The following is a 121,896-nucleotide window of genomic DNA, read 5'->3' on the forward strand; positions in this document are numbered from 1 at the left end:
TTCTTTAGAGAAATCTTCTGTAACTATTTCGCCTGCTGATGTTTCCAGCAAAGGTGTGATACTACCTTCTATTACTTCTGGATTGAATCAGGTAAGTTCGGATAATACTTTAGAGGATGCTGCTGCGATGTCGTTAGTAGTGGACTCGTCTCTTTCAACGCCCTCAGTGAACGTTACAAGTGACCACTCAGTACATGAACAACACGCTGCAGTATCTAGTCCGGAACTTGTTACCTCTTCTAGTGTTTCTGTTATTCCCACCACAAATTTGCCTAGTGTGATGAATGTTGAGATGGTACCTTTGGATACGTCGAAGAAAAAGAAACGCCCTCTTCTTGACAGTAAAGCTCCTAAAGTTCAGAAAGTGCTTGACTCATCTCTGTCTGATGAACCTAGTATTGCTCTCCGCACGCGATCTAAACAACTTTCGCTTCCACAGGTGCCCCCTGCATCTAATGAACATTCCTTTTCGTCCAACCAAAATGCTGAAACGCCGTCTTAATTTTTGGTTAATTTTTTTGGAGTTTAAATTTTTGCGGTGTGGTAATTTATCTGCTTCGTGCATAGGCTTTGCATTTTGTATATTACTCCCGTATGTTTTACATTTTTACTTTTCTATTTTCCATATTATGTATGGTGTTAGGATTGGTACTATAAACTTTAACGGACTTTCTTCCGCTACGAAACAGGATGCAGTTGCTGCCTTTATTAACACTAGAATGATTGATATTTTGTTTGCCCAAGAGGTTAAAATTACTGATTTACACGGTTTATATAATTATACTTTTATTAGTAATGAAACTGTAGCAGGCACAGGTACTGCACTTATTTATCGCAGTGATTTACACCTCGATGAGGTTTATAATTATCCTGATGGTCGCATTATTACTGGCAATTTGGAAACTATACACCTTTGTAATTCCTATAGTCCATCTGGCTCGCAAAACCGTATTCAACGTAATAATTTATTCAGCGATGACGTTGCTACTGCATTGCATGCTGGTACTCGATCTATTATTTGGGGAGGTGATCACAATGAAGTTCCCGGTTCTCAAGATTCCTTACAGAACCGTACCCCTTCCACTAATTTGCTTCATGTTCTTACTCAATTTGGTCTCGTGGATGTTTGGCGTCATTTTCACCCTCACGACCCGGGTTATACGTATGTTCATTCTCAAGGAGCATCTCGCATCGATGCTTTTTTCATCTCTGCATCCTTGCTTCCTCATGTTCAAAGCATAGAACTGGTCCCAGTCTGTTTTTCTGATCATCATTCTGTTATTTTAACTGTTAATTTACCTGTAACACAATATCTACGAAAATCTTTTTTTGGCATCTTAATACTAGTATTTTGTCTGATCCATCCTTTCAAGCACTTCTTCGACAAAAATGGAATGAAATAAGTAAGCAATCTTTACGTAAGCGTAACATTATGCAGTGGTGGGACTCTCGGGGTAAACCTACCCTTAGACGTCTCTGTCGAGACTATTGTCGTGAGCGAAGTAAAAACTTTCATGAGCAGTATAATTATTATTACCGACTTTTGCATGAGTACCATCTTGCTTATCAACAAGGGGCTCCTGTTTTATCACAAATTAAACAGGTGAAAGCTTTTCTGTTATCATTACATCGCACCAAGTTATCCGGTATTAGTGTGAGGAGTAAACTTATTTCGAGTCAGCCCACTGAATCTCCCGGTCTGGTTCAAGTAACTGCTGAAAGACGTCGGGGCAAACAACGGCTAATCGGTAAGATTCAAGATGAGGAGGAGGAGGTTGGGAACCAATGTTGCTCCTTGTTTTACCCGTTATTATACCCGTCTTTATAGCCGACATCCTTCTTCTCCGTGCCCTGATGATTTGTTTTCTGAGTTGACTCCCTTAGAACCTGCAGCTCAAGATGTTTTGAATGCACTTTTACTGAAATGAAATCAAGCATGTTATAATGACCACGCCAAAACATAAATCTAGTGGTGTGGATGGATTTCCTTATGAATTTTATTAAACTTTTGCTGATATTTTTATTCCTTTTTTACCGAACTTTTTAATGATTTTCGTGTCAACTTACGTTTAGGGACCTCTCTTACGCATAGTATTATCGTTTTACTTCCGAAGCAGTTTCAGTCCCCTTGTGTCACTCAGTACCGCCTATAAGTCTTACTTGCTGTGATTATAAACTTTTAACCAAGGTTCTTGCCTTTCGTTTACGTAATTTCCTCCCAAATATTTTACATTTTCCCCAATTTGGTCATGATGTCCAACACCCCCTATATTTGGCACTAGCAAATATTCGTGACACCATCGCTTTTTTTGAGCGTTATCCCACTCGCGCCACAGCAATATTAAGTACTGACTTTTCCCAGGCCTTTGATAAAATTGATCATGACTATCTTTTTCGTGTTTTGGAAGCATTACATTTGGGCACCAGTTATTTTAATATGCTCCGTGCTCTTTATCGAGATCGTACGGCACAATTGAAACTTAATGGAGCGCTTACTTCTTCATTTCGGCTTGAACGTGGTCTAATCCAAGGGTGTCCTTTATCCACCCTTTTGTATAGCATTGCAGTTATGCCTTTTATTAGTAAAATTTATCGCGAAATTGATGGCATTTGTCTTAATAAGGCGGTTCTCAAACTACAAACGTACGTTGATGATTTTAGCTTCTTTTTTCATTCTCAAAGTGACCTTGATACGATTCAATATAATTTGCACTTATTTAGTCAAGCCTCAGGTGCGACCCTCAATGTTGAGAAAACCAAATGTTATGCCTTTCCGACCAAGCACATACGTCTTTTGTTTCCCCCTTCACATCTGTTTCTTGTCATAAAATTCTTGGTATTACCTGGCATCCATCCGTTAAACATACCATCTCGGTAAATTATAATCTTGTTGTTTCTAAGTTGGTTACTTTATTCTATCAACATAAAACAAGAAATCTTACCCTTTTTGAACGTGCCACTTTTATTCAGGTTTATGCTCTTAGTCTTTTATATTTTATTATGCAACTTTTCCCGCCCTCGGTTGCTATTCTTAACAAAGTAAACAAACATATGTTATATTTTCTTTGGTATCAACATATTCTTCGGGTAAATCGCCAGGTAGTTTGCAGTCGACCTTCTGTTGGAGGCCTTGGTATCAAGGACATTGCTTTACAGGCCAGATGTCTTTTTCTTCATAGAACCTGTAAACTGCTTTGTGTTTTTAGCAATTCCTTTTCGTCACAATACATCATGCGCTGCCTGAGTCACGTGACGCTTACTGCTCCTGTCTCCGTTCATGGATGGTCACAGACCTATCCTTATTTAAAAACGGTAGTTCTCGATATTGCATATGGCCTTATCGCACGGGCTCGGCTTGAAGATATGACCGTTTCACAATTATATCAATATTATGCTTCTCCCTCTTGCGTTCCGCTTATAGTACGTAAATTTCCTAATAATAACTGGCCTCAAATTTGGCGTAACATTGGTTCCCCAGTTTTATCTTCCCCCTTACGTTCGCTTTGGTATTTATTGGTGCATAACTTATTTTTAACAAATGCACGAGCTTATACCCTGGGCATCTCCCCTGCTTCCCTCTGTCATATTTGTGGACAAACTGATACCCTCTCACATCGTCTTCATACCTGTACTAGGATATACCCCCTTTGGCAAAAATATACTCAGATTCTTGCCAGAATCCTTCGCACTAGTACCGACTATATAACTTGTGACAATATGATTTTGCGCCCCGATTTTGTTTTCTTCCCTCCAGTTAAACATAATTTTGTTGTGTGGTTGACAATTACAACGGCTGATCTCTTTCTTCATCTTTCTACGGATTTCTCCCCGGATTTATACATTTCTTGGTTATCTTATTCTCTTTTGCGTATACCTGTTCCCCAACGTCATCGCTGGTTTGCTCAGTATTATCAGGCGATCTATTATTATTATTGTTATTGTTGTTATTATTATTATTATTATTATTATTATTATTATTATTATTATTATTATTATTATTATTTGCTTTAACTACTGGTATGTTTATTTTTTGTATTTCTTGTTATTAGTTGCATTTTTCTAATTGTTATTACTGTAACTATTATGTAAGTGCTCAATAAATACTATTAAAAAAGTGGTTAGAGTTGTAGTTTTCTAATCTGGCGGCGCGGGTTCAATTCCCGTCTTCGCCGTTTGCCTTTTTTAAAATATTTCATGAAAGATAATCTCCAGTGGGAAATACAGTGATCTAGAAAACAAAGCAAGAAAAATGAATGGAGAAAACGAGTTGCAGAGTTAATTCTATCAATGGTTTTCTATTTGATATTATCCGTTAATTTCGTAGTTTATTAACACTATATTCTCCCCTTTTCTCTTTGTGTCTCAATGTGTAAAATTTCACAAATATTATAGAAATAATGAACCCTCAGTTATATTAGGAAGTTAACGGAAAATAGGAATACTTTAATACGGATAAATTCTCCAACTCTTTTGAGTGTTACCGAATTTTGCAATTTTTAATATTTACAAATAAATTACCAATAGTTAGCATTTTCGAGAATTATTTAACGAATAATGAAATCAACAATTTCTTCTTTCGAAGTAATATTACGTATGAATCAGTAGCGCCGGAACATAGAAGCTCACGGCCTGTTAGACCCCCAAAATTTCATTGGGCGTCGGGTTCTTCCTCCCAAATGATTCATCCATACTTTTAATTGATTTGCAGGTAGAACTATTGTTAATAGTTTCAAAACTCAGCGCAAAGCTTTGAGTTAGTTAAATAAATAACTTACCATATGTACCGCATAATCTATCTCTATATTATTTGATACGCGGATATGTATAGTTATTTGAACTAAGTAAACTTGTTTATATAATCATTTGAGTTAATTATAAGATTAACTAAAACCCCCGACTGTTATCTTCTCATCAACGCATCTGACATCCGTATATTTTTTTCAAGTGGCTGTGTATAGTTTTACGTGTGTACCATACAAATAAGAAGTACTGTGAGAACAAGTATGCAAAGATTCCCTTTTGTAATTTCGTCAGCCAGTGTTTTGCTCCACTTCTGCACGAAAACACTCTTTACGATTTGTGCTTTTAACAGTTGGGGGCAACTTCACGCTGCTGTGCTAGTTACTACCAGGCGTAATTAATTTTGGAGCAGGCGTAGTTGGGTTGCCTATCTCACGGATTTTGTACCTCAAGAATTTATGTGACCCTCTGTACATAAAAATACTTTAATACAGATACTTAGGGTATAGGTGCTGAAGATTTCTCTATATGAGAAATCGGTTCAGTTGCGATAGTGACATTTCTTCAGCACTTCCCAACTTGTCTTGAGCTAAAAATCCTTTTAAATGAAGGCACTCAACAACAACGAGGATTCCTCAATGTCAGCTGCATCACTTCCTGCAAAGAAGTCGCTGCCGTGATGATTTCTTCGGCACTCAAGTTGCATAGATTTGTTACAAAAGAAAAATTTGCTAAGAAATTCATTGGAGACCGCGATTCTCTTGTTCAATTCGGAAAGAAGCTTGTCAATGACCACAACAAAAGTTTCTTGACGACGATGATCTGGGTTTTCTATCTCCTTTTCATCTTCTGGTTCTGAGGATTCTGATTCATCAAAATCTTTCTTTCTTTTTCTGATGCTTTCCTATGCATTCACCATCAGTTTCAAGAACAGTCTGGACAGTCTTTAGTTTTTTCTCACCATCCATCTTATAGAACTTAAACATACCTTTCAGTTCATCCACAAATGTAATGAGAGATGTGTACCGACTCACAACTGTAGCTACAATCATATTATGGGATTGTATCTTTTCACTCACAGAATTAAATCTACTGAGAATGTCTCCCCATAAGGCTGCCATAAACGGTTTCAGGAAAAATAAATTTTCTTAAAAACTGCCGCCCCCTCTAAATTTGCCGCCTTGGTCCCGGGCCCATGCCTAAATATGGCCCTGTATATGGGCTAATTTTTAAACATTTTCTTAAAAATTACTACTATTAAAATTCTAAAATAAAATTTCGTGACCTTTTCTTTACCAAACCATAAAACTTCGTAACATTAAAAAACTAATAACAGTACCTATATTCTTCAGCACCTACCTTTATCTTATGTCTACTTTCAAAGGCTGTTCCTTGGAGCGATAAAAGGTTGGTATCTTCTTACACTTGAATAAACTGGTTAGATATGTAGGTAGTTTCGGCGATGCGATGCAATTTGCATCGCTACTGCTCAATGATGCCAGCTGAAGGACAGTCTCAAGAACGAATTTGAATGTGCATTAGACCGAATTTTCTTGCATGCGATAGAAGCGTGCTTTCCTTGAGATTTGGTAGCGTAAAAAGCTGACAATAGACATTTTCGGCGGTGAATTTTGACGTTTTATAACATAAAATTTTCTAGTCTTTACTTATATTCGTTCAGATAAAAAAAAATCGTGACCTTAAAGCTGAATTTCGTAACTTTTTCTTGACTTTCATGACCGTTTTTTTATTTCGAGACTTTTTCATGACTTTGGTGACTTTCCTGACCGAGAGACATCCTGTTATATATCGCACCCTTACTACAAAAGTGCCACAACTCAAAAAAGTTAGTTTTGAGTAAATCGCATTTCAAAATGTTGGTAATACAGTACATTCACTTTAATGTTATTCACTAGTGAAACTGGCGCTCTCATGCAGCTTCTAGATAAGCTAGGGCCATGATTCTTATATTACCGGATAGCCGACAGGCTCACTAATCCGAATATATACATAACTTAAAATTGACAATTTTTGAGTTGAGGCACTTTTGTAGTAAGGGTGCGATATGTTGTATAATTGCTTGTAAATGGACAATGCTATCTAGCGAGCTCTTAATGAACTATAGAGCAGACAGGTGCTGGTAGGTTCGAGCATAACTAGGGATGCGCACAAGTCGAGATTTAAGCCTATCTCGACTCGAAAATATATTTGCCTCGACTCGACAGTTTGTCTCGACCCGACTCGAATTCGAGTCGAGACAAAATATACGAGTTAAAATATAAGCACACATCAGCCAGAACATTATGACTACCTACCTAATTGTCAGTATGTCCACCTTTGACACGGATAACAACGGTGATGCGTCTTGGCATGGACGTAATGATCCGTTGTAGGTCGCTGGAAAGAGTTGGCACCACATGTGCACACACAGGTCACCTAATTCCCGTAAATTACGTGGAGGGAGGCGATACGCTCTGAGATTACGTTCAGTCACATCCCAGATGTGTTCGATTGGGTTCAGATCCGGCGAGTTAGGGGGCCAACACATCAGTTGGAACTCGCCTCTGTGTTCCTCGAACCACTCCATCACACTCCTGGACTTGTGACTTGGAGCATTATCTTGTCGAAAAATGCCACTACCGTTGGGAAACATGGTCGTCATGAAGGGGTGTACGTGGTCTGCAAGTAGTGTGCGATACACCTCGGCCGTCATGGTGCCTTGATCGAGCTCCACTAGACACATGGATGCATAAGCGTAACCTTGGCCCATATGGTTGGGCGGGGAACAAAACGTTCGTGCACACACACACACACACATTATATATATATATATATATATATATATATATATATATATATATATATATATATATATATATATATATATATATCAATATATACCGTCCCACGATTATGCCCGTTAAGCTAAGGGAGAGGGATGATTAAGGCAAGTGAATGTTGATGGAAGAACTGGTGGAATGAAATGTGGAAGGAAACGAAAGTACCCCGAGGAAACCAACGGACACGAAGTTGTGCATCACAAACTTGCTTGGCCGGGAATAGAAACAGGAACTCTAAGCATCAGAGGTAAGCGCTCTACCACTGAGCCACCCTGCCCCTATATATATATATTTGTACTGATTTTAACGAATTACTCAGAATGATCAGTGTGTGCAAGAGTAAAAGAAATTGTTAATATTGAAATACTAAAAAGTCTCAGAATAATTGTATTTGATTGCTGAAATTTATGTTTCTACTGCAATGCGAAGTGATTATTTTGGTTAGAATAATTAAATCCTTCAATAAAACTTTTGAATATTATACTTTTTGTTCACTAAAATCTTAATTTCAGTATCATCTTATTGAACACTAAATCATAAAGATTAATGAAGTGAAAGAAAATAGTTTTTATGAAACAGTATAATATGGAAATTGTTGCCATTGTCCAACTTATTTTAGATTTATATGAACTTTTGCTCTTAAATTTAAACTACCTTCCTTCTTGCTTTGTACCGAACGAAGGAGGTAACATGCTGAACGTCATGGAGGGTGTTTCCTGTCTTTAACCATGTTTATTATTCTTCATCTTTTGCATTTTTTCGTTTTGCATATTAAATTTTGGTCCTACGGGCGATCGTTAGGTCGTGTCTAGTTGTAGTGTTAAATCCAGCTTTGCACAGGATACATGCATATAAGGTACAAAATTTCTTGGGTTGGCATAGAAAAATGTACGATGTATGAGAATGTATCTTGGATAGATGGATAGTAAATCCTGATTTCATTTTATAGTGTGTAGATTCAATGGCAGTCTTGTGTTTCTGAGATGATGAGTTGTTGCTCTTTTTGTCTATAATTTTAATATAATAATAATAATAATAATAATATAATGGTGGTGGTGGTGCTCAGTCAACCCCAGCAATGTGAGCTGCTTGTGTTGGTCTTATCTGATCATAATTTAATTGACTGGAGTGTGTTTGGTCTATTTTGGATTTACTTTGAGAAACTAACGATGGTACTTTATGTATTTTCAATTACATATTATTTATTTTTTATATGTGAGAGAAATACTTAGCAAATCATAAATGACATGGCGTTACTGACTGATACAGCTAACGATGATTACATGTCTATTGCGCTCTTTTTGTGTTAACCTTTCTCTTACTTTGTGATAATAGATATGTAGAATTTGTTAAAAGTAAAATTCTTATTTAAAAAATATGTACAACCTTGCCGTACGTAAGTAAGTTATTGAAAAATTGTACTAGTTCTTTCAAAAATTGGGGGGAAAATATGCCGAATTGCTGTAGAGTTACATTGAAATTGAGAAGTCTCGGCTGTCCCTGCCACCTAGCGGCCATTTTTTTGTTTTTGTCGTACGCTATAAATCGTTCTTTCGACAGGCAGTATAAGGAGCGAGCGAGAGGAGTGACTCCAGCGGGCGGTGATCTAGTTTTACTGTAGACATAAGACAATTCTTAAAATAATAACTTTCATGCGTATCCTTTTTACCAGTTTTATCCACCGAAGCTTACTTTCCACACTTTTGTGCACGAGGCAGTTATTGTTGTTTTCATCATATCACGACTCCCGCGCAAATAAAACCCGCGCGTTCAAACCAACTATGTTGCCCTATTGCACCACCTATTGGATGTTCTTTCCGATGCCTAGCTTAACTCCCGGCAGGAAACCGTACTAGCTATCGCTAATGACGTCATGAGAGTTGTCTTGGACCATAGTTGGATGCCTGGACTATATTTATGGGAAATGACGGTATGTTTTTTTATTATTGAAAATAAAACTTCACAGGTTTTGTTTACAACACCATGTTTCGCATCCATACAGCACCGCAGGAATTTCAGTGGAGAAAAAGATATTCAAGTGACAATTAGCTCGCATTTTCTTTACTGTTTATGCACTCTGCTGTTCTCTTGGAGATATCAGTAAAAGTGTTGGATGAGTATCCGTTTGGGCAACGACACGCCGATGTTCTCTCGTGCTTCACAGCGTAAGCGTGAATAGCCATGAATCATCGGAAATGAATTTTCTAAAAGGAATTCCAAACTTTTGAATATATATAGGGTAATTTTGAGTAGGCCTAATAGGCACATTAAAAGCAAAATGATATAGAAATATAATTTGACAGAAACGTGAAATATCTTGTCTAGAGTTCAATCTGTTGGTTAAGTTACTTTTAAAATGTATCGCGTTACTTTGTCATGAACTTTTCCTTATATACAGTATATGACAAGTTATACTAGGTGATAGTTGTTACTTACAGTATATAACTCATAGTCGGTTCGGACGTAGCGTGCTATTTGTAGCTCTAGATGTAGCGGCGCTACAAGTCTAAACCTGTAGCTTGTAGCTGTAACTGAACTACATATTTTATAGTGTGTGGCGAATTTTGCACTAAAGCTACAAATAAAACTTTTCCAGGACGCAAAAATATTACCTGCGTGCAGTTAGCCCCCCCCCCCTCATGCTAAATTTAAAATTATTTTTATGTCAATCGTTTGATCATCGTTTGATCAGGTATGATCAACAATTTTTAACGTTTGATCAGCTTTACTAACATAAATATAAGCGATATTTAGTAGGGGGGCTAACTACACGCTAGCTCCCCCTTCACGTCAGATTCGAAATTTTTTGATGTCAATCGTTTGATCATCGTTTGATCAGGTTTGATCAACAATTTTCAACAGGTTTGATCAACTTTAGTAACAGAGATATAAGGGTTCCAAAATGCGGGGCCAGCCCCCCTCCACCTCCGATTCGACTTTTTCTTATGTCAATCGTTTGATCATCGTTTGATCAGGTATGATCAACAATTTTTAACGTTTGATCAGCTTTACTAACATAATTATAAGCGATATTTAGTAGGGGGGGCTAACTACACGCTAGCTCCCCCTTCACGTCAGATTCGAATTTTTTTATGTCAATCGTTTGATCAGATTTGATCAACAATTTTCAACGTTTGATCAACTTTAGTAACAGAGGTATAAGGGTTCCAAAATGGGGGGCCAGCCCCCCCTTCACCTCCGATTCGACTTTTCTTATGTCAATCGTTTGATCATCGTTTGATCAGGTATGATCAACAATTTTTAACGTTTGATCAGCTTTACTAACATAAATATAAGCGATATTTAGTAGGGGGGCTAACTACACGCTAGCCCCCCTTCACGTCAGATTGGAAATTTTTTGATGTCAATCGTTTGATCAGGTTTGATCAACAATTTTCAACGTTTGATCAACTTTAGTAACAGAGATATAAGGGTTCCAAAATGGGGGGCCAGCCCCCCTTCACCTCCGATTCGACTTTTTCTTATGTCAATCGTTTGATCAGGTATGATCAGCAATTTTTAACGTTTGATCAGCTTTATTAACATAAATATAAGCGATATTTAGTAGGGGGGGCTAACTACACGCTAGCCCCCCTTCACGACAGATCCGAATTTTTTTGATGTCAATCGTTTGATCAGGTATGATCAACAATTTTTAAGTTTGATCAGCTTCACTAACATAAATATAAGCGATATTTAGTAGGGGGGCTAACTACACGCTAGCCCCCCTTCACTTGCGATTCGAAATTTTTTGATGTCAATCGTTTGATCAGGTATGATCAACAATTTTCCACGTTTGATCAAGTATACTAACAGATATAAGGGTTACAAAATTGGCGGGCAGCCCCCTTCACCTCCGATTCGACCTTTTCTTATGTCAAACGTTTGATCATAATTTGATCAGGTATGATCAACAATTTTTAACGCTTGATCAGCTTTACTAACATATATATAAGCTATTCTTAGTAGGGGGCTAACTACACGCTAGCCCCCCCCCCCTTCACCTCCGATTCGATATATTTCGACGCCAATCGTTTGATCAGGTTTAATCAACAATTCTCAACGTGTGATAAACTTTAGTAACATATATAAGGGTTATAAAATGGGGTGTCAGCCCCCCTACACCTCTGATTCGATATTTTCTAATGTCAATCGTTTAATCTTCGTTTGATCAGGTATGATCAACAATTTTTAACGTTTGATCAACTTTACTAACAGAGCTATAAAAGTGAGATAAGTTTGAGAAAGAAACAATGATAAATTGCCACCTACCAGGGGAAACATTCGGTTATCTACCCAGCGACGCAAATCTGTATTCAACATAGGGTAGGGGGGGAGTGACGGATAAGACCGTTAGCAATTTTTTTTTAAGATGTTTAAAATATTTATGAAGTTGAAAAACTATGCTGTGGAGTATCAGAAATCTAGAATTCTCTTTAGGGATGCACACGAGACAAGATATGTTTCTGTCTCGTCTCGAAATTGTTCTGTCAAAGTGATGTCTCGACTCGAAAAACGTATATTTTTCTATTGGAAGAGCCGTGTCTTTACTCGAATTTTGTCAGGAAATTCCTGTCTCGACTCATCTCGTGCGCATCTCGAATTGTCTTCAACATTGGGAGACCTGCAGGGAAAGATTTGAGGCTATTCTGAGAGGACATAAATTTCTTCTCACTTTCCTTTTTGGTAATCGGACACAAATAATCATATTTTCCCCCAAAACACATTTCAAATCGAATTATTGGGGGACAGTTCCCCTCAGTTCCAAGATTGGAGGGGACTCATCCCCCCAGAGTTTCGCCAGTGTATCTACCTATGCAGAAAATTAAAGTAAATCGGAATTCTGTATGCTAAGAGGATGGACCAATAAAATTCTCTTCCCTGAAGGAAAATGAGTGCAGAAAGTTGGAGAGTATAAATTCTCTTCTTTTCGTTTCAAGTGATTCAAATAGCGTGTTGTTTCACAACAATGAGACAAAGGGAGTCAAGATAGGTATGTAAAACTAACATGAAAAGTTTTTTTTTTTTTTTTTTTTTTTTTTAACTCTCTTGGACCATGGAGTAGTGTAGAAACTCCTGAATCAGCAACATCAAATAACAGCTGAAGCATCTTCATGCATCAATTTACGGTAAGTACCGTATTGTGATCTTTCGTGTACAGTCGGAAACAATAATAAGTAAAGGTGGAGATATAAGAAACTGACTGTACATCTACTCTTGCTTACTTCTTACTTATTTCTGTACAATTTCCTTGTGTGGACTGCTAACAAACTTTAAACCTTTAGATACTTGTGTGCCAAGGACGTAGACATTTCGAGACTTTAGGCGACAAATATTTCGGCGTCGCTTGCCCCCCCCCCCCCTTCGGTGCCTTCACCTAGACGAAACTTACACCTTTCTTAGTATCTGTTAATAATTATGTTTGCAAGTTTCTACAAACATTAGAAATTATATACAAAAATACATATTATCTTTGCTATTTTATTTCAAAACTTAACTTTCATATTGATGTATGTAATTTATATCAGATTGCACTACTGTAATACAAAAGCAATGCCGAAGGCGTTATTCAGAGTTATATATTTTTATGCATTTTGTACTTTTAAAGATTTTACATAAACATTATTCTTCTCGTGCTAAACCGAGTACTTGTACCAATATATATATATAGGTATATAGTGTATTATAATTTATACATTATGTTAAGTGTGGCAAGTGCAAACCATCATATCTTTCACTTACGAGCCGCCACCGCTATCAATTTTACTTTCTTCACTACCTAGAACATTGTTGAGCTTGCTTGGAAAGAACTAAAATATATTTAATTGTTATTTATTTGTAACGGTGTTCGTCTGACGGCATTTTCTTTGATAAGGACACCAGTGACCGCCATGACGTACAAACCAGCTGCAGGTTCCCGTGTAAGCTATTTTTAAAATACCTGTATATATGATAAACATTTTTCGAAGGCAAAAGTAAGGTTACTTTTTTGAAGAGATCAGAGGTGTAGACAGCAGGTTTAAGTAGGAGGGGCCCTTCGTTTTTGAAGAGGGACCAGCTACAATGTATAAAACAAAAAAACAAACAAAAAAAAACGTGTTGCAGTTAGTGTTTTTTGAGACCTGAAAAATCGGAAAATTTTTGTTTCCTTCCGGAAAAGTAAAAACACTGTTATTTAGATTATTATTATTATTATTATTATTATTATTATTATTATTATTATTATTATTATTATTCCTTTTTCTCCATAAATTATGTTCCAGGTAGTTTTTATTATGTTTCATCAAGAACTACTGAACCGGACCAAACATTATACCTTTGTGTATAACTATTTCGATTTAAACCCTTGGACACACAACCTATCTATAAAGGTTACCAAGAAAGTTATATCGCTTTTTCACCCACCACCTTCGAACATCGATGTATTACCTCTGCTAAGACTACCTGGAAGATTAAAGGTAGTCCCCATCAGCATCGACAACGATCTTCTGCGAACGTTCTGGGAGACCATGGATTCCATCGCGGTAGAACTTCGTGGAGCGTGAAGCGAAGAAGATATCAAGTGAATTTTGTATCTCTACTAGGGATTTGAACTGGTATCCTCTAAGGTGACTGTCCAAGGGATGGAACAGGTGATAATCGTACGGTGCAATGTCCGGGTAGTATAGCCTATGCAATAATGTTTCCCATTCAAGGCGTAGAATGGTGTCCCGGGTCATCCTTACCACGTGGGGCTTAGCGTTATCCTGTAACAGGAGGACCCGTTTGCGATTCAAAACTGCAGGCTCCACATCTTTGAGTTTTCCTTGGACACGGCTCAACTGCTGACAGTACACAGTTGCATTGATGCTCTGACCAAGTGGTAGCAGTTTAAGATGCACAATGCAGCGAGCACTCCACCCAACACACAAGAGAACTTTCTTCTGGTGCAGTGCTGGTTTCGACTGTTTTGGAACAGGTTCATGGATGCTAACCAATGATGGCGGCACCGTGGAGCTTCGTACAGGTCCCACTTATCACATGTCAACACCCTGTCGAGAAATGGCTCCTTCCTCAAACGAGACAACAAAAAAACACAGGTGGTATCTGTTTGCGTTGCCTTCTGGCCCGGAGTTTAATCATGTGGGATCCATCGACCCAACTTGTAGTGTTTCCACAGTTGATGGAGGTGCTGCCGAATGATTTCTTCACTCACATTGAATTGTAGTCCCAGTTCCTCACACGTCTGGCACTGTTAGCCTAAATTGCTGCTTGCAGATCTTCATTTTGTACATGTGTTGGTCTTCCGGCATGTGATGCGTCTTCGAGTGTTTCGTCACCGTCCTTAAACTTGTTAAACTATCACTGCACTATCCGCGTAGTCACGACACCCTCACAAAAGGCCTGGCATATCTTCTACTTCACTGCAGCGTCATTTGACCCCAGTTTGAACTCGTACAGCATACACGCCCTTATGATTCTGTGGAGGTCCCATATTCACTCTGTCCTTACGCAAGTTCACGGAATAACTGAACTGTCACAACCAGTTAGTACGTTGGATATACCCACACCAACAACTGACCTTCGCCTTATCTCCATTTGCATTGAACTCACGGTGTGAGGGCCAATGGATCACATACCTCCACAAAAAGGGACAGAACATCTTGGCTACCTTTATACATAAGACTGATCTTTGGAATTGCACTTAATTTCTTTAAGATTTCCTGACAAAAATATTTATTTATTATTCGTCACTAAAACACATAATTATTTTATTAACAGCTATATATCCTGTTACACATCAATAGCATTAAAAAGAGCGAATGAAATCCGAACTGAAAAAAAAAACGTTATTTTCCACCAAATTTTCCATCTGATAAAAAAAATTAAAAAACACTAGTTACATATAAAAAATATATAATATCGTTAATAATTAGTTTAGTGCCGTTATTTAATGGTAGTATTTGAAGTACCTTGTTAAAACATTTGACTTCAAACTGTCAAATATGAATCGCAGTAAATTGAAGACTTCGGGGCGAAAACCCGTCAAGTCCAAAAAGTGAGAGTGTAAAGGGGATAGCTTCACAAGGTTTTCTCGCCATCGGATTTTCTTCAAACTTGGCACATACTAGATCGAAAATAAATACACACTTTTTTGTTTCTTTCGAGAAATAAGTTAAGGAGGCCAAACGGCCCCTTTTCAAAAAGGGCCTCCTTGGTTAAAAGGGCCACATTAAAGAAATGAAACTCTGCCGATGGAAAGATGACTTAAAAATAGGAAATACGTGTTTTGTCGTTTTTGCGAGAATAGAGTTGTAGAGGGCAATGGCCCTCTTCGAAATGATAAAGGACACAACCCTTAGGAAATTGGATTTCCGTGGAATTGCTTGAAAACGTGATATGTTCTAGATGTTATGTTCCTAAGAAAACGTCTCAATAGGCACAACCACAAATCACTGATCGTTTGGCCACTTTTTTGAAAACAGCCGAATATAACCACATTCTGAATTTTGGTAAAGTGACTAAAGCCGTGATGTGTTGTAGATATTGTGATCCTGAGAAAAATCTTAATAGGCATAACCACCAATCATTGATCGTTTGGCCACTCAGGACCACTTTTTTGAAAGCAGCCGAAGATAGTGATATTGTGGATTTCGATGAAAATGACTGAAACTGTCATATGTTCTAGATGTTGTGATCCTGAGAAAAAGTCTGAACAAACCAAGAAGCACAACCACCAATAACTGACTGGTTACTACAGGGTCGCCTTTTTGGAAAAAGAAGGTAACGGTATTCTGGATTTCGGTGGAATTGCTTGTAACCGTGATATGTTGTAGATATTATGACCCTGAGGAAAAGTCTTCACGGGCACAACTACCACTCACTGACCATTTGGCTGCTACGAGACCACTGTTTTGAAAGCAACCGAAAATAGTGATCTTGTGGATTTCGGTGAAAATGACTGAAACTTTGTTATATTGTATATCTTGTGATCCTGAGAAAAGGTTTTAATGGACACAACCACTAATCACTGACCGTTTGACCACTAGGAGGACACACTTTTGAAAGCAGCCGAGCCGAAGATAGTGATGTTCTGGATTTCGGTCAAAATGACAGAAACCGTGATATGTTGTAGATCTTGTCATCCTGAGAAAAAGTCTCAATGGATACAACCACAAATCACTAATCGTTTGGTCACTACAGGGCTACTTTCTTGAAAACAGCTGAGTACAACGATGTTCTGGATTAAGATTGAGTAAGACTAAGATATGTTGAAGATCTTATCATGAGAAAAAGTCTTAATGGACACAACTATCGAATTATGACCGTTTGGCCACTACAGGCTCAGATTTCTTTTAAAACAGCCGAGTATAATGACATTTTTTATTTCAGTGTAAATGAATGAAACTGTGATACGTTGTAAGTCGTGATCCTGGGAAAAAATGTCTAGGACATTCTAGAGTTTTCCTTTGTCTCGCAAAATGAGCATCTGAATGTTATCTACCGGTATGCTTAAATAGTATTGGCCGCTACTCTCCCATCCCTTTTTCGGGTTGTGAGATAATTTAGAACTTTTCATGATTTTATACAACTCTACCAGAATTCCAGGTATCCTTACCTTATTCTGTTTTTAAAAATGTGGCCCCGTAGTTGCTAAATGGTCACTGATTGGTGTTTGTGTCCATTAAGACTTTTTCTCAGGATCACAATATCTACAACATATCACGATTTCAAGCAATGCCACCGACTTCCAGAATAACGTTACCTTCTGCTGTTTTCAAAAAAGTGGTCCTGTAGTGGCCAAACGGTCAGTGGTTGCTGGCTGTGCTTATTGAGACATTTTCTCTGGATCACAGCATTTACAACATATCAGAGTTTCAGTCATTTTGATTGAAATCCACAATATCAGGATATTCGGCTGCTTTTAAAAACGTGGCCCTGCAGTGATCAAACGATCAGTGATTTGTGGTTATATCCGTTAAGACTTATTCTCAGGATCACAATATCTACAGCATATCACGGTTTTAGTCATTTTTACCGAAATCCAGAATGTCGTTATCATCGGTTGTTTTAAAAAAAGTGGCCTTGTAGTGGCCAAACGGTCAGTGATTTGTGGTTGTGTCCATTGAGACTTTTTCTCAGAAACATGATATCTACAACATATCACGGTTTCAAGCAGTTCCACGAAAATCCGATTTCCGTAAGGATTGTGCGGGGTCCTTTGTGATTTCGAATTGGGCATTGGCCCTATAACCCTTTCTCGCAAAAACGACAAAACCGGTATTCCCTACTTTGAAGTCATCTTTGCACGGGCAGAGTTTAGTTTCTTTAAAGTGGCCCTTTTAATCAAGGGGACCATTTTTTGAAAAGGGGCCCTTTGCCCCCTTCAACCTATTTCCCGAAAGAAACAAAAAATGCGTGTCGATTTATTTTCGGTCTTGTATATATGTGCCAAGTTTGAAGGAAATCTGATGAAGAGAAACGGAAAATTATTATTTATATATAAACATTAAAGCTGTCGTTTGGGGGGAGGAAGTCATTTGGGGGGCTGTCCCCATTGAGAGCCCTCCGTGGCTACACCCCTGGAAGAGATAAAAAAAAATCAATGCAAGCCGTTCTCATTGTCATGGCACCCACGCAGGGGGCTCCTCACACCCTTTTTTATGCTAGTCACTTTGACCCAGGTGGATGAAACAAAGATCAGCAGTGTGTCAGAAATATAAACATCTAGAACCGAAAATAATAATAATAAATACAAATTTCCACTTGTAGAATGCAATAATTCCGCGTGAGTCGATGAATGCTTTAACATTGTAATTGAATCTGGAACACTATCACAAAATCATTCGTGCATCGTTACTGGTTCTTAGTGCAACAACCCCTAACGTTAGTGTTCATTGGTGTAGGTGCTACAAGTAAAATATCATTGGGGTCATGATGAACTTGCCCACACTTCAAGCACTAATGAAAAAAATTGTGCCATTCGTTAGTGCATCATTAGTACTTCTAGAAAAAAAAATAACAGTTTGTATGGAATTTGATATTTCTGAAATTGCCCCCCCCCCACACACACAAAAAAATCTTGAATAAATCCCAAAATATGGTAAAGCTAACATTAGTGCTCAGTGCGTTTAAGAAAACTAACGATGCACTTACGATTGCCGTTAACCCATGTAACCTATCTATGTCAGTTAGTATGAAATTTGATATTTCTGAAGTCGGACCACCCACTGAAAATCTTGAATATATCCCACAATAGGGTAATACTAACCTTAGTGCTTAGTGCGTTTTAGTGCACTAATAATGCACTAATGATGTGATAAGTTTGGTGAAATCTGTCTGCATAAAGACGGGTGGCGAGCAAACTTCATATGAAGAAAGACCCCACCAAAAATTTTCAAAAACTCGTAAACTCTGATAGCACTAACGTTAGTTTTTAGTGCACTAATGTGCTCTAACGATGCACTTCCGATGGACGACGTTTGGTGTAATTTGGGAGAGGTGAGGGGCCAACATCAGACACGTAAGTTGATGGTTTGTTCATGGTAGATTGCGTAAGTTTAAGGTCAATTTTCTCGAAATACTGGCAGGCCATAATTTTTTTAAAAAGTTGTGCAAAAGTGTACAAAATTCATACATTATTTTTGTTTACATCGGTATGAAGATTCCGCACTCCAAGTTGATGATTGAGTTCGAAATTTTAGAGCTAATTTTCTGGAAACACAGGGGTGAACAAAATTATTTGAGTTTAGTTGATTTTGAATTTAATGTCCTTTCAGCAGCGAGGCTATATGAGGCGGGACCTACTGATTAACGTGGAATCCGAACCACATGAGCTCCCGCTGGGAATCGAACGCAGATCTCCCACACCAAAGGCGCGTACGCTACCGCTTAGCCACGGAGGAGCTCACAAAATTATTTGAATGCTGTACAAAATTTTACGGGACAGGTACAATCTTATTTGCTTAGTATATGTCTGATATTGACAACCAGCACTCCAAGTTGATGGTTTGCTTATGGCAGAAACCACAACTTTAAGGCCATTTTTTTTTTCGAAATACAGGGGTATACAAATTTTTTAAAAGGTGTACAAAAGTGTACAAAATTCGTAGATTATTTTTGTCTACTTAAATCTTCGATATGAACACTCCGTACTCCAACATGATCGTTGAGTTCGAAACTTTGACGGTAATTTTCTCGAAACACAGAAGTGTACAAAATTATTTTAAAGGTGTACAAAATTGTACGAAATTCGCATATTATTTTTAGCTACCTAAATCTCAAATCTGGTGATTCCGCACTCGAACGTCAAGTTGGAGTGAGGAATTTTGATCGCAAATTTCTGGAAACACATGGGTGTACAAATGTTTTTAAAAGATGTACGAAATGTGTACAAAATTATGAACAGGTTTAATATGTGATTTGCCGATTCCGGACTCCAAGTTGACGGACCTTTATTAAACGTTTAATAGTGTTTATATATTTAATTCGATTATATACGTCACGCATTTCTTTACTTTTAAAGATTTTGCATAAATATTATTCTTACTTGCGAAGCCCAGCATTTCAGCCAAAGGGTATTTATGTAATTGTTCCCTTTCTATTACACATTCTTGTTTCATTGTTTGAAAATACACTTAATAGTTGTTTATTTCTAGCAGTGTTACAAGTCTCTGTACTAAAGTTAATCAAACCTTGGCAATTGTTGTTCAAATCTGAATAAACGTAGATAAAACAACTGATATAAGAAAACACCAAATCGGAGGTGTAAGGGAAGGGGCTGGCGCCCCATTTATTTAACCCTTCTTTCTCTGTTAGTAAAATTCGTCAAACTTTATTTCAACGTTTGATCAGCTTTAGTAACAGAGATATAAGGGTTCCAAAATGGGGGGCCAGCCCCCCTTCACCTCCGATTCGACTTTTTCTTATGTCAATCGTTTGATCAGGTATGATCAACAATTTTTAACGTTTGATCAGCTTTACTAACATAAATATAAGCGATATTTAGTAGGGGGGGCTAACTACACGCTAGCCCCCCTTCACGTCAGATTCGAAATTTTTTGATGTCAATCGTTTGATCAGGTTTGATCAACAATTTTCAACGTTTGATCAACTTTAGTAACAGAGATATAAGGGTTCCAAAATGGGGGGCCAGCCCCCCTTCACCTCCGATTCGACTTTTTCTTATGTCAATCGTTTGATCAGGTATGATCGACAATTTTTAACGTTTGATCAACTTTACTAACAGAGATATAAGAGTTATAAAGTGCGGGACCAGCCCCCCCTTTACCTCCGATTCGATCTTTTCTTATATCAATCGTTTGATCCGGTTTGATCAACAATTTTTAGTGTTGATCAGCGTTACTAACATAAATTTAAGCAATTTTTAGTAGGGGGCTAATTACACTACTCCCCCTTCACCTCCGACTCGATCTTTTCCTATGTCAATCGTTTGGTCATCGTTTTATCAGGTGTGATCAACAATTTTTAACGTTTCATCATCGTTACTAATATAAATATAAGCTATTGACATAAAAAAATTTCGAATCTGACGTGAAGGGGGGGCTAGCGTGTAGTTAGCCCCCCCTACTAAATATCGCTTATATTTATGTTAGTAAAGCTGATCAAACGTTAAAAATTGTTGGTCATACCTGATCAAACGATTGACATAAGAAAAGTCGAATCGGAGGTGAAGGGGGGGCTGGCCCCCCATTTTGGAACCCTTATATCTCTGTTACTAAAGTTGATCAAACGTTGAAAATTGTTGATCAAACCTGATCAAACGATTGACATCAAAAAATTTCGAATCTGACGTGAAGGGGGGCTAGCGTGTAGTTAGCCCCCCTACTAAATATCGCTTATATTTATGTTAGTAAAGCTGATAAAACGTTAAAAATGGTTGATCATACCTGATCAAACGATTGACATAAGAAAAAGTCGAATCGGAGGTGAAGGGGGGGCTGGCCTCCCATTTTGGAACCCTTATATCTCTGTTACTAAAGTTGATCAAACCTGTTGAAAATTGTTGATCAAACCTGATCAAACGATGATCCAAAGGATTGACATAAAAAAAAATTCGAATCTGACGTGAAGGGGGGCCAGCGTGTAGTTAGCCCCCCCTACTAAATATCGCTTATATTTATGTTAGTAAAGCTGATCAAACGTTAAAAATTGTTGATCATACCTAATCAAACGATGATCAAACGATTGACATAAAAATAAATTTAAATTTAGCATGAGGGGGGCTAACTGCACGCAGGTAAAATATTTTGTAACTCCACAACATTTCCTCACAATTTTTAGTACATTTTTTATATGATGATAGGGAGAAAATACGATTGTTTTCTTATTTTTGTCTCCAATTATTTTGCAAAATTTTCTGAAATAAATTGCGTACTGACGATCGGTCAAACGGATAGTAATGACTCTTAAAATAGACCTACATGCCATTCTAGCAGCGAAAGCATATACATTTTTTGGGGGGTGGAGAGGTAATATATACAGGGTGGGCCATTTTAATCAATCCACGGAAATATCTGAAAAATGATAAAACAGAAGAAATGTTTGAAGTACACGTTATATATTGCTAAGGGGGAAAACCAATTCCGTCAAAAGTACCCCTTCCCGTCCCCCGTAAATGGGGGTAACTTTGAAATGTCAAATGGGAACATGGGTCGAGTAATACCTCGCTCGAAAGGTCTTGGAAAACTAAGTAACGCTGTACCAAAATATGTTTCATATGGAGCACCAGTTTCAAAATGGCCGCCATGATATGGTTCGGAAACTCCAGTACCCGTAGTATGAAAACCATGGAAGGTAAATGAATGGAACAAAATTGAAATACGTAAATATTATAGGGCATATCGAATGATGTGATCCCTGCGATCCCACCGGCCTCCCTGAAGGGGTCTTGTGGGCTAACTTCAAAATTTAATGTCCGACCGGACAACGGTTCGCACGTACGCTTCACCTACCCAATGCTGTTTGGAAGGCAGACTTCATGGATAGAGAACTGCTGCACTGAGTTAATGCGGATGGCCACATTTACATTTTGATTAACTATTAGCACTCATGTCATATTGTGAGCTTGAGGGAGGAAACGGTGTGTGTGTATATCCCCGAAATGCTTTCCGAATAACCAGCACGCATTGCATAAAAGTTTCTGTGGCGATGGAGATTAGTAAATTCACACGTTTGTAAGTTCCAGCAACTGCATTATTCGACTTCTTTCGTATAACGTTCCTTCTGTTTTCGCATCAAATCATACTCAGCCATACAGATATGCGTTACCATTCAAATAAAATTTCACCTTTTTTTAGTCACTACAGCGTCATTCTTACAAACAAATGTTTCAACCACACCATACCTATTTGTAGCGTAGCCCTTAATTAACGAATTAAAGTAGAGTTCTCATTTGAACTTTCACAGTTACTTTGCACCCCACTCACATACAGAGCGCAAGGAGAGATTATTTTGCAGGACTTGGATTTTTCTCTATACATTATGGTAATTTTACTACGCCTCCGTGGCTTTCCTATTTAATTTTCGTTATTTTCATTTATCTCTAACCGTGGGCACTAGACGTTTTCTTAGACACAGTCACCATGTCTTGGCGATCATTTTGAAAACGGTGTCTCATGTCGAAAATATTCTTACAGAAGCTGTTTGATATTCATTTGTCTATGTAACGTGTTGTTACTCGCTTCAAATTGCTATTTGAAATTTTCAAGTTGGCCCTTGGAGTCACCCCGACAACCTCTCGATGTGCCTTACGTCAGTTACCTACTCCAATTTTTCTTCTGTTGATTTATCTCCAATCGCTACTGTGGGTACTAAACCTTTTCTCTGACACGGATACTATGTTTCGGCGGCCTTTTGAGAACACTGCCATTTCACCTCAATCGTTTTCTCCTGCAAGATGTTTGATTTTGCAAGATTTATCGAACGAGGTACCACTCGACTCATGTTACTATTTGAAATTTTGAAGTTAGCCCCCAAGACCCCTTCAGGGAGGCCACTGGGATCACAGGGACCACACCATTCGATATGCCCCATGATATTTACGTATTTCAATTTTGTTCCATTCATTTACCTTCCATGGTTTTCATACTACGGGTACTGGAGTTTCCGAACCATATCATGGCGGCCATTTTCAAAACTGGTGCTCCATATGAAACATATTTTGGTACAGCGTTACTTAGTTTTCCAAGACCTTTCGAACGAGGTATTACTTGACCCATATTCCCATTTGACATTTCAGTTACCCCCCGTTACCCCCATTTACGGGGGGCGGGAAGGGGTACTTTTGGCGGAATTGGTTTTCCCCCTTAGCAATATATAACGTGTACGTCAAACATTTCTTCTATGTTTTATCATTTTTCAGATATTTCCGTGGATTGATTAAAATGGCCCACCATGTATATATATACTTTAAAAAGAGCAGACAAAATGCATACTTTACTGTGAAATGCAAATTGACAGACAAAGCTTTTAGGTAATATTTTAACCAAACTTTTAATTTCAGTTACGCATGTAGATGCCATGACATATATTATAATGCATGATGCCAAGTAAACTGTATTTATGACAAGAGCTTAAGTAGCGGATACGTTTCTGGAAAACTAGCTAATACTAGTAGCGAGCTACAATTTTTATCATGTAGCTGTAGAGCAGCTACTTTTGAAAAGTAACTTTCCGATCGCTGCTCATACTAAAATAATGTTGGCAAATGGTGAATATATTGTATACTTGCCTTCTACGTGTGCCCCTCGGGTCTACTCTAGGCGATCTTGTTTTCCTCGATTTCAACAAGCGATAGAAGGAAATTTATCACTTTTCTCAGTTGGTTTTCTGTATGCTCAGAAAACTGTTAAAGTTAAGGAGGGTCATAACCAAAGAAGGGGCATGGAAACCATGGCCCTATTCACCTGAACCGATGAAAACTACTAAACACTTCTTAAATCGATTAATTCTTTACGATTGCTATGCAAAAACTTTATCGAGTTGGAAATGGTGGTGTCAACCGGTCGGCTCGAGCCCTGAGCCACCGACGCAGCTTGAACTCCGGCTCGGTTCAACTGAGCCAACAGTTCGAGCCGGGACGATTGGAATGAGCAGTTGGTTCGGTTCGGCTCGGCTCAGGTGAGCCATTGGCTAGAACCGGATCGGTTGAGATGAGCTACCGGCTCAGCTAGGCTTAGGTGAGCCATCGGCTCGATCCTGCTCGGTTGGGGTGATCCATCAGCAAGGTAAGCCATTGGCTCGAGCCGGCTGTTGGAATGAACCATCGGCTCGAGCCGGCACAGTTGGATGAGCTGTTGGTTCGGCTCACTTTTCAGTTCGGTTCGGTGGTAACTGAGCCGGAAGCCGAGCTGCTCTAGCTATTGACAACACTACTACTTGGAACCTGAAAAACACCGATTTGAAAGCAGTAGACAACGTATCTCATCTGCACTCGCAAAATACTCATGAGAGATTGTTCGGAGTAAGATGATGACCAATGTTTCATGAAACTGAGGGTATTCTTGTGAGATAGACTCTAGCGAACTGTGATACTATTGAGAGCTATTAAGACGTTTAATAAAAAATGTGAGATCGTCGTGAAAACCTATCTAAAATGGCTCTGATACACCAAGATAACAACATACAGTCCATAGGTGTAACGGTAACTTAGATTTTTCTGGGGGGGAGCATTAAGACACGTATTAGGGTCCCATAGAAAAGTTGTTTTTCTAATTCTTGGGCCCCCATTTCCATCTTTCTCTTACTCTTTATGGACCCCCGGAGCCTGTGGTTCCTCCCGCACAGGAAGGTCTACGGTTCCATTAGTTGCGCCCCTGAGCCCGTTTCACACATGATAAATTAATTAAGGGGACAATATTGACAAATCTCAAAGCCATACTGATACATATTATTTCTAGGGCACCTAATAGTAAAAATTTTTTACTGAATGAGCCCCAGACTCATTTTTGTTTTATTTACGTTTTGTGTGCTGTTCTGTTTATATAATGTAGTGAATCTGAGTTGATTGATTTTTAGTTATAGCGTCCCGTTCAGCAGCGAGGCTATATGAGACGTGGACCTACTGATTAACGTGGAATCCGAACCACATGAGCTCCCGCCGGGAATCGAACCCGGGTCTCCCACGCCAAAGGCGCGTACGCTAACCGCTTAGCCACGAGGGAGCTCATATAGTGAATCTGTTTGATGCTTCATTTATACTTTCATCTTCGTATTGTATATGGAGTAAAAAAGAAATGTCTTAACATGGGTTCCCATCGAACGGCGGAGAGCTTCTCTAGAAGGGGCAGTTGCCTGATGCCCCCAAGTTACGACCCTGAGTGTAACAACAAATTGGTAAGAAATAAAATGGCTCCCCAAATTTAGTACCCTAAAACCTTTTTTCTATTTCCTACTTATAATAATAATAATAGACCCAATAATAATAATATATTTGATTTTGAGTTTAGGGTCCCTTTCAGCAGCGAGGCTATATGAGAAGTGAACCTACAGCTTAACGTAAGCCCCAAACCACATAAACTCCCGCCGGGAATTGATCCGGGTCTCCCACGCTAAAGAAGCGTATAATAATAAGAAGAATATGAACTGCGTTCTGGTAGTGGTGAAGGAGGTATTAGGGCTAATAGTGATCTTTTGGACACTAGAACTCCGGATTTATTTTGAGGTTTACGAAAATCTTACGGATCGATGCAAGTAATTTGCACTAGGAAGGAATCACCATGGGATATATAGAAAAGGTTTTACACCTGTACACCTTCTTCTTTTTGGATAAATTAGAAAGTTGTGCATCACCTCCGTGTAATACATATACTACAGGGTGCGGCACGTAAAACCGGCCCGTCGTAATATTCTGGTATGTTGTGTTTTTGGCAACACTTAAATAATCTACCTTCCTACCAAGAGATGGTGTGTCGAGGTCGGGTCGACTTACGTGACCTGCAGCAGTCACGTGCAGCCGCAGCCAGTGAAACTTGTCGAAACCAGTTGAGAAAAAGGCCTCGTTGTGTTAAGCCGGGTGAGTGTCAGTGTGTAATAATGCCGTATTCGATACCCGAGCGTGTTGCCATTGTTGAAGGGTTCATTCTCACTGGATCTTTTGTGAAAACAAAGAATTTGTTTCGGGAGAAATTTCCAGGACGTTCTGTGCCAGCAAAAAGCACCATTCAGGAATTGATTGAAAAATGGTGGCGTACGGGATCGGTTCAAAATGCTCCCAGGAACAGACGACCATCTGTCTGCACACCTGAATTAAAGATGCAGGTGGAGGAGATAATGACAAGAAGTCCTCGAAAGTCAACCAGGAGATTGAGTCAACAGGTTCATGCGAGTGAGAGAAGTTGCAGACGTGTTTTAAGGGGACTGAAGTTAAACCGTACCGGATAAGTGTTGTGCAAGAACTGAAGGAGCCTGACCTGCAGAAGAGGGTGCATTTCTGTTCATGGCTGTTGAGCAATGTTGCCAGTGGTTTCTTGGATCCACTAATGCTCATCATGTGACGAGGCGTGGTTCCACCTGTCTGGGTACGTAAATTCCCAAAACAACCGGTATTGGTCGACAGAAAATCCACACGCAATCCACCAAGTACCCTTGCATGATGAGAAGATTGGTATTTGGTGTGCCATTTCCGCCACACGCGTTATTGGGCGCATATTCTTTGAGACGAGTGAACAGTGACGTGTATATGGGAATCCTGGAGGAGTTTTATACACACTTGACCGAAGAGGAGCGTCAGTCATGTTACTTTCAGCAGGACGGTGCAACATGCCACACATCAGCTGCATCATTGTCCCTTGTGCATGATATGTTTACACCAGAGAGGACAATCAGCAAAGGCTTGTGGCCTCCTCGGTCACCAGACTTGTCCACGTGTGACTTTTACTTATGGGGACTGTTAAAGGGAAGAGTATACGAAACAAATCCACACACAATTGAAGAACTCAAGACCAGGATCCAGGATGTCACCAATAGCATTACAACCACTGCCTTCTACATCCGTTCGCTCCCTCTAAGCTGCCTGCTCAATCAGCCAAAAAAATGTGTGTACCTTTCATCACGAATTCGCCACTAGGTGGCAGGTCCTACCATGGCATCCTACCGTTTGACAGTCAATCCTGTAGCGTTGCAGTTTGACATTTGTACGTATACAATACATGTTAATAGAAAGAATGTAAAGAAATCTAAATGGTTTGCGTAAAAGATATAATATGCGGTAGTCATTGAAGAAGTAGACAAAAAAATATTTGTTCAAATAGAAACACATTTATCTATTGATATTACGGCTGAGGCACAAAAATGAAAATACGCTCAATCATATATTGGCCTAAATAGAATATATATAATTTTATGCTTTCGTGTGAAGGAACTCTGATGCTATAAGCAAGAGTGCCGATCCTGGGGGGCGGGGGCCCGGCCCCCAGCATTGTACTTATGAATATGCGATATTCGGTATAATTTGAATGCAATTTGTCTTAAAATCCTCATATATGTCTTCTGCATCTGAATGGCCCCCTTCCAAATTTACTGAGAAATCGGCGCCATTAACTATAAGAGTAATTATACAGGGTGGTTCAAAAGTAGGTATACGCCTACACCCCTGTATTGATCAGGTATACCCTCTAACATTCTAGCTTATAGGTTCATTTGTTTCGGCTGTTTCGAGCTTAAGATAGAAGTACAAAGACATTAAGAATAAATAATAAAGAAACCTTATGGATAGCAATAAGAAATGATATAAAAAGCAATGGGTTGATCAGTAAGTTACTGTATACCTACTTTTGGGCCACCCTCTCTATCTATCTATCTATCTATCTATCTATCTATCTATATATATATATATATATATATATATATATATATATATATATATATATATATATATATCATAAGGAAGTTTAAACCCCAACACTAGTCATTACTAATACCAATGTGAAACACAAAGAATTGTACCTTTTCTAATAAACTTTGGGTTATCGCAAACCACACCACAACATGTTATATAGATTTTTTTACTCTAAGCCAAATTGTATATTGTTTTAATATTAAAATTAGTGTTGCCCACGATACGAGACAGCAACCGTCTATGAGAAACGAGATGACAAAGCTGTCTCACAATATAGCAACAGCTTCTTGAGATGAAGTAGCTTAAATCTTGTCTCGAGAGCAACAATATCCAAAATATACAAGTGAGTATCGTTTCTGACTGTGAAACTACAGAAGACTTCCAAGCTATGCAAATTGAATACTATATTGAAGACATGGAGTATATTCTTGGGACTGAATCGATTACTGAGAAACGTTTCGCAAAATCTCTTATCATTTTTTCTATATGAAAATCAACATTGAAACTGGACGTAGTACTGAATTTCTTCAACTTCCAGTTTTACTAAAATATAGGGGTGCAGATTTTATTTCCCTGAGACCATGAATCAATTTCCGAAAACAGTTTGTGGCTATCTATCACCGTTTTGAGTTATAAGCTTTACCGTTGAAACCGGAAGTGGTCGATTTCAACCACTTCCGGCTTAAGTAGAAGGCAGTCCAAGGAGATGGAAAATATTCCAGGGACACTGAATCGATTCCCGAAAACTGCATGTCGATAGCTCTTGCCGTTTTTGCTCTGATACCTGTCAACCGAAGGACATAGCCGTTGTATAAGACTGCCAACACTTATACATAGTATAGTTTGGAAGTCTTAATACTGGAGATCTTTTTCATTTTATAACTCTCGTCAATATACCTCATTGTTCAACTCATCAAATGTGGAGTATACAGTTCGTATATGGAACTGCCAAAGCCTTGAGGAAAAAACGGAAAATCTAGTATCCCTCATGTATACCCCTATTAATGTTCTTACGTAGTTCATTATCGGATATTTCATGAAATAACACTCCATTGTATTCCAATTTGCCTTTTCTTGCTTTGCAGTATGATTCCCAACAATATAAGACCATTTTCTTTTCTAAACTATTGGAAAAGCGTGGTCATTCCTATGCAAACCACAAAGATTTACTCACAGAAAATGGGCAGTACGTGCTGCACTCTAGCGTCGAAATTAGAAAACAAGCGTTAACGCGGGAGGCAATGGTTTTTGAAAAGAATGAACAGGTAGGTAAGTGAATCGAGGAGGCGGTGATAACAACACAAGAACTGACAAGGGTATATATGAATCTCCTCAATCGTGCTCACATGTGTGTTGAAGTGGGCGGAGGACACTTTCAGCACCTGCTGTGAAGGTGAGTAGTCATATTCAATACATTACATTTCATTTATGTGTTGTAGTTAATCATATTCAATACATTTCATTTTATGTGTTCACTTTACGTGCCGCACCCTGTATAAAAGCGTACGGCAAAAATACATGAAAAATTACAAAATGAAAAAAAGTAAGAGCATCGAGTCGGACTCGAACCAGGTTCAAAAGTACTAAATCCGCACAAAAAGCAAGAACTTAGCTCGCATGGCTATCGAAACAACTATGAAATTCCATTCCTATTTCATGAATAGAGACCGAATTTCTTAAGTTCTCTCTCCTTTTCTTAAAACGAATATTGTGGTCGAAAAGCGTGTGTGATTTACTTACAACCAAGTTTTCAGCATTTACCAAGTACTATGATGTTCTAAATGTATCATTACATTAAGTTATAGAAAGACAACTGAGTATTCCAAACAGCAAACTGTGAGCTGTGTTGAGAAGTCTCTTTTTTTTCACTTCCCCTACCATTACGTCGACTGTGATGTTGCCAAACCTACAATTTTAAGGAACTTAGAAAAATTCGGGCATGCAGTTATATTTTGGAGAAGTGTACATTTATACATACCTGTTTGCCTTGTACCCTTATATACTTTGTAACTTGAGAAAATAGTTACAAATAAAATAGTAACAAAGGTTCACCACCCTAAAGAAGTGACATGACTTCCATGAGGCTACCTAAATTAAATATACAAACCAATGGCGTATTTACGATTTTGTTTCGGGGGAGGGGAGCTTTGCCTGAAAATATGAAAATTCTACAAGATATTTCATATACTTTACTATAATAAGTAAGATTTCGGGCGGTGCTTAAGCCCGGAAGCCCCCTACATACGCCACTGATACAGACTATCAAAACGTATATTTTAGAATCTATCTATTAAAATGCTCCAATAGCAATAGAGAGCGACTGAGCTCCAACCTATAACTTTAGTTTTCAAATCTTTGATTTACGGTTATTTGTGATTTCACGTTTATAACAAAGACAAATATTCTTAAAAAGGTGTCCTCTAAATAAATTACTTAAAGGTATCTTTTTCACAAATTTTATCGTTTTCAATTATTGTTCAAAGACTTTGCATTTTAATAAGCCTTCTCCGAAATGCAAATGAATTGTGCTGCCATCTTTGGAGTTTTTTAATCTATGGTGCCTTCCATCTCAATTCAGGCAGAGCATGTACCATCACCATCTCAGATATTGTTGAAACTTTTTTTTATAGCAACTAGACATGTTTTTAAGAGACCCATATTTTTTTGTTTTGTCGAAAAAAAATTTCCCGCCAAGTAATGGGCCATCAAAGACGGGGAGTACAATTTATGAATTGTAAAAGACATGGAAAATGGTCAACTTCGGAGCCCCACCATTCAGCTATGGAGACAGGTAGAGTTATAATTCTTGTTGTGGTATGTACATAGGGATATAAATAAACTATATTTTATTGTAGTTCGGTTTGCGCATGCGTACCTTTTTGTACATAAATTAACAAATGAACGTCAATTTATCTGAAAAGTCGAAGTTTGCGAATTTTTTTCGAGCACTTCCGGTTCGAATTTTAAAATTCTGTTTTCACGGTTGGTAAGACCTAGTTACCCGCTTTCCGAAAAAAAAAATAATGTATCGCTTCTGTGTGCAATCGTTTTGTCGCAAAAAATTCGAGAAATTGTAAAATTCTCAAAAATCGCCATTTTTGGGTGCCATTTTCTCGAAAACACCATCTTTTAAAATTCTGAAATTTTGTCTGATGGTTTAGCTTTACATGAATAATAAACACACCAAATACCATTCTCGACCAATGCTTCATGAATTAACTACAGCCTTTTGAAGTTACTGAAGTTTCGTTAACTTTGATATCACAGTTAGCAACACTGGAAACAATAAAAATGCAATGATTTGATGATGTTTGTGGTTCACATTAATTAAATGAAGAATAAAAGGTTTCCCTGACTGTTTTTTTATTATTTTGATCAAAAAAGCGCTCTGAAATAGTAAAATGAGCCTCCCCCCTTCTCCGTTTTCTTAAACCGAAGTAATCTGAAATGGAAATTACGATTACGAAACACACAAATTTTAAGTTTACTTAAAATGGCCATCCAATAAATAGCCTGAACTATTACCTCAGTGATGACTTGGAATGATCCAGACAGACTCAATTAAGTGCAATGTCATTACAGTGATCGAAAAAGGACAAAAAATTAAAAAAAAAAAAAAATAGAAACAATTTCTTACGCGTTCCATCAAAGAAATTTACGGACTTTCTTTTAAACAGAACAATCTCAGCATAAGAATGGGTCCCTCGGAATTTTATAGTATTCGACTAAAGTGGGTCAGTCTGCAACCTGCTAGGGAAGTGTGTGTGTGTGTGTATTGTGCAAATTTTAAATTATCTGCTACTGCGTTGCAACAAATCAAAGGTGCAACCTGCATTGAAGCTGTCATGAGTGACCTATTTCCTTTAGTAGTATGATCCGCTGAAAATGACAGCTGTCTTCTTCAAGAATGTAGTGAGTGTCCTGGAATGAAAGGAATAAGTGTGGAGTCTTTGATCCTGCTGAAAATGAAAGTGTTACATACGCCATATGGGAAAACAATGATCTCGTTAAAAAAAAACTCTGCCACTTTCCGTTTTCGTATCGTACATTGCTGTTTTAACTGTAAGAATTGTAATTCATGACTACATCAAGAAAATCCAAAGAGAATTAATTGCTACCGAAAAGCATCGTATAAAATTTCAAGATACAAATTCTATTTTACTTCATGTGAATAAGAAACTGGACTGTTATTCTGCAAAGTGAAATCCAGTTATATCACCGGAATATGGAACAACTGACAGTTTTGTTGTAATAAGCGACGACAAAACACACGATTCAGCTCATGTACTCATAGCCATAGATAAGATTCTAAAAATACTCGAAGAAAAGCGAAAATATAGGTTATAGAAAAAGGTTCGAATACGTGGAAATAAGTGTCTACAATTTCCCAAACCGTGACAGTGATTTATGATGGTGCTGCATCCCACTTTAAAAATCGCTTTCAGATGTTCGAGATGCAGACAGGTCCGATAAAGCAGTGGTTTTGCAGTGAAACCGGCCATGCTAGGGTCTCCTCAACAGTATTGGGGGGGGGGGGATTGTAAAGAATGTGGCAACCTTAGGAAAAAACAGATACACAGTATTAAAACCGCAGAATTCGTGAGTATAGTGCAAGTACAAACTCCGGGTATTACTCTCGTTTTGTTGCCTGGAACTGAATTCGACAACTTCTGGAATAGTTAGGTGGCTTAGTGAAAAAATTGTGCAAAATGTGATACCAACATGCCACTTTCAGGGATGATGTGTAATTCACATTGAAATGGCTGTGCTGAAAGTGCTAGGGGACTGGCTCACAGGGAGTGGATGGGCAGAACTTCTTTCAGAATCAGAGGTCCTCACTTCTGGTAAAGCTGAGCAGTGTCTTCGAGGTATTCATGTTAAAAGAACGAGATATGCACACGAGGTTACATACGCAACACTTTATCTACTTCTAAGACAAGCATATCAAAATAGTTTGTCTACAAAAAGTGATAAGCAACCGACTTTTGAGGAGTGGATTACAGTTCGCCTGAACGAATCCTACCAGTTCAAATACTGGTACACAGTGTTTCAGCTGCAGTCTTTACTGTTCCTTCTTCTCCACAGCAATCGAGCAGCAAATTTTGAAATGTTCATCCTTTCACTAAAGTTGTTGTGCCCATGGATGTTTTCTACTGATCACACACATTATGCGAGGTGGATGCCAGTTTTCATCAAAACTTTGGAAGAATTAAGGACAAAACACCCATCTATTTACGAGGAGTTTCGGCAAGGGGGATTTGTTGGCTCTACAAGTGGACGTCCCTACACATGTATGTCGCATGATCACATGCATGAACAGTGTAATAAAGATCTGAAGGGTGATGGGGGCGCCGTTGGGTTGTTTGACAATCCCGGAGCTCTGTTGAAGTGGTTCTTTTCTGGACCCGTTATCATGAACCTGGTTCATCAGTTTGAGAATGACAGTGGTATATGCAGCACCATAAATGACGACATCGAAGTCCACCATGAAGACACGCCATCCGCTAACAAGCGATTCTTTCAAAACGTTAAAAACCTAATGGACGTATTCCAGCGAGATGATCGAAATCCATTCACTCAAGAAGATAATGTGCTTTTCTCTCTATCGAATGGAATTGTAGCCGATGATGACGCAGTACGTTGTGTTTGTATTGCTGAACCCCTCGGCAAAGATCAATACCAAAATTACGTGAAGGATCGCCTTGTAGAACGTAAAAAGTTAATTTACGACAAAATTCCCAGGAACAACCTTCTTCCATTTGATCGACCTGTACGAAAAGTAACAAAAGGACAGCAGAAAGTGACAATCCTAAAAAACGACTGTGCTCTATTTAGCCGCCTATTCATAGCATGTCAGACACGAGAAAGCGACCTCTCTGACTTTTTCACACATGAAAACCTTGAGTTTCCTCCATCACTATCAGAAGATGGAACTCTCCGCAAAGCCAAACAATCTGACATCACATGCTTAGAAAATTGTGGAGATTCTCAACACGTGGAGCCAATCGCTACATGCATAATTGTGGATGGACCAGCGATCGTCCACATGCTGAAACCGCTCCCCCAGCAGACATTCAAAGAATACAGAGACACAATATTTTATCCCTATATTGCAGCGATGTTATCCAAGTTTGAAAGAGTAGATGTTATCTTCGACGTTTACTTGCAGCGTAGCTTGAAACTGAGCGAGCGGAAAAAGCGTGGTAGTGGACCACGAGTAAAGGTAAGCGGATCAGCACGTATTCCTAGAAACTGGTCTATTTTCCTACAAAACGCCGAGAATAAATCAGACCTTTTCAGATATCTTGCTAGTGGTGTGAGTGAAATTGAAATACCACAAGAGAAGAGTATTATCTTCTCCAATGGTTGTGAAGTATCTTGTAATTCCAGTCTTGATCTCTCTTTTCTTTCTCCCTGTGAACACGAGGAAGCTGACACACGCATGTTACTGCATGCAAGTCATGCCAGTCAGCACGGCCATAGCTCGATTATGGTCCGAACAGTCGATTCTGATGTGGTAATTGCCGCTCATGCATTTAACGAACTAAAGCTACAGTCTCTCTGGATTGAGTATGGTGTTGGAAAAAATCACAGGTACCTTCCCATCCATCAGTACGTGGATAATCTTGGAATAAATATGTGTATTGGCCTTATTTTCTTACACGCATTCACTGGTTGCGATAACACCTCAGCCTTTGCAGGACGTGGGAAGAAAACCGCATGGGATGTCTGGCGGAAAAATCCTGACATTAATAAAGCATTTATGGAGTTGTCTTCTTCTCCACCTAGTATTTCGCCATCTGCTTTCGAGAAAGTTCAACAATTTACAGTTCTTTGGTATGACCGCAATAGCACTACCCAAACTGTAAATGAATGTAGGAAATTTCTAGTGACAAAGAAGAGCCGAACAATTGAGAGTGTGCCCCCTACAGAAGCAGCACTTTTTGAACACACCAAACGTGCAGTTTTACAAGCTGGTTACATATGGTCGCAGTGGTATAAACCAGTTCCCATTATTCCAGATCCTCAACATTGGGGCTGGAAAGAAGTGAATGATGAGTATGAACCTTTTTGGACTCAGCTGCCAGATGCATCAAAACACTGCCAGGAGCTTGTGCAATGTGGTTGTAAAACACTATGCACTCATTCGTGTAAATGTGCAAATCTGACACTTAAGTGTACAGCACTTTGTGCTTGTGATGGTCAATGTTCTTACTAAAAAAGAACACTGTTGAAGTGCTTCAGACTCAATAATTCTTATCATAGCTGCAAATTAAGTTTTTCTCTTACGTACGTACCCGTTATTTCTGAAAGCGGCATGTTGGTAACATATTTTCCAGGATTCTGAGACATCTACCTGCAATCTGGCATCTTTTGACAATATGTTATTTTTATAGTATTCCACTTAGCATTACCAAAAATTAAATATCTCCGTTAGTTTTAAAGATAAAGCAATGATATAGGTGTCGTTTGAAAGCTCTTGAAATGCGGGATTTTGATTATTTCAAAGTGTTTTTGTGAATTCCTACTCGTTTCATAGTTATTCACCGTTAAACGCAAGAATTGTTTTCGAGTAATGCTTTCTTTTTACTTTGAGACGCCATTTTTAAAAATGGCGGCCATATAAATAAGACATTTTCTACATAATTCAAGATCTGGAATATGTTCTCACAAATAAAGCACGAACGAAGTTTCTATGTTGAACGGTAGCCAAGTTATTACTTTTTTTATTTAAGGAAATTAATTCAGCTGGCGGCCATGTTGATGACGTCATACCAGGCAAACCACGCCCCCAGAAGTTTGGGTCTATATCCATATTTTGTCCTTACATAAGTACACATCACCCCTGAAAGTGGCATGTTGGTATCACATTTTGCACGATTCGGCATTATATTGACGTTAAGCCACCTAACTAGAAGAAAGAAAGAAGAGGCAGAAAAAAAAGCAAGAATGGAAAAGTATGCGACCGGTAACTGGTATTCAACGAAGTCACCTTTGGCTTTCGGAAAATGGCGAAGTTTTTATGGCAGTAACGGGTCACCATAAACTAACTTCATGCTTCCCCCAAAATCGAGCTTCTGCAATTAAAAGTGTAGATTTAAGAAGTCTGCAAAAAGGAACTTTTGTTACATACATATGCGCAAAGGCGCCGATTTCTCTGTAGATTAGGGGGGGCGGGGCGGAATTCAGATGCAGAAGGTATATATATGAGGATTTTAAGACAAATTGCATTCAAATTATGCCAAATATTGTATATTCATAAATACAATAGCGGTCCCACATCAGTTTTGGGGGCTCCGGTCCCCCCCCAGGATCGGCGCCCTTGCATATACTTATAACCAGTGGTGCGTAGGAAAATTATGAATTACGTACAGTTGAAGTGCTGTTTATGCTTCCACATGGACTTTCAGCAGGGTGCAGGTTTCCAGAAGAGCATAAGAGAAGTGAAAATAAGTGTTTTGTGATCATCGACAATGTGCTACGCAGGGGCGCATCCAGAACGAACTTTAGGGGGGGGGGTGTAATACTGCTACTTAGAGCTACTTTTAAGAGCTCCAAACTCTGGAATGGGTTTTATTTATATGTAAAATAAGAAAGTTTCTCCTGGGAGGGCGATCGACTCCTTGGATCCACCTCTGGACGAGTTGTGAGTGTACTACTGCTATTAACGAAGAAGACACCAAGCAAGCAAATGACTGGTCCATGTAAAAAAAAGTGAAATTTTGCTTCCGAAGACCATTTTAAGTAAGTGAACTTAAAATTTGTGTTTTGAATCGTGATTCCCATCTCAGATTACTTCGTTTAAAAAAAAAAAAAAACGGAGAAGGGGGAGGCTCATTTTATTATTTCAGAGCGCTTTTTTGATCAAAATAATAAAAAACCAGTCAGGAAAACCTTTTATTCTTCATTTAATTAATGTGAACCACAATCATCATCAAATCATTGCATTTTTATTGTTTCCAGTGTTGCTAACTGTGATATCAAAGTTTACGAAACTTCAGTAACTTCAAAAGGCTGTAGTTAATTCATGAAGCATTGATCGAGAATGGTATTTGGTGTGTTTATTATTCATGTAAAGCTAAACCATCAGACAAAATTTCAGAATTTTAAAAGATGGTGTTTTCGAGAAAATGGCACCCAAAAATGGCGATTTTTGAGAATTTTACAATTTCTCGAATTTTTTGCGACAAAACGATTGCACACAGAAGCGATACAATTTTTTTTTTTTTTCGGAAAGCGGGTAACTAGGTCTTACCAACCGTGAAAACAGAATTTTAAAATTCGAACCGGAAGTGCTCGAAAAAAAATTCGCAAACTTCGACTTTTCAGATAAATTGACGATCATTTGTTAATTTATGTACAAAAAGGTACGCATGCGCAAACCGAACTACAATAAAATATAGTTTATTTATATCCCTATGTACATACCACAACACGAATTATAGCTCTACCTGTCTCCATAGCTGAATGGTGGGGCTCCGAAGTTGACCATTTTCCATGTCTTTTACAATTCATAAATTGTACTCCCCGTCTTTGATGGCCCATTACTTGGCGGGAAAATTTTTTTTCGACAAAACAAAAAAATATGGGTCTCTTAAAAACATGTCTAGTTGCTATAAAAAAAAAGTTTCAACAATATCTGAGATGGTGATGGTACAATTTTATTTTATTTTATTCTTTTTTTTTGCCTGAGTTGAAATGGAAGGCACCCTATACGTTTGTGGACGTTTGTATGTGTGTGGCAAATCCTTTCGACAGTGAGATCTCGGAAACTACAAACTCTAGAAAGATGACGTTTTCACTCATCGACTGGAAATTTTGCGTAGATTGTCCAGACTGTCTAATTCAATATTTAAAAAAAAAAAAAAAAAAAAACATGGCCATTATTTATTTATTTATTACATTTTTACGGGTACATTGCAAGTGTTGATTTTTTTTTTAAAAAAAAGCATCATATCCTACCTATTATACATTCCAACACCTGCATATCTCTCAGGTGTTTGTTTTATGGCCAAATTATAATGAAAAACGGATAACCATTTTTCCAGTTTAAGTTGAATCTTTATTGTTTGGAGTGTTTTGCCCAATGAACACCATATATATAACTGACATTATAATTGATTGTATGTGTAATGTATTAGCTTATTTTAAAACGTATAAAACGATTATCATGCCTCTTTTGCTGTATGGTTGCGAAATATGGTCTCTTACTCGGAACGAAGAACATAGATTGAAAGTATTTGAGAACAAGATCCTGAGACGAATATTCGGGCCCAAGAGAAACGGGAATGGCCGAATCTTCCGAGGAACTACATAATTTATACGGTTTATCCAAAATTGGTAGGGTCACCAAATATAGGAAGCTCAGGTGGACAGGTCATGTAGCCAGGATGAAAGAAAGTAGAACGCTTTCAAAATCTTAACTGGAAGACCAGCCGGAAAGCGACCATTAAGAAGACGTAAGCGCAGATGGGACGACAATATTAAGATGGATCTAGCAGAGATAGGAATACAAAGTAGAAACTGGATCCAATTGGCTAAGGATAGAAGTCAGTGGAGAGCTTTTGTGAACGCGGCATTGAACTTCCGGGTTCCATAGGCCATAGAGTTACTTAGTTTATGTATTTCCTTATTACATACTATATGCAAGAAGAAAGTAAACACAGATTACACATGAATAAAAAACTCCACCCGGAAGTACGCTCATATCTTGCAAACGGTACGAGATATTGAAAAAGTGATCAAAAAAATTTCCCCTTTACGGTATCTCTTGCCGATTTTTACCAAGACTTCTTTTACTTGTGTCTGCAAAGGATATGTACAGATGTGAGGAATAACAAGGAGATTCATGCTCATATATGAATGATGAGCTGTGTAAAGAGCGCAGATTCAGCTAGTTAAAATGTAAGATTCTACATCTTTAAAGAAATATTATATATTGGACTAAGAAACTTAATTTCAACTGGCTATCGTGTAAATTTAATAAGCATTAACAAACTAGCATTTTTTTAAAGATCCAGACTTTCTTTACATAGTAGTACGTTTTATTGTTCACAAAATCGTTAATATCTTCAGTGTGTCTCAAACATAAATCAATATCAAAAAGGGCTACAATTACTTGAACTTTCGTGAACATAAAAAAAATCTAATTAACGAAGTACATATACAATAAAATAATAATTGGTAAAATATTAGTAGCCTATGCATTCTCGGAACGTTGTAATATGGTGTAAGGAAAACCCCCAGGTTTACAAAGAGATGGAGAGAAACCCATCACACGTGATGGTGTGGGCTGAAATGAATGCAACACACATTTTTGGCCCTTACTTCCTCGGAGACAATGTTAATGGGCATTCTTACCTGGAGATGCTTAATGAATGGTTGGTGCTTCAAGTGGAGGAAAATGGTATCAAAGACACTGTTGTCATACAGCAGGATGGAGCACCAGCGCACTTTACGATTCACGTGCGCAATTACCTGAATCAGACGTTCCTGGCAGCTGGATTGGAAGAGGTTGTGCATCTTCAACTCCCTTTGCATGGCCTCCAAGAAGTCCCTGACGACACCAGACAATGCTCTCTGGGGTTTCATAAAGCGACAAGAAACACTCGATATCGCACAACACAGGAATTACGAGCAGCTGTGGAACACGTCTTCACCCTCGTGACTCTGGAGTATCTCCGCAAAACATCTGAGAGAACTTAATGCAGAATTCAGCTGCGTTACGATATGGATGGTAATCATACCGACGTTTATGACTCTTAGACTACCGATGTTTATGACTTCAAGGTAACTGTGTAGACATTCCACCATAACTAGCACTATACTGTTGAAATTAAAGGGAGGGGGTACGGCCACTTCCGGACCACCCTGTACATCTAATAGTAAATACGGAATTTCTTGCATTGACACATGCAACGTAAACACTGCAAGTTATTAATCACTTTTAAGTTATGATCTATTAGGAGACTTATGAACTACGCTGCATATTACCTGCTATACAATTCCTGGTTTTTATGTTCATTCTTTTTTTTTATACAATTTATTGACTAACAAATTACATTTCTGTCTGCGAAATTCACTTTTACTACTTACTGTATTCATTCTCCGTGACAAAAATATCAGCGGACTAAACTACATTTGTACGTTCCTACCTGAGTTTGCACAAGTCACACTACATACCAGGACAAAATAATGGAAATCCCATAACAAGACGAACCCATTACGCATTTCTTTCTTTACCACTATCATACTCGTATTTTCTATGTTACGTAGAAAACACGAGTATAAAAGTAAACTTTATTTGGCATTGACTATTACATAGTTATGCACACAGCAGTAAGCAGGAATAGAACTTATATCACATTACAACGAAATGGAATTAAAAGCTCAACACACACATTATTGTAACTAACTTACTTCATTTTTCCACAAACACACATCCCATTCATCACTGAATACTGTATCACAAACTCACAACCACTTTTTTACTTACAGTCAATACTCACACTTTGTTCTTGTTTACAATTCTCAATGAACATTTCTGTCCTTTGTTATGAGGCAGAGGGTTTTTTGGGTTTCATCATCTGTGCCGCCATGTCTTCTCTGTCAATGCCAAGCATCTGTAATTCTTCATCTGTTATTTCTGGAAATGCCTTCCTCTTAGATGCTGTAGTCGTAGGAGCTGGGGAAGGTGAGGGTTGTGTTGAGGATGCAGAGTTTGACTGAGCATCAGAAATAGCTGTAGTTAAGGTAGTGCTCTTACCACTACTACTAGAGGCAGCAGCAACACTGGTAGTGGTAGTAGTAGTAGTAGTGGTACTCTGAGACTTTTTAGACGCCACCTTCTTTCTTGGTGGGGTTATCTTAGGAGGTGGAGGAGGCATCACTGGCCTAGGAGCAGGTGGTCGTACCAAGGGAGGAGCTACAGGCCTGGGTCCAAGTAACCGAGGAGGCGGTGGCGGAGAAATTCGTGGACGTTGTGGTGGTGGTGGAGTTGGAAGCAATGGAGCTCTTGTCATTGCTTGCCTTATGCTCGCTGATAACATTCCCTGAGGTGCTACAACATGCGCCACTTGGGTAGTAATCCCAAGAGAGGGAGGCCTAGGTACAGGAGCTGTAGTACTTACTTGTTTGATACTGGCTACTGGAGAAGGAGTTGCTAATGATTGAGATGATGTTTGAGGCTGTGAGTTTGGAAATAACATACTTAACGTCTGCTGAAAAGCTACAGGAAGATCTTTGGTTGAAGCAACTGGAGATGATACAGTCGTCAAATCAGTTGTTTTAGCTTTCTTTGCCTCCGGTTGAACGTTTGTTACTTTCAACGTTTCCGCTTGTTTGATCATTGCAGCTTTAGTTTTGATAGCTGTAGGGGTGTTGTGTACCGAAACTGGAGATTTCGTTTTATCACTTTGAATAAGTCCAAAGGTTACATTTTTCAATCGTTCTTCCCTTATTTCTGTTTTAGGTTCTGTAACTACTTTAGTCACTGGGGCGACGGTGATCTTTTTCTTTGCTTGATGCTTCAAAATCGGCATTCTTCCAATAAACGGAAGTTTAGGTTTCAATCCATCATTAGATGAAACTGCAGCAGGTCTTTTAAAAACCCCATCTGAATTTTTGTTCTTATTCTCTGTATTTTCGCTATCTAACGAGCTCTTTTTCGTCTTCGATTCATAATTTCTTTCTTTACTCGACTCACTGTCCGATCTTGTGCGACTACTCAACTTCTCCACTTGTACATCATATGGAGTAACATCAAACCTACTTCTTCGTTCTTTTTTCTCATCTTCCTGTTTATTTTTTAATCTATCTTTGATATTTGTAAGTAACAACTTCTCATTTTCTGTTATCGTGTCTGGCTTTTTAAACATCCATTCCTGTATACTAATATCATCGGAGGAGTTTGATCGCACAGACGGCGGCTCAACTCTCTCTTTTTTCTCTTCTGGTTCAGGGGAATCCCACCGAGATTTCGGCTGCTCAACAGGATAAGCCCAAAAAGGTTTCGAAGCTTCTTTTTTCCTCATTGAAACACGAATACTTTTTGAGGAATTCGTAGCATTTTCATCGATATCACTGTCTTCTTCACTAGAACTAATATTAGTCTTGTAATCAGAGGACTTTGAAAACAACCTTGACTCACCAGAATGGTGACTATGAGAGCTTCCATGACTTGGTGAATCACTCCTACTAGATGAACTTCTTTTCTCTCTTGATGAAGAATGATTCTCACGTTTTGAGTACTCGCTTCTTGAATATGATTCCTCATGTCTCCTGGAAGAACTATAATCCCGATGACGACTACTTTCATGTTCTTTATCTCTTGATTTTTCTCTTTCTCCTCTTCTTTCAGAACTTTTCTCGCTATCCTTGTATCTACTAATTTTTTCTCTTTCCGCGGACGATCTATCAGTCTCTTTTTCAGAGTCCTTACTTTTTGATTTACTTTTGCTATCTTTATCTTGATCTGATTTTGTATCTACAACCTTCGCTTTATCCTTTTCCTTCATCACTTTTTTATATTTCTGTTCTTCTTCTGAGGATAATTTAGCAATTTCCTTTGCTACCTCTCTAGCCTTCTCTCTAGCTTGTTGTACAGGTGTTTTCTCACTGTCATCTACTACAACGAGATCCGGTAGTTCGCTTTCTGAATCTCGAGCTTTTCTTTCGAATCGTAAACTTTTCTGTCGAATCTTATCTCTTTGATACTCCATAGCTTTCTCACGATTTGCAAGCCAGTCTGTTTCCCAATGTGGATTTTTTTCTACAAATTTCTGTAAAAGAAAGTACATGTTGTTGAAGTAACTATGACCCAAATGAAGTTTCATTTCTCAGATAGATAACTACATCAATACACTATTTACATACAGTATGGTATATTATACTTCTTTGTAATTTTTTTAAATAACATGAACAGCATAAACTATTAAAAAGTAAAAAGGAAAAAGTTAATGCATTGGTAGTCACTTGTTATTTGTCTTAAAGGTCATCTTGTTTATGCAAGGGGAAGAACTGACCATCCTACCCTTTCTCCACAGTCATGGTGCTGTTTAGCTTTGCTAGGTCAGAGCTTAGAATCTGCATTTGGGCAGTACCCCGCATTCACATAAATAGAAATATAAGTCAAATAACACTATATACCAGGTGTTCTACAAATAGTGCCTACGGACTAAAGAGCACTACTCTACAAGTCAAAGCGAAAAATTTATACAGGGTGTTCCAAAACAACACTGACAACGTTTGGGAGATGATTCCTGACACCAAGATAAGACAAAAAGTATAGACCAACCTAGGTGCACAGATGCTTCCTTTCGGAGTTATAGGTTTCCGAAAACATAAAAAAAAATGACATTTAAAGATCCTTAGCTCCAAAACTATGGAACCTACCGAAGTCGGGTCAAGACTTCACTCTGGAATTACCAGGTTATCGTAAAATAAGTATCGCTATTCAGAGAACTCTGGAGACGTAACCACTCGACAGAATTCAACCCAACTTGGCAGTATATTTGGAAACATGCAGAAGCGATTGGTGTAGAAAACAAAATTAGTTCCAATTTTCGACACCAGAGTTAATTGTGGCGCTGTGCACTAAGTAAGTGTAGTGTGGAAGAAAAACGACACTGGTGATGCTAAATGATAAGGCTGTAATTACCTCTCCAGGTGCTTACTCACACCTGCGTGTTTTTCAGTGATACGGGTTTGGACGCCATTATGTGCCAAAAGTGAATTGATGATGATAGATGATTGCTTTTTTCCATACTCTTTGCCTCGTGATCAAGGGGTCCCGGGGTTGATTTCCGGTGAAGACACACGTGAGTCAGATCCTACGTTCTCCTGTAATTCCCGTTCTTAGAACGCCATCATCTCATACGGTACCGGTACTAGTCACCATGGATTCCCTTGCCCAGGAACCTTCAAGTCAAAGATTTGCCTTTGGCCAGAACCGCACATCACTATCATCGTCCATAACACATCATTACACCACAGAGTTCTTAATAGGAGTACAAATCAATGCCACGCGTCGCACGAGGGCATAATTACGGCCTTTCTTTCATTGAATATCAATAATACCATTTGTCTTCCATATCACACTTACCGTACTTAATACTGAATAGAAACACAATAATTTCTGGAGGAGAGTATTGACACTAATCTCTTGCTGGAATTTTGGGTGGAGCTTGCAAGTTATGGACACAGGAAAGTCCAACATTTAACTTTGATTTTGTAAAATATCCAAGACTTTTAAAGGCACGCTTCAGCTCAAAAACCCCCTTCCCCCATATCGCCACTGACCACGGGATATTAAGAGCATTGGTAATCAATGCCACGAGACCTACAGGAGAGATAACTACAGCCTTTCTTACCATTTAGCATCATTAGTATCGTTTTTCTTCCACGCTGCTCTTACTTGGTGTTGTCAGCGCCATAATTACCTCTGGTGGCGAAAATTTGAATCAATTTTATTTTCTACACCATTCGCTTCTGCATGTTCCCAAATACACTTCTGCCAAGTTTGGTTGAATTTTGTCGAGTGGTTATGTCTCCCGAGTTCTCTGAATAGCGATACTTATTTTATGATAACCTGGTAGTATGTGACCTATCTAAATATCCAAGTTTCAGAATCCTGCGACACTTTCGCAACAATTTTTATAGAGTAGTTGGTGAATACTTGAAATTAAATGCCCGTAGCCGAACTCCTCTATAAAAATTGTTGTTTGAGTAGCTTAGGATTCTAAAACGTGTTTTTGGATAGCGCACATATTAGTTCCTAAGTGAAGTCTTGACCCGACTACGGTAGGTAACAGTTTTGGAGCTATGGACCTTTAAATTTCATTTTTTCATATTTTCGGCAGCTTCTAATTCCGAAAGGAAGCATTTGTGCACCCAGTTTGGTCTATACTTTTTGTCTTATCTTGTTGTCAGGAATCACCTCCCAAACGTTGTCGGTGTTGTTTTGAAACACCCTGCGTAATTGTCAGGGGTGTAGCCAAGGGGGGCCCATCGGGGCCGGGCCCCCCCAAATGGTTTCCTGGCCCCCCCAAATGACCAGCTTTTAAAACATCATAGTAAAATTATCTCGCTTCATTCATTTAAAGGTAACAAAGTTTATTGACAATTAATAATTTATGGTAAAATAGTAAGGAGAAATATTGTTTTCTTCCATACCGATCGAAAAATAGTATAGTATCTCTTCCTTATACCGATCTAAAAATAGGATACTTTTTTTGTGACAGCAGATTACACAATTTACTACGATTTATATTTGACAGTTTGAAGACAAACGTTTTAACAAGGTACTACAAATACTACAAATACAGCCATAAAACAAAGGTATTAAACTGATTTGTAAGTACAGTATATTTTTATATGCTTTAACAAGTATTTTAAAAGACATAGAGGATGTAAAATTTGGTGAGAAACAATGCTTTTACTCAATTTGGATTTCATTTGCTCTCTCTTTTATTTCTACTCAGTGTAATAAAATAATTATGTTTATTTAATCACGAATAATAAATATTTTTGTCAGGAAACCGTAAAAAAATTAAGTGAAATTTCAAAGAAAATCAATCTTGTGTAGATAGGTTCTGTATATAAGGTCTTAAATTTAAATATAAAGGTAACCAAGAAAAGTTTTGTTGCTTTTTCACCCACCACCTTCGAACATTGATATGTCACCTAACCTGGAAGATCAAAAATAGTCCCCATCAGCATCGACGATCTTCTGAAAACGTTCTGGAAGGCCATGGAATCCATCGCGGTAGAACTTGGTGGGCCGTGAAACGAAGAAAGTATCAGGTGCATTTTGGACTTTTACTAGGGATTTGAACTGGCGTCCTCTAAGGTGATTGTTCAAAGAATGGAACAGGTGATAATCGGGCGGTGCAATACCCGGGGAATATAGTGGTTGCAATATTGTTTCCCATCCAAGGCGGAAAATGGTATCCTGAGTCATCTTAGCCACGTGGGACAGCGTTGTCCCGTAAACGAGGACCCATTTGCAATTCTGAAGTGATGGCTCCAGAGTTTTGAGTTTTTGTTGAGCACAGCTTAACTGCTGACACTACACAGTTGCATTGATACTCTAACCAGCTGGTAGCAGTTCCCGATGCATGATGCACCAAACACACAGAAGGACCTTATTCTGGTACAGTGCTGGTTTCGGCTGTTTTGAAATCGGTTCATGGGATGCTAACCAATGATGACAGCGCCGTGGAGCTTCGTATAGGACACACTTTTTATCACATGTCAACGCCCTGTCCAGAAATGGCTCCAAAACAGTAAATAAACACAGGCGACTGCCGCGTTGCCTTCTGGCCCGGAGTCAAAATATGTGAGACCCATTGATCCAACTTGTTGTGCTTCACAAGTTGATGGATGTGCTGCCGAATGGTTTCTCCACACACAGAATTGTAGTCCCAGTTCCTCTTTGTACATGTGTTGGTCTTCTGGTACGTGGTGTTTTCGGGTGTTTCGTCATCGCCCTTAAACTTGTTAAACCATCGCTACAATGTCCGCGTCGTCACGACACCCTCACCAAAGGCCTGGCATATCTGCTGTCTTGCTACAGCGGCGTTTGACCTCCATTTGAACTCGTTCAGCATACATGCTCTTATGACGCTCTGTGGATGTCCCATGTTCCCTCTGTCTTTACGCAAGTTCATGGTGTGTCTGAATTGCCACAACCAGGTAGTATGTTGGATATACCCACATCAACAACTGACGTTCGCCTTATCTCCACTCGCATTCAACTCACGGTGTGAGGTCCAATTGAACACAGACCTCCACGAAATGGAACAGAACTTTCTTGGTTACCTTTATAGTTATGCACAAAAGTATAGCGTTTGGTTCCGGGCAGTAGTTCTTGATTAAGCATAATAAAAACTATCTTGAATATAATTTATGGATAATAATAATAATAATAATAATAATAATAATAATAATAATAATAATAATAATAATAATAATAATAATAATAATAATAATAATAATAATAATAATAAGAAGAAGAAGAAGAAGAAGAAGAAGAAGAAGAAGAAGCTAAAATAGTGTTTTTAGTTTTCCAGAAGAAAACCAAAATTTTCCTTTCTTTCAGGCCTCAAAAACACTAGCAGCAACACTTTTTTTTGGCTTTGTACATTGTAGCTGGCCCCCCCTCAAAAACGACGCCCCCCCCCTACACAAACCTGCTGGCTACACCCCTGGTAATTGTATACCTTTCGGGTCCTCGTCTGGAGACGCTAATTGCACTATGTGGCAACGTTGCAGATAAAGAACCATAGAGTAGATCTACCAGGTCATCAAATAATTACATTAATTCTTTGTAGATGGCAGTTAAAGTCGACAAACGTTGACACTAGGACCACTTACTAGCGCAACAATCAATGTAACAACTTGATGGATTCGTAGAGCAATGTTAGGGTTCGAAGTTAATCTACAACGTTGCCATAAACTGAAACTTTTGATTTACCACAGCAGCTGAAGGAGGCTCTAGAGGGTATGCCATTATATAGGATTTTCTCTTTATCTTGACCTGAAAAATAACGCTCTGTTGTTGGTGGGCGTCATTTTTAGAACACCCGATATATATTCACTTAGGTTATATTCTTGTTTATCTTCACATATGTATTGTACTACAGAAGATTTCTTTTATGAAAATCGAATTGCTTACGATATTTCATCCATAGTGCAAAACCATCAAAAGATTAGTAAATATACTACATTATTAACAATAATAGAAAACTAGAGATATCTTTTTAACTGTTCGAAAACTATTTCAACGAAACAAAGCAAAGCACACGTATGTTTTAACATGATAATCGTCTTTCTTTAATCAATTGTTGTTAAAGCTGAGAAAAGCAGATTCTAAGACAAAATTACAAGTTATACCGGACTGATTTGCACATTCATTCATTTGAACAGTCTCCTCAAAAGATGCAGGGTATTTCAAATAATAATGTTAGCTCATGAGCGACGTCAAAAACTATTTATATTGGTTTAACAATTGTATCTTTGATAGATTTATTTAGCCCTTAATGCCACAAGATGTGTCCAGTAGATACGTAGCGCTGGTTTTTGTGCAGTTACGTATTTATTTGGTAACAATTCCTTTTTGTCTTCTAGTTATGCTTCTAAGTGTTCACCAGCTTTATAATGGCAAGTTTCGCAATCGCTTTTGAAACGGCAAGCAACAGACGATTACTTCCACAAAACAGCAACATGTGTCTAGTGGATATATATTAAGTATTTTCAGAAATTTTCTTCATTTTGATCCATTAATCAATTGATAGTTTATTAATTCATCAATGCACGCATACGCCAATCCCTCAATTCATTCAACGTTTATTGTATTTTGTTTTATATGTTACTGATTTACAACTACAAGCACTCATCCACTCAGTCATTTATTCAATCACTTACACCAATTGTTCTATTTTCTTTTATATGTTTCTGATTTACAATTTTAAGTATTCATCCATCCCCCAATTCATTCATTCATTTAATCAATCAGTTACAATCAATCAATATTAATTTTGGATTTATATATAACTGATTTACAATTACAAGCATTTAATCAATCAAGTACTACGCCTATTTATTTATTTACTTAGTTGCCATACATATTTTCTATTTTCTTTGCCAAATGTTTTGACTTCTGTTCCTAGCTGCTTAATTCATTACGAGTTCATTAGTAATACGTTGATTAATTCATTTATTTCATATTTAAGAGAACAATCTAGAAAAATGATAGCTGAATGCAGTTACTTTTTGTACAACTTTATCTAGCAATATCGATAAACATGTTTCGTTCAGAGGACATTATCTCTTCAAGCAATATATTCCATCCAAACCTGATAAATGTATGAAAATCTGGTGGATATATGACTCACAAACTAATTACCCTTTAACCCTTTTAAGTTTTTTCGGTCGTTTTCAACCGATATTGTAGTGTCTTAAAGATTCGATTAAAAGAGAACTAAGAATGCTATTCCGAGATATGGGAACATGCTAAGGGTATATGTTAATTCTCAATGTTGTGATGATTACATACACCATTATCTTCGTTGATGAGTGTTCGGTGCGTATAACCCCAAGCTCAATTCTCGGCACGATTTCCATTCAACTGAAAGTGGTTCTGATCTCCTCTTTACTATCCTACGTAACCTAGCCGCTAAAGCTGACGTGACACAAAACCGAGTTAACTCGAAGTCGACAGTAAAATTCTGTGCAAAATGCACTTTCTATCATTGTAGGTTGACTGAATTTTGTTTCACTTTATTTTTAACAATTTTATGAAATGAAATAATGAACATTTCCTTTCTGACTCAAAGTTGTAATTTAAAGACATAATGTAGAACTCGTCTTCAATATATCACATATGAAAAATCTCAGAAAAATATTTCTTTGTTACGGAGATACAATGCTTTAAACAACGCAAAAATGAGCTGCTTATTGTCACGAAAAATTTTTGGCGTGACGTCATATTTCGGTATCCCCCTCTGAACCGTACTGCAAGCTTCAGGAATCCATTCATAATGCAGTTTCTTACTATAGACTACAAATATGCTTAAAGGAATAGTGAAAGGAAAAGTGACAAAATAAGAAAAAAAAAAAACACTGTATATAAACGTAACGTGTTAATAAGACCTATTTTCCTAGTTTAAAATACATTAAAGGTTATTTGTAATGTTCTAATATTACAGATATTTTAAATGCACAGAAGCAGTATTACTTTATTATTATATTACACCAAAAACTTTCGGAGTCTAGGTACCATATCAGTTCAAATAAAACCACAAGCATATTGAGAATATCTAAGCCACCATATTATAGTTTTTCTTTACTTTGAAGATTTGTCGTGAATTTCCATGCTATTATACCACGGCTACAAATAAGCACTTTCTGCACGAAAAAAAGCTCTTAATGCCTTTTAAAATATCCGTATCCTATATCCTTACATTGTTTCTACTATTTACTGTACTTATTAGCAATTGGTCGCCCACACCATTGCTACAACCATTCTTATCTGGATGCTTTACTTGTTTACTATATTTCTACAAGGGAAATGCTTTCATGGTCACCGCGGTGATTAGGAGCTGAAGAAAGCTGTAGCGAATAGAGGAAGACAGATGGTTAGGTTGCCAAAACAGCATCATAAGCAAGAGAAGTGCTAGAAATTTTTTTGTTCTGACCTAGGGTGCCGATTCTCAAAACTAAGCATCATAATAACACAATTTCGCACATGGGCATACATAATTTTATTTTGGATTTAAATTATCTTGACGCCAGACTCGTATTTCAAATCGCTTAACTTCCTGGCGAGCAGGATTTTTCGAGCTTGAACAAGTGGAATATTCAGAACAGAAATTCATTATGTATTACATGTGTTGTTACTTTTTCTTTTCAATAACCTTACACGAAATAATATTCTAAGCATACGAACATGGCTTTATATTCTTTCTCTCGTTAGCTCTGAGGTGATTAATGTTCGGTACATGGTGGTACACTTGCAAAAGGTCGTATCGTGAAAGTATAGAGGTTTCGGTTTTCCGAGGTCCACAAGGGGGAAAAAAATCATAAAATCAAACGTTTGAACAGTTCAGCTCTTTGTTAAGTTTCGTCCATGTAGATTGATTTCCCTTATATTGCTTCACACACTGGAACAAATATTGTGTTTAGTATACTCGTCATGATATCACAACATCCATCATCACGGGATAGGGTGGATCAGTACTGGAGCGTTCACCTCTAGTGCGAGAGGTCCGAACCCAGGCCATACGAGTTTTTTCTCGCGATTCTGACGTTTCCTCTCACATGACCATTCTACAGATTATTTTATTATCATTCAATCTCATTAATCATCTGTCTCCCTTTGCCTACAGCGCATGTTCGTCAAACATAAAAGTAGAAATTTCATTTTATTTTATTCTGTAATTAGCCAATTGTAACTAGTTTGTTAACATTACTATGTTACGATATCTGTTCATTGTTGGTTTAAATGCTAACTCGTGTGTTCAAAACACTTCAGTCGATCTATAAATGTTCACATGGACTAATACGTAGGCGTATCCATAAATTCGTGGACAGTGTTCATAACATGCAAACCGCTTGCAGTTCACGAGTTTCCTGCTAGGATGTGTTGCAGTTGTGTCTTGTGAGCCAGTATGCCGATTTGAAGCGGAAGCGTCTGAATGTTGCACGTGTTTCCGTGTGTGTTGCATTAGCCCTCTGTGATTTTTCTTATCCTGGCGGTATGGTGGAAGTTGAAGAACAAAGGGTGTGCGTCAAAAACGATCCTAAGCTCCTTGTCCTTACAGGCGATGAGAGCATTGTTTATGCTTACGACCCAGAAACTAAACTGTAGTTTTCTCAATGGAAGAGTCCTGTCTCTCCAAGACCCAAAACAGCACGCATGGAAAGAAGCAAATTGAAGACGATGCTCATTTGTTTCTTTTGCCAAGAGGGGATCGTACACTGCGAATTTGTCCCACATGGAAGGTCGATCAATGCAGACTTCTACTGTGATGTCCTCAGAAGGTTGGGTGAAAATGTGCGTCGCAAAAGGCCACAGAAATGGCATAACGGTAACCTCATTCTCCACTACGACAATGCACCTACACACCGGTCCTCGATATGAAAAGGAGATCTTACTCTTGCTCATTGTTAATTAAAAGAGACTCAAAAGTCAAGTTCATATATCTGATCGAGACCTCTTAATGTTAAATGTTCATTTCATTCTAGAACTCAGCGGCTTAACACAAAAAAGGGACGAGAGATAACTGTAATTGACCCTCAAATCATATCCTGATTTTTCATCTTTTGGAACAAGGTTAGCAAGGATATACCTACTGTAATAACTATGTAAAAGCCAATAAAAAAATGCTTTTCATTCACTTAACAGAGAAATCTAACCATCAAACTGGGAGGAACAACGGGAATTCAGAGAAAGGCAGCAGGCCAAAGAGGAGAGCGTCTCCTCTCGATCTCAGCGTATTCGTTACTGAGTAAACATTATTTGTATCAAATGAAGGTGCTACGAGTGAAGGCAGGCAGTCAAAAAATGTTTTGAACTATACATCTGCAGCAGACTAGTGAACACGTCGCCTTGCATTAGCTGTTCTATTCCAGTTTTGCAGTTTAGAAATTTTTCACTAACTGTATGCATATCTTGATGCAACTGAATTTAGAGAATTCACGCTCACACTCACCATAAAATTTCCTGAATGTTCTTTGCTTTTGAGGTGGAAAGAAGCACAATGAAGATCTCCCATCCAAGCATCACAAAGTTTACAATACCATGCTGGAACTGGGATGAAAAACTGCAGACCTACAGGAAGAAGAAAATGGTAGTAAACTATTGAAAATATACAAACTGATTAATTACTTTACGCTCTGATAATAAATAATGTACACTCTTAATTTCCTTTTCTGTCTTTTTACAAATACATAAACACTTCCCTCGACAGATTCAACATCCCTTATGGATATATAGTTTACACTATGACAAGCAATTATTTTACACTACGCAATGACAAAGCTAAGGAGTTACAGTAATACGAAAGCAGCATTAGCACAAATTATTCATTACTCATACAAATGCTTCGAAAAGAAAGAAGAGAGAGAGAGAGAAAGATCCGAAAGAACATGAAGGAGTGGGTGTGTTGTGTTACCGAAGGTAAGTGCAGTGCCTAAGAACCTCCATTATGGTTTCTCTGAAGAAAGAACGGTCTCACAGAGTTGGAATACCTATCCTTTTTCTGACTTAACGTGTAAAGTGTAGACCTATTAGTTGGACAGAGACTAGAACCAAAATAAATCTTAATAAAAATTATTCAGCTTTTGTAAACCATTATTTATTTATTTATCTACATTGTACTAAAATGAATGAAAAAAATCCTGACTTGAAAATATTCTTAGAGCTCAATAATTATGATGACCAGGATTTGCACATGAATTCTACACAGAATATAAGTATTTTTCACATAACAAAGGAAAAGAAAAAACTTCCTGTTGCTTAACAACTGAATCTGAACAACTCAATTCATAAACTAATTTGATCTGACAGCAAAGTTACTATTACATATACAGACTTGAACATTAACCTCATATTTCTAATTTTATCTTAAGAGGAATTAATCACTACTTAAAATGATTAATTCCTCTTAAGTATGTCCTATTTACTTATATATATATATATATATATATATATATATATATATATATATATATATATATATATATATATTACAGCAAAATGAAAAACTAAACAAACAATATACGAGGGACACGCCGAAAATAAGTCGTAACTTTTTCACAGGGAAACTTTATTACGAACAGGGGAAATACCATATCATACCGAAGCACATTTTTTTGGGTATTTTTTCCACATAGTCACTACCAACATTGTAGATTTCTCATACCGTGAAATCAACTTCAAGAAACCCTCCTGGTAAAAATCAGTGGCAAACTATTTAAGGAAGTACTCAGTCTGCTGTACCTCTTCGCTCGTTCCGAAGTAGTTCCCCGATAGTACTACTTCAATGCAGGAAAAAGGTGGAAGTCTGCTGTGGCAAAATCCGGGCTATAGGCCCGAGTTATTAAATCTCTCTTATCCCAGACGACGAATGTGTTCAGCAGTTTCCTCTGCAAAGTGGAGTCCTGCATTGTCGTTCAAGAACAATACTCCTCGACCTCGACTCAAAAGGCCTGGTCTCTTGCGGTCGAATATCAGACTTCAGTTTGCTTAAATGTGTGGCAATAGCATGCCGCATTGACAATCCATGAAGTGAAAAATATCAAAACATGACATCCTTCGCGTCTCAGAACAATGTCAGCAGTCTCCTTGTGGACTGCGACACTGGATTTTTTCGTAACTGTTGAGCTGGGATATTTCCATGTCATTGTCTCGGTCTCTTGAGTAGAATTGTGCCACCAAGATCTCATTGGTTGTAACGATCCTTAACAGAAAGAAACTGCCCTTGCGTTCGTACCGCATCAGGTATTCGAAGCGTATCGACATTCGTGCAATCTTGTGATCAAGAAGGTTTCTCGGCACTCATTTTGCCGACACCTTTGGATATTCCAACAAGTCATGAATCATGGTGCTGGGTTTGAGTACTCCAACTCCCAAAGTGGATGTGACGTCATGCACAGTTACGCGCCTGGTTGCTAACACCATTTCCTGTACTCTGTCGATGTTTGTTGCAGTCGTGGATATGGAGGGGCGCCCAGATCTGTCTTCAAGTTCCACACTCCACCTTCCTCCACTGAACATTGTATACCAGCGCCCACTCATTTGACAGGACCAGATGTCGTCTTCATAAATCCTGTGTAGGTGTTGATGAACACCTGAAACATTAGTTCCACTCCCCCATTCACACTTCCATTTGAGATCATGTTTGCAGCCCCGTCTTTCTGCCATATTGGTTTGCACTCAACTGAGCTGAGGGCACGCCGGTCTGCTGCTTCTCTATTCTTCGGCATTTCTTGTATGCACCACTGCTCTTTTGCTCTCGTTCTACCTCTCGTGACTTTAGGAAATACTGCCTTTTGTTACAGCAATGTTTTTTTTTTTCCCACTTTGTAATACAGTTTTCGTTTAAAAAAAAAAAAGAGCTTCTTTTCAGAATGTCTCCTCGCATTATTCATCAATTTCCTCGCTTTATTCATCAATTTACTTTTTTTTTTTACAGTTATTCAGATATTTTTAGAAAAGTAATACTTAGAAATCAAGAAAAGTATTTTGTATAAAGTTACTTTAGAAGGTGAAAGAGCAAGCAATTGCAGAAAAAAAAGCGTAATCATTTGTATAATCCATTGAGTTCCTAACGAATACTATCGAAAATATGATTTAACAACACAATTAAACGGCATTACCGAATTACATCATTTCATTTACAATAAATACATCGTGAATTATACATAATTTTGTTGATATCCTCATTAAACTAACTTATTGATAAATGCATCACCTTGAAATTAACCTCCAAATGGTTTCAACTGTAGTTTGGGACGAAATTCAAAATTATGCATTCACAGTTAGTTTAATTTCTTAACGAAATGTATCAGTTTTATTTTTTTAACTAATTATTTGTTGATACAAGTTAGATACTAGTTTCAATCTAATTCCTCCAAGTATGTTTTGTAACATTTTCATTTATAGTAGTCAGGCCTTTCAACTACCCGCATGTGTTGTATGTCATGTCACAATTCTTTTCATAGTACATTACTATTTTCTCGAATTTTACTACATACCTCATCAAATAGCTGCCACCTCAGCGTTAACGTTCTTAGAGGAACAGTGAAGCCAGCCGTCATGAAGATGAATTCTGCATTTATATGCTGTTTACTCATTTCTATGAGAAAGCGGTTTGTACATTAAATAAATAATTACAAAAAAAGGAGGGGGGGACAACAGAAACGTTAATGTTGAATAGATTTTTGCATTATTATTATTACTATTTTTTTAAAACAGACCGGTTTTCTGTATGTCAATAGAAACTAGAAAGGAGCATCAAATATACTCACAAATAATCTCTGCAAATATTTCAAGAATTTTACACACTGCACTACAGGCAAAGATGACGTAGAGATGTTAGGATCCATATGTCTATAATTTACACACCTAACGCGAATGCTTGCTTTTCAATGCTGAGCGTAAAAGTTTTTCCAGACTCTGGAAAATTTTCTTTCTTTATTTGTTCAAGTTTTAGAGTACCATTTCAGCACCGAGGCTATATGAGACTTGAATTACAATGTAAGGTAGAACCGGAACCACCGTTCTACGTTCCAGATATTTTTTATGTTGTCCCACCGGAAACCAAACCAAGGACACCGTCCACCCGCTAGCCACTAGACCAGCGGTGAGCACCCTTGATATTTTTGATCCTAGAAATTATTTTATAAGTATCAAGATTCTAGATAAAGTGTACCCATTTATTAATTAAAAAAAAAATACAAAATGATGGACAAACAACAGATATAACCCCCCAGTATTTGGGGAGAAATTACAACTTTTCAACTTAAAGTAATCTATATATACAGCATATACAAATGAAAGCAATGATGTTTGCCGTTCAATTCCTCCTAGACTTTGCACAGATTTTGATGATTTTTGGTATATGTGTGGACTATGGTCTAACTTATGCTTTTATCATGTTACTTTGGTTAAAATCCATATCCTAAGGGGGAGAAGTGGTGATATATGCGAAAAATTAGTATCTTCCCAGCCCGTCAAGTTAGAAAGATGAAACTCAGTATATATATATTCCCATTAAAAATAAAATGTTCGATCATTTCTAGCAATTTGCGTTTTAAAGGATATTTTATATATATATATATATATATATATATATATATATATAGGGCGTCTATAAAGTCTGACCCCGGGTCATTTGTTCGGAAACGGTTGAGTAAATGGGAAAAAAACAGAGAACACGTATCCCATTATTTTTAGGGGCACACAATTTGAGTGAAAAAGTGTTGCCCCAGGGTCCCCTGGGGGTCCAACTCAAAATTTTCAAATGGCAGGGGGGGTCAAGTACTCGTTGGAAAGGCATTGTTAAAAGAAATAAAATGGTATACCAGTCCCGAGTCCCTACATGAACCCTGTGCAAAATGGCGGTCGGTCAAGATGTCAACACAGTGCACATTGCAGATTCTGTGGCCACCTCTAGCAATCTGAAACAGTGAATCAGATGTCAAAAGAGAACAACACGTGTCGCATCATTTCAAAAGCAGAACATACCGAGGTAAAAAGTGTTGCCCAGAGTTCCCTGGGGGTCCTAGATGGGGTCCAACTCAAAATTTTCAAGTGACAAGGGGGGTCAAGTAGTATATCGTTCGAAAGGTATTGTTAAAAGAAAGAAAATAGTATTAGTTTCGAGTTCCTACATGAACCCTGTGCAAAACGGTGGTGGGTCAAGATGTCAATACAGTGCGCATTGCAGATTCTGTGGCCACCTCTAGCAATCTGAAACAGTGAATCAGATAGGAACTGAAAATCCTTTTCTGGCTTCGTGAGGAAGAGTTTCCTTCTGCGCCTGTGTAGCCACACTGTCTCGTTTACGTGTTAGTCAGCAACATCGACAGCTGCGGCAGTAAAGCATTACAACGATAATGTATATTTCGTATGTACTTCTAAGTACCGTTTCTATTTACGGGCAAAAGTGCTATTTTAAAGGCATAACCTATTAAGAAGAAGAAGAAGAAAGTATATAAGAAAATAATTTAAATATTTTGTATTATATCGAGATATTTGTTTTCGCTGCTACGACGACTTGTTTATCTGGTTGATGTAGTAATGTAGAAAGATGTAGAACGAAGAACTATATTGTTAGAATTGGATGTATATTATTTTAAAGTGATAAATAAGGTATATGCTGAAATATACATATTATAAAGTGCATTATTGTGGTGTGATTCAATGTAATCTCGTGGACTTTACAGACATTTAAAGTATATTTGAATCAGGGAAAGTAACCTAAGAAATAACGTTACAGCATTGCCTGTACGAAATGAAATGAAATCTTTGAGTTTTACGTCCCACGGTTATGCCGGTTAGGCTAAAGGAGACGGTGGTGATGAGAGATGAGTGAAATGGTGGAATGAAGAAAGTGGGAGGAAACGGGAAAACCCCGAGAAAACCCACGAGCACGATGTTTGTCCACCACAAAGTTCACTTGGCGGGGCTGGGATCGAAGTTTTTCCGATCGAGTTTATCTTTGATATAGCAAATGCCACGAGACATAAGCGTCTCTGGTCACGGGACGTATCCTTCCCAATTATCTTTGGTAGAAGATAAAAAAAAAAAATACAGACAAAAAAAAGAGGGGAAGGGAGGGGAGGAGGAAATGAAACACCACGAGTTACAAGGCTATACAACTTTATTGTAATGATTATAATATCAGATCAATCCGACAACGGGTTTGGTTGTACGAGTGTAATACGTGTTTGCAGCACCCCTTCGGGCACGATACATGCCCTTAGAAGTGAATCGTACAGTCGTCGTATTGTTGCTTTAGACGAGTCAGTAACTGCGCCTTGGGATCTTGCAGATTGGCAGTGGCGCGGAGTTGGCGTCCAAGTTGGTCCCAAACGTATTCAACTGGGGAGATATCAGGTGAATCGTACTGGCCAAGTAAGGATCTCATCTCAACATAACATAGACAGTCTATAAACACATGCGCCGTGTGTAATCGAGCGTTGTCTTGTTGAAAGATTGTACCAGCGTGCTCTCACAGAAGAGGTACACATGCGGACGCAGAATCTCACCCATGTGTCGCTGTGCCGTCAAGGTTCCGCAAATTACGAGAAGTGACAAGTCACGCAATAGCTCCCCATATCATGATGCCAGGAGTAACGTCAGTTTGCCATTCCACAATATTGGCTAGATATGACCTCAACTCTCGGCACCGCAACACACCCACACGATGATCATCTGTCGTGATGCAGAACTAAGACTCATGTACACGATCCGTTGCCATTCATTAGGACTTCATGCAATCCGAGTGCAACACTACTCCACACGCTGTTACCGAAGTGACATTGGAATGCCACACATGTCTTGACAATCGCACGAAACGCCCAGCTAGCCTCATGCAAACACCTTGCGGCCTCTTTCGAACATTATCAAATAGTGAGATGTGACGAGGCATTATTTCTGTTTCATGACCTTCCTTCACTGTGCTGAATCTCTTATACGTTTCACAACTGATTGTCAAGACCAAGGCTGAATTCCTTACTGGTGACATTACTGCTTTCTGGTGGCCATTTGAGATGCTTCTTATCTTTAAAACTAATCGTTTACACGCCCTCTATGCGCTACACATCTACCAAATTGCAGTGAATTAGACGATCCGTTCTTGGTGCTTTTTTTTTTTTTTTTTTTGTGTGTGTGTCAGTAAGTGTAATCCGAAGCTAAAATACTTGCAAAGAATGTCAAAAGAAATGAAAAGAACATAACAATGTCATACTTATTGTAAAGCATTAATATTGCAGTCTATGACTACATGAAACGTGCTATATATATATATATATATATACAGGGTGAGTCAAAATAAGTGTTACAAGCCAATATCTCGCGAACTATACATTATATAAGAAAAATATTAAAAGACAATGTACAATACAGAGGGGCCTAAGAAATGAGTCAAACATTAGGTTTCCCCCGCCCCCCATGTTGGGGGGAGGGGGGTGAACGTGAAATTTTTAAATGGGAACATAGGTCGAGTGATACCTCGTTCGAAAGAGCTTGAAAAATTGAACAATTTTTGTGGGAAACAATTTTTGATATGGGGCACCGTTTTCAAGATAGACCCCAAAATTGGTCCTGTATCCGATAAAACTTCCAGTACTTATAAATCGGAAACGTATGAGTAGTAAACGATTAAACAAAAAATGAAAAACGAAAACATCATAGGCAAAGTGGAATGATGTTGTCGTGGTGTTCCCAGGGCCCTAATCATGGGGCCCCGGGACCTATTTCAAAATTTCAAATGGGAATATACCTGTAGGTTGAGTGATACCTTGTTTGATAGATTATGGAACACCAAACAGCTTATTAAAAAAATTATTTTGATTTCGGGCAGGCTTGTTTCAAAATGGCCGCCGGAAATGGTTCCACATTCAGATAGAAAGTGCAGTGTTCAAACTGAGTGTTCACTTATATTCAGATTTGAAATTTTAAAATTGGTCCCGGGGCCCCATGAAGGGGGCCCTGGGGCACCACGACAACACCATTCCACGTTGCCTATGGCGTTTACCTTTTTCATTTTTTGTTTCATGTTTTTCTACTTAGCCGTTTCCGATTTATAAGTACTGGAAATTTTATCGGATACAGGACCATTTTTGGGGCCCATCTTGAAAACGGTGCCCCATATCAAAAATTGTTTCCTACAAAAATTGTTCAATTTTTCAAGCTCTTTCGAACGAGGTATCACTCGACCTATGTTCCCATTAAAAAATTCCACGTTCACCCCCCTCCCCCCAATATGGGGGCGGGGGAAACCTAATGTTTGACTCATTTCTTAGGCCCCTTTGTATTGTACATTGTTTCTTAATATTTTTTATATATGATGTATAGTTCGCGAGATATTGGCTTGTAACACTTATTTTGACTCACCCTGTATGTATATATATATATACTTTAAAGGTAATATGAAAATATCAAAATTTAATTCCATTTTTTCTTCCTTAATAATATATTTTTTAATCTTATTTTTTCTCTAACCTCAATTGAGGTTTTTATATATTAAGTACAGACCTAAGTCCCAGTTAATTAAATAAGTAATGTTATTAATAATTTTTTTTTATTACTGTACCTTCAATGTAAAAAAAAAAACTGATTAAAACAATGAGTATGGATCTTTTCTTTTTTTTTTATTCTTATTTTCGATTCAACCTACCTGATCTTAACCGAACTTTGTATGGTGGTTGAATTTGACAAGCTTAGTACGTATATGAAATACAAATTCTTATTAATTTAATGGTAACACCTGAATAAAGTTCAACTTACCAGATTAATATGACGCTGGACCACCTTTCACCTCAGAACAACAATGATGCAACGTGGAATTGAATCAGAGAGGTCGCAAATAGCAGCAAGTGGAATATTACATCATTCCGCGTTCAATGGATTAATCAGTTCCATGAAAGAGGATGGAGGTGAAAATCTGCATCAGATTGGAGTCTCGAAAACGTATTATAGATGTTCAATTATGTTCAAGTCCAGAGACCGGGAAGCCACGGGAAGTGTTAGAAATTCATCAGGATGTTTCTCCAACCACGCTGAAAAGCTTCAACTGTGTGAATGAGCGCATCATCATCCTGGAATATGGCGTCATTAACCCGAAACAATATCTGAATCATAGGATGGTACCCTACAATGAGTGTGACTGTCGACACAGGCTCTGGGATGTGATACTTGAATTTCTTCGTCACTTACACCACATTTGCGCGACGGTTCTAAGTAACAATCCGTTCTAATGCTCGGCGTGATCTGTCGCTAAGGTTATTTTTTTTAACACTTTCCTATTCCTCAATGTGTTTTCTCCGTGAGTTTTTTAAGGTATCATCATCTTAGACACTATCCCTTGTGACACACCGACGCTACCTTCATCATGCTCGCACCAACAATTGCTAACAAATAACAATGCATTCGTTTCTTCTCTCTCTTAATAAATTTTAAATTTTACAATAGTCTTTGAAGGCGAAACGATGGCGTTGGACCACTTTTCGCCCTTTGAACAGTTCTGATGAGAAGCGGAATTGAGTCAGAGGTCGTAAACAACAGAAAGTGGAATATTACACCATCCTGCGTACAATGCATCACTCAGTTCGATGAAAAAAAAAAAAAAAAAAAAAAAGACTGAACGGAAATCTGCGTTAGATCGTGTGTGCTGTTGTATGGCTATTCATTTTTTCACGTCACACTTGGCGTTTGTTCACAACTCCCATACAGTCCCAACCTAGCGTCACTGAATTTCTATCTGTTTTGGATAACTGAAGATTCATCTGGCTGCATAACAGTTTTGAGATGACAACGAATTTATTGAGCTTGTTTAAAAGTGGTGTAATGACTTATCTCAAGAGCTTTACGAACGTGCATTTGTGTCAAAGGAACAAAGGTGGCTAAATGCAGTGAAGCAAATAGATCGTATAGAGTGACATTTCCAAAGGACCAATGCTTTTATCCGAGCTACAGTGGGCTATGCGTAATTTTTGGACTGATTTTTGTATTTTTGGCAGTCTTTTTTCTTTGCTGGCAAAAAGAATAACTGCATTTTGCCGGTCAGAACGACACAGTGTACATGAAATGGATGAGCTTGCTGGTTTGTCACAATACAGCGAAACTTGTTCTAAAACTATAAACGTAGTCAAAATCAAGCTACCGTGCGAACACAGCTTTAAAAAAAAAACTGTGAATATCATGTATAGTTACAATAAACTTGTACGAGATAACCAATGTTCCCAATCAGGGTAAAGCTTGTCCTAGCAATTTCAGGACTATGCAACGAAAAGCCATGACATGGCATTTCTAGCAGAGTATCCCACAAGAGGTTAATGTTGCGAGTGAGCGAGTAAGTAAGAAAGCAAGAAAGAAGGAAAGCAAGCAAGAAAGAAAGCAAGAAATAAAGAAAGAAAGCAAGAAAGCAAGAAATAAAGAAAGCAAGAAAGAAATAAAACAGGAAAGCAAGAAAGAAAGCAAGCAAGAAAGAAAGAAAGCAAGAAAGAAAGAAAGCAAGAAAGCAAGAAAGAAAGAAAGAAAGAAAAAGAAAGCAAGAAAGAAAGAAAGCAAGAAAGAAAGAAAACAAGAAAGAAAGAAAGCAAGAAAGAAAGCAAGAAAGCAAGAAAGAAAGCAAGCAAGCAAGCAAGAAAGAAAGCAAGCAAGCAAGCAAGAAAGAAAGAAAGCAAGCAAGCAAGAAAGAAAGAAAGCAAGCAAGCAAGAAAGAAAGAAAGAAAGCAAGAAAGAAAGCAAGCAAGCAAACAAGAAAGAAAGAAAGCAAGAAAGAAAGAAAGAAAGAAAGAAAGAAAGAAAGAAAGAAAGAAAGAAAGAAAGAAAGTCATTAAGGGACTTAAATCTATAAGAAACAGACAGCAGAATACTGAAAGGGAAGTCGTGTGGTTTGAGGACTTGTGTTTCTCCCTATACGGTAATGATATCCGGTGTAAATGCACTGAAGATCGCATGAGGACCGTGTAGAAGACTGAGCTCAAGCGGAAATTCGGTCTGTGATGTTCTAAGATTATTCATATACACATACTGGAGTCCTTGTCAAAATTCCACAATATTATTATCGTTTAACAAAAACAAAAACAAACAAAAAAAAAAGTGAACAAAATAATATGGATTGTAACTCCTCATATGTGTAATTTTCGAAAGATCAAAAAAAAAAAAAAAAAAAAAAAAAAGATTTTATTTATAAACCTAAAAATTGATGATGCACGATAACCATGTCACACAATTAATGTTAAATTGAAACTGAAATATAATCTAATCAAGCTTTTTCCTATGACACTAGAAAGACAATACACACAATATATTGAATGATATGATGGCCCAAAATTACGATTAATTCTTGAAATGTAATGTTTATTAATCTACTGTTTAAAGATGAGGTCCATATGAATCGATAGATAATATCACGCTAAACAAAATGACATACTTGGGGGTAAGTTCTCTTGGGTAGTTTTCCAGAAAATCGAGAAAAACAATTTTTATAGCGCTGAAAAGTGTCGTTTGTTGCCCATATTATCAATTTTTATTTTGCTGGAAAAGACCGCTTATTTATTTATGTTGTGAATATATTAAAAATATACTATTACGTAGCAGACTGAACCTCTTATTTATTTTCTTCTTAACGGTGACCCATTTCTGAAAGTTACAGATATACAACTTGCAAATATTCACTTTAGCCAGCAGAGCTACACTCAGCTTTAGTCAAATCGAATTTCCAGGACAATAATTGCTGTGTACATCAGGCCACAGATGCCAGCGTCTTATAATTATAATATGCATGCTGTTGAACTCTCCATCTTCCTTAGATAGCAGTTGAATCTTTCTGTTTCATTCAAAATATGTAGAACTACCTGAAACGAAATGTAAGCATAAACTTCGTAGGAACCGTGTCAAATTTCGGAAACATCTATGTGAACATCTTCCGGCTGCTGTTATTCGCTCGATGGTAGATACGATTAAGTACACGACTCCAGCGTTTTCATCGACTTTACGAGATCAAAACTTCTTTTTTCATTTTCAACTTTAAAAAATGTCACTTTTACAGGAACTCTTGTTTGTTCTTATTAGAATAATAAACTTTTCTATTATTGTTAAATCTGTATTGACTCCGTATCGTAATTATCACACGCAACTGTTTTTTTCTTTTCTTTCTAATCGGTTGGCATTGTAAACCAATCTAAGGCATTAAGCAGGCAATCGTAAGATTTGTTTGTCGCAGATTCGACTCCTGCTCAGAGAATAGGTTTTATATAATGTCCTTTCACCAACATCTCATTATCACTATTCTTTTTCGTCGTCTCCTTTAGCCTCGAGAACAGAACTGTGAGCCATAAAATTAAAATAATGTATAACACAATCTTCTCTTTCTCCCCATTCTCATCTTTTGTATTCAGTTTATTTTATGAATAGAGTACTTAACTGCTGTCAAAGTAATGACATGAAATGAAATCTTTCAGTTTTACGTCCCACGGATATGCCGGTCAGGCTAAAGGAGACGGTGATTATAAGAAATGAATGAAAATGGTGGAATGAAGAGTGGGAGGAAACGGGAGAATTCCGACAAAACCTACGAGCACGGTGTTTGTCCACCACAAAAGTCCACATGGCGCGAGCTGGGATCGAACCAGGGACCCCAAGCACCGGAGGTGAACGCACCGCGCCCCCTGCCAAAACAATGTTTTCGTTAATATTGTATATGAAGAATGGAAGTGGTACAATTGATACACAATACTTACATTAAGATCTGACTTTACAGTTAGTGCCAACACTATACGAGACTGGACCGGAATCTGCTTTCTGTCCGGTGAAATGAGATCCAAACCAGACTCAAGCTTTCTATTCGTAACTTCGTACACAACCGAGGATGGAACTCAGGACAACGGATGTGAGCTACTAGCATGCGAGTACGCATTCAATATATTAGGAAAATTGGTATTAATTCAACATAATCGGTATTAATACAATAAAAAACGATTTCTAAATTACACTTCTTTAAACCTTTTTCCACCATGTGTTCTAATGAATTATACACATGTATAGAACTGAGATTAATAACATTGAAATCAATATGAACAGAACTATGGGAAAAACTTCAAATAGTTCGGAAGCTGAATTACAAGTTCTGAAGGAATACGCCGAAAAGCTACGTCCAAGACAATTCAGAATCCGGTAGGTGATGGTGAAGAGGGGCCAAGGGCCACATTAAGATCAAGCATACCATGAAATGATTTCTGTCATTCGTTGCCTGACACTAGTATAGTGATACTAAAAAGCATATATTAACTTAATACCTTTATCTCTGTAGCCCGATCTACAGGAAAGGCCTACGCGTACGTGTGGTAGCAGTGGGTGGCGCCGAAAAATATCAAAATAGAAGTTGTGACGACGACTAAGAAATTACAACATACGACAGCAATATCCTAAAAGTAGCTACCAAAAGAAGGAACAGAACTATGATCCAAGGAGCATATATACCAACGACAGCACACGGTTATGAAAGTAAACAAGTGTATAAGTGACTGAAAACATCATGAAAGGCATAAAAGGAAAGAAAAATCTTACTCTGATAGGTTGGAATGATATCGAGAAGATGCAGGAAGGAAAACAATGGGAAAATACGGACTAGGAAAGCGCAACAGAAGAAGAGAAAAATTGACCGGTTATTGCGCGAAAAGTAAGCTAGTAGTAGCAGAACTTCACTCAAGTAACATCAAGTATCTCGTTGAAAATGAGAAAAACACATGTACTAGATAGATTATATACTTGGCTACGGAAATGTTTCAGAACTAAATAAAGAATTGAGAAAGTTACCCAGAAGCAAATATGAATAGTAATCCCAACTTAATTGTGATAGATGGTCAGCTGAAATTTAAGAAGTTGAGAAAAAATATGGAAAACTTGTCAAAAGGAAAGTTAAGAACAATACAATTAAGTAAATTTGCGAAAAAAAAAAAAGTACGTAAGACAGCAAAATAATCAACAAACGAGGAAATTAACCAGGAATGGTCATACATAAAAACTGGTCTACTTACTAATGTGAGGGAAGTATTAGGTCACGAAGAGAAAATAACACGGAAAGAACGGGCCATCAAAGAACATTTAGGTGCGGCTGCCTGAGCAAAGTAAACATAGGGAGATATAAAGTATTGCTTGATAAGAGAAAGTGAAAAGTAAAAACTAAGCTAAGGAGAAGTATTTGGTCTAGGAATTAATTCGTGCGGGTGGACAAGAGATGGCGCAACGAACGGAGCGTCCCACAGTTCCGTGTATCCACACATGTGTTGCAAACCCCTGTCATCGCGTATCGTTCGTAGTATAGGGCAGTGGATTAAAGCGTCAACAACACCAGTTTGTAGTTAAGTGAACATGGCGCAATTTGTGCCTGATAAAGTGTTTTTGCGGGGTGTCCTGCTGCATTACTTTAACATGCAGAAAAGTGCGACTGAAAGTCATCGTATTTTGGTGGAAGTGTATGGTGACCATGCTCTAGCTGAGCGAACGTGTCAGAAGTGGTTTGCACGGTTTAGAAGTGGTGATTTCGGCTTGGCAGACCAAGAGCGAGCTGGACAGCCAAAAAAATTTCAAGACGAAGAATTGACAGCATTGCTCGAGCAGGATTCGTGTCAAACGCAGGAACAACTTGCAGCAGCATTAGGCGTTGATCAAACAACAGTCTCCAAACGCTTGAAATGATTCAAAAGATGTCACATTGGGTTCCACATGAATTGAAAGACAGAGACGTTGAAAGACGAAAAACCATTTGCGAATTGCTGCTTCAACGACAGAGCAGAAAGGGGTTTCTGCATCGAATTATTACGGGTGATGAGAAGTGGATCCATTACGAGAACCCTAAACGAAAAAAGGCCTGGGTGAAACCAGGTGAACCAGGTCCATCACAACCAAAACGAGATATTCACTGTGCAAAGGTTATGCTGTGCATATGGTGGGATATGAAAGGTGTGGTGTACTATGAGCTGCTGCAACCGGGTGAAACTATGAATGGAGAATGACAATTAATGCGTTTGAAGCAAGCTCTGGCCAGAACACGACCGGAATGGGAGAACAGACATGATAAACTTATTGTTCAACATGATAACGATCGCCCACATGTCGCAAAACCGGTCAAAACCTATTTAGAAAATGTCGGATGGGAAGTTTTACCCCACCCGCTGTATTCACCAGACGTTGCTCCTTCGGACTACTACTTGTTCGATTGCATGAACAACGATTTGATTGGACAGCGGTTTACTTCTTCAGAAGATATCGAAACATGGGTCTCTGACTGGATCGCTTCCAAGGATGAGGACTTCTTTCGCCACGGAATCCGTACATTGCCTGACAGATGGGCGAAAGTGGTGGCTAGCGATGGACAATATTTTTCTTAAGGTATTTATGTATTTTGTGTTTGTACTACAGCTTCAATGTGTGCGTACCAACCGCACGAATTAATTCCTAGACCAAATATAAAGGAATAAGGCCGATAATTCGCAAATGCAGACTCGCCAAGGGGGATTGGATAAGACAAAAGTGCACAGAAAGAAAAAAATATGAACCTAGGAAGAGTATATGTGGCTTACAACATTTCTTACAAGATATACTTCACACCACGAACACCATAAAGCAATATACTAAAAGATACAATATGGAAAGAATATTTAGAAAGGTTCTATGAAACAAATAATTAGAGAAACTTGAAAAAAGTAAAGGAAGAAGAGGAGACAAGAGAGGACTTCATCAGAGGATTCAGATCAGAGTTTGACAAAGCATTACAAGAACTAAAACATGGGAAAATCCCAAGCATATTTAGAAGAGTAAGACAGTGACAATATCAAAAATGAAAGATGCTGAGAGATACGAGAATCACAGAACAAGACAGCTTACGCATGCTTCAATAATCTTTACAAAAATAATCTACATAAGGCAAGAAGTCAATAGAAGAGATAATTGCAGCGGGCAAGTTTGGTTTCAGAAAGAATATGAGAACGTGGGAAGCAGTGCATTAAGAGGATTGATAGAAAAAAGAAGAAGCAGAGCTGAAAATGCAACTTACGAAGTATTTGTAAACTTGTAGAAAGCGCTTGATAATGTAGAACGAAATAGAAATGTTGAAGATTCTGGAAGAATCAGGAATAACCTATAAAGAACTGAACAAAAGACTGATAAAATCATATGTATGGAGAACGGCACTGTATGGATATGAGGTATTGATTCCGCAAGAAGAGCAAAAACGACTGGAAGCCTTCAAAATGTGCGTTGAAAATAATATGGGGGCATAAGATATCAAACGAAAGTGCTCTAAATCAAGGTCTAAAAAAAACAACCCACCTGGCTTTATTTTAATTTATTAATTATTATTATCAGTTTTGGGGAAAACTGAGTTCTTTATGGACGAAAATGAGTATTGAAAAGTGGTATCCAATAATGATAAGCAAAACAAGACTAAAACTGTCTTGGCCTTGAATAGATGTTCTTGATCTTGCGTGCCGAATCCTGTTGTTCTGATCTTACGTACAGTAGATCTAGACTGCAAGACCAAAATCGATTTGCTTACCATTAATAGTGATGAGAAAAATAATTGTGGTCTTGGTCTTACAAGCAAAACCAATACTGAGACTGTATGTAGGATCATCTCTCGAAGTTTTTCGGTCTATTTCGGAATCACTCTGTGTACATACATATATAGATAGTATTAAAATTCCTTTCTGGAGAGGTTTTCATCAAACAAACATTGATGGTGTATGTACGAAAGTGTTAAAAAAAAAAAAAAAAAAAAAGATTAAATAGTTACTCCACAATATAGTGAGAATAGGGGAGTCCCGTTTCAACGAACGAAGGTGTTAAAAATCAGAAATTCAAACTTATTGAGAAGTCCCGATTACACGGTGCTTGACTACTGTACTGCAGGAGTTTCATTCGTGTAATTTGCTACCGTAGCTCACTCAGAAGTAAGAACAAGTATTTGTAGGTGCTTTTTATTTTGATTTATTGTGCAAAAAGAGAAACATAACGAGATTTGAAACATCGGCATTCTCTTTAGAGATACGTATTATTTATGTACGCTATGTAATTTGAGATTAATTTTAATATTGTATATTTTTTAACGCTCAACGCGGAAGTCTCGCATTTGCCATTTGGAAGCCAATAATAACAATTTCATGGAAACAATTTCAACACTTTATTCCAATTTTAGAAGTGTACTTGCAAATACGACCTAGGCCCCTCATTAAAGGATGGAATACTTCACAAAATATAAGATTTAAAAAAAAAAAGTAAATAAAAAATAAGGGCCTCTTTTTGATAAGCACCATGCGGGTATTTATTTGGACAGAAAAAGTTCGTGATACCTGTAGTTTCGTTCTTATCGCCCTAAATGAGCTGAAAATTTTAACGGAACCTAAAGTTATTAGCAAAGTGGACTCTGAACCAATGCGTTCAACAAAATCCCCAGCGCGCGCCTTGAACCCACAATTACGCGTTCTGAAGGCGAGTGCTCTTATTATCAGCAGGGGTTGTGACGATTAGAAATCTAGGTCCACGTTTAAAAATAGCGAAGAATCTCCCTCGCCTGCCCCGTATTCCATGTAATAAATTTGTCAGAAATCAGGTCAGATCTTTAAAAATTCATTGCATTACTACCTGTAACTTACTTATTATTTGAAAAAATAAAATGAAATCTTTAAGTTTTACGTCCCACGGTTATGCCGGTTAGGCTAAAGGAGACGGTGATGATGAGAGATGAGTGAAATGATAGAATGAAGAAAGTGGGAGGAAACGGGAGAACCCCGAGAAAACCCACGAGCACGGTGTTTGTCCACCTCAAAGTCCACACGGCGCGAGCTGGGATCGAACCAGGGACCCCAAGCACAGGAGGTGAACGTTCTACCACTGAGCCACCGCGCCCCCAGTTATTTATTATTTGATGAAACGAAGACGTGATTTGTGTGGTTTATTCCAGTAATTAGCTGTTTCATCACTGAAGTACAGAATGCCGAAATCGGTGGGATCTGGTAGGAAAACTTGCAATGAATGAACTGAAGTGTTAAAACTTGAAGAGAGATCAAAGTGTAACTGTACATATTGCAATAGTAAAAACAATGACATCAGTTGCAAAATTGAAAGAATCAAGCCCATTGTGAAACTCGTAAAAGAAAATATGAAGTACGAAATACCGAATCTCAGCTGACGGAGAAGTTCTTAGAGTATCTTCTGTTACAGAAGAATCTTCTTCCAGTGTTTCCCCCTTCCCAAAGCCAAGTTCTTCCATTTCTAGTGTATGCTCAATCCCTCCCAACAAAGTGCAACGTTCAATGAGTGAATTTGTAGTACAAATCACTGAAAGACAGATACGGCATTTTTTTTTTCGCAGTAAACATTTCTTTTAATGTCACATAATTAAATCAGTTCAAAGCAATAATCGATCTATTGAGACCTGGTTATAATTCTCCTTTCACGAAAGTAATTGGTGAAAAACTGTTAGATTGTGCTGCAGAAGAAATTGAGGAGCTCAGCGCCAGAGTGGTCTAAACTTCTCTAGTACGAATGTCTGCATTGAGGTACAATCTGTTGTTCACATGAAAGATTATCTAGGCATGGTATTGGTTAGACCACAATGTGATAATTTTAATGCGTACCAGTTTTGTGATTTTTTGCCCTGAGTAAACTGTATAAATAGCTGAGTGCAACAGTGGTCTAACCCAATTCAGCCTATCAGGAGAGAAAGAATGGTTACATATCAAAACAAAGAATATGGCGGACACTAGACAGTCTGTGGACATCGGAACTTTCAATCTTGAAGTTGGTATGTTTAAAGAGGAACAATATCGGGGCAAAAAGAGAAAACGAAGTGAACAACAATGGTCAAGGAATGTAAAGAAGAACAAAAGAAACAGTGGACAGGAATATACATGTAGCACAGAAAAGAAAATAACTGCCCGTCAACCTGGTCCCCCATGCAGCTGTGTGAAAAAATGTTACGAAAGTATGGGTGAAAGTGCTCGTAAAACATTGTTTCAAAACTTTTGGAGTCTTGCTGACTTTAGTATGGAACATGCGTTCATAAATGGTTATGTTAAAGTCTGTGAAGAAAAGGTATGGTATGGACAAAGACAACAGCAGACGTCAGTATACACGTGAGTATTGTGTGCGTGTTGATGGCAGTAATAAAAATGTGTGCAAGGAGACATTTATTTCTTTGTTAGGCATTAGTAATGGTAGACGTGCTCGTGCTGTGAAAATGAAACAAACTGAAGGTGTACCTAAGCATAACAGGGGTAAACATACTGCGAGGCCTAACAAAAAGTCGCAGGCTCAGATAGACTTTGTGAAAGAACATATAGGTAGCTTTCCGAAACGTGCCAATCATTATTCACGACAGAAAACACCACACAAAGCATTTCTGTTTGAAGGTCTGAACATTGCAATTATGTACAAACTTTATGTTGATTGGCTGAAAAGGGAACATCATGGGGAAAGTGGTGTGAGTGAGTATATATACCGGGACATATTTAATACACAGTTTAACCTAAGTTTTTCCAAGCCTGCGAGTGACACATGCAAAGTTTGTGACCTGCTGAAGGTCAAAATACAGTCAGCTGATGATAAGGACAAACAAGCTCTTCAGTGCCAACTAGACCTGCACCAAAGTAAAGCTGAAAAGACATACCATGAGTAAAAAGCGATATTGAGAAATCAAAGAAAGATGGTAGCAATATTAAAGTGATTGCGTTTGACATGCAACAGGCATTGCCAACACCACATATTCACACAGGGGAAGTGTTTTATAAACGACAGTTGTGGACATATAACTTATGTGTACATGATTGCACTACCGAAGATGCTTATATGTTTGTTTGGCCAGAAAACATATCGAAGGTCGTGGGGCGGATGAAGTGATATCATGTCTACTTAAATATTCACAATTTAATGAAACCCTACATAATGTGGATAGACTAATCGTGTATTCTGACAACTGCTTTGGACAGAATAAATAATGCTTCGTTAGTGGCATTTTGGTTACAGCTTATACAAAAACAATGTGTCAAAACAGTTGAACATAAGTATCTTGTTTCTGGGCATAGCTACCTATCTTGTGACAGGGACTTTGGTCTTATTGAAAAGGAAAAGCGTCTACAGAAGTACGTGTTTACACCAAGTGAGTGGGTTGATGTTATAAAACAATCAAAAACATCACGGAAACCATTTCATGTTACAGAAATGCAGCAGAGTGATTTTGTTACAGCGAAGCCTTTGCTTTTTAAAGTGTGTAACAGAAAAGTTACTGAAACCAAGCACCCAGTTCGGTTTCCTCGCGTTGCAGTGTTAAAAGTAACATGTGAGAATCCATGGAAATATTTTGTTAAATATTCATATAGTGATGTAGAGCATTATAGTGTGATAAATGTTGTTAAGGGTAAAGTTCGCCGTGAAAACACATTCTCGAACTGCGTGCAATAGGTTTGCCTCAAAAGTGCGAGAACCAAAAGCCAATAAAAACTAGCTAATTGAAAGATATTAAGGCTCTACTGCAGTACGTTCCACCAATGCATCACGTTTTCTATGAGAACTTGACATCTAATAACTCACACGATTGTAGCGATGAGGAAGAGGCAATATTTGAGTTTCACGACTATGTCTAAAACAAAATATTGCATAACAGTCTAAAATCTAGCAGATCGGTGTGTATCAATGGTATTGATCTTGAAAGTAATCTAAAAATGACTTTATGTTTGCCTTTAGCTGCAAGATAGCATTTTTTTCCTTATGTTTCTTCGAATGGTGCCTATACTGGGACAGAAGTACTTGTAAAACAATGATTAAATAACATGACTAGAACACTGTTGTAAAAATAGGAAAAACTGCTGTAATAATGTGGAGTTTGCTGTGTTATCAATAAAATTTAGTAGTAGTAGGAGTAAACGAGTTATTCTTATAAGCACGGTGTGTTTTGGGAGTAGATATCCCATATTTCTTGTGTATTTTCGCGTGAATAACGGGATATCCCGTTTAATACGGGACAAATGGCAACTATACAAACATGTTATTCATACTCTTCATTACAATATGGTGGGAAGCTATTCACAACTTTGATATACATACGCGGAGATGCGGGGGGCACTACCTCCAAAAGTTTCAGTACAAAATGTGTACAATAGCTTCATATACTTTTATAGTATGTTATGGGTTTGTCCCTCACCCCAAATGCACCCTCCTAAGCGATATTGTATTTCCTGCTATGTTCATAACATATGCAATATACATTGGTAAATAGCACCTTCTTTTAGTCTTCACGGTATTAATTTGGGATAGACCATTCTTGCACACAAACACCTGACAAGTGCAGCACTTCGGTGCAAAACTGGTCTAACCCGACATACAGAGATTTCAGGAATCATTCTGCATCTATTTCGGCACCTTATCTAACGAAAATAACAAAACAATGCTTTTCCCATGATAAAGAGATCACTTCTTAACAACCTGACCAAGTACAGAAACATTTTCTCTTTACCATGAAAAACCAGACTTTCTTAACTTTAGGTTTAATTTTCTCAAAACTAACAAAATGTGGGTTAGACCACTCTTGCGCTGAACTCCTCAATTGAAGTACAGCAGAGAGAATTACTGAAGTCAAGCAGCATTGCTTTAACATTAAATGGTTGATCCAGTGTTCGAAATGATCCACTACATCGAATTAGCATCCATACAGGAATTTCTACCAAATACACGTGATTTCGGTTCCGAAAAAAAAGATAGCAAGAAAGAGTGCGGCTGCAGTTGACTCTGCAATTACAGAATATGAAGGGAAATTTGGGATTAAGTTTTTGCAATGGTGACGGAGAATGGGAACAAAATGAAAAACATGTGGGAAATTCTAAAAGAAAAATATCCACACATTATTATGTACAGATGCTCAGCCCATCTTTTAAATTTAGTTGAAAAGAACGTTTCACCTCAGTCAGTCCTCAAACATGTAGAGGTACAAAAATATTTTCGAAATACACATAAGAGTCATGGGTGGCTGAAAGAAAACAACTAAGACTATGGGCTACCGCACTAAACTTCCTCGCTTCATTCTTTAAACTAAATGAAATTGTAGTGCAGTTATTCATAATATTCTTGTGAAATACCAACAAAATTCTAAGGCGTTTTCGCAAAACTTCACGGAAAGAAGACTCATCTTTAAAAGTAAAGTACCCCTTGTAGAATTTTCCATAAGAAATAACGTATGCCATATGTTAGAGTTACTATCGCATAAGTGGTATTTTACAAAATTGTCAAAAATAAATAAATAAAATAAAAAAGATTTTATTTATTTATACCCCCACAGTAAACTATCCCTTGTGGATATTCTTATGGAAGTAATTTATGCAACATTATATGAATAATAATGAAATACTTATTTACGAAATATCACCAAAATAGCTCGTGTCGTTTTTGAGAAAACAGTCTGAAAAAAAACTCATCCGCAAGAGTAAACTACCCTTTTAACTTTCTTTGTAAGAGTTATTTATCAAATATGAAAAAAGTTACCCGACTTGTTTTTGAGAAAATAGTTCAAAAATACACCACCTAGAATAAAGTACTCCTCGTAGATTTTTCAACACAAATGAATTATACTATATTGTCAGGTTACTGATATACTTATTTATGAAATATTAAAAAAAAAATTGCATGAGTCATGTTTAAGAAAATCGTCCGTAAACACACATCTCAAAGAATAAACTATTCTTCGTACATTATTTTAAGGGCAAGTGAGTCATTGTGATGTTATTAATAACATTAATGAAATACATTGTCATGTTATTAATGAAATATTTATTTATGAATTATAAACAAAATCGTTTGATTCGTTTCTGAGAAAATCATTAAAAAAAAAATAAAATAAAAAGTAAACTACTACTCGTAGTTTTTTATTTTCAGGACAAATGAGTTGTGCCATGTTGTAATGTTAATTAAATAATTATTTATAAAGTATGAACAAAATCGCCAGGAAAAAACACCTTCAAGAATAAACTACCCCTCGTAAATTTTTCAGTGTAAATGAGTTATGTTATATTGTCAGGTTATTAATGCAATATTTATTTGCGAAATATGAAGAAAATCAGCTTAGTTGTTTTTGAGAAAATCGTCCGAAAGAAAACTTATCCCCAAGAATAATTTACACCTTTCCGATTTTTCCCAGAGAAAAGGCTTATACCACAGTATGGAGTTGCGTTTCGAAAATTGATTTATGAAATATAAACAAAATCGTTGGAGCCGTTTTTTGAGAAAATAGTTTTTTTTAAGTTTTAGCCGTAACTAAACTACCCTTATTTTTGCAGGTAGGAGGAAAATTTTACCCCCCCCCCCCCAGAGGATCACATGAAAACCTGAAGTTTCGAATTTTGTTGAGGTTGTTGAACGGCATGGCCTTAGATTAGTGTACATCAGGACGAATAGACGGACAGTGTCGAAAAATCACTTTTTCGGCTCCTTTCGTTGTTCGAAAGTAAAAATGGACTGATGCTGCAGATTTCTAATGACATTCGATGGAATTATACTGATTATATTAACACGTTCACTGACAACTACACAAATATAGGGAAATAATTCTTCAACATAAAGATAAAATCAATAAATCGATATAAAAAAAATTAGACAATGCTGATGTCTACACTGAGGCTTTGCATTTGGAGGAATAACAAAGTTGCTGCTGCTACGTTGGATACACTGCAATGTGAGTCAACCACCTTATCACGTGCTGTTGAAGTGTGGTTGGATTTATTAAAAGAAAGAGTGCTACAACCGCATCACAGTCTTTTTGAAAAAAGATTTAATCAAGCACTCCAACCCTTTCATTTTCTTGCGAATACGATGGATTCTAATTACATGGGACATCGCTAGAGCAGTGAGCAAGAACACAGCAGAAGAATGGACCTCTGAAAGGAATCTGGAATATCTTCCAGGAGTTATGACTTTTAAAATTAAAGATACTGAGTGTTTCGTCCCACCTATTTTCCAAGGAAGTGTAATAAAGCAACTTCCTCCCGCGAAGTAGTGGAGAATCATGGAAGAAAAATCCGAGAAATGTTCAAAATGCCAAATGGGTTCTATGATTTCTTCGTTTCCCTTCATTCAGTCCCAGCATCGACTTCAATTGAAAGATTTTTTTTTCTACTTTCAGATTAATTTGGAATAAAATGCGGAATATACTTGGGGTAATAAAAGCTGTCAAGTCAGTGAAAGATTACAGATTTCTGCATTAAAAAAGGAGGATCCAGAGGGGCAAAAGGGAAAAACAGGGATATTTTTTAACATAAAATTCCTTTTTTCGCAATTTTTCCGCCTTAGATACATAATGGAGACATGTGAATGCTACCGTTTGAAAGGCTGTTCTATTTTAATGTACGAACTATGATCCTAGGATAAATTGTGATGTCTCGGGATTTTTTTTTTTTTTTTTTTTTTTTTTTACCTCAGATCCTGTTTTATATGGGAATTTAGGGTAGTGAGGGTATATAATTTTTTTGGCGGGTTTACTTTTGCACCTAGAACATTGAAATTTTGCACACATATTCTGTGCACCCCCTTAGTATTTTTCAGATTTCTACGTTGAAACAGGGGCGTCCAGAGGGGTAAAAAGGGTAAGAAAAAAGCGAGGGATATTTAACAAAAATTCCCTTTTCGCGATTTTCCCGCTTCAGATACATGATGGAGACAAGTAAATGGCACCGTTCGAAAGACTGTTCTATTGTGAAGAGAATGATATACGAACCATGATCCTAGGATAAATATGGTGTCTTAGGGAATTTTTACCTGAGATCCTGTTTTATACTGGAATCTGGGGTATTGTGGGAATATTATTTTTTTGGTGAGCTTACTTTTGCATCTGGGCATCCCTTTGTATTTTTCAGATCTCTGCGTTAAAACAGGGGGGTCCAGAGGGGCAAAAAAGTAAAAAAGGGGTATTTTTTAACCAAAATCCCTTTTATCCGATTTTTCCGCTTCAGATACATGATGGGGACATGTGATTGGTACTGTTTGAAAGTGTTCTATTCTGAAGAAAATTATTACGAACCATGACCCTAGGATAAATAGGGATGTCTCTGGAAATTTTTATATTACATCCGGGTCTATTTTAGTAATCTGGCGCATTGTGGGACTCATTGGTTAATATATTCCTTGCCCTTACTAATCAAGGTAGAAGCTGGAAATTTTGTACACGCCTTAATATTTTTCAGCTAGAGATCTGTGCGTTAACACAAGGGAGGTCCAGAGCAGCACAAAATTAAAAAAAAAAAAAAAAAAATCAGAAAAATCACGATTTCCCTCAAAATTTCCCGCCTCAGGGCATGATGGGGAAATATGAATGGTACCGTTTGAAAGGTTGTTCTATTGTGAAGAGAATGAGGTACGAACCATGATCCTAGGATATATTGGGATGATGCTGTAGCCGCGTGACTGAACGTCTATAATTTACCCCCCAAAAAACCGTAATTTAAAACGGTTAAAAAAAGAAACTGAACGTTCATGTCATTTAAGAATGATCAGTTTTCAGGTAAGAATTCTTATCTACGCATGGAAATAACAAATCAGCTAACCTTAGATGGTCAGTAGTTCATTTGTGTTTTGAAACGTGATAGTGTATTTGTTCGAATATAATAATTTATGTATGAAACGTCATTGGTTGTCATAGTAACAGACAAATACAAGTCTAGTAAAACCTGTCAACTTGGCCACCTGCTCATCTAGGTCTGGCTCGTCTTGAACCTGCACTTTCCCGTAAGACATTCGTTACTTATTACTCTGTAAGTTGGTCACCTGTCTATCTTGGAAGTTGGCCGCATTGAAGCAATGTTTACCCTATGATGATAATGATAAATTTACCTGCATATCTTGGCCACACAAAATACCGTTTTTTTTCCTTAAATCTTTCGTATTCCCATATGAGATTCAGATATTCTGTATTTGTGACTGGAGACAAAAGCATAGATTCTCACGATTTGTTCTTGGAGATCAATGGTCAGCCTGATAAAGAAGCGGGGAAGGAAGATGTGAATACGAAAAGGCACGTACAGAAATTCAGGAAATGGTTGTACGTATTTGTTTACCCTGTCTGTTGTGGTAAAACCATTGACTATATCGGCTCCTTTCGTCAGTGGGAGCTTTAGTAATGCCGGAAAATTCTCAAAAAAAAAAAGTAAAGCTTACCATCTCAATTGTCAACTATTGGCACCTGACGGCTTGTCGACAGGTAGCAAAGATATTTGAGATATGAACTGCCTTAGATTTTCTCAAAACATCTTTTGCTCGAGGGAACACTTATAGCTCATTAACAAGAGGTAGACGATACTATACAAGAACTACAAAATTAGAATGTGCATATGTACCAAAAAGAATAAAAGAAATACTATACATTATTTAAAAGTAGCTGTCTTGCCATTGCTCATTAAAATTTTACAATCAAGTAATACTAGAAATCCTATTCTAAAAATGCACCAATCACACTTATTTTCTGTAACTTGGCCACCTAAGTTGTCCACTTTTCAATGGAACCGACAGTGGCCAACATAGACAGGTTTTACTGTAGTTCAAAATTCCTACTCAATAAGAGCCTTTACATTTTTGTTTTGTTTTGTTTGTTTTAGCACGTTAAGGTATACGTGTGAAATAACACTACATAATTATGTATAAAAGATTCACTATATAAGCTAGTTAAATGGTCTGTGCACGTCATTATTTTTTAAATAATAAATTCCGTAATCTATATTTAGTCAGAAATGTTAGGTTTTCTATCTTTTTTAAAATAAATTTTAAAAATAATATTCTATGGTATATTGATACAAATTGCGTTTATATGTATAATAAATTTAATGCAAGAATTAATGTCATACTTGATGCTAATAACTTGTACCCCTGAGCAAGATTCATTATGGTATACTCCGAAAGAAAAGATGCAAATTTGTTTTCCTCCTTTCCATCCTCGAGGCCGGACTATTTCGTAAGTATGAACATTTTTACAATCTTCAGGTGTAAAGAAAAAGAAAACATGTATCACATACCTAGAGAAGCTCTAGCAAAAATGAATTAATAGCATTTTTTTTCTTCCTTTTTTCATTCCTGACTCTAAAATTTTATTCACTAACTAGTGAGTTTTTTTTTTTTTTTACGTAGATCAGACTTTGGAGATATCCTCGCTGATGGAATTAAGTGGGGCAGTGCATGAGAAAGTTGTACGATATTCATTTGAAACCATTTATGACTTACGTGCCTCCACTGCACGTTTCAGAGCTGTTCTGGAGGTTAACGGTGGTCCCGTGCTGTATTAAATTAGGTAGGTTGCGTTTTGTTCTGGTATTTTTATTATCTTGACAATCATCTGTGTATATTACATGCTCAGAAACTGAGCCACAGTTTTCTAGCTTAGTATGTGCTGATAATAGTTGATTATTTATTCCAGCATTTGGCCAGGTTTTATGTATCGTTATCTTTGCTACAAAGGCTAATTTTAACTTTAAATTTAATCCATTTGATCATCCCGTTCCTAATTCGCCAGCCTATACCGAAACTTATTGTAGAAAAATTGAGCTTGGAATTTATATTTTGCTGGTATTAATACTTATTATTATCGAATATGAGGAGAGTCCCAGATTAAGAAGTTTTCGATTAAAATCTACCCAGTGCTGAACTAAACAAAATGCACATGTATGACAAATAAACGAATAGAATGTTTCGACACCATGACACAATTATCGCGAAGAACAGACGTCATGCAATTGTACAATATCATTATATGAATTTTGCTGTCAACAACGATTTAAAAAAAAAAAAAAAGTCTAGTAATATAAATTTCTGAATCAATACCTAAATTTATTGTCCCATGGCCTGCGCCTATAGATTAATGGTAGCTATTAAAAACTATTCACAATTCATTCTATAGGTTAACTGCCAGATAAACAAAAGCTGGTCATTGGATCCTATCCTATACCAAACTAGTGCAGTTAGAATTAATGATTTTACCTCCCTAAAATCAGACTTCATATTGTAGTCATCTCCTTTGTTAACCCAAAGGTCTCTTTCACATCGGTTTTTAAAGGCAAAAGTTACGATGTGCCACACTACTAACAACATAACAGTCGGTGATATTCTATTAAGATTTTTCGAAAGGTAAAAAAATAAAATTAACAGAAGAAAACCAGCAACGAATTCAAAAATACTTTATGATACAATCGGTTACATTCAATTTAATCATCCTAAAACACGTCAATATATGAAAAACTAACATTATGCCAACTCCTCTTCCTTATTCATTGAAGTCGTCGTCATCTCTCCAAGTACTGCCTCTTACTTACTAATACGTAAATTTAACATACAGATTAGCAACTGATTATCGTTAGACTTTTTCTAATACTGTAATATTGCTAATTACTTTATAGAACAGAAACGGTAAGTGAGGTATTCCGCTGCTGACATGTGAATCCTTTCCTATTCCTCGCTACCAGAACATTCATTTCTCCACAAAGAAGAATTGATTAAATTCCAATATTTTCACACACTGCAAGAACACAGTTCTATTAAGCACCACAGAGAAGTACTGCAGTATCATTTTCAGGCTCTGTAAGAGCACGGTTCTATCAAGCACTACAAAGAAGTGCTGCAATAATACTGTTTCCAGACTCTGACAATCCTCTTCTATCAAGAATTCAGTTATCAGTTGAAATATAAACCAGTCTCAATGAAACTACACAAATGCTCAGATCGTTATGAGTATTATTTCCTTCTGTCTAATCCAGAAATCAGGATACCTCTCGATTATCCAACTTGTAGAATTGAATTCCCACGCAACTAGTAGCTATTTTCACTTTTAAGATTTCCCAGAACTGTTTTCTTAAAATTTTTGTAACATCAGATTTCTCATTAGATGCTTAAACGCACATATTCCAAACCAACGTCAAAAGTCGTTGACTGCGCACACCATCATTCGTGTCAATAAAAGCACGGAATGATTTTTGTGCTGCAGTAGTTTCGCCATTTGAGCAGATGTAAATTAAGGATGTCTTCCTTGTTTCTTTCTACAATATTCTTTTTTCTCTTCATTTCTTCTGTTTGGAATGTTACATGACTTCACATTGTCGATTTTACCCTCCTCTACGTTTAGTGTCTATTATCTAAACTTCTCAACACATCCTTTGTAACATATCGTTTTCAATCTCTATGAATTCAGTTTCGAAAGGATTCTAATATTTCGAGTACAGAGTATGAATACGTTAATTTTGCACTAAGAAGTAAGTACTTATTCTCTTTGTTCAATCACATAAGAAATCAACATTCTGCAGATTGTCTTCTAAGCATTTCTTTATTTGTGTTGGTATTTTCCCCACTGCTTGATTAGACGTAACGGAAATGCTAACATTACTTTTCTGATGTTAGTACTAGTGTTGACAGTTTGTACATTTGGTGCAGCAATTATTGGAACATTCCATTTTCGAAATCAAGAGTGTTCAAGCAGTGAACCGCTAGAAACTTGACTCGGGAAATCACACATCGTTTGATGAATAGAAATATGATTCACAGCAATCAAAACATTTAGCAACTACAGCGGCACGAAATGAAACGGAAAAAAAATCTCGCTGGAACATAAATATATTCAATGATATCTACGTACCTTTAATTCGCAACCGTCTTACGGGAGCACCTTTATGATGTTCTTCCACATCCTCTGGCATTTTGTCATGCCACGGTGTCTCTAATAGACTTCTTCTCTAAAAAGGAAAAAAAATAATAACACGAATAATAAATTTCCGAAGCTATACACTTATATTCACAAAACTAACACACATACACTTGTTAACTAAATTCAATCAGAAACAAATAATTCATTGATGTATTCACAAGCAAACAAGAATCAGTGTACTGATCTTAATTTAAAAATAACTACATGTTCCTTATAAATTTAGTGAAGATTTTACGTGAATATCGCTACACTTCTAAAACGCATTACAGAAAATAAAATCGCTTGTAATGACACATCCTTTATATTGTTTCAATTTTCTATTTTGGGGGAAAATTTCAAGCTTTTAAAGACCTCTCTAAACATGTTTCTTAACCTATAATATTCCTCTTCCGTTTCTGAACAGAAATACGGTGAATTATAAATTGTAAACAGCATTTCTTTTTGGTGCCTCAATCATTAATAATAATAATAATAATAATAATAATAATAATAATAATAATAATAATAATAATAATAATAAAAAGCAACAGCACTTTTACAACAGTCTCTCTCAAATTTTCACGTTGCAAATATAATAAAACAGGAATAATTGTACTGATATACTAAAAGGGACCTAATTTATGAAATTAGTGTCAATTGGTAGCAGACAGAAATAATGTTTTATTAATCAATGATCAATATATATATATAATCTTTCAATCGAAGAATTTATTTTCTGGACAAAGATATTAAAAAATGTTTTACTTAAACACCTAATGTAGTTCAATAAGCTTTCAAAATTGTGTACAACTTACTCATTAATGACAAATATATTCTGAAACATTGCGTATTATCCACTCCAATTAATTTTAAAACATATATATACATAAGTAACTTTAAAAGGTATAGATTTGTTTTACCTTAATTGAACTCAAGTGGAGTTCACTGTGCAGATGACGTAAGTAACCTTTGGCAGTCCGTGGAAAAGTATTACATATTCTACACCAATGTTGTTCAGGATCATAATAAACATAATTATACACTGGAACAGCTGACTCTTTCTCCGACTCCTTTTTCTCCTCTCCTGGAGAAGCTGCTTTCTCTGGCACCTACAATAACACCATATGATAAAAAAAATTCTTCGTCATATATATTTGTGGTAACTGTCATTTTCTTTTAAAGATCATTTTTGATTGGGTTAAGCTCAAACTAAGTTCACACTTAAAAGTAGTGACAGTCTGAAGTATTTCCTAATACATTTTAATTTGGTACTTTCTTACTTCAATATGCGTAAAGTTCTAATAAAAAAATGTAAAACAACTTACCTTTTCTTCAACTTTTGTTATTTTATTCTCCTCTTTACTTTCCTCTAAATCCTCATTATCGTTACCGATTATACCGGTCAGCATATCAATTACATTGTTGACTGCTTTTAGCTTGTTGTGTATTTCATGCTATAATAAAGAAATACAATGGTAATACTAAATAATGTAACACACAATTTGTTCTATCCTACTTTTTTGAGATTAAATACAACGTGTAGTTTCTTCTAAAAAGAAATCAATATATGCCACTTAAATATTTGGACGTGTTGAAATTTCACTATACTATTGCTACTTCTTCTGTACAGATATTCAAAAACAAGCCCTTTAATTTCTCTTAGGTTTCAAGACGTACGGTAGCTCAGGAGTAGGTGTTAATCTGGAGGAATAACAGTTTAACGAAGGATCCGAACACATGAATCCCACGGGAGAACTCACAAACTTATACCCTGTCGCACAACTTTATGATACAACGTTTAACCCTTTAGATCAAATATAGACATTTCCCTCCAAAAACCCCTTTTGAAAATTTGGCACCCCCTTGAAGTGGCTCCGGCTACAGACACACGACTATAATTATCTCGAAAAATACTATGGTATATACGTAATACGTGTGCCAACTGTTTACCAATAAACAATACTCAAAAGCAGGGCCCGGATTTTGTTGACAAGTCAACTTTTCTTTGTTACGCATAACACAAGGCAAATTCTAATAAAAACGTTATCCATCAACTCTAGGTTCTAAAAATGTATATTTTTAGGGTCAACTTTTGGTCACTTTTTGCCGTTTTGAAGTTTCAGGTCATTTTTTAATATTTTAAGGTAAATTTTAGGTCACTTATGGTCTTTTTATTCTTTTTCTTCTACATAAGGAAATCTTAAAATGAACACTGTTTACGGATGTGAAAAAGACGAAGTTAAATAATGGCTATTCATGCTTCCTGACTATTCGGGTGGAAAAACTTCATTCTTAACAAACTAATGAAAACTAAGCTGTAGCTGGTTGGTAGGTGGCCGAACGGATACTTTTGGGTTGTTGACCACAAAGGATGTGATCACATGAATAACTAAAAATGGATTAGAAGGCGTACAAAGATTTTAAACAGGGTTTTTATCTATTATTCTCATGTAGTCTACACTTGCGAACTTTTATTGTTTAAGTGTGCTTACTAGTTTCAACTCGGGAGTGAACTGACGCTTTCAGTACGTACAATGTCGTACAATGGACAGATCAACGAACATAAATGATCAGTGGACTGCAACTAACTGAAACAAAACTTTTTGAATATGAGTGACAAACGTTAATTAAAATCCAATGGATATTTAAAAAATGTCAATGTTTTACGAAATAAATATTTAAGAAAACACAAGTTTTAACGTCAATTTTTGTGAATTTTAGGGGCATTTTACAGGAATTTTAGTGTCATTTTATAGGTCACTTTCTAGAAAATTTTAGGTCAACAAGATCCGGGCCCTGCTCATAAGATTTGTTTCCGTTCATTATTGCTAAGTGAAGAAGGGAATGTTTCTATGCTCTCCCAATAAGCGTGGCTTTGTTTCAAGGCCAAGTTTTTTTAAGTGACCTAACCCTATATCTTTGAACACAAAGCACGGACACTTGATTTCGTTATACCGTTATACCTCCTACACACAAGACCCAAAAATATCAAGCAAGCATATTAGTTTTCTGAGGATAATACTTGTAATTGATGGTATGTGTGAATGGCACAGCATGTATATATACCGAAACATTTAAAAGCTTAAAATGGAACAGCTACTCGGGTTTTGCCCTACGCAACCCACGATCACACAAACAGAAAAAACGAGAGTTAGCTATTGGCCGTAAGAAAGTAACTCCTGAGTTGTATTTCAATTGAATGTAATTCTCAAGTACCAACACACGCTTTGAAATATGATCATTGCGACTGCATTAAATAAATTCATTTCTATATAACCTTCTTTTTCTTTTCTTTTCTTTTTTTTTTTTTTTTTTTTTTTTTTTAAGAAAAAACAATTGTTCCGCCCTAGACTTCGGCTCGCTGTAAACTACACGTTAAAATTGTGCTTAATTATTCACATTTAACAAAAAATATTATTTGTATTTTATTTATTTACTTATTATTTTGCCCACAATCGCCCTAAACTCCATACATACTTAAGGGATTATTCAAGAACTTTGTCATGTAGGTAAGCGATAGCGCACGTAGCAACATCTATTAGCGTATATATATATATATATATATATATATATATATATACGCACACATTAGCCAATCACTAAATTATGACTACCCCTCTACATAATGGGGTCATCCTTCTTGCCACGTGAGTTTCGTGTCCACACAGCTCTAGGTATTCACGAGTATTGAGACTTAGCGGATGATGGATACACGCCAAGATTTATCAGCTTAGGTCAAATCGGGGCATCTCTGAAGCTGGTATTTCTATGTGCAAAACGCTACATTAGTGGCATAGTGAAACTGTATCGACTTTGTCGACAATACTGCAGAGAATGGCTTCAAGATCGATTGTTGTGATGAGTGTCACATCTAGCAACAGGTTCAGGCTCCCAGGCGCAGCATGGTTGAGATGACTACGCAATACAACAGTAGTTAACTCAAAAACCACATGCTTCACCATCGCATGTATGAACTATTCCAGAGAAGCTCCTGGGGTCATCTGTTTTTCACTTGGATTCAACAATACCTATGATTCACATGGTATAACGAACATGCGAACTGAACGACAGAAGACTAAAAGATCTGCTGAGTAACAATGTTTACCCCCACTCCATGGGTACGAATGAGCGTGTTAGACGAAAACCCAGTGAGTCGCTGGAGACCTTGAGAACGGTGTCAACAGTGTAAGACCACGGCGCTGAATTTAAGTTGTGGGGCATGTTTACGTCGAAAGATTTAGGTCCCCTAGATATTGTAGACGAAGTATGCCTTCTGACAGACTAGAAACATACCACCATATTGCAAATTTTCTTCCACAGCGACGGTATTTTCCAAATAATGCAACTAGCCACCGCAAGTTTTGAGAACACAAAGTCTTCAGTATGTTTCATGCCCCCTAAACCTCCTCTCAACCTCAGTAACCATCTGTAGACGTCATGAAACAGATCATTCGTCTCTCGGAAAACTTGATATCTTGACCTCTATCTTAACCCTGACAATGACCTCTTAGGTTGGTTGATCATACCAGCATAGAACTACCAATATATAAAACAGAATCACACAAAATAACAACTACTTAGAATTTTTCCTTTTAATCTAACAAGTAATTTTGAGTTAGATTTTTGGTGGAAACCATGTTCATGAAAAACATTCAACTTAACAAATCATTGCCACAAATCAATGGCCTAAAACACCATGCAGCAGCAAGATTGTGTGACGTAACTAAAATCTTTGATTTGCACTTATCTTCATATAGGCATAATGTTAGCTGCGGTTTTGTATAGTAAGCCTTTATAACCCGTCAAAGCGCATACATAGTCGGGTATGCAAAACCCATGTCATATTGCAAAAGTTACGATTCTTTTAAACGGTATGCACCTGGTGTTTATAGATAAAAACTTAACTTGACTTCCACATAGAAACGTGCTTCGAATATGCAAATGTTTCGTTTTTGCACACGCTACACCGAAAAACAGAAAAGGGACAGACGAGTGGACAGGATTAGTATTGTAAATTTAAGTAACGGAGAGTGATTGAAGAAGAAGCTGGATGATTTCCTGCAGAAAGAGTATGTGCAGGAAATTTTGGAGTAAAAAAAAAAAAAAAATGTGCAGTCTCGATGTCATGAAACTCTCTCAGAAGTACAACATTTGTAGGATATTGTTAGAGATAGGAACAACATATGTTTTCAACTCATTACACACATTTTTAATCCTACTTTATTACAGACATTTTAGATATGGATACTGTGCTTTATATTTTCTTTCTATTATTGCTGCAACATAGAATGTTGTTTCACAACATATTTACAAGAACTGAAACGATTACCTTCTTCAATTTCTGTTTATTATCTATGATAATAATATTTTTCCAGTACGACATGCTTTACACGTTCCCGTTTATTCCAACTATATATTAGCTGAGCACGTGATTAGGAAAAAGGAATCTCCAAGAAGAATGGAAAATTAACTACTTACCAGAACTCAGTAAAAGCATTATAACACGATGAAAGAAAGTATTCTACAAGAACTTTCGCTAAACGCTTTATGAGAAAAGGAAGGAGAAAGGATTTTTTGACCAGAACCATAGAAGTTCTATAGTGACAGGATTATGGTGTGCGATTCGGAGAGAGAGAGACCAGACAGAAATATACAGGATCTATTTGTTTTGCATAATAATCCAAAACAACACACGAGTCTGAGAACCACCGAGGCTATCGGTAGATTAGAATTCATTGTGCTTTCCCATTTTCTATACAGCCCTGACCTCGTCCCTTCAGATTTCTCTCTCTTTGGGCCGATGAAGGATGCAATACGCAATAACAAATTTGGGAACAAAAAGTGTGGTTGTCGAAATAGCCTGCAAGCTGTACAGGGACGGCATACACACGCCCTTCTTCCAAGGTGGTGTACGGCCGCAGTAGATGAAGATTATGCTGAAAAGTAACTCGTATTCAGGATACATACCATAATAATCTGTAGCAATATCATTATCTTCCTTTAAATTAGATGACAAAAAATGTGACACAATACTTTTTGAGCACCCTTCGCAGAAGCACATACCAAGGATTTTTCATTACCTACAAACTAGGAAGAAGATCTTACTGTCGAACTTCAAACTTGTCCTACCACTTTTAATCTAGAGCAGGGGTTCTCAACCTTTTACACTGGCGTACCGCCTAAGCATAACCACCATAAGTTGTACGTACCACCAATAACGGCTCGGCTCGCGTACCACCAGTGGTATGCGTACCATAAGTTGAGAAACTCTGATCTAGAGAAATGGAAAGCAGGGAGTGTCATGTTCCAACAAGTTGTTCTATAGATAAGCTGACGAGGTAGTGAGTAGTACCTCGAAACCGCACATGTCTTTTGCTTATATATTTCAGGGTATGAGAATTTTAATTTACTATTAGTGGACATGCAACCCATCATATTAATTAGCGATCAACCAACTGATATCCCCGTTCTTCACGCGGGAAGAATATAGTTTGTGGTAAATATCTAAAGATATTTGAACCTCCTTCCCCTTCGACTCCCTAATCTTAGTATAGGTATTTCAAAGTCAAATTATGAAAATCCAATTCGACCCACATATTAAACGTGTTCAAACATTTCAAAAAATTTCAAACGGTTCAGACGTTTCCTCATATTGGGTATTACATGAATATAAAATAAAAAATTAAAATATAAAATTGATCCCCTTAGAAGTGAAATTTTTGAACGCCGAAACAGGTATTTATTTACTTTGGTAAGTAGTTTCTATGCCGAGTTCCATTTCAATAACTTCAGGGGATTCTGAAATATTCTATTATTTGTAAATAATGTTCACTCTTAGGGTAAACATTTCGGTCAAAATGAAAAGACAAAAACCCGGCTGGAGGACAAAGGTAGCGAAATTCAAAAATTCACTTCAAATGGTTAAACCCGTTTCCTCACAGATAATCGAAAATTGAAATATTATAGAAGTTGCTCTTAGACGTGGAATACTTTATTATTGGTAAATAACTTGAACCCGTTTATCTCAGAATACACATTTCGACCAAAATGAATTTATAAACCCAGCTAACCCCAAGTACTAACTATATTCAAACATTGATTTCCAACCGTTCAGCCGTTTCCTCACATTAAGCAATTCATGAATACAAAATCAGATATAAAAATACTATAGAAATAGACACCCTTTCGTTTACTAGGGGTGAAATTTTCGAAAACACTGAGACAATCATCACTTGTTTTTGATACGGAATTCATGTGCCGAGTTTCGTCTCCGTAACTTCAAAGGATAGCGATATTTTATTCTTGGTAAAAGATTTGAATCTCCCTCCCTTCTCTTCAGATACGTAATTCAATCAAAGTAAAATGCAATCCCTATCTTCCAAGATTCATTTGAACGATTTAGTCGCTTCCTCACTTGAGCACTTTATGAATATACAATCACAAATTATAATATTATAAAAATTGCTTCTTTCCCCTTTCAAGCGGAATTCTCGAACACGTTGGGACATACGGTCGCCTTTTATTAATGAGAAATTTATATACTGAGTTTCATCGTTCTGACGATATACACAATTTTTGGCATTCAATATGAACCCCGTCTTCTCTTACGATATGCATTTTGATCAAAATAACAGCACGAACCTAGCTCGAGGACAGTCTATGTTCAAGAACTCACATCAAACGGTTTATTTTTTTACTTTATTTTTATTTATTTATTTTATTTTATTTTATTTTATTTATTTTTTTTTTTTTGACAATGTGTGGCTTCATACAACGCCATTTCATTTTCATATTATATAATAACAATAATTTGACAAAGATTTTTAAAAAATTGGAAACGTAAGTGAAGTATATGAAGCAGATATTAGATAGTTAAAAGTAGGGGATCGGTTCACAGAGAGGGTGGTAACTTTGTTTAATTGCAATATGCCATCTCATCTCTTTCTGATAGGGAAAGGTTTTTAGGTTACTCACGTGTAAGTATAGTCAGATGCGCTGTTGTCATGCGTTGTGTTCTAGGATAGGTGGAAGAAGAATTTGGATGCTGCAGGAGTATGGGCAATAGTTTATACAAATCGAAAGAGGAGGTCGAGTTTCGCCAATGCCGTAGGTTGGATTATCAGTGCATTTAAGAATGTAAGTTAGATTGGGAGAACCGCAACCACCAGAATGATCAAAAGTGATGGAATGCCGTAATTGAAACTTTATTCTAATCAAAATTAGAAACGAACTGACAATTCAAAAACACGTAGAAATTTGTATTAAGAAGGTAAGTCACGTTGCGAGGTTATTCAAGTCATTGGAAGAAGAGCCCATCATAAATGTCGTGGTGGTAGTTACAGTAGTGGAGGATTTCTGCAGAAATGGCGAACAACATTACAAAGGGCACAGTCTTGTAGCACATGTAAAGAAGTGTTTATCAACCTAAGTGGAGGGAATAAAGCGAACGCCTCAGCAGAATACACATAGCGTAGCAACACAACAATGTTTCACCAAATGTCAACTCGTTTCTCATTTTGATCGAAGTTGGACAGATTATATATATATATCTGTGACTTGGGTCTAAAAGGGCCAATGTCACTTTTTGGCAAAAATGAGATACTGTTCAATTTTAACGCCTATATATGGATGTTTTCCTGTGCAAGAAGAGCTAATGTCCACACGAAATAGTTTGGAATATGCACTATCCATATTAACATTTGCTTTTCTTGCAGAAGAAAATATCCATTTATAGGGGTTAAAATTTGACGAACATCTCATTTTTGTCAAAATGTGACATTGCCCCTTTTAGACCAAGCTACAAATATATATATATATATATATATATATATATATATATATTGGCAAAAATGAGATGTTCGTATATTGAGGGGGGGGGGGGGCATTTCTTCGGTGGAAGTGTGGAGTGTGCAAAGCACCAGCTTTCGTAATGAGAATGTGGAGATTAGGAATCCCTGGGTAAGTGATTTTAGAGCGGGTCAACAAAGCCTTTTCGATTTCAGGTAAGGTGATGAGTATCGACTAAGATTCATTACTTACTGTAATGAATGGAGGCTTGAATTGTGTTCGGTAAAGAAGTTGGGATAGAGGATCTTGCAATGATTTTTTTTTTCCCTGGGGTTTTAACCACTCGTCACGCGTGGCTAACTCCTATATCTTATCAATAAACAACTTACTGGAGCGAAACAATTCCACCTGTAAAGTATGACCATAGAGAAAAACAGTAGCCTTTGTATACCTCCATCAAGGAACTGGAATATAAATTTGATTTTTTTTTTTTTTTTTTAAACTGGATAATAAATGTCATAATACATTGGCTGACTAAAAATGATTAATCGGGTTTTAAAGAGAAATATGTCGAATATTACAATACGTTTGTGCTAATGATGAAACCAAAGAACACATTTGAAATTTTTAATTTCTCATATTCGTGGCAGCATATTCCTAATTTCCAAAATGGTATCTATAAGGCAGGAAGCATTCTATGTTTTGGAATACGGGAACTGTTTTCCGTTGTTACCGTACAGCATACATTCCACCTACACTTTGACAACTACATCAAAGCATTCTGGATGGTATCAACAGCTCAAGGACATTGGCTGCCTGTGTAAAACTAAAAGCACAGGACGTTCATGCGTTTTTGATGGAACAGTGGAGCGAGTTAGGACTAGTTTCGTTCGCAGCCCACAGAAGTCAACAGAGAGTTAGGAATTTGATATTTCGCAATCAACTGTCATCAAGTTTTTGCGAACCTAATTGCGACTGAAACCATACCACATATAGTTACTGCAAATCTTACAGTGGGATGACTCTGTTTAGTGACCTGGTGACATTCCATTTGAGTGGTAAGGATAACCGCCATAATGTTAGTGTCTGGGGTACTGAATGCCTACAAGAACGAGATTCTCCCGAAGTGAATGTGCTTGCTGCAATATCTAAATCAAAGGTGTACGGTTTGTTTTTCTTAGCGGAGAATACTGTGAAGTGTACGTCATTCGTCGATATACTACAGTTGCGATTGTTTCCACATGTGAGAGAAGATTCCAGTAACTTCATATCCCTGGCACATATAAGTGCGTCGCTATGTGAACGAAGAACTCCCAGTCTGTTGGATTGAGCGATGTATTGAAGATGACTTAGCGTTTTTCCCGTGGCCTCCTACATCTTCCAACCTGACACTTTGTGACTTTTTTTCCTTTTTGAAAGACAGTGTATGTGCCTCCACTGCCAACAACTTTGAGTGAGCTCTAGGGTCGCATTACAGCTACACTTACAACCGTTAGCAGGGATATGCTAAAGCGAGTGTGAAGAGAACTACTTACTGTACAAGTGTGTCTTGTGCGACGAAATGAAGCCATACCAAACATTTTAATACATATTTGAAACTTGGACACCTTCTGTATATTTTCATCTATCATTCGTTACTGTATATGTTATACGAGGGTCATTTAACTCGAACTGGCAACACTGCTACGATTGGAGTGTCGCGTGGGTAGAAGACAAATGACGAATGTAGTGTGTTCCGTGGATGTGTACGAGTCAGTTCAACGCTGCTGCGGTCCAATATTACGGTGTGTGTGGCGAGCAGACATTGTTAAAGTGATTGTTGTGTGAAATATCACCCTAACGCAATGTTCACGCGTGCAGAACAGCATGTGTTTATCAAATTCCAGGTGACACGAGGCTGCTTGACGATGATCAGAGCTGGACTTGTAGTGAATTGGCGCAGGAGCTGGACTTGTCTTCCGGATCAGTGTTCCGCATGTAAACACAAGATCTTGACATGGGGAAAATGGCAGCCAGATGGGTACCCCATGCTCTGACCGAGGTTCAAAAGTGGCATAGTTGGGGATGTGCTCGCCTACACCTTCAACGTTACAATGAGGAAGGTGATGACTTCTTGCACCGCATTACTGCAAGTGACGAAACGTGGGGAAGATCCTACGAGCCTTAGTTGAAACGTCAGTCGAATGAGTGGCGCCACCCAGAATCTCCAAGACCGAAAAAGCTTAGGCAAGAGCCAGGAAACGTGAAGGTGATGATAATGTCATACGACCACGAAGGCATTATCCTGTCACATCAAGTTCCACCGAGCGTTACCGTCAATGCTTCATACCTCATTCTCCATTTGTAACCAGCATTGCGGTGCGAACGTCCACACCTCCTGGAGTCTGGACCAGTTCTCCTACACACAATGCCAGATGCCATAGAGTCAATCCAGTACAGACTCTGTTATGACGATGGGGTTGGGAGGTACTGGAGCTCCCGCCATACTCCCCGGATATGAGCCCCTGCGATTCTGATCTTTTCCCAAAAATGAAAGAACCTTTGAAAGGCAAACGTTTCCGAGACATTCCCAGCATTGTTCGTGCCTTACGGCGCACTATCAACACCCTATCGCAAAGTAGGGCTATGACAGGTATTCAACGGTTACCAGATATCTCGCGAAGGGTTCAACAGACTGGCGGAGACTATATCGAAGGACTGTAAACTTCTTGAGGTGAGTGATTCACTACATTCCACTTCACAACTATCTTGCCACTTCGAGTTAAATGACTCTCGTATATTTTCTTACTACTGTCCTTTCAAACCCGAATCATTTATAATCACCTTGTACTATTCAAATATTTAACTTTCTTGTGAGAGTAGAACTTCTTATTTGAAGATTCTACTCTTTTTGTTATTTGCCATGTAAACAAAATGAATCCTAATTCTGAAGTTAAAAGAAAAACTATATATATATACAGATGGTGATCAGAAAAATGGAAACCCCTGAACGAAATTGCAACTTATCAGATTAATATGGTGTCGGGCCACCTTTCGCTTTCAGAACAGCCTTGATGCGACGTGGGTTGGAGGAGCCATAGAGGTCGTGAATGGCAGCAAGTGGAATTTTACACCATTCCTCGTGCAGGGCATCGGCCAGTTCTGTGAGAGAGGATGGAGGTGGAAATCGTCGCCGGAGTCGTGTTTCCAAGACAGACCACAGATGTTCAATTATGTTGAGATCTGGGGATTGGGCGGGCCAGGGGAGGTGTTGAACTTCATCCCGATGTTCCTCAAACTACGCTGCAACAACGCCAGCTGTGTGAATGGGTGCATTATCATCCTGGAAGATGGCGTCATTGTCCGGGAACAACATCCGGACCATAGGATGCAAGTGGTCTCCTAAAATTGCGACATGATCGTTGGCAGTGATTCGTCCGCTAATTGTGACCACAGGACTCAATGAAAACCATGATATGGCGGCCCACAGCATCACCGAGCCGCCGTCATGTTTCACAGTTGGGCGGAGACACTGCAGATCATAAGCTTCTTTTGGCGTTCTCCACACACAAACACGGCCCGTGGTTGGGAATAGGGTGAAGGATGACTCATCCGACCATATCACACGTTTCCAGTCCTCAACGGTCCAAGTTGCATGGTCGCGGCACGATTTGCGGCGTGCGAAAGCGTTATGGTCTCTGATGAGCGGTTTGGCCCGTGCAACACGATCCCGTAAGTTCATGTCATGTAATTCGCGGCGGACTGTGATTGTCGAAACAGGGTGGGGAAGGTGCTGATTGAGTTCCTCCGTCACTTGCTCCGCAGTGGCACGACGGTTCTGCGTGACAATGCGCTTTAATACCCGGCGTGACCTGTCACTCATGATTTTCTTCCACCCACTGTTTCGCTTCCCCGATGTGGTTTTCCCGTGTGTTGTGTAGGCCGTCATCATCTTCGGCACTGTCCCACGCGACACACCTAACACAGTAGTCACTGCCGTCACACTCACTCCACATAACCGCGCACCAACAATTTGCCCTCTGAAAATCTGAGAGGTCTCCCATTTTACACTACTTCCGTCTGCTGCAGCCACTGGACACTGCTGTTCCACTGCGCCTGACGTAGTATGGAGACCGACCTAACACACCACCACCAGCGGTCCGGCGCTGCGGGCGCCACGACACCACTGCCAACCCATACATCTGACGTGTTGCCAACTACAGGTGTTTCCATTTTTCTGATCACCATCTGTGTATATATATATATATATATATATATATATATATATATATATATATATATATATATATATGTGTGTGTGTGTGTGTGTGTGTGTGTGTCTGTGTATGTATGCATATTAAAAACCAAAAGCAAAAACAAAAATAGTCACCTGTAACTTTGCATTTTCTTCCAGGAGACCATTGTTATCGTTTTCCCTATCCTGCATCAGGTCTTCCTTCTGTTCTTTTAGAACATCTAATTCTCTATTTAAAACAGCTGCCTTTTTAACATATTCTTCCCGCTGTTTTACCAATGTTTGTTTCTGTTGTCTCTTCTCTTTTTTAATGGCTGAAACAAAATATTAAGAATGATTAGTTTTCTATTATTGTGAAATTCTGACATTTTTTTAACCACGTACTAGTGTAGACTAGTAGTAAAATAAACACTGATTCACAAATAATGAGCATCACTTGGTAACATTGCGAATTTCCTTACAATTTGATACTAGCACTGTTATGTTATGTTAGACCGGGGGGCGCGGTGGCTCAGTGGTAGAGCGTTCACCTCTGGTGCTTGGGGTCCCGGGTTCGATCCCAGCCCCCGCCAAGTGAACTTTGTGGTGGATAAACACCGTGCTCGTGGGTTTTCTCGGGGTTCTCCCGTTTCCTCCCACATTTTTTTATGTTAGACCAGTCCAGTATATTGAAAATAACGCTCAAAAATAATTATCAAAAAGAGAATTTGACAAGCAAAATTTGAAATACGTTTTAACATGTAGAAGAAATTGATCCCCAGCCACTATGGGGTGAAACGAGGTATAGGAATAGAGAAAATATGTACAGGGTGTCCGAGAAGTCCTTCCCTGATTACAGAAATTGATAACTCAGGCTAGAAATAAGATAGAAATATGAAACTGGTGTTGAATTGTTTACAAACTATAAAAGTTTTTGTCTGTGTTAGGTTTGTTCTGTTTTACCAAGTCTCAATTTTGTTTGTTTTAGGTTTGTAGTACGTAAGTAAGAAGCCCAAGAAGCCATGCCAACCAACCAGGAGAAGGCACAGTGTGTCCTGTGGTACCATGAGACACGATCACCAACCACGGTGGAGAGACAGTTCCAGACAACATTTGGGAGGACTCCACCTGATGTCAAGAGCATTAAAGCCTGATATGAGAAGTTCAAGAACACAGGGTCGGTTGCTGACCTTCCGAGGTCTGGTCGACCAAGAACCTCAGCAGACACGGTGGAGGCTGTGCGGCAGTCTTTTCTGAGAAGTCCTAAGAAATCGGTGCGCAGGGCCTCACGTGAATTACAGATGCCAAAAAGCTCTATCCATGACATTTTACACAAACGTTTATTGTTTCGTGCTTACAAAGTGCAACTCGTTCAGGCCTTGTTGCCCGACGACGGTACACGTCGATATGACTTTGCGGTCGAAATGCTATCACGTATTGAGGACGATAATGGTTATCTCAGACGAATTGCCTTTTCCGACGAAGCGACATTCTTTGTCAGTGGAGTAGTGAATCGCCATAATGTACGCATTTGGGGTTCAGAACCCCCCAGGGAGGACAGGGAGGTCACAGTCATTGCATCGATCCCTCCAGTGATGTTGGCTAATGTGTGGATGGAAATTGAATATCGCCTAGATGTGCTACGTGCTACCAAGGGTGCTCATGTGGAAGTGTACTGATGTGACCAAAACTTTTATAGTTTGTAAACAATTCAACACCAGTTTCATATTTCTATCTTATTTCTAGCCTAAGTTATCAATTTCTGTAATCAGGGAAGGACTTCTCGGACACCCTGTATTATTTATATACTTAAAAATATAAATATATATTATGTATATAAAAATATAGGTTATTTATTTGCTTAAAGTTGGAAAATCGATGTGAAACACTTGTGTCATTGCTTTTAAAACTTACTGACAGTACTGATTCAGTTTCCAAGTCTCAGAGGCTCCTCGATGTAGCGTAGAGGCGAAATGAAAGAAAAGAAAAAAAAAGCTTAAGAAGAAAAGTGTCGTGTGTCAGTACACCTTTAAAGAATTACAGAGCAAAGAAGGATAAAAAGAAACAGTAGAAAGAGAATACTTTTCTAGAAGTATTTATGAAATAAGCCTTAAAACTGAAAATAAAAGGAAAAAGATAAAAGAAGGAAGTTACAACAAACAGCATGATGCATTCTGGTATTTGTTCAATATAACCTACAAAAATATCAATCTTTCAGTTTAATGTTCTACGATTACGACCATTTTAGAGTAAGCTAGACTAGGATTAAGGCTAGTAAATGATGATGGAAGGATGTGGGAGGAAACAAGAACACAATGTTGCTCATCACAAACTTACTTTGGCCGGGGATTGAACTAGGGACCCCCCACAATAGAGGTGTTCTCTACCACTTAGCCAAAGTGCCATCTCAAATAGAAAAATACAGAACTAACACGAGCTTAAGTTAAACGAAGATATGGACTTGTGTATTTCATTTGAACAAGATACATGCAAAACATGCAAACAAGCAGCCCATGAGTAAAATAAACGGAGAATGACACATTACACGAAACATAAAAATGAAAAATGTACCTCCTCGTAAACGAATGACTAATGCGAGTGCTTTCTGTGCTCGTAGTCCCAGGTTCAATTCCATAGTAGCACTTGCATCGGACACAAATGCGAATAGAATAGAATATTTATTGTCATTAAACAACATTTGTTGCAATAGACATTGCCAGCATGTAAATAAATATATACAAAGAAAGAAAGAAAAAAGTTAAAATTTACACTTGTCTTCAAATTCGTTGATACTATAAATAGAATTACTCACAAGAAAAGATTTACAATGTTTTCTGAAATCATTATCACACATCATTCGTATATGCACTGGCAATGTATTATATAGTTTCATTCCTGTATATTTATAACTTCTTTGTGTTATACTTAGCCTAATATAAGGCGTATTTAAGTCATCTTTATGTCTAGTATTATATGAATGGATATTGTTACGATAACCTAAACTGCTCTCATTTTCTTTAACGTACATAAGACAACTATAAATATATAAAGAGGGAACTGTCATAATTTGTAAATCCGTAAAATATTGTCTACACGATACACTATCAGTTAAACCTTTTATTGCTCTTATGGTTTTTTTCTGCCATTTAAAGACAGTCTGGGCACCTGGTGAATTTTCCCACAATATTATGCCATACTGTAGATGAGAATGAAAAAAGGCATAGTATGCTGCAAGAAGCATTGTTTCTGTAACTGTTGTTTTCAGTTTACATAATAAAAATAGCACTCTAGATAATTTTCTGCATAAATTTTCAGTATGTTCACTCCAGTTTAATTTCGAATCTAGATGGATTCCCATTAGTTTTACAGAATGGTACATATCTACCTCAGTCATATGATTACTAAGAGAAAAATATATAGTCTCTGTTTTAGATTCATTTATATAAAGTTTATTATGCTTTAACCATATAGATGGTATTTCAAGCATTTCATTGCTTTTAGTTTTAACACTTACTAAATTCTTACCCGTATTTAGAAGAGTTGTGTCATCAGCATATAATACTGATTTACAAGGTAGAAAACTCGGGAAATCATTTATATAGATAAGAAAAAGTAAAGGTTCTAACACACTACCCTGAGGTACCCCTGCTGTTACATCCAAAAATGTTGATCTTTCGTTAATAATACGGACAGATTGACATCTATTACTAAGATAGGACTTAATCAATGACAACTCAGTTCCCCGAATACCATAATAATATAATTTTTCAACCAATATATGACGTGACACCGTATCGAATGCTTTACTTAGATCTATCAATGTTGCACACGTATTTAAATTATTTTCGAAGCTATCTAATATGTGTGATACTACGTTTTCTACTGCCTTAATCGTGAAAAGGCCAGATCTGAATCCAAATTGCGAACTGTGGAATATTTTATTTTGTTCAAAGTACATTGATAATTGACTTTTGATGCATTGTTCAAAAACTTTTGAAATAATTGGGACTAATGATATAGGACGGTAGTTATTAGGATCACTTTTATCATTTTTCTTATGTATAGGTACTGTAACTGTCATTTTAAGGCAGTCAGGAAAGATTCCATTTAAAAGTATCCAATTGAATAAGTAAACCAAAGGATCAATTATAACATCTTTTTTTTTTTTTGAAACAAATTATTAGAAAACCCATAAAGATCTTCACTGTTTGCAGATTTTAATTTGTTAACAATTTGTAAAACAGCCCTGGTATTTATTCTAGTCCACAGAAAATTCGAGTTAACGTTATTTAGGTTTTGCTGTGCTAATAAACTACTAAAATTATAGATTTGATTTTCAGAAGAAAAGTCTTCACTGTTTGACTTATCACTTAATTTTCTTATGTTATTTACAAAATGTTCATTGAATTCATTGGCGGATATTGGTATGGGATCTTTAAAATTGCATTTTCCTATTTCCTTATTGATTATAGACCAAGCCGCTGCGCACTTGTTTTTTGAATTATTTATCCAATTTTCGTTTGCAGTAATTTTTGCTGCTTTAATTTATTTTCTGTATATCTTTTTAGCAATTTTAAATCTCTATCTCTAGATAACCCTGTTATATTAGCAATATTATACAATGTGATTAGTCTATCCCGCTGAGATCTAAGATGTGGCGTGTACCAATTAGGAACTGTTTGTGAATGTTTATTTCCGCTGGTGGTATATCTCTTAATCTTTTCTGGACAACATTCATTTAAATATAGAATCAAAGTATTGATAAACTTGTGGAAAGCTTCGGAAACATTGGCACATTCAGAAAGTAAATTTTCCCAATTAAGATTTCCTAATGTATATCTCAGATTTTGTATGTTAAGTTCACCTAACAATCTGAATCGTTTAGTTACTGGATAGGTAGCGTTCATATGTGACATCACAGGGAACAATAGCCATACATCTTCATGGTCAGACAACAAAGGTTGTACAGTACCACATAACAGGCTAGTTTTGTTTTCATTAGTAAAAACATTACCTGAACATGCGAAGTTTCTTGTGGGCTGATCATTAATACGTATAATAAAAGTTATGGGACCTAAGAACATCACATAGTAGTGCTTTAATGGGTGTACTAATAAGGACGTTAACATTTATATCGCCAATATAGAATGTTGTATGATTTTTGTATTTATAAAGATAGCTGTTTAATTTTTCCCAACCACTAAGAAAAATATGCATATCTGAATTCGGTGTTTGATACAACGTAGTAACTATTACTCTGTTATGCTTAAGTAACACACCAGCTACTTCAAAATGTTGTTCTATGCAAAAACAAGTCAAGTCAAGAACACAGTATTCAATACCTATACCATTTTTTACATAAATGCCTACGCCACCGTGTAATGTTTTATCTCTACAGAAAATAGTAGCTAACGTGAAACCTGTTGGCGTATACATGTAAATTTCATCACTTGTTAGCCAATGTTCGTTGACACATAAAATCATCGGATTCTGCTTTAAGTAACAGGTTTTGTCTCATATGCCCTAGGTGCTGAAAAGGGACGTTGAATTAATCCAACCCAAAGTTGAAAACAAAGTACAGGCTAATAAAGATAAAGGTAGTCCTCGGGTTACAACATATTTCCGTTCCTACAACAGTAACTTAACCGCACTTTGGTGTAAGTTGAAAACATACCCTTAGCCTAAGTCATTTACCTACAGTTAAAAATCATAATCCAGAGCAGTGACGGCCAATTTATAGTTCACTGCGGGCCAGTGCAAAATAAAATCCAAATCGGGGTGCCATTTCCAATTTCTTTGTCCTTGGGGACGACGAATTACTGAATGTGCGTCACTCGTACATTTTTCTGAATTTATTTTATTCTACGTATACTGTTTCTTTTTAACGTCCTACAAATAAGCATCGAGGCTAAAGAAGACGGTGATGAAATGGATGATAATGGTAGAATGAAGAAAGTGAGAGAACCACCACAAAGTCCACCTGGCGGAGGCTGTGATCGGTTCAGGGACCCCATACACCAGAGGTAAGCGCTCTACCATTTAGCCACCGTGACCCCTGCATCTTGTTTTATGTGTGGAGCAATTGGGACCTGAGCTACGAACATTTGAAAGTAACTCAATGAAAACTGCATTTTTCTAAAATATGCCCGGTACCAATGACCTTGCCTTGCAGAATGGGTTTGGTATCCAAAACATTAAAGAAAATAGTTCTGGTTAAAAGTCAAGTCTCGATCGAGGAGTATTATGATGGCCAGCTACACTCTTTCTATTATGAACGGACTAAAAAATTAACAAATCGTGATTTCATCATTTTTATTGAGCCATAACTGATCTGGAACATGACAGAACATGGTGCTGGTAAGGTAAACATACTTGGAAACGTCAACTTTCTCTTTCAAACTTCATGTTACTGCACCTTGTTCTGCCGCTTGAAAATAAACGAGTTTTCACAAGTAGTCCGTAAGTATGACGCTAACGACGCAATCCGTAACTCTCATGTTCATTTATTTAAAGTTTTTATGGAAATGAGCGTCACAAACTCGAAACGTCGTTATGTTGAGAGCGCTGTAGCCTGAAGATCATTGTATACTGATTATTTTCAACTGTATACGCACAGGAAACCAAATCCAGATTAAGAACTAAAACATTTAACAGACTGAAGTTTCTATGAAAAAATTTCATCCTCTTAAAGCAACAGAGACACTCACCTTCTTTTTTGGCCTCTTCCTTCTTTTTATCCTCCTCTGTTAAAACTGATGGTGGAGGAGCTGAAATCGAGAAAAAATAAGAGCAATAATACTAGAAATTGATATAAACTCACGCATTTAAGTTCCAAAAACGAAAGAAGAACGGTATGTTAATTTTAAGTACATCAAAAACTATCACACAAATATTAATAAATTGTACTCAAATTTTAAAATATAAAGGTACAACAGATCAAAACGTACCAGTAATAACTGGTGGAGGTACACTCATGTCTGGTAATACCGTTGAACCCGAAGGCCAGGCAGAAGAAATTCCCTTTAAAGAAATGAAGTGTATTTATTAATTAAATTACTTCACATTCCACATTAATAGAACTATATACACTACAACAATCATCATTGAAAAACAATATCACAATTGGCACTTTATTTCCACATACGTATCTAGGAAGACATTACCTTTGTATGGTACCTCCTGTGACAGTTGAACACTGTTCTGTGCGTGTGTTCAACATAGGTTTTTTGTTTGTTTAGGACCCCGTACAAACGGAAAACTGGAAGAAGTAAAGTTTGAGTTGTTACAAAAGAGAAATTCTCAGCTCCTATAAAGTCTAGACATGCAATGTTCAATTTGGTTTCATTTTAAAGCTCTTGGAATGGGCTTTCGTATATGTCACTTGCCATGGTTTTCTGATATTATTTCTAGGTTACCAAAAATTTTATTTGACCTTGAATATATCCAAAAGTTTATTTTTAAAAAACAGATTTTTTTTTCTTACTAATGTATAGTACATATGGTGAAAATGTCGTTATTTATAAAACTGAGCTATGAATGAACTCCCGTTTTACCATCCATACGTTTTAAAGAGATCTCATGGCATTAAGTTTCACTGCTGAACAAATAACACATCTGAGAAATATAGTTGTAAATCTAATTGAATACTGCAGATGAGAATAAAACGTTAGAATGGCCAAGTATGTCTTCGAGATGAGTGATTTTTTTTCTAGTCAGAGTTGAGAACTGCACAGTATTAATTTCATTTTACGTGTAATTCAAAAACAAATGTAATGTGACCTGCGTCATATAACATTGGGCGCTAACATGATTCATAGGTGACTGAAAATGACTATAGAAAGTGCAAGGTGTTATGCTTTAGTATTCAATAAGGAGACATTGTCAATTTACATCTTTAACATATACACGGTGTGTAAGAAAAAACGTTCAGTGCATATATGTATATAACAAACTGTTGGAGATAAAATTATGAAATAGAAAGGGAGATAAGGAATGTCAAAGGATACATGGAATGAAGCATTCTGCTTACACCACAGGCTCCTCTATCATAGGATCAAACTGTGGGTTACACATTGTATCTGTCTACGAAAGTGAGTCATATAGAAATCGCTGTTCACTTTTCTACTTGTCGCTGGGGAGCGCGTATTTATGCATGTGTAGGCATTGTGGTTCGTCTATGTTGGGCAGAAAGTGTTACGGGATTAAGCACATGCGAATATAAGTAGCTGTTAGGTGGATAGCCTGTGGAAACAAGATATATTGGATGAAAGATTTTACAATAGATTGTCAAAACGAAGATTATTAAAATTAAGCACTAGGTAATAGTTTTATTTAAAATTACAAATGTATAGGATAAAAGAATATTGAACTAAAAGAAGTTTATGAGTAGCCAGATGTGTTTGGCATTCACTGCTCTGTTTAAGATAAATAATTAAACCCTCTTTTACAAAGTAACAGTCTACTAGTTAGTTACTTAGCAGCAGTGACAGATGTAGCAGTGGAAACTTGTTTGTTATTTGCATGTATTTAACCAAATTCAACGTTGAAGATTCTCTTTCTTGAATTACGATTACGTTTGTTATTATTAACTGGCTTAAGTGGTTTACTGATAGACTGTATTAAACATTACGGTCTTTCGGCAGAAGACAAAGTGTAAATACTTTTTCTGTTTGTGAAGTGTGGTCGTAACTGCAGAACAACACATATAAAGTTCAATGAGTTCCTGACTGACGAATCGATCACAAGAATATGTCTGAGTGGGTAGCAAAGTTTCGAGAAATGCAGAGGGTAAAAGATAGGTCACGCTCTGGTCGACCTAGAGTGGATGAAGACACAGAAGTGATGGCTATTGGGAATGCTAGCGTAACACTACTGCAATCCCTACATCAAATAAGTAAGGAAACTAACATTCTGAAATCCACAATCGGAAACGATGGTTTCCGTATAAATTGCATATTACACCAAAGCTTTTTTTTTTTTTTTTGAATGGCCACGATCGTCGCCTTGAGTTTTGTAAAGAAGTGACCACGTATATCGCTGAAAACAATTGGTTTGTGTACAATATTTGTTTCAGTAATGAAAGCACATTCTTCCTGAATGGGCAGGTGAACACCCAAAACGTGCGATAATGGAGTGACGATAATCCCCGTGTGGTACGAGGTCATATTCCAGAGAAATTAAAGTTATGGGCAGGCACGTTAGGCAACTATATCATCGGGCCTCCTTCCATCGATGATACATTAATCGGCGAACGTTATTTAGGTCATTTAAGTCTGCTCGAAAAATGTAATAAATCCTTTGATCACAGGGGTTGTTGAAAACGCTACAACTGATGAAGATGGGTCTGAATTTGACGCAGACGGAAACTCAACATGATGGTTGCTCTGTACATTATCACGACGGTGTGCTTCAGTACCCAAATAAACGCAATGGCCGGCGAAGACGGATTAAGTGACCACTCCAGATTTAGCTTGGAACGATATTTTTGTGGGAATACCTTAAATCTGTAGTATACAGAATCACATCACACTAACTTCATTACTGGACTTAAGAAATTGTTAACTGCAACTTGTCGGGATCATTACATATTTTCCCACACGTCTATCAGGAACTTTCAGAATCGCTTATTCTATCACGAGGTAAATGGTGCACATTTTGAGCATTTATTACAGTAAAATTTACTCCTCTATCCTGTGTAATGCTTGATTGATTGGATTAGGGCTTAGGCATCGTCCCCTTTAGCAGCGATGCTATATGAGATGTTGACCTACAGTTTAATGTAGGATCCGAACCATAGTAGCCTCCACCGGGAATCGAACTCGGGTCTCTTGCACTCTATGTAATACTGTACAATCCAACTTTACATTAAACTATTCATTATTCCATAGTACGTACGTAAAAAAAAAAAAAAAAAAAAAAAAAAAAAAAAAAAAAAAAAAATCGAGTAATTTAGTTCAGGCAAAAGCAAGGTTGTTTCCAGATATCTCAACAGATGGGTTGACGAAAAGGGACGTGTTAAGTGTGCCTATATCAGTGCCGTGTGATCAGAGCAATAACGTTGATTAAGAAAGATTGTGTCCACCACAAGAAAAGTGTCCCAAGGTGGGCAAAGTCCAGGACGTGTCGGAGTCGAAAAACGTCCTATTATTGAGAGTGCACATGGTTAGTGAGTGAAGTTGGCGGATTTCTTAATGTAGTGATTTCTAATATGGATTCTACTACCTCTTAAACTTAACAACGCGCGCACAAATTCAACTTGACATTAGTGTGAGTGTGCCGGCGTGTGTGTGTTAGCAACATCCTTGGGGGAAAAATATCTGCACTTGGTATGTAGATATCATTACGTTGATGTCTACACGGAACCTAAAAAAACTGTAGATGGGATTCTTTCATTTCTTCTGCTGATAGACGTTGTGGATGCGATTTTTTCACTAGTAAAGATTTCTGCTGGTTAGAATGTGCTGCATGGTTCTTTACATTAATATTTTCCTACGGGCTATCGAATGCCACTCAATGGAATACCTTTCCATTTGAAATATTTGAGTTGATCCTGGACCCCAGGAACCTTGTAAGTTTCCAAGTTTTTTTTTTTTTTTTTCTTTCTTTAAAATGATGTGCTTCGTTACTTTGTAATGCTACTAGTTTGGCTATAATAAATTTTATCACGTGTTTCTTTACTTTTGTTACACACTGCATATATATATATATATATATATATATATATATATATATATATATAAGATGGACCATTTATCTTGATATGCCCTTCTAAAGTAGATTTTAAAGGAGCTGAAATATTGTACGGTGCAAATATTAACAAGGAGAAATCTGGGGTACGCTACAATGAAGTGTGTTGCAAACTCGATATAAGGTTAAATGTTCCTTAAATGGTACACTCAAGTCCAAAATGATTGTCGCGTATCTATAACTGTCTTCTTGTAAGAATATAATTTGATAATGATTTTGCAGGGTACTTTTAATACTGATACTATGTGTATAATCGGGAAATGTATATTTGTGGTAAATTTCATAGGAAAAGAATTACAAATACGAAAATTAGAATGAGTAAAACAAAATGTTGCTAAATGGACAAGAAAGTTTTATTTTCGTTTTATTGTTCTTATTTACTGCTCTTTTGACATGAAATTTTCTACATACATGTCTTTGCCGATTATACAGATATTAACATTATAAGAAATACCGGGCGAACTCATAATAAAATTATATTCCTACAACAACATATTTATAGACATGCGACAATAATTTTGGACGTGAGTGTACATAAGATTTATTACAGATCTCAAATCCACATGCAAAACGAAAACTTGCAAATGCACAATCGTGTTGCACTCTAAGGCCGTTACAGTATCCCAAACATCCAAATTTTGGAGCCCTACAGCAGTAAAAAGGCAACCGAAAATGAAGGGGCAATACACATCCTAAGTATCTTAGTGTTGAATACTACGATCACGATACATCTCAAATAAATAGGAACCAAGTTACAAGGAATTGAAAATCTGACACTTCTAAAATATTTTATTTCGGAAAAAAGTGCTTACATATGCATCACATCTAAGGACTTGTATGGTTTTCACTACACGAAAAATATAATGTTATTTTCAGCAATCATATATCTCAAACCATTCTCGAAATATGAAAAACTGAGTAGACGCTTAAAATGACGAATTTATTGTCATTGTTTAAAATGATTGTTGCTTTCCTTTGCTTTTGTAACATTATAACAGCAGCTGTTCGTAACTATAATTACAGCAAGTTCAATTTTAAGCATACAATAAAAGACAAATTCTGACCAAAGCATATTAATTAATAAATAATAACGTTACAGTTTTGGCACATTAACTTTGCCTTCATCAGACACATTATCATTTTATACATGTGTCTGATGAAAGCAAAGTTTATTTGCCGAAACTGTAACGCTATTATTTATTAGTTAATATATGCTTTGGTCAGAATTTGTTGTTTATTGTATGCAAGAAGTTCCAAAGCTAAAATGAGTGGTATTCAATTTTAAGCAGTGTTGCAAACGTTACTAATCTTATTACTATTGAGAATTGTAAATTAACGATGTTCGAAACTATAGTAATGTCAGAACTGAAACTATAGAAGCTGTCTAGTTCTGACGTGAACATGCATGGTTGTTTATAATGGAAAAAATTACTCGTACAGGACACTGATACTTACGGGAACAGATGGCATTACAGATGGTGCAGGAGCTGATGGCATTACAGATGGTGCCTGTTGATAGTATGGTAGTGATTGATATGGATATTGTGAATAATTTTCATTTCCGGAGGTTTGAGGATAATAACCACTCTGGAAGAACATAATATTAAAATTAAAATCAATACTAAGATATATATATTTATAATCGACTGACTTATATTTACAATAATAATGAAAATTAACACATATGTATAAAATAATAATATTTAAACATAGTTTAAAAAATATAGAGAAAAGTAATATTTTGAAGTTAATTTGTACATTACATGCTGTTATATTTCAGCTTTCACAATAAAAGTGAACTTACCTCAAATGAAAAGTATTCTGCTCTAATACTGAAATGCATATTCGCGCGCACATAGCACTAATACCAGTAATTTCTGAATGAAGTTTACGACTTGTGCTTCCATGAAATGTGATCTTATGTCGATTTATCAAGTGAAACAATGTAAGCAACTTATAGCAATTTGTAACTGTACATCTGATTTGCATGTAGCCTGTTAAACTGATTTCCACTCCTTTCCTACCATTGCACTATAGTATTTTTCTTTCTTAATTTAATTTCCTTGACAAATACAAAAGCAATGCCATTTAAATTTTCATAGTAAGCTTTCTGATTTTTGTATTCTTCCTCTGCTAATCATTTCGGTTTATTTTACATAGTGTCGTTTGCTTTCGAGTTGTTCCGTAGGAATCATATCTTGGTAACAGAATGGTCTAATTTCCTTGTTATACATTGAAATACCATTGCTATGGAATATTTTGACGATTCAATCATAAAATTGAACAAAATCTTACAAGAAGTCATCATTGTCTTATAATTCCGCTTACACGTATATTGCATTCTTAGTTTCCTTTCCTTACATTTAATACAACTAGCTTCTTAGCTCGAATACTGTAACACTCTACTCTTCAGTACGGAGAATGTTGAAGTTGGCTTTTTGCTTTACTGCTTTAGCGTTACTTACATATACTTAACAATTATTAATTCACTTTCCACAATCTGAAGGCACTACTTTTCAGATACTGTTATCTTCAAAATTTTATATATGGCTATAATTAGGACAGAATATACTTTGAATATTGTACTGAATGAAAAAGTTCGCTCGAATGCCATTACTAACATCTGTTATTTACGGTACACACGCTGTCACTTACATAATTTCTTTTCCTCGTAGGAGAACAATATTGTTCATAATTTGGCAGGAAATATCAAAATGTAAAACTAGAGATGCTGTAAAACTTGTAGTAGTAGTGTGATTAAAAACGCAATCCAAAATAGGATAATTTATTTTAAAAACTGACTTTTTATACTTGTACATTTACTGTTTTGTCTGTATATTTCTCAGGAAATCTTCTATTCTCTCGTCGATCACAATATACAGAGAAAAATCTAACTCCGGAACAAAACTCAAATTACTACGAGTCAAAATCGTCATACATGACTTTCGATTTTATAACTTCGCTATACGTAAACATTCTCCTTACTACAAAATAGAACAAATTTTCAATCTTACATTTAACGTCTGGCTATTATGCTTTCTACGTTAAACAATGAGCCTAAATTGGAGGTAAAAATTAGAGGCGCTCCCTATCTCTCAGAAGAGAAATGTGTATTGGGAAGGCCTTTGGGAGATATCTAAGGGAGGCAAAATTTTCTATGGTCTAAATCTTCAACCATACATCGAGTGAATTCTAACTGCTGCTATTCTAAGTCTGGAAGTCGACGTTTTCTTCACAACAAATGGTTGCTACCTTTTGCAAGAGTTTTGTGTTTTCTGCTTAACGCCACAGACACTAAGATTGCAATGATAAGTTTGCTAGTAGTCCTTCAAAGTAGTAAGCCCTTAGTTATCCAGAATATTTTAGAATAAATGAGTGCTCGCTTTCGGACTTTGCATAGTTTGCTCGTCCGTTAACAGTAATACTAACGTTGTTTTGAATTAAGAATTTCACACTACAAACAACGCTAAAACTTAGTAATGTCTGTGCCATTGAAGACAGAAAAAAAGTAAAAGATGACACCAACTCAGCCTCCCTACAGTCCAGACCTGTCCCCGTCCAAGAAAAAAAAAAATACGTGTGACGAAAATAAGTCTTCAACTACATCTCTCAGGTATTTCAAGCCGCTTATTCTGAGGTCAATTTTGTAGAATTTGAGTGGTTTTTCCTGATGCGGCAGCAAGCGAGGAAGATAAACTACATTAAAAAAAAAAAAATCTGCCTTTTCTTTTGGAGAGGTTGTGTTCATGCTTCTTCGCACGGAGAGAATAGGCTACTGAGTAATTGGGACAGGTGATCAAAATCTTTCTTTCTCATGAGCTGCACAATTGATGCGTGGCTACAGGAAGAAGAAATAACTGAATTGTTTTTCCTCTTGCAACTCCATAAAATACAAAATATGGAAGTCTTCCAAGTGAACTGTTGGACACCCGGAAGTACGTTATCACGGACTGTTGCTTCACATACAACTGGGTTACATCAGATCTAATTAGCCATAATCCTGTCCTTTAAGGTGGTTGTTATGAACAACTAAAAGTCTATCTCTAAGTGAGCACCTTGCAGAGTTTGATTTGCAAATTAGCTCTTCATAGACCAACACTGCACTTCGCTAACATTAATAGCTCCAACCAAGTCCACTATGAATTAAAGGGCTGCTCCCACGTCCAATCCGGTCAATTCTTATTCACCGACCTCAATCATTTCTTCTTTCATTATAAAGTCTTGCATCCTTCGACCTCAAGAACTTCCTCTCCTTTTTACATTTGTAAGGTCTCCACGCTCTAAACTTTTTATTATAATAGTTACTACTTGCTTCATCTAAAGCAGCTGAATCATGAGTTACACGATCTTCGTCGTTAATGTCTAGATTACCATATAATCCTTCCTCGTCTTCATCTTTGTCAGTCTATCGAGTTTAAGTTGAAAAATGATGCACAGTATTTACTTCATCTAACACCATGTTTGACACTCTTCATTATATAACAGACCGTCAAGTGCTGAATTGCATCTGTAGTTAAAAACAGTAGATAGCTCAAGGTATCGATAACACTGAAGTGGTTACATGAAACTCTTCTGCTGGCATACACATGGTCGCAACATTACATAACCTAGGGCTCAACTACCGACCCTGAAATACTAACATGTTAAATCAATACGTAATTAGAAAAAGTTCTAGTGCGAAAATACAAATATGCTTAGTTATTACATGATAATCGTAAGAAACACATGGAAACTGAAAACTTTGTGTGCCTCTGTTCATTTTACTTTCAGATTTAAGATGCTCTACCTATCTATTCATTTATATAAAAAAAAAAAAGTAAATCATATGAAATGAATTTATTATTTTAATATATGAATTTTTTGCTATAATTTTATTTTTATTTATTTATTTATTTTTTTATTTTTTTGCTATAATATGATGTAAACAAAATTACTGTGAACTGACCACTGACAAATAAAAATGCAAAGAAACTTTCTTTCGTTTAGTCCCTAAGAAAGTATGGGGAAGACAAAACAACCTGTTTTCTTCTTTGTTGGTCTTTATTCCCCTTCATCTCACTTACATAATTATTACACTTTATCTCAAATGAAGTTTCTGCTCCTGTTGGTAACGATTTCACTTCTTTGTGCTGTGTGTGTGTGTGTGTGTGTCTGTAAAACTGATTTCCTGTTAAAATAATATCAGAGTAGCATAAGTACCATCACAAATAAAAAAATATACGAGCCTGTGTTTTTTGAAACCTTTGAATATATATATATTTGCTATTGAACGTACAATGTTTTAATAAATACAAACAAAATGAACTCACTCTCTCTATAAAGGGACAGAGATTTCACTGATTCATTCATCAACAACAGACCCTTTGAAACTATTAAGCGTAGAACCTTGAAATATTGTATAAATGTTCTTCAGTTTAAATTGTACATAAGATTTTTCGAAATTCGGCCCCTACGGGTGAATATGATTGTATACCGTTCGACAGCTTTATGTGTATACCTTAAAATTTACTATATTTTCCTTGCACTCTAGGCTATAGATAAGAAGGGATTATTCGCAATGCGACTCCAAAAGGAAGATAACGGGGTTTGAATGATCTTTTGTTGTTCGTCAGATCTCCGAAACTATTAGATATAGAATCTTTAAATATTGTATAAATATTTTCCTTAATTCTAGGCTGTAAATATATATTTAATGAGGCCATTTTGGCAAAAGGAAGGCTTGCATATCTTTTGCCGTTATCCCGGTCTCAAACTATTAGGAATAGAACCTAGAAATTTTGTATATAAATATTTAACATGTTCCCTAGACAGGGGAAGTAAAGAAGGTTTACAAGTCAAAAGAAGGACTTATACGTTTTCTTCGACTTTTACTATTGAAGCCAGTATGTTCAGTTAGTTGGCGAAACAGTTACACAGTTATTATTTAAAATAAAGGTTGCTTTCTTCAGTGATTTGATTTCTTAGTTCAAGTTATTCAAGACAGCAAAGCTAATATGAATCAGTTACTGAACTGACTTTTACGGATTTTCGGAACTCCTGGGGACAAGAACTTGAAAGTTTGTATTAATGTTTTCCTTGAATCGTAGGCTGACAGTATTACGAAATGGCACTCCTACAAGGAAGAAAAAGATCTTAAACCTTTCCTTCACCTCATACCAGATCTTCGGAACTCCTGGGTGTAGAACATTAAATTTTGTACACATTTACCCACTGAATCCTAGGCTGAGAATAGGATGGAGTTCTACGAAAAGCAGACCTAAGGGGGTAAAACGAGCTTGAATTGTTTTTCACTGTTCATCAGTTATCCAAAGCAGTTGGGCGTAGATAGCTGAAATTTTCAAACAATGTTTTCCTCAGACTCTAGATAGGAATTTGAAATTAAAAGTTCTAAGAGGGTGTAAATGTGGATAAATCTATTTCTGGCCTACGATGTCGAGATTTTCTAAGACAGAGCTTTGAGTAATTCTACTCCCAGGCGTGGAAAAGTATATTGAAAGTTTTATAGTATCGTTACGATTTTTTTAAATTTGTACACTGTATATTTTGAAATACACAATATGTCTCTCATACATGAAGACACTTTGGCTAATTATTGACACTACAAAGACTTAAGGCTGACTTTTGGAAGATTCAGTTGAGGAACAAATTTTGAGTAACGATTTCCACGAAACGAAGACAATTTTTCGATTTCAGTTGTAAGAAAGATAGCGACTTTACAACTATGACAAAATAGGTGCATTTAAAAATATATTTCGGGATGATGAAAATTGATTTAAAAATTTTGGCTAACAATTTCTATAGATTTGTGTAAAATCATTATTTTCGGATGCAAGGATACGACTTGACGTATTGAAAAGTTATTTAGGAGCAATTTATTAAGCACCTGTAAAAGTAATTTCAACGATATCAAACTTGCATTGACAAGTATTTGAAACTAGAAAGACTTTGTATATATATCTTGCAAATAATTTTCACAAATTTTATTCTTCCCGTGCGAAAAACGGGCATTCTGATAGTAAATTATTATACCACAAACATAAATTCACCAAATCTGCACGGAACTGAATATATTCCAGACCTTATATCCTTTATTCTGAAACTCAAACTATCTTATAAACTTACCCCTTGATATGTGGTGTTCATAGATGCTTCTCGCCCTTCACTGTAGCTTCGTGTTCCATATTCTGGTGCTACGGTCCCATCTGGGAAATTTCCTACGTCGTTTGAAGGACCAGGAGATCGAGGACCTATTGGAAAACTGTCCCTTTCAACTGGAGAGATTGGAGAGAGGGATGTGCGACGCACTATACGTTCTGGAGAACTTCTTTCTCTTCTGGGAGAAGGCCAGTCCCATTCCTTAGGACTTCTGCCTCTTGAGTCCCTCCCTCCTGGATATTCCAGATCATTGTATTTGACTTCCCGCCAAACGCCAGAGCCTCGGTCGATTCTATTCCAATCCTCGTTGTCGCTTCCTGCTCGTGGGCTACTTCCCATTAATGCTGAATAACCAGGACTCAAGTTTCTCTCTCCTAAATAGCCGGGACTGCCTTCCATTTCCTTATCCCTATATAGCTCGTCATAATGTCTTGGCAATTCATCATACAACGCGTCATCTCTGTCATACCAAGTATCCCTTTCATAATCATCTGCAGAGCCCCCTCGAGATCTACTGCGATCATACCTCTCCATTTCGCTTCTATCTATATTGCGACCAAGGCCACCACTATCCCTACTCCAAGAACGTCTTCGCCTATATGGCGAGGTTGACCTTCCGTGTCTACTCTCAACGTTGAAATTGTCCCTAAACTCATTACTATGTCGATAGTTGGCTTCTGTTTTCTTCGAGTCGCCATCTTTAGCAAAGTCAACATCAACACGTCTTGCACCTGGTCCAAAATCTCGTCTTCCCTTCTTCCCACGCCTTCTCATGAACCGACGCTTTCTCCCTTGCCCTCGCTTTTTGCCTTCTTTCACTACAATATCTTGAAGTACCACCGATTCATCATCATCCAACACTTCTATTTCCTCCCACATATCCACATCCATCTCAGCCAATTCATTCTCATCCACCTCAATGATCTCTTCGTCCATGAAAGGGCCTCCCATCCTTCGACCTCTGAAGCGCCCTCTCCCTCCCCTTTTCCCTCTTTTTCTTCTTTTAGCTCCCCAACCTCTCGATTTGGGATTAATATAATCATCAACTTCTTCATCTGAAACAACTTCATCAAGAGTTATAAGATCTTCAGCGTCAATGTCTAGGTTATCATATAGTCCATCATCGTCTATCTCTTCATCAACCTGCCTCTTCTTTCCGCTTCTTTTCTCATCAGATTTACCAGCAACCTGTCAAGAATAAACAAATAAAAGGAATGAAAATATAATACGAATTTAAATTATGACAATGAATAATAGTTCTTCCTAGCAAACAGCTTGAATAGAGCAAGAACCTGTCAGATTTTTCTTACAATAGTTTAACCTACATACATTTTCACTTGTGATTCTACATAAAAAAAAAAATCCAGTTGGTAAACGCATTTACCTGGTTTCGGGTCCACCATAAATTACAATTGTTTCCCTTTTTCTTCCTTTCTTTTCATGGCAGAAAGTTATAAGCAACATTAATGTTACAAAGAGAAAATTAAGAAAAAAATCATAGTGAAATATTTTTTAACTCCTTGGACTCGGTAGGCCTTACGTTTTATTTTCGAAGAGCTTCTTAACTATCCGTTTCCGTCAGTTTCATCACACAAAATTGTTTCACTTACCAAATTCCTCAAACTTGCCTTGATGTTACTACATAATACACGCCTTACATTGTCGACCAACAAAATAAAAGAAAATCATTTAAATAATAATTTTAATTCTGAAATGTAGTCAGATTTTATTACCCTTAATGCATCTGGATATTCCACTACTTTTCTAAACTAGAACCTGCTCTTTTGAAACATGACTGTCCAGTTTGGGCAATCAAGTCATTGCTCAAGTTTTAGGCCTATAACGAATCACCACAAAATGTGTTTGCGTCTCTAAAAACTTCGACGTTTCTACATACCCATCAATCGAGCATTTTAGTGCACAACACGCAAATGAATACAGGATTAATTCTTCTGGAATGGTTGCTCTGTACTTTACTATCATATCGTTTTTAATAGTTGATTACCTACACTACCATAATGTCTATAAGTTGGCCACCTGTCGATTTGGAATACGGCCACATTAAAGTGGAATATCTTTCACTATTGTTCCGGAAGGTCAGCAAACACAATAGAGAAAACCGGCACTGCTATGTAACTTTCCTGAAAATACACGAAGTGATGGTACTGATGTTTCGTCTGTGCTTTTATCGGCGAGTGTATAAACAGTTGAAGATTAATAAAGCTTTTCCATTCATAATTTAATTGTATGACTGACCTTATTCTGCCTCTGCATTTGACCATGCGAAATGATTTCAAAAACAGTTTGCACCCACGCTCAAACTGTAACTGGAGCAATTGGTCATGGGTCTGGGTGTGAAGTGCTTTCTTGATAGTTGATGTACTTTTCAGTTTTAGATAGGTCTATACACACTACCGCTCACAGAAATTCGGACACTTGTTCTATGAATAATAAGAATGTCAAGCAGAGACTTTGACTTTACACACCGACCAATTTCGCCCTGTCCCGAACTGGAAAAAATAAATTATTGCTTATGTGTTTTTCGCATGAACCATCGCTTTTCGGGCATATCTGTTCCAACGTATATTATCAATCTGCAACTAATTAGTGAGGCATGTGGCAAGACAATAGCGCTGTATAATGTTCTAGAGTATCATTTAATGGAAGCGAAGATATTTTCATATTTCATTTTGATATCTCGTAACACTGTAAGATGATCTTGTACCTTTAAGAAATCACGTAGGCCTATTTCCACCATTTCCTTTATACCAATACCTCGTCAATTTGTACGAAATTTTCCTTCTCAGAAACTCAACCTTGATAAATGTCTTATTCGAGCACAACAAACTTTGGAGAAAATATACGGTTTTTGTGTGGAAGAGAAATTTAAAAAGTTATGATTTTGGAACTTGTAATTCATTGGGGGATATCCCACAGATATGAGCCAGGATTTCTGATTTAACAAATTGCTGTAAAATGTAATTTCCTACCTTTTGGTACTTTTACAAATTTAATTTCATTATATAATATTCTGGGCCCTCCACGAAAACTAACTTTAGGAGGGCTTAATCAAATTCAGTGTAACTAATAGGCTGCAGTGAAACAAAACAACTAGTCTGTGCTAGGTTGCTACTACGAAGCACGAATTAGCGCAGAGGTGCAGCACGTAGGCCTGCGCCGGTATGTATGAATAAACGACGATGTTGAATCAAACCTAGTATTGATGGTAATAGTATACAACAGTGCCTCATGATCTGTGTGCGTGGATACTTCCTACTGTTGCACTACGTATAAAAATGATTTTATTACATTTAGAAGTAGTAAGAAGCATCCACGTGCACGTGACATGCGATGTGTGTTTCAAATCCCCCACATATACTCATACACTACGTACAAGGGCACATTATTATTCTTCGCATACCATAAAACACAACGAAACGCAACGCAAACCGACGTACATTTTATTTTATATTACTCAGTAATTAAATGAAAGTCGCATTTTTACCTCATTTTCAAGTTCCTAGGCCTATATCCTCAATGAATAATCCTTAAAAGACTGCACTTCGTGAGTCCTCGCTAAATGATGAGGCACTCTCGTATACTATATCCGTATTGATAAACATGTCAGTGACTTAAGTATGCGTTTTTTTTTTTTTTTTTTTGTTTTTTTTTTTCCACATCAGGAAAGGGTAATAGTTAAGAACAGCTACTTCTCATCTCCCGTGCACGAGGATACATCTTACTGTTGCACTACCTAAACACCCTAAGTACAAGGGCAAGAACTCAGTCTATTACCTACTTTTTAACATCCTAGATAGTCATTGAATAATTCCTGAAAGTATGGCGTTTCTCGTCCTTCCCTAAATGGGAAGTACGGCTCCTTAACTATAACCCAGGAAAGCAGTAGAACAGGAGATACGTGCAGCAGAGTAGTTCCACACAAACATAAAAAATACGTAAAACTTACAGGAAGACATGATAAAACGGTTGTTTTTCATAAAAATCACAACAACTTGTTTAGTCAGTATGAGTATAAAAAAACAACCAATTTATCAAGTATTTTCTGTAAATTTTACCCATTTTTAATGGTATCTTGCAATGTGAAAACATGCGCCGTGCTGGTACTATTTTCAGTGGTGGCATGCTGACGTCAGACATTAGGGTCCAATGAGGAAATTAGTCTACCGTAATCAAAGATAGCAGTTGCATGTGACGGATATATTATTTCGATTTTGAGCTTGATAAGAACGTTTTCGTAGAAGAAGAGTTTATTACTGCGGTATGGATTATTGAAAATGAGAAGAAAGTGTAGCAAATTATAGAAGTATTGAAAAATAACGATATGAAGGAGCAGTTACATATTCAAAAAATGAAATGAAATCTTTGAGTTTTACGTCCCACGATTATGCCGGTTAGGCTAAAGGAGACGGTGATTATGAGAAATGAATGAAATGGTGGAATGAAGAAAGTGGGAGGAAACGGGAGAACCCCGAGAAAACCCACGCACACGGTGTTTGTCCACCACAAAGTTCACTTGGCGGGAGCAGGGTTTGAACCCGAGACCCCATGCACCAGAGGTGAACGCTCTACCACTGAGCCAAGTTACATATTCAAATGTGAACATCGTGTTACCAGGAAAGTTATTATTTATCAAAAGTACCACTTCAAGTCATTTAACACAACGTGCGTAATCGCAGTGAATATGTTAAGTATACAACTAATTCACCTAATCTAGCGTGAGTGCAACATCCCAGTTTACGCATACCCACTATCGCTGACGCGCCTGCTCTACGGCCGCACCTCCGCGTTTGCACTCAGGCCTCCTTACTGCGCCCCTGCCGACTTGGTATGGTTTGGTAGCATTCTTGATATATAGTGGACACCTAGCACAGGTTGCTTTGTGGATTTTACACTAATTTTTATAGAGTATTTCGGGAAGGTCCCCATATAGATTAGTGGTTAGGTTGGTTCCTTTCTGGACATAGTATACGCAAACCGATGGAGTTCTTTTCAAGTGAATTTCCACCGAAACTCTTGAGAAATACTTTCCAATGAAGTGACACAATTTCTTGATGAAAAAAATATATATATATATTAACGTTTCTAAGCTTCTCAATACTGGACCTCTTCTGTGGCACGAAGTCCTAAAACAAACCAAATACCAATTCTAAATCCATACTTGTGTGCTTCTCCCTTCCTATCCTTCACCCAAAGAAAAAAGAAAAAATCTTCATAATTTGTTTTAATCTATTAGAATATAACTTACGGCAGTGCGATCTCTTCTATCGGCAGATCCACCACGATTTCTTTCACCACTCATTGTCAGAAAACTATACTAAACCTTAACAGCAATTGCTGAAACTACCACCTGTGGAACGCAGTCCAATTTGCACAAAATCAACAATAAGAATTATGTATCATCAGCTCGCCCATAGTATTACATGATTACAGCACGCTACTTTTTTATATACATTAATAGATCTTCAACAACTCGTAACTATTTTGCAAGTACTGCATACTTGTATCATAACAGAATATTTACAACAACAAAACGCAAAAGATTTTTTTAAACATTTCCTAAGGAAACTTAAATGTTCTACGTCAAAAACAATATCTTCATTTTCAATTGCAACAACGAAGCCATTAAACTACTGCGGACTATACAGATTAGATATGCGTTCAGGTTGCCAGATCTACAAACTAAAAAGTAACAATTTGGTCAGTGTTGATCTGAGGATTAAAAGGTAGCAAAGTATGCTCCTTTTCATGTATCTCCAATTTGTGCTCCAAAAGTAGCGAAAATTAGAACTATTCGTAACTCAAACATAAAAATCATTCATTTTGCAGCTAAACACTTTTACTAATCATATTTATATACAGGCATATATATATATATATATATATATATATATATATATATATATATATATATATATATATATATATATATATATATATATATATATATATATATATATATATATAAATTAGTGTCGTATCACCGGACCACTTTGAAAACGAAAAAAGCATCAAAATGTACTACATTCGCTTATATTCTGTTGGTTTACGTTAAGTTATGTTAGATAACGTTACTTTATGTTAGGGGCATATAAACTAGTTCAAAAACACAAAACAACCTGTGCTAGGTTGTCACTAAAAGCACGAATGCTATCGAACCGAGTAAGGGCGGCAGCTCAGCAGGAGGCCCGAGCAGAGCGAGGGGTGCGTCCGAACGAAGCAGGCGCGTCAGCGACAACGTGTATGCGTAAACGAGGATAGTAACAACATGTGGGTTTTAGCGGTCATAAACATTTCAGTAGCACTTGTCATGGTTTTATACTTGCAATGCTTCACTTGCTAACAAACAATACAGCTTCTGTACAGTGTGCAGAAATTCATTCCCGTTCAGTTAAAAGTCACTTACATTCAAAAGGATTGTAAATTTTCCAATGCTCTTCCTTTTTCCCCAACCCCATGCCCTTCGTGCTACTATATCATAAGAAATGTACCTCTCTGCGAAATACTCCTTCCGCCTCAACATACTGTGCCGCTTACACCATCAAAAACAACCAACAAAAACAACAAATTTCAGGTCTTTAAGTTAAAATTTCCCTCAGGAATGCTCAAAAATTCCCTTTTCAAGATAAAATTTCCCTACCTTTCGTTATATATATATATATATATATATATATCAGTGGCGGTCGGTGCCAGTACCGGCGGAAAGGTGCCAAATTTTAGGGGAGTTTGGGGGGCGCCAAGATCCTTGCTAAATTTATATTATTGTAAACGGTGAACTAAAAATTAACTTTTTCATAAATTGTGTAGCAACATTGGTTACTACCTCATGCCATAGGCCTCACTATTTATAACAACCTCGGTTTCTTCTTGAATCTCCTATAAAGGAAATCCCTTCATCCCCTCACCTTATTTGTCTATAAAAAAAATCTCCGCTGACAAAGCTAAAGGCTATTGTTGAGAGTTGGGAGTTTTGAGCAACAATAACACGTTCTGACACTTACAACCGCCGCGGTGCCGATAATTGCACTCCTTGCGACAAAGCTATGTCGGCCGCTCTAACAATACACACAAACAATATTAAGTTATCGGCAACCAAAAAGAAATTAGTCGTGTTTGTACTGTCAAATGTCTCGTGAAAGAAAATTATAAATCAGAAGTCATGTACATGTAGTGCAGGCTTCATGGTGTGCGTGTTCTTCTTTTGTCTCCTGAATTTCGACTCTTAGTAGAAGAATCGTTGCGTTAATGTGTTCTTTATCAACATATCGAAAAAAAAAGAAGCCTTCTGGAAATGTATAGAGAAAAAGAAGAGCACAATTAGCGGCTGAAAATGAGAAACAGGCATCAGCATTAAAGAAATTCTTTCGTACTCCTGAAACAGACAATAATGGAAATGAAAACGTAGAACCAGAGAATGAGGAAACCAGCAAGAAATCAACAAATATTCAAGAAGATAACAACACAGTACAGGTAAGTAGGCCTACATTACGTAATGTATTTTCGTTTTATTACGTTTAATAGAGAAGAGGTGTTTACACACGTAGCGTCTTAGCAGGCTGGGGTGGGTAGGGTGGCGGCCTCTCAGATAGGCGGCGAACTTCAGGCTCAAAGAAAGTTCTTTCCCCATTGATATAAGTAGCAATAATTACATTCTATACCAACACTGATGCTTGATACATGTACCAAAGCGATAAGACTATTACTCGTTAGATGTGTATTAACCAACTTTAGCTGTATTTCAAGCATTCATCTATTAATTAAGTAGAGGGCCTCCATAGTCTAGAGGTTAAAGCGTTGGACTCATGTCTACGTGCTCCTGGGTTCAATCCCCGGATTTTCCGCTTTTCAACGGCAGGAAAACTGGGGAGTCACATAAATAAAGATATGACGGTCACTTGGCCTGCAAAACTCTTAATACGCCTGTTGGCGGGTAGTGACACGACCGGCTGACCCGCGTTCTGTTACCCAGGTGGATGAATTTTTACCACTCGCTATCAGATGGCGTTGGAGCAGGCCCAGGATCTATTGGTCTGCCGTGCCAGTGATTATTATTATTACTATTATTATGATTTGTAGTAGTAGTAGTAGTAGTAGTAGTAGTAGTAGTAGTAGTAGTAGTATCGTCTACTAACTAGAATTCTGAAGAGTTAAAATGTATGATTGTTACCGTTAACAGATCCCCGTGGAGTTTCGCCATCACAAATTATGCGATAAACCCATAATTTCATAAACATATCGTAAATAAGTAACATGTACCAGTGTAAGACTAAAAAATGAGGCCATTCTTACCTAGATTCTGTAAGAATCGCCCCATTTTTTGTTTTCCTAACTGTACATTTTCACAATGAACACGGAATATGTAGATTCAATATTTATACGCATTTATTTTATCATTTATGCATTTTCTTCACCTTTAGAATACAAATTAAAAATATATTTTTTTCTTTTAAGAAAAGAAACTATTTGTAACGTATTAGTTCTTTTCCTTTCCACAGGTGGATCGATCGGTTACGAGCATTTCGCAGGAGGAAGAAGAACAATTGAAATCTGGAACAATTGATATGCGAAACGAAGATGGATCAGCATTTCTGAGCATTTCAGTTAAGTAGACAATCTCTTAAATAATAAACTTCAGGAGTGCAGATTTATTTTATGGCTACTTAGTGATTTTGTTGAAAGAAATATCAAACGGGAGTATACTTTTTAAGGTGTGGCACAAAATCCTTCAGGCTAATCGTCTTGACGTGCCTTTGGGGACTGTGAGCCGGACGTTACACCATCAACTCAAGCTGGAAAAAGTCATGAAAGCTCGCGGCCATCTTCTCACGGATGCCCACCAAAAGGAACGAAAGTGTAACGCCCGGAAGCTGTACGAACGGCATCTGGAAAAACAAAAGTGGATTACGTCATAACGCTCGATGAAGCATGGATTTACCTTTTCGACTGCGGCAAACCGAGAGCCATCATGTACCGAGAGAAAGACGCCAGGAACTTCAGGAGGTGGGTCCGTGTCTGTAAAGAATCCTTCCCAAAAGGGTTCATGGTCGTTACTGGTTACTGTTACCGAGGTAAACTGAAGATTCGTAGGGTGGCGAAGAACTGCAAAATAAATTCGCAGTATTTTTAAGA

The 121,896-nt window shown here is 37.2% G+C and overlaps 1 protein-coding gene across 1 annotated transcript; it reads right to left on the reverse strand.

Moving 5' to 3' along the window:
* Positions 1–40,649: 40,649 nt before the first annotated feature.
* LOC145660464 (uncharacterized) lies at positions 40,650–118,429 on the reverse strand. Its single transcript, XM_081725521.1, has 11 exons — positions 118,016–118,429; positions 112,717–113,937; positions 107,050–107,181; positions 101,796–101,868; positions 101,556–101,615; positions 95,005–95,183; positions 83,174–83,302; positions 82,769–82,957; positions 81,801–81,897; positions 52,632–52,750; positions 40,650–43,199 (listed from the first exon to the last, which is right to left on the reverse strand). Exons 1-11 carry the CDS (start codon positions 118,067–118,069, stop codon positions 40,974–40,976), a joined length of 4,479 nt encoding a protein of 1,492 aa, XP_081581647.1. The 5' UTR covers positions 118,070–118,429; the 3' UTR covers positions 40,650–40,973.
* Between the last annotated feature and the right edge of the window lie 3,467 nt (positions 118,430–121,896).

The sequence above is a fragment of the Thermobia domestica genome, chromosome 9 (assembly GCF_964235325.1).
Source record: "Thermobia domestica chromosome 9, izTheDome1.hap1.1, whole genome shotgun sequence".
NCBI lineage: Eukaryota > Metazoa > Arthropoda > Insecta > Zygentoma > Lepismatidae > Thermobia > Thermobia domestica.

What these genes read in the sequence shown, in the direction of transcription:
- LOC145660464 (XM_081725521.1), bottom strand. Translation starts at nt 118,069, where the DNA reads ATGAGTGGTGAAAGAAATCGTGGTGGATCTGCCGATAGAAGAGATCGC. An exon ending in ATAGAAGAGATCGCACTGCC is followed by an intron (nt 113,938 to 118,015) that starts GTAAGTTATATT and finishes TATTCTTGACAG; the next exon opens with GTTGCTGGTAAATCTGATGA. An exon ending in AACATTCAGGAAATTTTATG is followed by an intron (nt 43,200 to 52,631) that starts GTGAGTGTGAGC and finishes TTTCTTTTACAG; the next exon opens with AAATTTGTAGAAAAAAATCC.